At 44.8% G+C, this 144,179-nt stretch overlaps 2 protein-coding genes and 1 long non-coding RNA gene across 6 annotated transcripts; 2 read left to right on the plus strand and 1 right to left on the minus strand.

The window, feature by feature from the left end:
- The first annotated feature begins 15,254 nt into the window (after window positions 1–15,254).
- Window positions 15,255–24,527, plus strand: ODC1 (ornithine decarboxylase 1). 2 transcript variants are annotated; one of them, XM_032104286.1, is made up of 11 exons: window positions 15,255–15,527; window positions 17,424–17,572; window positions 17,739–17,912; window positions 18,066–18,238; window positions 18,527–18,661; window positions 18,802–18,883; window positions 19,054–19,137; window positions 20,388–20,550; window positions 20,638–20,750; window positions 21,033–21,247; window positions 24,046–24,527. In XM_032104286.1, the coding sequence occupies exons 2-11, from the start codon at window positions 17,471–17,473 to the stop codon at window positions 24,185–24,187; spliced, it is 1,383 nt and encodes a 460-aa protein (XP_031960177.1). In that variant the 5' UTR covers window positions 15,255–15,527; window positions 17,424–17,470; the 3' UTR covers window positions 24,188–24,527. The 2 variants fall into 2 exon arrangements, with proteins under 2 accessions (XP_031960177.1, XP_031960178.1); XM_032104287.1 differs by having other exon boundaries at window positions 17,427–17,572.
- Window positions 24,528–43,909: 19,382 nt separating this feature from the next.
- On the minus strand, window positions 43,910–107,956 carry HPCAL1 (hippocalcin like 1). 2 transcript variants are annotated; one of them, XM_032104288.1, is made up of 5 exons: window positions 107,707–107,956; window positions 92,215–92,261; window positions 49,421–49,823; window positions 48,297–48,402; window positions 43,910–45,128 (listed from the first exon to the last, which is right to left on the minus strand). In XM_032104288.1, exons 3-5 carry the CDS (start codon window positions 49,796–49,798, stop codon window positions 45,031–45,033), a joined length of 582 nt encoding a protein of 193 aa, XP_031960179.1. In that variant the 5' UTR covers window positions 49,799–49,823; window positions 92,215–92,261; window positions 107,707–107,956; the 3' UTR covers window positions 43,910–45,030. The 2 variants fall into 2 exon arrangements, with proteins under 2 accessions (XP_031960179.1, XP_031960180.1); XM_032104289.1 differs by lacking the exons at window positions 92,215–92,261; window positions 107,707–107,956 and adding an exon at window positions 70,099–70,159.
- Window positions 107,957–108,073: 117 nt separating this feature from the next.
- On the plus strand, window positions 108,074–118,558 carry LOC116441887. Of its 2 annotated transcripts, XR_004239265.1 has the most exons (4): window positions 108,074–109,634; window positions 111,297–111,439; window positions 112,982–113,026; window positions 113,763–118,558. It is a non-coding gene; the product is annotated as an uncharacterized LOC116441887 (long non-coding RNA). The 2 variants fall into 2 exon arrangements; XR_004239264.1 differs by lacking the exon at window positions 108,074–109,634 and having other exon boundaries at window positions 110,959–111,439.
- The last annotated feature ends 25,621 nt before the right edge of the window (window positions 118,559–144,179 follow it).

The raw sequence follows: 144,179 nt of genomic DNA on the forward strand, positions 1-144,179 counted from the left end.
TGAGATGTCCATAGATGGACCTAAAAATGGACTAAAACGGCTGGATGGGGTTGCAGGCTTGAATGTCGCAGTTGACCAAGAAGGTGACCATGCTCATATGCTCTCCTTAAATAGCATCTCCTGCTGCTGTCCTCAGACCCTGGCTACTGCCTGTGTGGTTCACTGGTCTGACACTTCAGGTCCTCTCTAAAGTCCTTTCACCCCTTCTGTCAGTGTCTGCTTCATGTGCATATGGGAAGGAGATACAAGGCAAAGCAGAGCCCAGGCTGTTCCTGAGAGGCCTCTGCTGTGCCCAACCTACTCAAAGGCAGATTGCAAAATATCACACCTGGAGTCAAGAACGAGCATCCCCTACAGCTGAGCACAGTTCTCATGCCCAGATCCTGCAGGAGGGTCAGCTTCAGGAAAGTCAGTGTTCTTACCAGTGTAATAACAGTGCCATCCACAGAGATCAACAATTCCATTTTCAAATACATGATTCTAAAATAGCTTCATTTGTGTATTTTCTCTAAAGCCTGAAAGAGTTCCGTATTCATTCAATTCAGCAGAGTTTTGATTTTAGCAGGATTTGCAAGAGGTGTCTTCTAATGTTCTTTCTTCTTTTTCTTTTCTACATAAAATGCATAGGAAAAGAAATAAGCCAAATGATTACTGCCAAATACCACAACTAAGCATACTTTGACCATCACACATATCATTATCTTTATTATGGCAGCATTTCATGTGGATTATAAAATGTCATAGAAACGTCATTGCTCCCTCTGTCCAAAGATATATAACAATAATAATAATAATCCCTTACAAGTTTAATTTTTTCATCTCTGGATGTCAGAAGCTCTTTAAAAAGGTCATCATCATTATCCTCCCTTTATGGCAGGGGAAAAGAGACAAAGGCCAAGCTGTTCCTTCTAGCTTTAGGCGTCTAGGATCCTTCTGCCGTCAATGAAGGAAGACAGCAAGATAGACATATGCAAGGAGATCTGAGTTGCTTTTTGAAAAGGACAAGTCCTCTCTGTGACTCCCTCCTACCCAGGAGTCACCTGATGTCTTGCTGTCAGAAAACTAAAGTCTGGGGGGTGAATTAGAGCCTGACCATTTGTGTCTGGTTTCTACTCATTCAACAACAGAGAATGAAACAGAGCCCAGCTCCTGATTCCCACCCTCATTCTCTGTCCCCCCTCTCCCTTTCTGAAATAATGACAACGGTGTGCTTCCAGCATTACCCCTGCTGCCAGGCTAGCATGCTGTGCTGCTTTTGGCTTGGGTAGAGTTAATTTTCTTTGCAGTGGCTGGTATGGGGCTGTGTTTTGGATTTGTGCTGAACACAAGGTTGATAATATAGAGATTATTTTTTTTTTTCTCCCTGAGCAGGGCTTGCACAAAGGCAAGCTCTTTTCTGCTTTTCATACTGCCACACTGGCAAGGAGACTGGGGGTGCATGAGAAGTTAGTCAGAAAGACAGCCAGGACAGGTGACCCAAACTGACCAAAGGGAGATTCCATACTATAGGACATCATGCTCAGTATATAAAGGGGGGGGAGAAGAAGGAGGAAGGGGGAGATCTGTGAAGTGATGGTGTTTGTCTTCCCAAGTCACTGTTATGTGTGATGGGGCCCTGCTCTCCTGGAGACGGCTGAACATCTGCCAGACCTTAGGAAGAGGTGATTTAATTCCTTGTTGCTTTGCTTGTGTGCATAGCTTTCCCAACTTAACTGCCTTTATCTCAATGCATGGGTTTTCCAGTTTCTACCTTTCTGATTCCCTCCCCAATCCTGCTGGTGGGGAAGTGAGCAAGGAGCTGCGTGGAGCTTGGCTGCTGTTGGGGGTTAAACCACAACACACAGGTCCTTGTGTAGACGAGATTTAATGCTGGATTTGTGGTAGAGCAATTTTTGTCTGCCCATGCCTGATGATATAGTAGATAAATTACTGAAAGAAATGTGCACTCAACGTACTCTGCAGCCCTGCTTTCCTGAACATCCGAACTGTGTGAAGTAGTTTATCTGAGAAACCTGATCTTCCCACAGCTGTCTTACGTCTGGCCATGGCTCTGTGGGGGAAGTAAGGTGGAAGAAGAACTAACCAGCATGCTCCTGTTGCAGATCCACAGCTGTTGGGGCCCTCCCCTGCCATGTAGTCCTGGGAGAGGGGCCCTGGGGGGGAGGCACGGGGTTTCCCTGCCCCTGCTCAGCCTCGTTCCCCATTGGTTGGTTTGTGTTCCCCTGCACGGGCAGAAGGACCCTCGGGTCCCGTGATTGAGCAGTTCCTTGGCAGAGCCCCGGCCATGTGGCTGGAGAAATAAACATCTCTCTGAAACATCTATCAAGAATCGGTCCATATATGTATTTCTTTTCCACAGGCCTTGTTGTCTGATACGTGTGTTACAGTATCCTCACTGTAACAAATGGTAGAGAATTGTGAGCAGAACGATCCCCGATCCCTAAGGACAGCGACTGATTTGTGAGTAAACTCTGGAAACTCTGGATTTCTCTTCTTGCTTTTGTTTTGCTATTCCGTATCTAAACTATGGAGGAACTGTAGAAAGACTCTCGGCTTGAACAACGATTTGTAAATTTTAGCTTAATTCAAGCTCAAAAGGAACTGAAACACTTCCTGGCATGGTTGTTTAAGAACTTTTTCTACGTTTCTTGGGATCTGATTCTTACCAAAGACTTTTGGAACACCATTTGGACACAGTTAATTTCTGAGTCAAAATATGTGCTGATGGAAGAATATTTTCATGAATATTATTTAATTACTGAGACTGTTGAGCAATGTCAGCTGTGTCCTGGCGAAGGGAAGCGTGCCTCAGAGTCTGTGCGACCCAGGCCACGTGGACCGAACCCTCTTCCAGCAGCAGCAAGGCGATTCCCATGCGTGGGCGGAGCAGCGCAAGCTGCAGTGTTGGCAGCAGAGCCAGGCGTGGTGGGAGCGGGGCAACACAGCGGTGCCCGCCTGGCCCCGCACAGTGTGTGGTGGAGCGAGCCCCGGGAACGCCCGACCAAGAGGGGCGGTGAGCGGGCGGTGGCTGGCAGCGGTGGTGGTAGAGCGGAACTGCGCCCAGCCGAGATGCGTGCTGGAGCAGGACATGGCGGGGGTCATAGCTTGGGGACCCGGCCAAGACATGGGTGTGTCCCCAGGCAGCGGCAGCACAGCTGAGAGCAGAGGCAGCAGAGCATAGAAAGCTGAGTGGTGCGGCCTGGCCCGGCCCGCATGGCCCCAAATGCGACCCTGGGAAGAGTGCGCAGGCACGAGCAGCCCTGACGGCTCCAATGTGGGAGCGAGCGAAAGCGAAAGAGAAAGCAAAAACGCAGCGAGACAGAAAACAGCAGCCACTCGGAAAAAGGAAAAAAATCACCGTAGCTAAGGTTTTAGGAATAGTAAAATGGTATAATGTTAAACAAAATTATGGTTTTATAACAAGATGTGACAACCAAGAAGACATATTCATTCATAGAACTGCTATTAAAAAGAATAACCCTGAAAAATGCATCCCAAGCTTGGGAGACGGAGAGGTGGTGGAATTCAAAATAGTGCAAGTTAAAAAAGGGTTACAAGCAGCAAATGTTACTGGGCCTGATGGTGTTCCTGTAAAAGGCAGTATATATGCTAAAAATCGTAGTCATGTTAGACAATATCTCCATTATAAGCCCCCCCTACAGTCTCCCTTTCCTAATCCCACTTTCCCCTTTTACCCTATACCCAATATGATCCCTTTCCTAAGTTTACCCCATCCCCAGTTTATTCCTAATCCATTTTTCACCCCATGGCTTCCCTATACAATTCCCTTTCCCTACAACTCCTCTCTGATGCCAAGGGGGGGGATGAAAAGGGGGAGGGAAGAAATTAAACCCTCTCCTGCCTCAGTTTCCCCACAAAGCATGCTCAGAGAGTTCTGTCGCCCTTCTGTCAGCCTTAAGATGTTCCAGAGAATCTGTTTGGACATTTAAAGACTCAGGAGGGTGGCTTTTGTTTTGAAACTGTTCTTGTTATGTTTATCCAGTTGTTTTCAATGTTAAGTTTTAAATCTCTTTTTGTTAAAAATAAACAGGTGAAATGTTGGGGTCCCTTCCCCCCTGCCATGTAGCCCTGGGAGAGGGGCCCTGAGGGGAGACACGGGGTTTCCCTGCCCCTGGTCAGCCTTGTTCCCCATTGGTTGTTTTGTGTTCCCTGCGCGGGCAAGGACCCTCGGATCCTGTGATTGAGCAGTTCCTTGGCAGAGCTCCGGCCATGCGGCTGGAGAAATAAACATCTCTCTGAAACATCTATCAAGAATCTGTCCATATATATTTCTTTTCCACAGGCCTCCTTGTTTCATACACGTGTTACAGTATCCCTGCTGTAACACACAGCAGCCAGTCATGACAAAAAAATCACCCAGCTGATAGCCTGCTCTGCTTCCACCAAGAACACCGCGAATCAGCTGCTGGTCATGAATCATGAAGTGTGACTGTCTTTGGCTGTGGAAATGTCCTTGAATTAATGTCTTCCGTTGTGAAAGTATTCCTAACATCACCACAGTTTCTCCGATTGCCTTTTTTTTTTCTTTCACAGTGGATGGTGTCAGCATTATTACCATTGATTTCACCCACAGCACAGGCTGATCTGGTGGTTTTCCCTGTGTGTTTCTGATATGCTTTTCCTTCCTGGGCCTTCATTACACTGTAATTCTCCTGATAAAATCTATCACAAGTACCTTTTAAATACTGCAACTTCCACACAGGAAATATTTAAGAAACATGATACTTATAATAGAGAAAACAGTGAAGTTATTAATGTAATTCCACACACACATACTAGCATTAGTGTCAATGTGTTAATACAAATGTTAATGTAGGCAACTAAAATACACAAACGATTCTCACAACCCACCTGCAGAGAGGTGCTGTGCGTTGAAGCTGCTGTGCATTTATGCACACTGAAGGGCATCCAACCTGATAAGATGCCCCCAAAGTTGGGACTTGTGTTGTGAAACCCACTTGCCTTGTAGACAGTAAGACTCTCTGTCTGGTTTCCGGACTGGGTAACCCTATAGACAGGTAAATTCACTGGGCACATCCATGCTTGGTCTGACAGCTGTCTGGATGTCTATATCTGGTTTGGAGAGCTCTCACTTTTTGATAGTGCTGAGTCCATCTGTGCATGTGACCTGAATCCAAGATGAGTTAATTTGGGAGACTCCTCAGAAGCCAGATGGGTAGTGACAGCACAGTGTTCTCCAGCACACCAGCCAAGTGGAGCAGAAGTTGTGAAGGAGGACTCTGATGCTGTGCCATGAGAGAGCGCTGCTGTTGCTATCTCACCTGGGAACACCCATGTGCTGGATGAGGCTGAGTCACTGTGCAACCAAACGTGATAGCAGGGAAAGCAGGAAGGAAAGCCTGACTCTGGCTTGTGATCAGGGCATTCATCTGATGGTTTGGGGACAGGGAAAACCAAACCTCTAACAAAATACTCTACCACCATCACTCAGCCTACTTTGAGCAGGAGGTTGGATTGGGAAGCAAACTCTCAAAACGCTCTCAAATTAAAGAAAAAGTTGAAGGTAAATCCAAGACTTTACCACAGTAGTCAATTTAATTTGCTGTCACCCATGGAAAGACTCAAGAAAATATCAGCAACTAGATAACTGCAGTATGGTTTACCGGTACAGAGCAAGCTGCTTATACTGATCAATTCTTTCATACTTCTTGCTTCAATAGGTTGGTACTCATGGATTAAAACTCAAGGCATTTCTCCTGTGCCACTCTCTATCTGAGGCTGTATTCAGAGCACTTGTTAACAACAGCATGCAGTGAAGGCCACTGCCCAGGGCCAGATGTGTGCAGCTTTGCAGAGGACCGCAACACTGACCAGAAGGGCTACTAGAGAATAAACCACGTTTCATTTTTATTCTGTTTTTTGTTCACTCCATGCCCTTTTGTATGAAATAGCACATGCATATGAAAAATTAAGCAACTGTTGAAGGATATTTAAATTTCATTAAGATTAAATATTTAGATTATCTTCTCATCCTTTTGAAACCCAGAAGGTTGTCTGAAGAGCAAGATACAATTTGATATGGGTAAGAGAAGGGGAATCAAGGTCTTCATTCCTCAGGATACAAAATACTTTGGTCTCATAGTGAAGTGCAGTTCTGCTCTCTCTTGATAACAGCATTGTAACAAGGCTGATAACAACAGGCCATGTGCTGTACCTGTTGCGCAGCTATGAATGCAGTGAAAACAAAGGCCAAATGTTACCTACCTACGCAAGGACAAGGTCATTTGATCACAGTTAGTAGAAGAAAACATGCCAAGAGTTTGGCTAAATGAGTGGCCTGATAACAGCCAAGTCCTGGCATTGGACTATGAACTGCTACAAAACAAATGCCATTGGTCTATTGTGTTTAGTCATAAATAATTATTATCTCTGCACCTCCAGAGCTCTTCTTGATATCAATTAGTTGATCTGTGCAATCTGCCAGTGGTGAAAGGGAGGCAGTGCTGCTCTGGGGTGCCCCAGGCTGACCCTGGCCTGGCACCCAGGCTCTGCTTTGGCAGCAGCCACTGCTGCTGGCATTGCTGAGGACTGCCTGCATGGCCCCTGCAGTGCTCCAGGTCTGCTTGGGCCACGGGACCCACCTGCCTGCAAAAGGCAGACTGTACTTTCTTTTCCACCTCTCTCTCCCTTCTTGGATGGCTTTTGCAAAGAGGATTCTTCCTCTTATCTATATCCAAAAGACTATACTAGGAGCAGAGTCTGTCTGGCTCCCCATTTTGAGTAAAATCTCATTTTTTTAATAAAAAATTACCACTGGATCTCCTTGATGGCTCTACATCAAATGCTTTAAACATTACAGGTACTATCTGCCATACATTCCAACCACACACTCTTGAAAAATGCTCCAACAACCAGTTCATCACAGATTTTACAAAACCTGAGTTATTTTCAGACTTTGCTTTATTTTTCTGAAGTGCAGCTTAAGAAGAGTCACCAAAACACAGCACCTGCTGAGCCAGGCAGTTGTGCACAGCGGGCCAAGGCACGGGATCCCAGCCGAGGGCGGCGGCATGGCATGGCGTGGGTACAAGTGAGTGACACGGGGCGTCTGAGTCATTCCTGCATGCCCGAAGGCGGGGGGAAAGGTGTAGCCGGGAAGGAGTACAAGGCACAGTGCTGCACCGATTGCTCCGTGGGGACGAGGTGCTGAGTGGAGCCCCAGAGCAAGCGTGGGGGCACCCTGGCTGAGGAAGCATCCCTGGAGGCTGTACCACCCTACAAACACCTGAGTCATAATCCCCTGTCCTCCTCCTTCCTCCTGGGAGTGGCAGCAATTTGCTATCCATGTAATCCTGCCAGAGCAAACCCCAATCAGAGGCCAAGGGACAAGGCTCCACCCTATTGTCCACCTACACCTCACGCTCCTGTTTTGGAAGGAAGGGAACAGGAAAGGCTTTGGCCCTCTCCTCCACGCCTGAGCCCCAGGTCTGAGCAGCTCTGAGTTGTCAGAGGTGTTTTTCCCAGGATGGTTTTCTTCCTCCTATTTAGGTTGTTTGGGATTTTTTTTTTTGCGTTCAGAAGGAAGAATTTGTTCTTGTTCTCCATCCATGTGTGGGCGTGCTGCCAGACACTGGCTCTCAAGCTGGTTTTGGCATCTTCTCCTTAAAGGTAATATTCCATCTGCAACACCAGACCATTGCTAGGTCTGCTCACCCAGCCTTTTCCCAGAGGTTTTACAGAATAACTCTCCAAAGGAGGCTCCAAAGTGGTTCCCAGTGATTTCCTCTTCATAGCTGGGGATGAGTGAAGCTCCTGGTGAAGGATTCTTCCATTTAAAAAAGCAGGTCACTTCCTGAACTTGTCTAGTTCACCAGTTTAATAAATAATAGAGTGAATAATCAATAATCATTTATCACCCTGGAATCTCGATTCCAGCAAGTTATGGAGAAGTGTGTGTCCCAAATTCTGCATGTCCCTCCACTCTGGACTGATGGAGTATGTGCATTAGTTCATTCACAGATGTCTTTCTGGTTTCCCCATTTAACCTACTTATCTTAAACTATCTTATCCTATTTGCCCCACAATTTCTAAAAAGATCCTACTCCAGGACAAGATCATTCTTGTGAAATTTTTGTGTGTATTGGTTTAGTTTTGGCAAAGTTAGGAGGTAGTTAAAATGAGTCTTATAATGGAAAGCTAGCTGCTAGCAACTCTCCATAATACATGTCTACCTTGCAGGAGAGTTGTGAGGATTAATTAATTTGTGTTTGTTAAGCACTTTGAGATCCTAAGATTAAAGGTTCTATAGAAATGCAAATTGTTATTATAATGATAAATTCTTTATATGAGCTCATATGTTTTGCCTTAGAGGCACAGTCTCACCCTGAGTTGCGTAGTTATACACGTAAATCTTCAAACATTATGATGAAAATGTACCTCTAAAGGCCTGATCCTTCCTACTGCTCTATCACTTCATGCATAGAGCTGCCCTTGACTTCAGGCAGATCCCATCCATGGGACAATTGCAGGATTCAATTTGTTTAGGAAAAGACCATTGTGTGCCTCCGGGCTTTGCATTGAGACATCTGTCTCACTCCATAAAACCACTACTGCTGTCAGTAGTTATTCCATCTTATTAATGAAAGGACTGAACAGATGACAAAATCTGGATCTGAATTTTGACTGTCTCAGAATTCGGATTTTCAGAGCTTTATTTGACCTGTTAGAGAATAAGGGAGGTAAAAGCCCACTAATGGATATAGGATCCCATCAGCGTGGCGGAATGTCATTCCTGACACATAAGACGTGCCTGTTTGGCCCGTCCCACTGTGTGCGTTGGCAGGCAAACATTTTCAGGCATAAGTTGCCAAAGGACAACCCCTTGCAGGGAGCAAGGCCACAGCTGCACAAGCTTGGCAGACCCATGTCCCCCTCCCAAAGGCCTCTCTCTGCATTTCCTTCCCCCTTGCACAGGCTTGGAGCACCACGCTGCCCATCCCCTGCCTGCAAGGGCCATTTGACCATCCTGGTCAATGTCCTTGTCTGAAGCACTGGTCCAACACAGGGGCTGTGCAACAGACTGGAAGCAGGTTCCTGGGAGAAGTGGTCACCCATCTTCCACCACAACATGCTTCTGTGCCTTCCTTGCCACATCTCTGGCACACAGACACCTCAACTCACACCATTAAAGGGCTGGGTCAGAAAAATGTCATGAGGGTTGTCTGCATCACCCATGGGTTTATCTGAATGCAGAACACAGTCCCAGAAATACCAGCTGAAAAAGAAGTCTCCTACCCAACCTCACACCCCAAGTAGGACTATCAGCAGGCACCAGATCAGATCAGCCATGGCTTTGTTTCGCTTAAGCTTGAAAACCTCCAAGGGTGGCCACTCCACCTCTGTCTCAGGGTTGTACCACTCTCCTGGAGAAGAAGTTTCTCCTGATATCCAACCAGAACTGCCAAGGCACAACTTATGGCCATTGCTCCTCCCTACAATATCTGACAACACTGAGAATTTTGCACCATCTTTGTAGCTATCCTTCAGACAATCAACTCTTAAACTGCTCTTCACCAGCTTAAACTAGTCCCAAATTAAACTCCAATCTTAATCCAAAATGTGAGGCTTTCAGTATGTTACCTCATGTTTGCACTGGCTAGTGTGTAGGTAATGTTATAACTCGTACATTCCCTGAATATGAAATAAAAGTAAGGAACTCTACCCCTTCAAAGTCTTGTATCATTCATTGTATAGTCTCAAAAGATTTCTGTTGAGAGCCTTTTCAGGAGTGGAAGGTATGATAAAGAAATGTATTATTCCCTTCCCCTGACATGAAAACCTTCAGCAGTTCTGAGTATGGGAAGCTGTCTGCTACATCATATACACCTAGAATTATCACAAAAGAGAATGAATACTTGTTATGTTTAACATATCCAGAATTTATAATCTCCTGAATTTTACACTTGTCTCTTTTTTCCCCCCAAATGTTCAGAGCCCTGTCACAGGTTTGATGCACTATTCAGTATATTCACTTCTACCATTCACATCATCAATTCTTCCTATCAAAGGTGATAACCAAAGACTAATATTGCCACAAACCCAGGAAACCATGCTGACTTCTGATGGACTTCTTAAATTTTCCACTGCCCGAAGAGAAAAAATGTGTCCTACACCTATCTGAAGACAGCTAAAATCAGAGGAAGGCTGTGGGGAAAACCAAGACACTAAGCTTTACAGCTGTCCTTACTTTTACTGCAAATCACTGGTGTGTACTCAGAGCTCTGCACTGGGACATACATTATGCAGAAGACAAACCTTCGTGAGCAAAGGTCAGTATGAGCAACATGCACACACGAAGCCCAACAGGGCTGGGCTCTGCTCACCAATACATACCATGGGCCACCGTTGTTCCCTGTCTCTTCACACCATGCAGTGAGTTCCCCACCAGCAACTGTAGTTTGCTGGAGCAGTCTGTAATCTCACTGTGTTTGCACAACACCTGAAGATTTAATCCATGGGAGAGATTTTAAGATTTAAATCTGCAAAGTGTTAATTTCCACAAATTGTGGCATATTCAGATCCTGCTGCTGCTCTCATCTGACAGCATTCTCCTTTCTGAGTGGCCATTGCAGTACGTGCCAAAGAAGACACATACAGGGGTCAGATCCCACACTGACACATCAATGGTCATCATTTGATTGTGATACTCAATGGGCGTACAAGCACCAAGTGCTTCTTCTCTCAAAACTGCTCAAACTTCCAGGCTGTTTCTGGAGTAAGTCAGCTGGAGCAGGGTGGGCTCAGAAGCTGGCTGTGAATTATGTGTGACAGCAATGCCCTGTGGTCCCAGCAATGTCTTCACTGTGGCAGCAGACAGTTCTTTACATGAGAGAGAGATGCAGTGTATGGGCTGAGCACTGCAGTGCTATGCCAACAAGACTGGCTGTTGCCTCCCCGCTTGCTGGCTGCACTCCCAGCATCTGCCTGTCACTTCCATGACTCCCTTTCCATTGATCCCACAGAACAGGCTGACCTCTGCTTTTCAAGCTAATGTTCAACAGCTTGCAAGTGCTCTTCTGTTTGTTCCTGACTCTCAGAGAATTTTGACATTGTCTTTGCTGAGAGCAAGATGAGAAGTCTATTAAAATACAAAGTGTTCAAAAACTCTGCTAAACCATCATATATTGCCTACAGAATCCATGTATTAACTATAACAATGCTAGAGTCAAATCTCATTATTTGGCTCACTTCTGGTGGGTGCTGAGCTCTTACAGAGGATGATGATACTCAAACACCTTGATGTATCAAGTATATCTAGCAACATGCATATGAGAGCACTGACTTGTAATTTTATATCTATATATATATCTCAAATATGTAACTATGAAGGATTAGACATGGCTCAGGCACAGAACTGGTGCTGTAATGTCAGAGTTATGTGCTTCACCTCATGGCATGTGAGGTTTTGAACTAATTTTTAACCATACTGTGCTACTAAGCCCAAAAAAGGCAAGTCAGAAAACAGATCCATAAGCATTTCTGGAGCTGAGCTGCAAAGCAAAGCTTTTCAGTCACTTCACAAGAATATTGGTTACTCTATCTCCTCTGGTTTAGCCACTGCAATGAGTTATTTTAGTTTGTGCTCTGACTCAAAATGATGCAACATCAGATTTGTAGCACTAAGTGGCAAGAAACTGTATTCAAATGCCTAGAACATGTGTAATAAAAGATGACAAAAATGGATCCTGGAAACACTGTTTTCTTTAGTGGTCTTTGCTGGATGACAAGGATAATTGGTAGGTTTTCTTTTCTCTGTGCAATGGTCAATGAACTGAAAGGGAACAAAGAGCTGCTGCCCCAGGTGAGCTGGAGGCAGCCCCATGAGATTCCCCCATGCACATATCCTGCATCCCACAGCCCACAGAGGACCTCTACCTTGCACAGGCCCACAGCTCAGCATACCCCTATCTGGAATTTACTCTCTGCAATCCTTGGTAAGTCACTGAATCTTCCTCTGAGTCACTTTTTCATCCATAAAGTGGAAGTACTATTTACCAGCCTCCATGAGCTGTCACAGGGCTTAATTTCTTAAGCGCCAAGTCCCTGGATAGAGGGAAGGAAAGCAGTTGAGAAATGCCAGGCATTACCTTGAGGTTTCCTCCAGCTGCTGTGGTGATGCTGGCCAGCTCATCCCTCTCCCATTGGGCAGCTCTCCCCACCTGGCCAAAGCTGAAGGAACCTGGGGTTTGGCTCCAGCTCCTCCCAAATTTGGGGGTCCGTAAGAGCTAGGACACCCATCATTCAGCAGGGTGAGGGACCACCAGGCTGCTGCTGCTGTGCTGCAAGATGTAGGAGACACTGACAGCTATGGGGAAGTCAGACAGCCCTCTCCATCCCCTGTCCCTCCACAGCAGCAAGGGAGAGAAAATGAGGAGGGGAAACATCAGGAAGATATGGCCACAGTCTCCTACCAACAAATGCTTTTCCAGTGCCCTCTTCTGGAAAACATTTTTGGCCCAAGCAACTGCTTCATAAAAGGTAGTCTGAGACTGGTGGTGGCTTGCCAAGAGCTGTAGGAGCATCCCGCAGCTCTTCACACTCAGGATCTGCTCTGCCCCTGGGACTGGCGGACCTGTGCAGCTGCTCATGCCCTTCAGAACAGCTTGGCCAGACCCTCAGGGCACTAGCCAAAATACAGAAAGCAAAGGAATGCTTCCTTTTTTGTACCTGATATGCCTGAAAGCTGCCCCCGATTGACCCTGGGGTCCTGAACTGGAGCACCTCCTGTAAACACTATGCTCCTCAAAGCCAGCCCTTGTCACCAGCAGCTCTCAAGGATTCTCCAGAGACAAGAACTGGGAGGAGAATGAAATATTTTGGTAATCCCATCCTTTTGAGGAGCTGATAAAACATTGCTATTAAGCATCTGCAAACAGCTAACAAATGCATCAGTTCCTCAGGTAATTGCATCCTCTGGTCATTTTTGTTACCTCGTTCCCTTGGAGCAGTCCAGCCTTTGCTCCCCACCCTCAAGTATTGTTCCATGTTGTCTCACACCAGAGCAGTGCCTACCCACTAGCCCCTGCCCTCCTGCCCCAGCCAAGGTCAGTCAGCCTGGACACTGCTGGGGACAGCTGCAGGCTCTTCTCCAGCCCCAGCCAGAGGGGAGGAGGTGAAGAGGGAACAGCTGGTACCAGGGATGTATTGGAGTGCTGGGGCCAGGTGATGGCCATTGTCCCTATCCAGACCACAGCCCTTGCTTTTGAGCCAGCTCAGTGAGCAGCTGGCTCCTGTGGTGGTGGCACAGCCCATCCCTTCCCTCTCTGTCTGCTTTTCCAGTGCCTAATTCCAACACAGACTATTCTGTGATTCTGTGATCCCTGTTTGTTCATAGTCAGCAGAAGAAAAATGAAATTAAATTATATCTGCTGCCCACAGAGCCAAATATAGAGGCATGTGAACCCCATTATTTGCCCTGTTAACTGGCAGGGGAGGTGGTGTGAAATTCCTCAGGGATTTTGATGAGTTGTCTTAGCAAAGACAATGCTTGTGCAGTGACAGGTATTGCTGTTGAGGGCAGGTAGTGTCCTGAGGACCAGCTGATGTGGGTGCTACACACTGGGACAGTTTTCCCCACTGACTGCTTGCTGTTATTTAGAAAACCTTCTGTAATTCATGCCTGGATATGTGATGACATACACACAGCCCAAATATATATATATATATTTAAAATATTTTAGGATATTTTTTTCCTTCTTTCATTAAATTATTTTAGCCAAAACCAGCAGCTCTATCCCCTGATATTTCTTTTGGCTGTGTCCCAATTCAGCTTTTGTTTATTATCTGCTTGATCCTGGTGTTTTCCTTTATTTCAAGGGATCCTTCAAGGGATTCTTTTGCAGCCCCAGCCTGGCGCCCTCCACCCCCAACCCATCTCCAGAAGCCAGGGGCTGTGGGGTGAACAAGGACATCCCATTGATCTGCTTTTGCCTGAAATACAGTGGATTTTCCACCTGAGCTTGGTGGAAGAGCTGGGAGGATGGGACCTCTGAGCCCAGTGAGCACAGCCTTTTGCTTTGAGTACCTCAATGAGAGCACCCCACATCCCACAGCAGCCAGCATTTCCCATCACTTTTCCCCATGCAGGACAGAGTGTTTTCTCCATGTTGCACTGCTCACTCGCCAGCTCTGCAGGAGGGCAGGGGCTGCCCAGATGTCTACCTTCAGATAGCCATTAAAATAGCCTTCGGTGGCTTGGACACGGGGAGCAGGAGCACCCTGAGCTCTGTCCTGGAGCTTGGGCTGCAGAAAGGTTCCTTGCCGCTCTTACAAATGCTCCAGGGGCGGCAGAGTGTAAAAATCCCCTTTTCAGCATGGCAAGGGCAAGCTCCATCCTCCCACAACATTGACAGGGCAGGGACTCAGACCGTAGGGGATTGCATCTACCATGGGTGAGGCTCGAAGTGTTGAAAGAGAGGGGGAGAGGGGCAGGAAGCCCAGTCGTTCCAGGGCTAAACTAAATGTGGATTGAAAGGATCAATTGATTGTGCTTCTTACACCTTCCATCAAAGCCCATTTTTAAAACAAGCCAGCAATACAAAATAACCTTACAGTGGAAACGGCGACCAGTGTCAGAGCAAGAGCGGATGGAAAAACGGTGGTCAGTGTTACGGGAAGTGTTTTGGGTAACAACCTCGGTGGTCAGGGATGGAGGCAGGAGCAGCACCGCTGCGGACAGCAGCCAGTGCCGGCGCGCCGAGCACAGCGGCTGCGAAGGCCGCGCAAACTGGACGGCTCTGGGCGGAACAAATGCTTCCAGAGTGTCACCCCACCGACACGCCGGGTGCGACACACTCCAGCTCCCCTGGCTCAGTAGTGCTTTCCTCCAGCATCTGCCAAAGGCATCGCTTGCAGCCGCAGCCCTCCGGCCTCCTGCGGCCGCTTTTTCACGCTAAGGCTGTGGTACCGACCCGGGGGTACCGACCCGGCGGCGGGGGCGGCGCGGGCCGTGCACCTGCTGGCAGCGGGCAGCGCTGGGGGCGCGCACATCACCCCGCAGGTGGATCCCGTCCCGGGCGGCCGCACGAGGAAACGGGCTCCAGGGGGACACAGCCCGCGCAGAGGCTCGGCATGCCCGGCGCACAGCAGGGGCCGGGCAGGGGCAGGGGCAGGGCCGGGTCGGGCCGGGCCGCGCCAGGCGGGGCGGGCGGGGGGCGCGCCGCGCCGTGCGCATGTTCAGCCGTACGTCACAATAGCGGCGGTGGGAGCGCGCCCGGTCCCAGCCGATCGCGGCTGGTTTGAGCTGGTGCGTTGCCACAGCGACGCCGCGGCGCTATAAATAGGAGCGCGGCGGCTGTGGCGAAGCTTTGTCAGCCGCGGCGCCCTGCCTGCCCCGCCGGCCCCGCTCCTCCTCAGCCGGCCCGGTGCTCCCGCCCGGCTCCGCGCACCGCGCCCGGCTCGCAGGAGGAGGGGGAGGCGGCTCGGAGCGAGGGGATCGGCTGCCACCGGGGCTTGACATCAGGTCCGCCACCGCTGCCCGAGGCGAGGTGAGGCGGGCGGTGGGATGTGCCGGGCTGTGCCGGGAGCGGACCGGGGCGGGCGGCGGGGCCGCGGCGGAAGCGGCCGGCGCAGAGCCACGTGTCTGCGGGGCCGCTGCCAAGCGGCGCGGCCTGGGCTGGGCGCCGGTGCTGCCGCCGGGCACGGGGAATCCCCGGCCCCGGCGGGAAGCCGGGAGGCTCCGGGCGGCTGCGAGCGGGCCAGATCAACTCGCCGGCTCGCTTGGGGAATGTTGGCTGCGCGTCTCGGCAGCGGGGGAAGGGACGGCCCCGACGTGGCCGCCGGGCTGTTTCCGGGGTGGGGAAAGGCAGGTGCGTGGCAGGAACAGGGCTCGGGGCGCCCGGGCTCGCCCTTGGGCCGAGCGGCGCCGGGGCGCGGGGCCCTGCCCTCCTGCACACCCGGCGGGCACTGGCCTGGGGCAGGAGCGAATCAGAGAATCACAGAGTAGTTTGGGTTGGAAGGGACACTAAAGACCATCTAGTTCCAGCTCTGCCTACGACAGGCACACCTTCACTAGACCGGACTGCAGGGTGATGTGAGCTGTAATAAAGGTGCGCCCGGGGCTGACAGGCGCCTCCTCGGGAAGCCGCAGTGTGAGGCTGGGCGTGCAGTGCCCCGCTGCCGAGTCGGGCAGCGCAGCCCCAGCCGGGCGAAGAAGGGCGTCGGTGAGCGCAGGGCAGCCGGCCCCGTCCGGGCGCACCGCAGCCCGCACCGCTCGGCAGACTCCGGAGTCAGGGGCGCCTCGGTCACCTTTTCTAGACGCAGCTTGGCTGTTTGAGTACGGAGCCTGCAGGCTGAGCCTGTGACTCAGCTTTGTCTAAATACAGCTGCTTTCTTTGGGGAGCTGCAGACACTTTGCACACAGTCCAAATAGAAACATAGATGTAAAGCTTGCAAGAACTGCTTAAGAAAATCTGTTGTGGCTAGTAAAAGTAATTTCCCTTTTACATGTTAATAGGAAAAGTGATTTTTCGCTCTGCAGAGGAGAGGTTAAACTAAATTCTTTCTGATTGTGTTCACTTCTCTTAACCACAGCTGAAGTCGCTGAACTGCTTTCTGCAAAGCTGCAAGTCAGTGATGAGATGCAACTTCTCCTTAGTAACAAACACCTTCCTGAGAAGTGTTTAATTTGCTGCTTCTTATGGTCCTTTCAAAGAGGCTTTTTAAGAGAAGACTTTAATCCAGATTGTGGGAGAATTATCCTGCACGTGAATGAGAGCAGGGGGAGAATGAGGTTCAATGGATTTTCGGGTTTATTAGAATCAAAGCTTAATCTGTAACAGCTATAAAACATCCTTTTAAAATTGGCTTATAGCCAGACACTCTGCTTAACAGCTTGATGGAGAATGCTGTCATTCTGTATTTGGTCAGTAAAAGAATGCTGTATTCTGTATTTACTCAGTAAAAGGATGGCCCTTGGACTTCATGGGTCATGGATGGTAGAGTAGTGTGCTCTTTAGTTCGGGTTCTCAAGGGACTTTCTACTTGGCAGGTAGATTTCTGTTAGCAGTGAAGATTTGTAATGGACTGCTGTAAAATCCTGTTCTAAAATGCTAATTGGGATCACTGTTAAGACTTTGTCTGCATGTTGTTACTACTCAGAAGTCAGTAACAGTCTTGGATTCTGTTGGTAATAACAAGTAGACCCTTTCTTCTGAAACTGATGAGCTAAAATAGTGCTTAAGAGTTTTCTTAAAAAAAAAAGTGGTAAGTAGACACTAGCCATAATATTAATAGCTTTGATATGGAGGTGAAGGAAAAGACAGCAGAAACTTCCAGGGAGCCAAACTGACTTCCAGGGAGTCTACTGACTATATGAATCCAAGTGAAGTATTGAATGTCAACTATATGAATTCAAATTAAATAATTAACTTTTTTTTTTTCAGCAGTTCATATTCGAGTCCTTTTACATAAACCTGACATCTTGGAAGTCATGAGCAACTTCAGCAAAGAAGAATTTGAGTTGACCTTCCTTGATGAAGGCTTTACTGCCAAGGATATCCTTGACCAAAAAATAAATGAAGTGTCATCTTCTGTAAGTATGAAGGGAAAACCAGTACGTTTCATGATGCTACAAACTTGTAAACTAATAGAACAAGTTGTCCTTGCAAATGATCTGCAAGACAGCCCCCTTGAATGCTGACCTCTAGGCTTATCCTGTTATCTGTTGTTTGTAATGTTAAGATGTATGTTTGCTCTAGGATGATAAAGATGCCTTCTATGTTGCTGACCTCGGGGACATTGTGAAGAAGCACATGCGGTGGCATAAGGCCCTTCCTCGGGTGACGCCCTTCTATGCTGTAAAATGTAACGACAGCAAAGCTGTTGTGAAGACTCTTGCTGTTCTTGGGGCAGGATTTGATTGCGCCAGTAAGGTGAGATCTTGACCATCTTCTGGTCTGTGACATTAGTATCTGTTCAGCTTTACAAGACATGTATATATAAAATTAAGCATTTTCTGTTGTTCTGATTACATTAATCATCCATCTAGAAATATCTTTTACAAGTGTAGTCTTTTCTTTCTTCAGACGGAAATACAGCTGGTACAGAGCATTGGTGTGCCTCCTGAGCGAATAATATATGCAAATCCCTGCAAACAAGTATCTCAAATCAAACATGCTGCCAGCAGTGGTGTACAGATGATGACATTTGATAGTGAAGTAGAGCTAATGAAAGTTGCAAGGGCCCATCCGAAAGCCAAGTAAGTAATGCTAATTGTTCTATAATTCTTCCTTGGGTTCCCAAGATACAGAAATACCTGCTTTATCTGAAACTTGTTCTTCATTAGATTAAGATACTCTGCAAATTTGTGAAGTAATAAACATACTTTTAACCAGTGAAATCTAATCTTGTAGAGCTTACTGGCACTTTAGGAAGAAATACACAGAGGAGCTTGTATCTTTAAGCTCAGTCTCATTCTGAGGTCATACCTGCCTGATGATGATGTCTGTTATACTGAACTTAACTCCTCATTTTTTCCTGTTTCTAGGTTAGTCTTGCGCATTACCACTGATGACTCCAAAGCAGTCTGTCGTCTGAGTGTTAAATTTGGAGCTACACTTAAGACTAGCAGGCTTCTTCTGGAGCGTGCAAAAGAACTTGACCTTGCCATTGTTGGAGTTAGGTGAGCTGACAGTATCAAAACACAGTCATATTAAATAAGTTTTAACAATAGAGCTGCCTTTGCTTGGGGTGGCATGAGTTTATACAAGACTTCTTGACTAATTTGCCAAATAGCAACTGATAATTTTTATCTTTTTGTAGTTTCCATGTTGGAAGTGGATGTACAGACCCAGAGACCTTTGTTCAAGCCATTTCTGATGCCCGCTGTGTGTTTGATATGGGAGTAAGTCTAGTTCTACTTTTGCACTAAAATTGGCAACTCAAATGACTGTTAATTGAACATGAGTTAGCTCTGTTTCAAGTGTTAACAAAATGACTTAACATTACTTTTTAAGCTAAAATGATAAATTATAAACTGATTTTTTGACAGTATTGTTGCTAATCTCATTTTAGGCTGAACTTGGCTTCAGTATGTATCTGCTTGATATTGGTGGTGGCTTCCCTGGCTCTGAAGATGTCAAGCTTAAATTTGAAGAGGTATGGGTTTGCTAAGAACTTGTCAGGTTGTAGCATCTGTTTGAGTGTTGATCTGTATTGAATAAAATCTTGCTTTTTCTGTTTATATGCAGACACATTTGCAAAAATGTGTCTGCTTGGTCAGAAATGTAATTAAGAGGAAAAGAGGAATTAATCAGAAAACTAAAAATTAGATGAGCTCATTAGATACGTAGCTAAATGACTGCACAAGCATGCAGCGGTCTCAAACAAGTAAAGCAGGTTTAAACTAGAGGCTTGATTCTTACTGGCATGGATGTCTTCCATTGATGCTGTTCTTCAGACTGAGTAGATTGGCGCTGCTCCCAAATAGGGTGAAAAGGTAGTCCTGAACCCATACTGTCCTTAGGGGTGGCAGCATACTAGGTCAGTGTTTGATTTGATTTAGAACTAGCTTTTGGGTAATTTTTTAAGTAGCTCTGCTTTCAGAAGAGACAAGGGGGCTGGATATTTATAGGACTTCTACTTAAAGCAGTGCTGTCAGAGCACCTTGTCTTCTAGTCCAAGGAGGTGTTGAATGTTGTTACATATTAACACGAGGAGACAGTAAGTTACATAAAGAGTTTTCTTGTAATAGTGTGAGCTAACATTGTAGCACTTCTGGTACCTCCTAATGAAGTGTGTCTTCTCATCGTGCAGTATGGGGGCATAGGTGAGGCATCAAGAGCAAATGATGTCATTGGGCTCCATGGCATGATACAGTCATATTGCAGTAGGAGGCAGCTTAATGATAACTTCAGAACTTGTAAATAGCTGTTCATTAAGGCAACTGAATTTTAAGTATGATAGTAAAGCCCTCTGTATTCTTATGATCCCATAAGATGACATCTTTAGGATTCAGTAAGCTGTGGAATAGTGCATGAGTAGCAGCACTACAAGTGGACCACAAATCAAATTTGAAGTGTGGTGACTTGCAGGGCATTAATATTGCTTTAATGAGCCTAGGAGTGGTGATTTCCTACAGCCTCAAACATGACCTGTTTTGTTACTTAAACTTTAAGGTGCAAGCGATGTCTGCTTTTGTTGCTTTGTATAAATTTAATTGCACACAAGACTTTGAATGAGGAAAAAAAGCAAGAGCAGTCAATAGAAATTACAATAGATGTTAATAGATGTTATGTGTTTCACTAGTATATCATTTTGAACTTGAGGGTCTTACTTCATCTCAGACTTCTAAAGTAGCACTTGAGTAGCTGCTGAAATTACAACACTGGCATCTAATTTTTCCTTAGATCACAAGTGTAATCAACCCAGCACTGGATAAATACTTCCCTTCAGATTCTGGAATAAATATTATTGCAGAGCCAGGAAGATACTATGTTGCATCAGCGTTCACACTGGCAGTCAACATCATTGCAAAGAAAATTGTGTTAAAGGAGCAAACAGGTTCTGATGGTATGTAAATCTAGACTTAGTCTTAGTTCTAGCCAACTGTGTGTTTCTTTCCAAGCATTTTCTCACTGGTGTCTCAACTTCTTCCAGATGAAGATGATGCAAATGACAAAACTCTTATGTACTATGTGAATGATGGAGTCTATGGATCATTCAACTGCATCTTGTATGATCATGCACATGTTAAGCCAGTCCTGCAAAAGGTAAGCCTGTTCAGGAGTACCACATACTGGTCATGTATCATGGATGTAGGAGAATTCTTGTCACAACAGTCACTTCTCAGTTCACTGCTCCCTTCATGTTGCTGGACTTATTTAATTTAATTTATGAAGCATGCAGTGGAATTAACTCAAAGCCAGAAGTGAAGAAGAACCTGCAAGCAGCTCTTCCTTCTCTTCAGAGGTGGAATGTTACACCAACTATGATACTACTTCTGGAAGTTCTGTTTTGATAGTCAGATAATTATACCTCACTCTTTTCTTTAGCGGCCTAAGCCAGATGACAGCTGCTACTTCTGCAGCATTTGGGGACCAACCTGTGATGGCTTAGATCGGATTGTTGAGCGTTTTAATATGCCAGAGTTGCAAGTTGGTGACTGGATCCTGTTTGAAAACATGGGTGCCTATACTGTTGCAGCGGCTTCTACTTTCAATGGATTCCAGAGGCCAACAATACACTATGTGATGTCAAGACCAGCATGGTTAGTAACTAAATATCTTGATCCATCAGTACATTTGAGATCACTGTAATGAATAGCTCATATCAGTTGGCTACCCCTTGACAAGCAGGGCTATAGCTTTCATGCCACAGCTCTTGTAAAAACTTCTTGTATGGAAGAAGGCAGTGCCTCTGAAGGTTTTTGCTGTGTGCTTAGAACAATGCTGATGCTACTAATTACTTTCCTGTTGTACACACTTACAGGAGAGGCCCTTTTTAAGGGGTAATGTTAGGAGTCTTCATTAATCTGGATTCTAGCTAGTGTTTTTACTTCTGTACAACATTACAGAATCATTATGAATTCTTTACGTTTAGCTTCTGTGCCTAGTAACCAGAGACCAGTCAATCACAGTTCTATTAATATGTTGTCTTCTAAACTAGTAGCTTACTAAATCCTGACTGTAGGATGCAGGGACTTTCAACAGTGTTGCTTCACAGTATGTTCTCTGTTTGTTTGAGAGCTATTCCTTGGTTTAGGTTGAGCTCTGGCTCAGTGCTCAGTGCAGAGTGCTAGATCTCCATGGGAAGTTATTAAACAGGTAAGCAAAGAAAGCAGGACAACCTTTTAAGTGCAAGGATACTGTGAAACTACAACTTGAACAGCAGTTTGAAGTTACCTGGGTGCTCTTCAGTGCAACACATGTTAATGGATTGTACCTTCTATAAAAGTGGGGTTTCCTGTAAGAGCAAGCCCTTACCTCTCTACTGACATCTGCCTACTGAACTGGCAGAGGGTTTTTGGGCAGAAGTGTTACCCTAAAGCATTATTAGCTCTGCTGTTAGGCTGTTTTCAAATTTTTTGAAAATCTTTAAGTTCAGGGGAATTCCTGCCATAAAAGTAAGAGGAAGCTTCCTCCATTCTTTTACTAACTCTGCTGGTGTAAGCAAGGCTTGTATTGTTTCTTCCCCTTAGTGAAACCTGTCAATTGACGCATTTCTCAAACCACATGAAGCTTATAGACTTCCCTTAAGACATCAAAACTGTGTCTAATTGAACTAAAAATGGCTCTGCAGGAGAATAATTAGCTTTTTCACTGTATCACTAGGTTGCTGTTAAAATTTAATACTTGGTCTGAGGCATGCTGAGCTTAATTATGCAGACACAACTGTTGTCCAAGGCCACAGCACAGCCCTCTTTCAGCCCTATGTCTGTTTTCTGTTTTTGGCAAGAGAATACTGTGATAATTGCTGGCCCTTAACTGAGAGGGATATATCAATGACATTATGGTGCAGATCTTCTTAGGACAGGCAAAAGTCTTTTGGAATGTCGTCTACATATTACAAAGGTGTACAACTAAATTTGTGGCTAGAAACTGAAAGGTAAAAGACAAGACAATTACATGTGTCTAAGTAAACACTAGTAATACATGAGGAGCCATGTAGTGGTACAACTGTTTGCCTTGCATACCTAAGATAACTAGGAACTATAAGAGGGACACCAAGCTGAGTCTTGCTGTTGGCACACCTGAGGGATGGGACGTCATCCAGAGGGACCTGGACAGGCTCAAGAAGTGGCCCTCATGGGAATCTCATGAGGTTTAACTTGTGCAAGGTGCTGCACCTGGGTCAGGGCAACCCCTCGTATCAATCCAGGCTGGGGGATGAACAGATCCTGAGCAGCCTTGCCCGGAAGGACTTGGGGGTGCTGTTGGGTGAGAGGCTGGACATGATCCAGCCATGTGCCCTTGCAGCCTAGAAAGCAAAATGTGTCCTGGGCTGCATCCAAAGCAGCATGGGCAGCAGGTGAGGGAGGGGATTCTGCCTCTCTGGTCTGGTGAGACCCCACGTGCAGTGCTGCATCCAGCTCTGGGGTCCCCAGCACAGGAAAGACATGGACCTATTGGAGCAAGTCCAGAGAAGGCCGCTGAGTTGATCAGAGGGATGAAGCACCTCTGCTGTGAGGAAAAGCTGAGAGAACTGGGATTGTTCAGCCTGGAGAAGAGAAGGCCTTGGGGTGACCTTATTGCAGCCTTCCAGTACCTGAGGAGGACTTACAGGAAAGATGGGACAAGACTGTTAACAAAAGCACGTAGTAACAGGATAAGGAGTAATGGCTTCAAATTAAAAGAGATGCCCCATCCCTGGAAGTGTTCAAGGCCAGGTTGGACGTGCCTCTGAGCAACCTGGTCTAGTTGAAGGTGTCCCTGCCCCTGTCAGGGGGGGTTAGAACTAAAACTTAAAGGTCTCCTGCCAACCCAAACCATTCTATGAATCCATGAACTAAGTCCAAAAACACAGTCAACTGAAGTTCTTCTGAGGTTGTTTTAGTACAACTCCTGTCTGAGTATGGAAGGAGTTGCATGTTTCTCACTGGTCTGGTCAGCTCCTTTATACTCCTAGTCTGTCATCCATACTTTTTCTTAATTCAAGTTACCCAGGAATGTGAGAGTGTGGGATAAGTGACAGTCAAGTTGTCAGGGATTTTCACATCTGAAATTCTGAACTATTGAGTACTAAGTCAGTAAATCTGTATAGGATGAGGTGTACAGATGTAGCTACACGCATATAGGTGCATCTTTGCAGATCTAAATCCTACACAGAATGGTAAAACCAGCTTTGTATTGGCACTTACCCTAAAGCCTAGCCAGCCACAGGTGACCTGCATGGATTCTGCTTTTACTATTTTTACTTTTCCCCCCTATGATAATAATGTCTGGATTGCAGTTATGCGTAAAGAGTTTATTTTATATTCACTGGCAATTAAAAAAATTGTACCTTACTTACATTTTTAGGTAGATTGCAGTGAAACAGTTTTTGACTTACTCTTTTTTTTTTTTCTAGGCAACTAATGCAGCAGATCAAGGAGCAAGGGTTCCTAGCTGAAGTGGAGGAGCAGGATGTTGCTAGTCTGCCAGTCTCTTGTGCCTGGGAAAGCGGAATTGAATATCCAGCAACTTGTGCTTCAGCTAGTATTAATGTATAGGTAATATTTAGTAACTAAGTGCAAGGTTAGTCATTGAATTTAGGGCATTTGGGGGACTGTTAACTTAATTCTTGGTAGAATTTTTAAGTGGTTTTTTTAACATTTAGGTTTGGCATAAATGCAAGAAAAATGACTAGGAGATGGGTCACAATTATCTGTGTTCCTATGGAAACTATTTGAATATTGTTTTATATGGATTTTTATTCACTTTTCATGTATGCTACTAAAGACTGACCCTCAACTGTCAAACAAGTATTTGTAGCTTGTGTATGGCAGAACGGGCTAAGCTTAGTGCTTTGTGACCTACCTGTTTTAAAATAAAGTATATTGAAATAACTGGTCCTGTGTTTGGTTAATGTGTAGAAATTTAATGTGTTGTGGATGGCTCTTACAGCATATACGAGGGCAGACCAGAGGCTGCAAGCCCAGAACTTACTAATAAATGCCATCTCCCCTACCCTTGCCCTCCCAACTGAAAGAAACCCTCAATGGGTAGGGAAACTGAATTGCCTTTTTTCATATGTGATTAGAAAAGGGTTGACTGTAAACAAATTGAATACTGTGTGAATTCTTGTGAATTCCCATTTGTTTTTCACTACTGAACATGAGCTTGACAAGTTGTATATTGCAAGTTCAATGCAGTGCTGGTTTTCTGCAAGTTAGTCTATTGGTGCTGTGGCCAGGACTGAAGGCTGTTTATAAACACATCTAGTGGTACATGAGAGAATACAGCACAGGCTCCATGGCTGCCACACTGCTTGTTATGTGTGTGAGAACTAAAATATGTTGTGGGAAAACCCAGGAAGCTGAAACTATGTGTCTGACAGGCTCTCTGACCTGTGCTGCCCAGGCCTTTGATATAAAAGAGATAAGAAATGGGACTTGACATCTTTTTCTTTGCGATATGACTAGAGGCCCTTAATATTATGAAAAGACGTGCTACCCTTCTGGCTTTGGATTAAATGTGATAGATGACACTAAGTAGTAAATACTAGGAGCTAATACAGGGGTGTTGGTGATAAAATAGTCTGCTTATTGAATCAAAGCATTCTGACTTACGTTTAACCTGATGCTAGTTTGCTGCCACTTACTGCACTAATATTGGAAAATGTTTCTGATAAACTAATTGGTCCTAGAGCTGGATTTGATCTGTTTGCCAGAAGGTCCTGGACTGTGGGCATGCCATAGCAAATGCCTGAGAGAGCGGAGAAAGATAAAGATCTTAATGTATCAAATAAAAATGTAAAGCTTAAGCTAACTTGGAGTAAGTGTTAAAATTTAAAGGGTTGTCCAAAGGTTGGCATTGCTGATAGAAACAGTGGCTCTAGCAAGATGAGAAATAAAGCAGTTTTCCTATAAGCAGCTCTGAAAGGTAATGTTTAACCTCCATTCTGTGCCTTCAGCAGAAATTGTCCATTAGATGAACTAGTAGGGTAAACAAAAGTGATGGTACCTCATTCCTGACTCTCTTGAAGCATCCCAAGTGATGTTTTTACTTGTTTTATTCCCAGCTTCAAGCTTGTGATTGAAATAGCACTTGCCTTTATTCTTATGCATGTGGCAAACTTCAGTACATACACATAGTGGAGCCATAGTCTTAATCTCATAGAAACTCTCTGCATCCAAACCAGGGTTTCATTTAGCTTCTCCAACTTATCTGGAAACTAAATGGTTCTTAAACGAAAGCAGAGATAGTGAATAGTAACCAAATATTAATACTGTAACAATTCCACATCTAAATCTTACTCTTAACATTTGAACAGGTATGCAGAAGAAAGTCTCTGAGAAGCTGCAGTTGACTAAAGGAGATGTAGCTACTTTCAAAGTGCCTGTTTGAAGGCTGGAGCTGTTTGAGTGAGAAGGCAGTTCAGCTTAGTGAGACCTTACGTGATACCTGCACTAACACCTCGTGCCCTGCTGGGCAAGTGGCACAGTATGCCTTCCTCTACTCACAGCCCGTGGAGACCATCTCCAGCAGGTACTTTGAAGGCAATCACTTATGGAAATGAATTAGTGAGCTTCACTGAGAGGAAGTTGGCAGGTTGCCAATTAATTTCTTCATCTAAATTTACCTTGATTGGTTATTTTGGCTATTTCACTGGGTTTTGTCTCCAAAATCCAAAATTTACATCTCTGCTGGAGGCCAGGACTGTGGAAACACGCTAACCATCGTTTGATCAACGTGGTGCTCCCCAAAGGAGATGTGGCTGACTGTAGTTCTTTACCTTTCTCTCCTATGGCAGGTATGTCATAGACTTGGCTGGTGCTCTCTAAGCCATGTCTAACAAGTGTGTCAGGTGCTTAAAAACTGCTAATCTGAAGCATCTTCTGTGTAAAAAAACCCCAGTGGATTTTGCTAAGGGTCTTTTAGTACTTTCTGGGAGTAATAAGTGTTTACAGTAGTGCTGGTGTGTCTTTAAGCAAGACTTGACTTTCTCAAGTTGGGTTATGCTGAACAGATGTTCTGGGTTTTGGGATACTTTATCTCACAGATGCCTGGCTCCTGGCTTCCACAGAATCTCAGTTGCCCATTTGTTAATTGATTTTAAAACACCCCAAGTGACAGCATTTGGTCATAGGGTGATATTACCGCCGGCCTGGTTCCTACGGTATATCACTGTGTCCCCCAGCCATAGGGAGGAGGAGGAGAAGGTCCAGCAGGCAAGAATTGTGCAGCAAGCTTGATTTATTTAATTATTTTACAAACTCTTTTATAGGCTTTTTTCTTCACAGTCTAATTGGACAAAGGACCAGCCACCCCTTGGGGGTGATTGGCTAAAATCCTAAACATCCATTGTCAAAATATTTTCTACTATACCATAAACAAGACCTTCCAAGGTTGCAGGTGGCTTGGTTGTTTACATTCCCTGCTGCCTCTTCTGTGACAGAGAAGAGTCTCTCACGGACTTAGAAAATAACAAGAAAATCCTTGCTCACAGCATTTTTGTACCTACAGGGTGACTGTGGGGATTCCCTAGAATCCACACTAGGGAAATATGTTTTCTACTGGAAGCTGGAGTGAAGACCATGTAGGACAGCAAAGGTGTAACAAAATAAGCAGTGAGCTCATATGGTTTAGTTTGACCTCTCCTTGATGGCCTTTTGGGACATTAAAGCCTTTGCTCTGTTGTGCCACGTTTATTGATCAAATACAGTTGTTCTAACTGCACATCTTAATTATTCCTCCCTGGGGCAAGTTTGTCTGATACAGGAAGAAGGGAGGAGCTGCAGAAAAATTGAGATCAGCTGCATCTGTCTGATGTAATTAGCTCAACAAATATTGAAGTTGGAGCCAAGAATAGCCTATGCCTTTCAGCTTGCTCCTTGCTAGCCTTGCTCTGTATGGTGCTCTGTCTGTCCCACTGTGGGCTTTGCTGGCACATTAGCAGGGGCTGTGGCATCCCTGCTATAAATGGTCCTGGTGCTCACTCCACTCGCTGGCACCGGTGATGGCGATGTTGATTCTCTTGGGATCACACTTGTAAAAAGAAAGTAATATCTGAGGCAAATACCAGGACATCTGCCTGTGATGCTTTCTCATCATGCCATTTCTCTTTTCTGAACAGTGAAGCCACTTTGAGATCCAGTTTGAGGTCTAGCTGAGACCTTATTTTTAGTCCCCATGTGGCCATACGTGGCCTGTCCTGGAATTCAGCTGACATTCTTTGGTGCAAAGGTAGTATACCAAAATCAGCTGAGAAACACATCCTCTGGAACTACATCAGATGGAAAATCAAAGGTGGAAATGTTTTAGGAGAGGTTGGAGAATACTGAGGCTGAGTGGGAGGAAGTAAGGGACGAGGGGAAGTTGCTGATGACAACATACCCTGGGGCAGATAGCCCTTGTCTTACCACATGACTGTTTAACTCATGTTTTCATTTTTAGGCTGCTAACTTCTAGGCTACCACATAGGTGTTGCAGACAAAGTGTCAGTGCTCAATTCCAGGTGGAAGAGTCAATTCTGCCACTTCACCTTCACCAGCAGAGAAACCCAGAGCTGGGAGCAGCACTTAGCAGGGACCCCATGACTCCACCTGCAGGAGCAGGAACAAACCTGGAGCTGGAAGGAGCTCTTCTGCCACAGACCTCATCCCCAGCAACTACTATCCTTTAAATAGGTATTTTATAGCTAAACACAGCATCAATTTGCAGAAAAAAGATTGGACAGCTTGCTTTCCAAATCAAAACCAACCATCTTCCACAAAAAAAGTAAAAAAAATCATTATCCACAAGTATTGCAAGAGGAGCTTAGATGCATATTATTTAATTGGCAAAAAGTAAAAGATCAGCATTCATTGCAACAATTATTATTTTTTATTTTCTCTTGAAAGAGGCACTGATCGGTACCAAAAAGAAGTAACTTGCTTTGGAGAAGTGTCCCTGGTTTTGATATGCATCACCTGATTTTCTATACAGTTTGAAGGCATGGCCTTGGTCTGGTTTCAGTACCCATGTCACAAATGCCTCCAATTCAAATTTGTCTTTAGCTCATTAAAACACTGTATTTGACCACCCCAAAAATACACTGAGAGTAGGGAGCATATATGGGGCTGGGACTGGTTTTGTCAAGCCTTGCTCTTGCTCTTCAGTTGGTTTTGTAGTTCTCAGTACAGGAGGTGTTTAGACCAACTCAGCCACAGTGGTGCCACTTTTGGAAAGCTGATGATGAGCACCCAGAGGGGCACAGCCACCAAGATGATGTTGTCCTTTGCATGGTGAGTCTGAGGGTGAATGTGACTGCTTTGGGCATGAACAACACTGGCGCCTTGAGTTCCCTCCACTTTGGCATGGGGAAGCCACAGCGTTACAGGGAAACCACTGGCAAATGAAGGGAGCGCCCTCAAGGGAGCACACTGCAGTCCTGTGTGTCCATGTAAACTTGCAAGTATTGTTACAGTCCCATAAATATTAGACCCTTATTTGCATGTGTTTCTTGATGCTTACACTGTAGCAACAATTTTCCTCCATCTGTTAGTCTTTGCCTGAAGACAAAAGCATTAGCATGCTGAATCCAACCCTTCTTTTTCTCACTCATTTTAGGGAGCTGGTCCCAGTCTTACCCACAGTATTCCCACAAAAAAGAAGTGCCTTCCAGTTATAGTCTCCTCAGTTCATGCTCTTGGAGTGCTTTGCAAAGGACTAATTGGTTCACCCTGCTTTCCTGGTACAAAGCCAACTGCCATGTTCCAGTCCAGAAAGCAGCCGGAAGACAGCAAGGCCGTGCGGCGATTCAGGGAGGGAGAGAAAGGCAGAGACTTTCAGAGCAGCGATGCAGAGACCAGTGCTCCCAGCTGGGTTGCTACCAACACCTTATCACTGCTAGGGATGTGGAGGCTCAGAGTACCTTGAGAACTCAGCAAGTAGTGCATAGGAGCTGAGAAAGGGCAACTGCAGCAGCTCAGTACAAAGAATTCCCAAAGTATTTTACAGGTATTATTTAATCCACCCTGAGATAGCAGTTGCCTACAGTGTGAGTACAGGATTTGGACATTCAGTTGTCTTAAGCATCACCCTTTTATATCTGGCTACTAAGCTCACTAGCTGGCAATCTTGCAAAGCACAGGGTTGCAGTGCTTGAACAGAATAACATGGATGCATTTTTCAGTAAGAACAGAGGTGCTGCTGCCCTTACTGTGAGGGTAAGAAGAAAATAATCTACCACATTTTTAGATTAAAAAAATCCTGCTTAAGAACTCCATTTACTTGCTGTTCACTACAGTTCATCAGTAGCAACAGCATTGCACTGTAACAGCTCAATAAACATTTCTCAGCGATGGTTGTCCCATTTTTCTGCAGTCAAAACACACATTAAACAATTACAGCATCTGACTGAAAAGCAAAAGAAAATCCAACTCGCCAGAGACTGCTGATTTAGGGAAGAGAGATTCCTCCTGCACCCCATGGGATGGTTCCCAAACTCCCCAGCAGTTAGGTGCTATGGGATTCACCTGCTTCTGCCATCTGGGTTTCATTCCTCAGTGGGTTATTTGGGCAGCTTGGTCTAGTGGAAGGTGTCTTTCCAGGGGCAGGATGTTGGAACTAGTTGTCTTTAAGGGTCCCTTCCAACCCAAGCCATTCTGTCTCTGTGATTGATTCTATGATTATACCTGACTGCAAGCAAAGTGGGGCGTGTTCCTCTGACCGGGTCCAAGGGAGATCCTCCCAGAGATAAGGATGTGGTGACTAATTAGCCGCGCAAAAGCCCACAAGATGGAGCTCAGCTCAAAAAAAATGCATCCAAGAAACCGTGTCGGTCAGAGCCAGGGCAGGAGGAGGAAAGGAGTGAAACGGAAAGCTTTCAAATGAATCCCACATTCCCGATGTTAGACCATAGCATAAGTGAGATGTTATTAGAGAGAACAAATGCAAATAAGAAACTACAAGGAAAAAGTATGTACAAAGTAATAATTAAGATATTGCACAGCTCAAAAAAACCCCAACCAAACAATGCTCTCATCCCATCCATTCACAGACATGGGAAACAGAGGATGTGAGGGTTTTAATACTAGGAAAACTTCAAAAAGAGCTGGGGTTTTCTTTAATTATTTATTAAGGCTGTTACCTCAAATGTCCTGTCAGCTTCCAGTTTCCTGCTTGGTGCCCAGTCTGAGGCTTGGCTCTTTCAGTAGCTGTTACTGTGATGTTTTTTATTCTTCTCTCTTGCTCCTGGGGTTAATTTAGGTTTGCCATTGCCAGAGTTTTTGGGGGTTTTTTTGAGTAACTGCATGGAACTGATTTATGCCGCCTTCTGTAGAGCAGATTTGCAGGATTGCTGATGTCAAATGTCAGTGGACACAAGCTGAAACCGGGGAGTCAGTCTGGATGCAAGGAGCAACTTGCTTCGTGGGGACAGCCAGGACTAGTGGGATTGGCCAGGCTCCATCTCCAGAGGCTTTTGAGACCTGACAGGTCAAGGTCTTGAGCAGCCGTGAACTGATCTTGCAATTGATCCTGCTTGGAGCAGAAGGCTCGGCTAGAGACCTCCTGAAGTCCCTTCCAATCCTAGTGTGTCTGTCATCACCCTGCTCCCTAGTGGGTCCGGCAGTGCCATGGGTCTGAGCCCTGCAGCACAGTTCCCTCAGTTCAGCAATGGGGTTTTCCAACACTACCACCTCCTTGGCTGCCTTCCCCTCTATGGGGCTCTGCATGGTGAGGGCTCGTGCTCCAGTGCTAAAACGGATCTAAAGGGGCAGCAGCCTCTGAGGAGCTGCTGAAGGGAGAGGACCCACTCCTGCCTCAAAAAAGTTAAAAAGTAGTGGGGAAGAACTGGTAATGGATGCTAAACCAAAGCCACAGTCCGGCTGTTGGAACAAAGGTAAGAGCCTCATCTTGCTCTGTGGCATGAAGAAGATTCCTCACCCAGGAGAGCCCTGAGTGGCTTCTCACGTTCATGAAGCAGTTTTCCTGTTCACCGGCTGAATATGCTGATTTCTGTTTGCTTCTCCTCCTGGGAGAGCGACAGACACTGGAGGGAGCAAATGGCTTCAAAAGCAGAGACCCATTGCCAGCCTCAGGTTTAGGACACTGGTGTTGTCCTTAGGACAGGGTGGTGGGAGGGCCGCTGGATCCAATAACCATGCCAACACCAGGGGACGCGGAGTGTCCTCCTCCAGGAGAGGTGGCTCTCATGAGAAAGAATGCGGTGCAGCCGGCGCGGCCCCACAGAGCCCGCGGGGAGCAGGGCAGAGTCAGCGGCACGGCTGTGACCCCCGAGCTGCCGCCCGGCCGGCCCTGCAGCCGCTATGGCAGCAGCCTTGGAAAGCGCGGGCTAAACGAAGAGACCTTAAAAGATACCTTCTTCTTTGTGGCTCAGAAGAGGAAAGCCACAGAAAAGCAGCGATGTAGACAGAACATAGCCGGAGAAGGTGGCGTGGGTGAGGGCTGAGCGGCGGCGGGCATGGCTAGATGGCAGCAGCAGCCCGCGCTAGGGCCCCGCTTCTCCCGCACCCTGCTGCATCCATCCCCGAACTGCGAGTCTGTCTGCTGCCACCTGCTCCTCAGCAGCTCCGGGACCTTCCCAAGGCTGTGGTTACTGCCCGCACACTACATTTTTGGGAGGAGAGAGGAAATTTCTCTATAACCAGCAAATAAATTGACTGGCCCTGAGGCAAGCTGAGAGGGAAACGGCTTGCTGATATAATTCCTTAAATGTTTGGCTTTTGAGCTTGAGGAAGGATGGTGGGGAGGGAAGATGGTGAGAAGAGGTCAGAGCAGAGAGGCACAGTATACACTGCTGTCTCGGTTTTGAAAGACAGGTGTCTGCTAAGGAAGGCAGAGGCCCCCCCTTGAAGTGGCAGATATAACCCCTTTTCCCTCCAAGTTATTATATTTTGAAATCAAGGGCCTTTAGGCAAAGATGTGGGAAATAGGAATAACAGTTCTTTACTCTATATATATATGTGTATATAACCAGTCAAACAAAACAACAACAACTATGGCAGTAACAGCAATCACAAACCCAGTCCCAGCCTTCTCGGCTGTCAGGCCCTTTCCCCTCGGGTGCAGTTCCGCTCGCAGCCGGCAGGGGCGCTGGCGGCTCCCGGTGAGCAGGGCAGGTGCGATGGTTCCCCCGCGGCTGCAGGGGGCGCTCTGGAGCGAGCTCGGGAAACACGCGGCACCGGTGCCCCGGGATCCCGGGAAGGGATGGAACAAAGGCTTCACAAACCGCTGGGCAGCCGATCCCGGACTCTCAGGAACAGCAGGCTGAAACGGCAGAGACGGACGCAAATCCCGGGTGGCAGGCGAGATGTATCCAGATGGGAGAACCCCACGGAGGCCCAGGCAGGCAGGGCGAGCAGGGCTACAGCGTAGCGGAAGCTCGAAGCAGCAGCGGGGCAGGGCAGCCACAGCTCGGTCTCCAGCAGGGCAGGGAAAGCGGCTTTGGGGTCCCGGCGTTGCTTCCAGCAGGAAGAAAGAACGGCCAAAAAGAAAGAAGCAGCAGCTCCTTTCTCTGCAGCTTCTCTCTCCGGACGCTCAGAGCGAACTGACCCCACACCCAGGTGTAGACAAAGGAGTAGCCAGGTCCGCCCCACTCCCCTTTTGTCTTTCTTAAGTACAGCTATTTGTCCCCTAGCAACATGCATATGGGAGAAAATTCCTTTAACAGGAAAAAAAAACAGACTAAACTAAAACCCCAACAACTGCCCAGGGTGCGTCCCTCCAGGTGGGTTGCCAGCAGCTCCTGGCATCCTTCTGCCGGATGCCACCAAGTCCAGGGGTTTGTGGGACACAACAGAGACTCCCTGAAGTGTCTGCAGCTGATGAGAGATAAGGGCAGGCTGGTAGAGTGAGGGTTCCCTAAAAAAACCTCTGCAGGAGATGAGCCCAGCTGTGCCCAGCTCCCTGCACTCCTGACCAGACAAGCGTCCCATGGCTCAAGGAGGGCTGGAGACAGGTGTCTTACAGTGCCTATTGCATGTGGGAGGTAGAGGTCACCCCTTACCCAGGGCTGGGCAGATTTTTCTGGGTGTGTCCTTAGATCCACTCCAAGACATGCCCTGGGAGAGGCCCTGAGTTTCTTGCACTGCTTGTTGTCTCCTGCAGAAACCACCCTGCTTGGGCAGAGGATACCAGTGGGACTGCAGGAAGGCAGAGCACATCTCTGCTGCCCTGGCTTCCTGATTCTGTCCCCAGAAATGCACAGGGACACTCTGCAACCATCCTCTGCCATCCTGCCAGCCCCTCTCTGCTTTCTGAGAGCCTGTGCATAGGCAGAAAGGGGAAAAGGAAAGATGAAGTGAAAAGGGGAAAAAAGCTACCCTGGTCAAGTTATTTATTACTATGAGCATTAAGTGCTGAATTGCTGGTGCCTAATGAGAGTTTTTTCTGTGCTGAGCAATACCATGCAATAAAGTACAATTTATCTTTGGGAGAGATGGATGCAGCTGAGCCAGTACGAGACTTGGGACGAAAGAGTATTGACGTCACTCTCAGGAGTCCAGCGGCAGATGTTTAGCATCGTCTCCAGCCTCAGGCCAAAGGTACAAGCCTGGTGCACAAATTGCCAAGGCAGATTCGCTGGCCTGCATTAGCTGTGGGGTCAAGAGGGGCTGATCAAAATGTTCCCTGCCCTCATTAGACAGCTGGGAAGCCACTTGCCACTGCTCAGCATGGGTATGGCTGACACTGTACATGATTTAACCAGGTACCAGCTGCCAAGTAGAGAGTTTAAATTGTCAGGCAAGGAGCTAAGGGCACAGAAACATGGGCACGGAGGCTGCACAGGGGGGACATGCTGTGCCAGAGCAGAGGTGGCAGGTTCTGGAGGCCAGTGTAACCCCATAGGACGAGTGTGATGCCCAAGGAACCATTTTACCCAGGTCACTAACATCCTAAACTGTAAGGCTCCCCAAAAGCTGCTTTGTCTTTTAAGGTGAGCACTGAGCTGATATTTTCAGACCTCTATCCAAAGTGATACAAATACCTTTTAAATTTGGACCTCAAAGTCTTTGAATGGTTAGAACTACTGTTTTTTAGACTCCTTGTTCTCTTTTAGTTAATATTAGGTAACTAAACTAAGTTTTAATTAATGGGTAATTTTGCTGCCTCAAAATCAATACAGAGAAAAAATTCTGCAATATTTTGCCTAATCTCTAATGATCCTAAACAATCCTGTACCACCAGCAAACTTCTTTATATCTATCTATCTATCCATCCATTCATCCATCCACACATCCACCCCTTTTCAGACCATTTAAGAATGTGTTACCTCTTCATTCCTGCAGAGATCACAGATTTATCAGGCACAACTTCCATTTGTAAGAGCTCATTTTATCTCTTCCCTTTATGCATCACATTTATCCTAGCATCTGCAATGTCTGTACTTTGCTGTATAAAAGCTGTTTCTACAGATTTTTTTCTGGTTCAGACATGAGGCTTACTGATTTGGAGTTCCTTAGACCATGCCCTGGAATCATTAAAAAAAAACCCAGCTAATAATTTGGTATTGTGTTTGCCTGAGGCTGATTTAAGGAACATTTATCTGTTCTTTGGGTGCACTCAGGTGGCTACCACCTGATCCAAGCAATTTCTTTGTGTTCATTTTAGCAGGCTGTTGGAAAGCCTTTTCTGTGGCATTTCAGGTGGCAGCAGCTCCTCAGCCTGGGTTGCGGTCACCAGTAGCAGCGGTTGCAGCTTTTGATTAAGGAAAAGAAATTAAATAGCTTGGTTCTCACTGCCATGCTTGTGGCATAAACAGTAAAATATCGCTATTCTGGGATGAAAAAAAAATGCTTGCTACTTTAATATACATGGATAAAGGTAAAAACAAGCCTGAGTCAAATACATTCATTTCAGCTCTTCTCATCTGTATGAAACCCCAGCTTACCCAGGTACTCACTGTGCAACTCCATCCTCTCTTCCAGGACACAACAGGGGGTGCCTGTGGGCTCCAACTCGTTGTAAATCACTAATCAGTCATCCAAGTGACCAGCCAGCCTTGTAAGGCTGTATCAATTCTCTGAAGTACCAACAATCCTCTCAATCCCATGGGCAGAACATGTGAACTTTGAGCTTTATTTCCAGAGGCAAGCCCACCATGCCAACCCCTGCAGCTGGGTCTTAACACCTCCCAACATCACTCTTTTTCACGTTAAAAATAACTTTCTTATTTTTAAGGAAAAGGCATGACCTGGAGGCAAGCTGGAGGGTACATCTCACTGCTGTTCAACAATACGGATGGCTACATACCATCAGCAGGACAGACTCCCTCACCCTTCGGGGCTACCTTTCAATTAAGCACTGAAATCTCTGAGTTTCAGAGGGTGCTGGGCCATCCAGAAAAATCTACCCATTGTGGCCATGAGCTTCTGGTGCAGGTGAAGAGAGGATGCAGGTGGAGATGACTACAGTGCTCTGGTAATGGCCCCCTACAGCACTCAGAAACTCTTTCCTTCTGTATCATTGTCATGCACAACATGACAACTTTTTCCTGTTTGTGCCCTTTTCCTTCCTACACCCACAGCAGAGAAACCAACTGATCCAAGCTTGGCAGCCGCTTCTCAAAAACCCACTAGAAATTAAACCCATTTCCTAGAAGCATGTTTCTCTTATTTAAGGTGCTAATTTGTCCTTATTGCCACAAGGTGAGGAAATGACTAGTGATTGAAGGGTGATTTAAATCACATTACTGAGGAGGGAATCAACTTCAGCAGTGTAGCTTCAGAAAAAGCCTTTAAGACAGAGCTGTGCTGCTGATTGAGGTGAAAATTTTGATTTGACTCAGACTTCAGGACAGAGATGGGAATTGCTCATCCTAGGGAAGAACAAGGCAAACCCAGAGGCAGGACATTTAGCTTTATCCTTAGGAAATGCTTGTGAGTATAAAGCAATGCAGTAAGGAACCACACTACCAGTGCCATCAGCTTTGTGCACCGCTGGCAGCATCAGCCAAGAGGTGGACATTTGCAAGAAAATCCCCTTGCTACCAGCGGCTGCTGCCTGCCCACATGTGCAGCTGCAAGGAGGCTTGCTGAGATTTGTGGGCATGCAAAGCAACCAAGCATGGGCTGCTTTGTCAATTGGTGCTGGCTCAAGCGTGAAAATGAAGTTTAGAAACACATGCCACATAAAAGCACTGAAACTTGTAGCTGGGTGGAAGAGCCTAACAAAGGCAGCTGGCACAGAAGAAACTACAACTAGAAAAATGATGGTGTAAATGCAAGAAACAGCACAAACCTTGCTGGTTGATCACAGAATCACAGAATATCCTGAGCTGCAAGGGACCCACAAGGATCCTCAAGTCCCACTCCCAGTCTTGTACAGGACCATTCCCAAGAGTCACACCATATGCTCAACTGCATTGTCCAAATGCTTCTTGAACTCTGTCAGGCTTGGTGGTGTGAGCTTTGCTTTGGGAATCAGCTACCAGAATATGGAAATTCATCATAATTGTCCTTCACAGTCCACTCTGTCCCTTTCCCCATATTCTAGGCGATGCCAGATTCCACCAAAAAATGCAGGGGAGAGCAAAGCATAAGTGCCTTGAGTGTAACTTTGCCAGACAACTGCTAGAACGGAGCAGAGAAAGAGAAGACTTGGGTCCCTTCCACTGCCTCCTCACCAGACCATCCCGTGGTTGCACTCATGCTGCTGGGCAGGGATGTTGTTCCTTTCAAGCATCCTGCCCAGTGTGGGTGCTGTGAATTGTGCAGAGAAGGTGAACATGGGGGGGCTGCAAAATCACCCAAAATGGAAGGTGAGGTTTCAAGCAAGTGGCTTTACTTTGGGGGAAAAAAAAAATTAAACTCCTGGCTCCTTTTTTTTGTGTTGCCATGGCAACTGAGGTGGCCCTGGCCTCTGCTGTGTGGAAAGCATCGGCTGGGTACAATGTGCTGGGCACAGGAGGGGCCACATGGAGGTGCAGCCAGGGTGGCCAGCATCTCCCTCACAGGCACCACAGGAAAGCATCACACTCAAAGGAAAAAAGGGAAAAGACCTTTTTCCCACAGCTTCTAGCAGCAGTGCTGGCAGTTACTAAAGGTCTGAGCAGACTTGGAGTTGGTGATTTTCATCAGTTGAGCAGTCCTGGAGGCTTCACCAATGTGGCTCATGATGCCTTAGTCCCAAAAGACATTGGGATCCTCATGGGAGAGCTGGAGCTGCACAGGGGCCTGCTGGAGGAGCCTTGCTATACATTGCAGCTGTCAGCAGGTCCCACAGGGGACTGGTGGTGACATGCCTGAAAGGTGGCAGATAGCACGAGCAGCTCAATGAGAAGTGGATATGGAATTCCCTGCCAAGTAGTTCAGAAGGATTCAGCAGCTGCTTTTAAAGCTGACTTATGCCACTCCCGCATAAAAGTGAAGTTCTTTTCTTACACACGATTATCTTTAGTCCCCAGGGCTCCCCAGGTGGGGCATGGCAGGGCTGCGAAAGCCAGTTTCCACAAAGACCACATTTCTCCAGTGTGGTCAGGGTGTCTGGCAGCAGCAGCTCCCTCAGGCATCACTGCACACGATGCTGGTGAGATGGAGGATGGCGCAGTGTGGGGTAAACCCTGGCACCTGAAACCCACTTTGAGCACTGGCACTGTCTGCAGCATGCAGGCAGCCCTGCTCCTCGGTGCCACCACACACATGCAATGGCACTACCTGTGTCCTTTAGCAGGCATCAAACCTGCCTGTCGTGAGCCTCACATGTATTAATAATTCATAAGGAAAGCAGCAAAGGAATAACCATGACTGTGCAACACCAACATCTGAATTAGCTGAGTTTATTTTATTTTCTCCAAGGAAAGTGTCCGTAATGTTTGTGTTTTGTTCCTGATCATTAATGGTGTATTAAGGCATAGTCGGTGCACTCACGTTTTCCTTGAGGAACCAGCTGCCAGCACTGCGCCTGCTGCCCATGGCATCCGCTCAGCAGTGGAATTTGTCCTGAAAAGGGTCCAGGAAATTATTAAAAAAAAGAATAAAGGGGAAAAATATATGTGTTCAGTTATTGCTGCAGCCGCAAGAGTGGGGTGTTTGCTCACACCAGCTGGGTCTGGTGGGAGGAGGAGAGGTCTCTTCTCCCACTCCCGTTTGGCCGCTGCACCTTTGCACTAGAGCAGGGGGCATGATGGTCCCACAGCACAACCCAGAGGGAGCTGGAGACAGGAAGCTTGCTGCTCCTGCCAGCTGCAGGAAATGAGGGCTCAGTGTCCCCAAGAGGATGATGCTCCCCAGCTCCATGTTGTGATGCTCAACACTCACCATTTCCCCTGGCTGCTCCCAAAACAATTTAAAAACCATTCACAACAACATCTTGCTCCTGAATGACTCCAGCGGAAGACAAATTCCAGCTTCAGGCAGAGAATTATCTGTACCTGTTTTGTTTCTCCCTAACCCAGTTCTGTTTCTCCACAAGAGGAGATGAGCCAATATCCTAGTGAGTTAGCTGGCACTCTCCTCTGAGCCTGGGCTTCTCCGTGTTTCTTCAAACAAGCCTGATTTCTCTTATCAGAGAAAGAGGCTGCCTGCCAGATACCTCCTTTGGAGTTCACGACCACTGGTGCAGGCTCAGCACAGTACTGGTTACAACCCAAACCTCACATGGGAGGAACAAGGTGTTTCTTCTTGCACGTACCCACAACGTAGACACCAGTGAGACATGGCAGTTTGCATCTTCTTCTTGTGCAAACAAGTCAAGGAAGAATTAGAGGTGCTTTAGTACATAGAAGAAATACACGGCTGCTCTTGTCAGTAAGGACAGGCCTGAGCAGAACCACGCACAGCCATAGCATAGTCACAGAATTATGCAATCATTTAGGTTGGAAAAGACCTGTAAGATCGTAGAGTCCACCACTAAACATAGCCACATCTACACTTTGTTTTAATACCTCCAGGGATGATGACTCAACCATTTCCCTGGGCAGCCTGTTCCAATGCTTGATAACCTTTTCAGTGAAGAAATTTTTCCTAATACTCTATCTAAGCCTCCCCTGGTGCAACTTGAGGCCATTTCCTCTCATCCCGTCACTTGTTACTCATCCCCACCTGGCTACAACCTCCTTTCAGGTAGTTGTAGAGAGCAATAAAATCTCCTCTCAGGCTACTTTTCTCCAGATGTTGCTGAAGAAAATCTGGATTCAATCCTGTGTCGATGTATATATAACCACATTAGGCTTTAAGGATAATATTTATTTCACTTGGAAACTAAAAAGCAAAATGGAAATAGTGACTGGAAAGAACGCTGTGTCCTGACCTGGGAAAAACAAAGTCACGCTGTGGGTGACTTTGACATGGCAGGGCCCTTAGGGCAGGACTTGTCCCTGCTCCTGTTCTCTGCTGCAGTGCAACCCAATCCCCAGGGCTGGGAAAGAGCAGGCACAGCCAAGTGCCAAGGAAAAACAGGCTCCCTTGCTCACACCTCATTTCCTGCAGAACGGCCTGGGTGACACTGCAGAGGCAAATTTCACCCAGGGTGTAATTTGTCATCTTTGCTGTAATATATCTGTGACCAACTTGGATTTTAGAGTGTGACCTGCCTTCTGCACTAAGTTCCCATATTGCTGCATGGAACAGTTTATGCAAAGGAAAAAAGAAGTTAAGGCAAAGGAAGCAAAACAGTTGCTCTGTTTTGGAAAGGTAAAAAAATGGTGGGGTGAGAGCCCTGGTAGCACAGCTGTGAGCAGAGGTTTAGTGATGCAGCTCCCAGTGCCAGGTACAAGGTAGAGAAGACACTAAAGATGTGTTCAAAGCTACAGTCCCACAGGCAGGGAGGGTTTGAGGGAGCTGACCGTTATCCATGGTGTCAGTCCCAACCCGCCCAAGCACCAGCAGCTCCAAACACAAAGGTGTGGGAATATGCGTGGAGAGGAACAAGGAGGGGATCCTGCTTCTCACCTTCACGTGAGAGACAATTCCCTCTAGTGACAGCCCAATCGATACAGATTTTGTTTGTGATAAATTGTTCCTCCATCAGGAAGAGCCAGCTTGCTCTTAAAATAACCCACCCAACTGGTGGTCGTGACCTTGCCCGTCTGTCCTCGAAGACATCAAGCAGCTGCCATGACAGCTCCTTGCCTCCTTCTGGCAGTGGCTTCTGACTCGTGTGACATGGTTGAAAGCCTGGGATTAACCCAACCCTCTGGTGATGCACTGGTTGCCCTTTAGCCACAGTGAACACGAGAGTGTTTGGAAGTGTGTCTGCCTCCAAACCATCACACTGGGTACAGGTGGGCAACAGCTAAGGTCTGCTTGCAGGCACACTGCTCCCAGCGATACAGGCACGTCTCCAAAGCTCCTACAAAGAGATGCTCTGCTCTCCTCTCCCACCCTTTTCCTTCTTTTCAATAAAGCATCTCTCCTCCCAAAAGAGATAACAGCAATTATCAGGTTCATCAGCACTGTATCTGCCATGGTGCAGCCTGGGGAGCTCAAAATGCCAGTCTGCCCACTGGACCATTAAAGTCAACGGCTGTTCCTAACCTTTAAATATGAATAGAGGGTGCCCTGCATAATGGATCGAGGACTATCCATGGAGACCATCTGCCCCGTGCTTGCAGAAATGCTCACGTTGTTCTTCACAAGAGTTTATTACTCAGAGGCCAATGCTAAAAATATATTGCAAAGGGCCTGTTTTAAAAACAAATGGCCAATTCAAACTTGGCAAGGGAGACACAAAAGACTGAACCCAAGCACCTCCATCACCCACACTGGAGTTAGGCTGCAACCAGACAGCTTTTAACTTAATCTGAAAGGCAGTGACATAATTTTGAATTAGTTTAACAAGACCTGCAATTCATACAGAAAAACCTGAATTTATGTAGCAATTAGCCAGAGCTTTCAGAGCATTAGATATCTCCATGGCAAGAAAATAATCACATAGGTTATTAAAGTGAGGTAAAAATGGACACAGTGGTGAGATTTTTTTGTGTTAAATTACTTTTGCTAAGTTAGACTCCATTTTTGACTAAAAATACAATTCACAAAAACACTTAAGTCACTTAATGAGTTGAAATTTTCTATTAATCACTTGGACTTCATTTCCCAAGTGATTAACCCCTCTACACAACAGTCCCTCTACGACAGACATTCCTGGGAGCCCAACAAGAAGTAAAGGTCTCTTAGCTTTTCATTGATTACTGCATCAGTTTTGAACTCTGCCTGTATCAATATTCAAATGACATTCTGGAGAAGGAGCCTGGAAATTGCTCTCCCCTCTGAGTCCTCGTTACCGGTAAGGAAAGCAGAGACATCCTTCAAGCCAAGATGATCAAAGTTACCCAGTGACTGTGGATGCACAACCTCAGCCTCTGAAGCAGGTCTGATTTTAAGAGAGCTGCTTGGCAGCAGCAGATAAAATCCTTTCCAGTACTTAGATGGCCTTTTAATTAAAAGATTCCCCATATCAGAAGCCGCCTTTAAAAAGCTCAGCCTGGTTGGGCTTCAGAGCATCTCTCATTTTCCCCAGAATGCCATGCATGACCACCTTTCCTGGGCATCTTCCTTCACTTCTTCCTGAAAGGCAAGCTGGGAGCATCTTACTCACATAATTTGTGCCAGTCCCAGTGTGAAATAATATCATCCTGCCCTGAAGAGAAGAAACTCCCTAAAAGCTATGAAAACAGTGAGGAATAACAAAAAAACAAACAAACAAACAAACAAAAAAAAAAAAAAAAAAAAAAAAAAAAAACAAACCAAAACCCACAAATCTGGGATTGGAAAATTTAAAGAGGCAAAGATGGAAGAAATTGGGTCCGATGAAGCAGGACACAATCCTGGTGTCTGCACAGGGCTGTGCAGGGGCTTGTCAGACCATGGTAGGCAGCAAACTGCATCATGGATACCCTGGCCCATTTCAGAGAAAAAATTATAACATCAAAGAAAGGGGAACTTTCTGTCCTCTAAAATTCAGATTCTTTCACTTTCTTTCTGCAAAAACAAGGTCAAAATAAGCTTCTGTAAGGAGATTTTTTTTCACCCCAAATGAGAAGACTTTGGGCTTTGTTAATCAGCTACTTAAACATGCTATTCACTACAGACAGCAGTGGAAACCAGAAGAAGTGAGATGCCAGGAAAAGGCAGTAATATTTCCACTTAGAGGAGCAAATGAATGACGACAGAGGAAGTGCTGCATTTATGAATGCTACAGAAAAAGAGTTTTTACATCTTTGGTACCCAGGATATCATGCAATGCTTGACTGGAAATATGCCTGACTCATTTAAGATTGCACAAACAAGATTCAAATGTTGTGGTCCACCTCAGAGGTACCATCCCGGGACAAGGTCAGACACATTTTTTCACACTCTCCTGAATACAGAAATGATAAAGCCCATGGTGGCAAATTCACATCTGAACAGCTGCTTTTGGACCCAGCCCATGCAAGAAGAGTCACTAGCGTAAGAACATCTGCAGCATCTCTAACACCACAGCATCTTCTGGCAGACAGACTGACAGCATGAACACAAACAGGCTGGATACAGGCTATCAGCAACCGTGGAATTACATTTTTTTCAATAGCTGGGGTTTATTGCTGGGCTTGCCCTGAGAAAGCAGGCAAGCTTCTGATTAACATCCCTCTTAGGGTGTTTTGGTTGAAAGGACTGTTGGTTTAATTGCTCAAATTTTAATTTCCAGGGGAAAAAAAAGAACACACTCTTTTGCTTGGCAGCACTGACACAAGTTTGTTTAGTAGAACCAAGTCCGACTAAATGTATTTCCACTTGGATATTGCAACCATTCCTGTCTCTTAATATTTTAATCATGTAACCACTACTAGAACATTCTACACAGCAAAAATCCCTTCATTACGTGCTCAGCATTAACCTCAGGCCAAATAATTTGTTGATACTTCATTTTGCAGAGAGGGCAGGCTTATGCAGCTACTTGCAGACCTGATCAAAGGGGAGAAAACTGCTTCCCGTGCTACCAGTGTCAAACGTTAGTCCAACAGCAAGTACCTGGTACCTCTCAGGAGTTTTATTTTGTAAAGCTGTGGTCACAGTAGCCCAGCCAACAGGGTCAGCAGTTTTTCCTTCATTGCCTTGAGCTGCTCCACATCCAGCAGAAATTGAGCTGTCTTTACCCTGGATTCAGCTGGGATGGAGCTGGATCCCACAGGCACTAACACCACAGCATTAACCCAGCCACAACAGTCGGTTCCCAAAATCCCTACATACTTACAAGGCAACATGTCTTGGACAAGACTGGGAGACGCTGGGCAGAGAGCCATCCATGCCCTTCCCCAAATACCTGACACTAGGAACTTGGTGCATGGTTTAGACCAAGACAGGCAGTGACAAGAAAAGTAGTCTTTTATTTCAATTAATATTTCTTGGCATTAGGCAGATATTAAATAACACTGGAATGCACAAGACTATTAACATATCGACAGCAAAAGGGAGGAGGTGTAGCCAAGTCAAGAACAGCAGTGCCAGTCACGTCACCTCGGGGCACTCAAAAGCCATTTAACGCAGCAACCACCATAAAGTAGGACTCCACTGAGAAATACAAAATGAGGATGAACTCCTTTCAGGTCTTTTGTTAAGACAGTAATGCTGGAATGACTGACAGTAAAAATGAACAAATATTTCCATTCAGGAATTAAACAGAGTGAAATATCCACAAACTGCTAGTCATGCATTTCTTTTGGAACAGCAATTTGCTAATGCATAAATATCACAAAAAAAACAATCTCCAAGATTTGAATAAATCACAGACAACTAGAAGAAACAAAGCTTGAATTCTATTTTATGCCTTAAATAGATGACCTAAATATTTAAAATTTTACTTCACCATATATATATAATTTATATATATATTAAAAGAAAGTAAAGACCATTAGATAAGTGCAAGCAATTTTCCTCAAAAAGAAAATTGGAACCACGCCCAGGAAAGCTGCTTTTTTTTTTCTTTTTTCTTTTTCTTGTTTTTTTTTTTTTTTTTAAACTTTCTGCTCCATTCAGTCCACTTTTTTTTCCTTTTTTTTTTTTTCATCATAGTAATTTCTGAAGCAAAATAAATTATCTACCGTCTGCTATTTTGGGTAAAAGTCCTACCTAGCATCTTCTTGGGAACTATGGGAACATCACCTTTCTTACGGACTAAGTGAAGTGGTATCTCACCAGCCATCGAACTCTCTCGTAGCTGCATGTAAACATACCTTTCGATTAATGTTTAAAATGTGCAGAGTGAATCGTAACATTACGGGGAAGCAGAAACGGAGCTGCCGCAGGAGAACTGCACTGGTGTCAGTGGGGGGAGCGAGGGCTGGTTCGCTCGGACACACACACACACACACAATCTGGCAACGGGATCTTATCCGCAAAGTGTGGAGGGATGGTTGAGAAGGCATCCGTTTGCGAGCAAAGCTTGAAGGACACAAGCCGAGATTCTCTGAGCACACTGTCCACTTTCATCAGAATTGACTCGCGCTACTGGGGTCGCACTGTAACAACCGCACGATGGAGGGATCGCTCTTGGCACCTTTGATGAACTCTTCCAGCGACAGCTTACCTGGCGGGGAGGAAAACCAAAATGGAAGCAATTTTTTAAAGTCAGTTGTTGCTGCCACTATTGCTGTAGCAAAGAACCCCTCCTCACAGAGGCAATATAACATCTATTTAATCTATCGCAAAGGCACTGAGGGGAATTTAGTGCAATGCACAGCAGCTAAATCCTACTCAAGCCTTTAAGCCCAAATGCATTTTTCTTCTGCAAAACAATCCAGCATAATAATTGCTATTTCTTTATTTAAAAAGACAGTCCCAAATCGAAAAATAACTGTTCTGGTATCATTTGGCAGCTTTTTGCTCAGAACCAGACTATACAAATGACATGACACACAAACACAATTATGGTACCTGAACACATGTATGCTTTGAAATGATGCTTGTATTACTACAACATTTTAAACCTAAATATTCCAAATATCCCTACTTTGTCCTCTTGTTTCTTGTGACACATAGGGCTGAGCAGTGATGGCTTCTCTGGCACCTACAAGGTTGGATGGGGTTCTGAGCAACCTGATCTAGTTCAACATCTCCCTGCTCATTGCAGGGGTGTTGGGCCAGATGACCTTTGACGGGCCCTTCCAACCCTAACTATTCCATGATTCCATGACTCTGCAAGTCAGTTGCTGTGCCCTGCTGGGTGTACAGGAACAGGACATGTTTTGTTTTTTCTTTTTTTTTTCAAGAAAAGCTAGCCCTGGGGGGGCTTGCCACCTACTGCTATGTGTTCCTCCTGGGCACTTCTGGTTTATACATCTTCAGTTTAGGCCAGAGGAGCCAACTTGCATGGACCCTGTAACAGTCTGAGGGTCTGAAAAATGACCTCTGGAGGAGCAACCACCCCAGCGTCCCCTGCCTCCAACAGTCCCATGGAATGGCATGACACAGCGTGGTACAGCAAGGAGGAAATATTCCATCTGGTCTTTCAGACCTCATCCTCGGGTCACCCTGGCAGATTTTTCCCAAGCTCAGGACCACTCCCCTGCGCAAATACCATCAGGAGCCCATGAGCAGCCTCTGTCTTGCCTGCTACCACCAATACCCTCCAGCTCCAGCACTCTGAACCATGGCAGAAATAGGACATGGCAATATTAGTGAAAAATGAAACAATTTTCCCTATGAAGAGGAGGACACAGGCATTCTGTATCCCTGACATCACGTCTAGTGATCTCCCATGTAGCTTGTGCATTCAGCACAACGTACCCTACCCTCACACAACACCCCAGGGCCATCCTTACCCACCCCAACCTGCCATGCTTGAGACAGGACCCACATCTTGCACTTGGGAGGTGCCTGCTGCCACTTTTGGCCACATGCATCCAAAGAGAGAGAGGCACCAGCTCACTGTGCCAGTTTTCACCAGCCACAGGATGCTACCAGCTTGTTGTGGGGACAGAAGAGGAATGACCCTGGTGGCCAGCACCCAAAATGGGTTGAACACGGAGGAACTCCTTTCCCAAGTAAGCAAGAGGGTGAGAGGAAATGGCCTCAAGTTGCACCAAGGAAGGTTTAGATTGGATATTAGGAAAAATTTCTTTACCAAAAGGGTTCTCAAGTATTGGAACAGACTGCTCAGGGCATTTAAAAGACATGTAGATGTGGCACTTAGGGACATGGTTTAGTGGTGGGTTTGGCCATTTTGGGTTAACAATTTGACTAGATGATCGTAGAGGTCTTTTCCAACCCAAAAGATTCTATGATTCCATGAATGAGCAAGCCTTCCTCTTGCAGAAATTACAGGAGCTCAAAAACCTGTGGCACACTAATTTCTGGCTTTTGAGCTAATGTTCCCAAACCAAGAGTCTTTAACAAAAAAGAGATCTCCTAACTATCAGGATATTTATTAGTTTGTCCCTTTCCTTGCATTATTTAAAAGCAAAGCCCAAATCAAAATCTATCTGCAATGCTCAACAGTCAGGGAAGAAAATTTTTCTAGCCACCAGACACACATGTGCAGATGTTATTCCTTGGCACTGCATGTCTTGCAGGGCTGGTATTTTACTGGGAATAGGATGATTTTATTTCAGCAACAAAGTGCAACAGATGGAGGATGTATAGATATATAGCAGATTTTGTGTCCACTACTCTGTTATGCATCTGCACACACTGTACTTTCCGCAGACCAAAAATATTTTAATCATGTTATTTTAGGGCCCTCCACACGTCAAGCCAGGGGATGAAGTGCTAGTTTGGATGAAGTCAAAGGTAAAATACTTGAGGATTTCAGCAAGGCCAGGAATTTGCCCTGGGGACTGCAGCAACAGACACCAAAATGCAGCCATAAAAGTCTCTTAAATAAAAATCCTTCTGAACATAAGATAGCATTTTTTAGGTCTCCATATCTCAGTGCTAGAACCAAATCTTTGCTCTCACAGAGCATATCATTAGGACACAGCTCCCGATTTTGATGTGAGCAGTTGCCACCTCAGCCGCTGACAGGGTAATTCCCAGGGAAAACTCCACCTCAGCTGGGAATAGAGGAAACATGTCATCAGGCTGATGAGCAGAGGAAATTGATCATTTTTTGCCAGTATTTTTCAAGCCCAAGGAAATGAGCCAGCTCAGGTGGAGGGGTTGTGACAGGTACACTGTCAGTAATTTATCAAGGAGCTCCACAACCTGTCTTGGGAGCTGCTACATCCCCCTGACGCTCATAGTACAACTGAGGTGTGTGAACATATACATATGTATATATGCCATAAACATGCAGAGAAAATAAGTATTATGGACCCATGGGAATTTTTGTTTTCAGGTGCCCACATTCAGGAGCCGTGTTACTGATGACAAGCCCAGGAGTGCAACTCTATCAAGGGCAATGGGAGCAAAACCTTGCGCCAAGTTTGTGCTATGCCCAGAGAAAATAACCCAAAGACAATGGACTAGGGAATTTCAGAGGAGCCTTTGCAGAAGGGGATTCACCCATAAAATGTTAGGGAAGGACTGGTCCCCTCCCAGCCCCCCAGCAGGGAAAGTCACCCTGTGCTCATTGCTCAGTTATTCACCCTATTTGCCATGGACCAAAGATGCTCAACGAGGTCAGGCAGAGACCAAAGGCACCAGTGGGGACATCCCTGCCCTCTCTCCCCTCTCCCCAAATTCTGCCATCTACCAAGGCTGGGCTAGAAAACCTCTGTTTCTAGAGCCTAGGGAGGGGTGCCAGTGGCAATCCTACCGTCATTGTTTGTGTCCATCTGTCTGAAGATCTTGTCTGTTCGCTTCTCAGGAGTGGATTCATCCTCTGGCATTTTCATTACTGATGAAACCATTTTGTAAATTGCCTGAGTATTAAAAAAAATGTTAAAAGAAAAGAGATACAAGAAAAACACAACCCAAATGATAAAGCATGGGACAGAGAAAAAGAATTTAAGCCTGTAGCAGTAAAAAAAGGCAGCTGACCCTGGCAGGCAGCTGCAGAACCTTATAAACCAAAATGAATGGGAATTTCTGACTGCAGCTTTTTATTCTCCTTTCTTGTATTCATTCATACTTCAAAAGAAGCGCTGGGTCAGTTTAACTGAAAGTCAGGGTCTAGATTAATGTATGAGCAAGACTGGGCTAAAATACAAGAGGCAATGGTGTGCAACCCTCTCTTCTGCAGCTGGGCTGAGCCATCACCATCCACCCAGTTACAGGTATGCATGTGGGGTGTTACATGGATTATGGTGAATATGAATATAGAGCAATAGATGTGTTTTTTCTTCATGGATGGGTAAGGAAATGCATCTTCAGATTTACAAGAACATGAATAATGATGAGACCTCTTTAGAGTGTCTGCAGTCCTACCCTTCCACCTAAATTATACCACCTCAGCCAGGAGGACCAAGTGTCAGGGCACTGGCTGATGCATGACTCCCTTGCACTGCACAGGACACACATCTCAGCTGCACAGTGTGTCCTCTGCCTTCAGGAGACAGACACACTACAGCGTTTCATCCAGAGTTCACATTGACTCAGATTTGAAGATTAAAAGCACTAATTTTGAGATTAATCAGGTCAGTAGAATTGGCATTTAGGGTTTTTTGATCCCATGAACATCACACTAAGAAACCCCCAGGGAGAGCTGCAGAATTTTGGCTGCAGGCCAGCTGCACAAGTGCTTTGTTCATGTCTCAGGCCCTTTCCTCATCTGCATCTTGTAGGTCCCACCATCTGTCTCTTTGGGTACAATGGGCTCAGGAACCTGCCTGGGGCAGGAGTGAGCCAGCTCAGCAGATCCCTCATCTCCAGCTCCAGCTGTCTGACGGCGAAGCGGTTACAGCAACACAAATAAGATGTCCAATAGAGATAATGCCTCACCTGCACTATTTCTAGCATTTCCCCACGGCTGATGTACCCATTGCCATCCAGGTCATACATACTGAACGCCCACTTCAGCTTCTGTTCCAGCTTGCCCCGGGAGGTGACGCTCAGGGCGATGATGAATTCCCTAAAGTCAATTGTCCCGTCGCCGTTAGTGTCAAAGGTGCGGAAGACGTGCTCCGCAAACTTCGACGCATCGCCATAGGGAAAAAAATTTGCATATATTTTTTTAAACTCTTCAACAGTCAAATGGCCCGTGGGGCAATCTTTTAGGAAGCCCTTGTACCACTCCTGCAGCTCGTGGTCTGTGAACTCAGTGTTCTCACGCAGGTCCTGGAGCACCTCGGGGCGCAGCTTGCTGTTCTGCTTCCCCATCCTCTTCTGGGTCCGGGTTCAGCAGCTGCAAAGCAAGAGAAAATCTGCCTGAGCTCCAGCCCCACTGGGCAGAGAGGGGCTGGGGAGAGGTAGAACCCTGTGAGAAACACAGACCCCCTGGGGAAAGGGGGAAAGAGGAGAAAAAGGATGCTATAAATCACCAGGAAAAACCTCATTTAATTTGGCTTCCTTTCCTCTCCTCTAGGCTCTCCCAGTGATTAATATGCTGTGGAAGGGAGGGTAGTTTGGGAGGAACTATTTGGGAAATATTAATTTTTATTATTAATCCTTTTTATATGGGAAATAATAAAGATCTGTATTTTATTTCTCTGCTACAACCCCACCCCTCCATCACATGGCTTGCGATGCCCAGCTCTGGATTCCTCCACAGGCTGATCTGCTGCGATGACTGAGCGGGAGCAGGCAGGGACAGCAGCAGACAGCAGCAGCAAAGAAAAATTCATCTATTCAAAAGTGAAAGTAAATGCAGCTGAACAAGAAGCAGGAAGGGCAGGTGGCTCCGTGCCAGTCACGTTTGCATTGTCCGGATGTTCTTTGAAACTCTTTGGCTTACACAGCTTCTCCTCCCTCCCTGTATCCCTTGCCCCACAGCAGTGGGGGCTTGCCCCTGTGTGGTGGGGCTTGGCTGGTGCTCCTTGTGGCACCTGAGGGTCACAGAAGGGTGCAGCAAGGATAAGCTCAGCACAGCCCATGCTCAACAGCGGCACCCCAAAAGACTTCTCCCTCTTTGTTCCAACTGTGGAGGCAGCATGAGCAGATGGATCACTGTGACAGCAGCACCAGCACAAGGTGCTTTCCAGCCTTCCCAGACAATCAGAGAGCAGGGCTTTCTAAAGAAAAATGTTTAGCAGAACAACTCTTGTCAGGTTTACTGGGGTTTATGCTTTTAGAGAAGCTTATTCAGTAGGTTCAATATTCTGCCACAAGGGCGAAAATGCATTTAAATTCAGGATTTCATCAGGATGTCAGGAGAAGGCTGGGTCTGTCCTCTCCCTTGACAATACCCACGTTGTGCCACACAAGGTGAGACTGCCCAGCAACAGGAGAGCTCCTTCGGCAAAATGAAAGATGGTCAGTCTGCACTTAAGCAACAACAGGAAAAAAACCAAAACCTTGGTAATTTCTGGCTTTTATCCCTTGCAGTCTTTCATGGCTACCTAGCAATATCAAACTGTGCTGCCAAGCTAGAGGCTGAGCTGCTTGTCCTTCCCCAAATTCAAGAAGTTTATTCACAAGTGTGCACAAAGTCACATCCAAACCTCTGTGACTGGTTTGCATAAATGATATTACTCTGCACAGACTGTTGTGCCTGTTGGGTTCGCTCAGAAGACAGGTTAGTAACAGGCCAGCACTGCAGACTACCTGGAAACTGCAAGAGCTGAGCAGCAAAGCATGCAGAGACCAGGAAAAATGGGCTAAGCACTTCCCAGAGAGTAAAAATTCCAGGCATGCATAAGAACCCAAAAAAAATTTAAAATGCTAAAGGTCAGCAAAAAATAAGTTGCTCTACAGCAGAATGTAAGCTTGTTTTATTTGTATTCCACTTAGTCTGTGCACTGCCTCAGCAATGTAAAAAATCCACATCCTGCTCTGTGGCTTAATGCTCGGAGACAAAACCCAGCCAGCTGCTCGTTAGTTCAGTGCATTGGGCTTAACGGAAAACTCTGCTATCATTAGCACTTCTGTTTGCAAGAAAAGCTGCCAATATTTCAACTCCAAAGCTTTCTTTTTGTCCATTATACTGCAGAGTTTTCTCGACATACCTGACATACCTCTGCTTGCCCCCAACACGCAGGGATGCTACAGCTCCTGGTCCCTGCCAGCATCACCCCTAGGAGAACATCAGGCTGCCCTCCAGTTAAACCACTAACTCTAAGCTACTGCCACAGCCTTTCCATCTTTGAATCTTCTCTGCTCCAGATAGTCATCCATGCAGTGCTGAGGGTGGAAAACACAATATTCTACTCTGCTGAAGTCAATTTGCAGAAAAGAGCAGCTTGGAGCAAATAATGGATCAGATGTGGTCCTTCTTTTTAAAGAGCAGAAATCGTAACAGTATGTTCCTGTCCTTGGGTGAGGAGGAGCCTTCAGTTTCCACTGAACTCCTTCAGTAAACCCCTTCACTCCATGATTCCCAGGTGCTTTGTAAGAACTAGTGTCTGGGTCGAAAAGCAGTCCCTGCCTCACCAACCACTGCCACAGAATTCCCTGAGAGAGGGACAGGAGGAACAGTAGAGCCCACTTAATGCAGGAGCTGGGCTTTAAGCAGAAATTACCTCAGCTTTACTGACGCGCAGGGTTAAGGACTGCAAAACTTTCAACTGGTAGTTAAAAGAGGTTTGAGAAGGTTTAATGTAATTTCTCCCTGTTCCTGTAATACCTTTATTATTTCTGTTCCCTTAAAAGTAGAGACCCCTAGACAACAAAGAGATAAGGTGATAATTCCACTTACTACATTTCACTGCTTCTCCTAGTGGTAGATTCATCCTGTTTGAAGAGATGCTCATTAAATATCAGCTTCAAAAGCTTTATACTCAAGCAACCTTTGCATTCAAAAGATTACTGGCTATTTCAACTCTTCCTCCTCTCACATCGTGTTGTAGCAGAAAATGTGCAATGCTCTGAACACAACCTTTTTTTGCATATGAGCTTTCTGAAAGGCTTCATAACTTGCTCAGCCCAAATGCAATCCTCCAGTTGTAACCAATTTGATGTGAATAATTAAATAACCAACATTAACATTAATTTATTAAAGCCCATCTAAAAAAACAGCTTTGATGTAAATTGTCTTGCAGGTAGCTCCTTCAAAATGAAATGCCTAAATATCTCATTAATCATGACAGCAACCCCTGCTGCTGGCATCCAACTGACATTTCATTCGATTGCTATAAAATGCTTTCATCAAATCACTTTCCAGAGGCTCAGCAGCTGATTTAGCCACAAGACCACTCAGAGGATGGCTGCTAATGGAAATCACAGGGAGCAAGGCTGGGATGGTCTGGTCAGTCCTGTGATTAGGGCTGTGTTTTGTTGTTTTTTTTTTTTAACCAGCTAAGTCACTTGTTGCAGTGGGTGTAGAAGGCAAGACAGGAGAGACATCCTTGCACCCAACGTTGCCCTGGGCAGTTAGCAGAGACCTAATTCCGGCACAGCCTGCCTTTCCCTCATTTTCCATCACACCAGGGTGAAATCCAAGGAAGCAATGCCACGTACACCGCAGCAAGGTCTGTCCCTGCTTACCTTGATGAGCAAAAGCCCTCAGAGCATCTGGCGCTATCACAGCAGTAAGAAAAACAATCACAGGAATGCCCTTGAGGTGATCAGATAAGGAAAAGCTTGGTAGTCTAAATGCAGAGCTGAGGACTTTGCAAGTCAATAACTGCTCATGAAAGAGATGCTCAGCCATGTAAGGCTTAAACAGCAGAAAATGCAGATGCACTTTTGTTCCAGTTTCACACCAAAATTTTTGTTAAAATTATGTGGTGCTGCTGCCTGCCTTTAATTCTAGCCAGGCTCAAAACTGAGCTGCCAGAGAACTCCCACCTGAAAGTAACCTCTGTCCTTCTAGGCTTACAAAAAATCAGCAATAATCTCATGGCAAAAGCCTAGCAATGAGCAAAAAGGTCTTTTACAGAGGCCAAGACACACACTGGTGTCCTGGTTTCAGCTGGGGCAGTGTTCATTTTCTTCCTAGTAGCTGGCACAGTGCTGTGCTTTGGATTTAATGGGAATAATGTTGATAACACACTGAAGTTTAAGCTATTGCTGAGCAGTGCTCACCCCAAGTCAAAGACTTTTCAGCTTCCCATGCTCTACCAGTGAGGAGGTGCACAAGACATTTGGAGGGAGCACAGCCAGGGCAGGTGACCTGAACTGAGCAAAGAGATACTCCATACTATCAGAATATAAACTGGGGGGGATTGTCTGGGGAGGGGGCTGATCACCACTCAGGGATGCACTGGGCTCTGGTCAGCAGCTGGTGAGCAATTGTACTGTGCTTCCCTTGTTTCTCTTGGGCGTTATATCTCTCTCTCTTTTTATTATCTCTCTTTTCATTACAATTATTAGCATCATTATTACAATAAAATTCTATTTTATTTCAGTTATTAAACTGTTCTTATCTCAACCCACAGATTTCACCTTTTTTTCCCCCCAGTTCTCCTCCTCATCCCACTGGGGGCTGGAGTTAAACCACAACTCAGGGTTATGCATCACTGGGGTGAGTAACTAGAAAAGTCTGAAACAGCCAAAGTAGCAATTCTGTGTTTTTACCAACAGATGGACTGGCCATCAGCATCCACGCACTGAAGTATTTGAAGTGCTCGTAACAAAGCTCAGTGCATCCCACTTTCACAAGAACTCTCTGTCAACCACCAGTTACAGCCAGTAGAAGCATGCTGTGATCATGTAACCCAGAGAGCCAGAGACCAAACCAGCTTTTTACTGCAAAGCCTGTGAAAGCAAAACCCACCCCTTGAAATGAGCTCATGATGGGATCCTCTTAGTGAATCAGTCATGGCCGCAAAAGGAGGAATAACTCCTTAGAGATGTATTTCCTTGTGCAAACCCCCTTAGATACTAATTTAGTGCTAATAAAAAGAGGAAAATTGATGAAATGCCTGTCTATAGGACAGAGGTGCTCTCCAGCTGAGAAAGACAGTGCACAGAGAAACAGAAGGAATACTCTTCATATTATCTGAGCTATCTGCTTTGAGCGGGGGGGGGGAGGGAGGAGTGTAGCACCGTTTCTCTTGCAATGCTCACTTATATAGCAGAATAACTGTGTCAAATCTGTTAAAGTCATGGAGCTGTAGCACAGTGCCTCCAAGACGGCAGGAGCCCAAAGAAAATGAACAGCCTAAGCCAGGCAGCAAACACTGGTCTGGGCTGGTCTGAAATGCAAGAACCATTTCAACAGGGGTGGAAGATTTTTGTAAAAAAAGAGCTCTGTCACTGAGATTCTATTTTTAAAATTCTGATCCTTGTATTAAAAAAACCAAACAAAAACCCAAACAAAAACCTGTAAAGAAACAACAAAACCAACCAACCAACCAAAACCCCACAAAAAACTCCCCACAGGTAGTCCAAATGCAAGGTTCAGCCACTAAAGTTCGGTGTTACCGCAGTTCATGAACACACCCTCGAGAATACATTTCATGCATCGGTAGCACCAGCTCACACCAACTCAGCCAACACAGATGTGTTTAAGAAGCCTCCGGCTCCCGTGGGCCAAGCTGCAAGAGGGAGATGAGTTCCCAGACACCCCATCTAGTGACAAATGTTTAGGTAAAAAATGATCACGTAGCAACAGGCTGCAAAACAGGATTATAACAACATCCTCTGGACGATGCACTGCCGAGGGCTGGTCAGTGCTTCTCATCTGAGCTGCGGGGGAAAATGCGCAGTTACATGGGCTGGGGCAGATAATGAACTCCAGAGTGAAGAGCAGATTTTGTTACATGTTTTAATGTCAGTATCCTAAGCAACGAACGTTGCAACAGAGAAGGCACAGGATATACAAATACGTTGCTATAGATATCTGGTCCTGCCTGGTAAACTCATGTGAACTTCTTTCCTGCCCTGCGGCAAAAGCTGACACCCACATACCAGCCACTGCAGCACCTGTCTCGTTTTCCCAGGCTGCAGACACAGGGCCAAAAGTAACACCTTTAGACAAAGTCTCAGTTGCAAAAAGGAGTATCTTCACGTCTTGAAAAGCTACTAATAGAAGCAGTGAGATAAAAGAAAAACATTAATCAATAATGCCTCGAAAAATTCAAACCCAGCAGGGTTTGAAATGCAAAAGGCTGGTGTCAAGAGGGGCTGAAGTTGCTTCTGCTCCTGCCTTCAGGGAAACAGGAGAAACAAAACCTGCCAAGTGAAGAAAAGACCACTTCAAATAAATAAATAAATGGTCTTTCTAAATTATTTACTTTCAGTGACCATCTATGCTTTTATTTATATAAGAAACATTGCTTATTTGCAACTTCCTTTCAAGTTCAATCCTTTCCAGAAGTTTATTAAAAATAGTGGGTGAAGGGGAAGGACCACCCTGCGTACCACCCACATTTCAGTTTCAGAAAACTCAGTAACAACTCACATATGTCCATTGAATGTCCTTCTGGAAGGTGGAGTGAATTGCTAAAGAGACCTTGAGCCACCTTACTGTGGAAGTTTATCCATAAACACATACCCAGGAGCTGTGTGGTCTTGAAAACCTGATTCCATGTCTGGGATGACAATCCATTCTAAATAATCACCTACCCCCTACCTTGCCAAAGAAAGATATGATTACAAAGACCCTAACCCTGCAAATGACTGTGTGAGATTAATATTTCCAGGCTGGCATGTTCATTTCATGGAGTCAGCTGCAAAGGCTGAAACATAAGAAATTCCCTTACAGGTGTCTGGATTGCTCCCATCTATTGAAGTCACTTTATTCAGGATTATATTCCCGATATACAGGAAAAAATTAGTCACTGACATAGAGCATCAGTACATTAACCTGAGAACCATTTTACATTCAGATCATAAGAGTGTGGTGAAGAGGCATTTGCAGATCACAGTGGCAGGATCTTTCCAGGTGCTGGAGTCACAGCAAGGAGCCATGGGGTGCTGACACCTGTTGCAGCCATTGCTACCTGCAGTGCCCACCAACACTGACCCCCATCAGCAGAGGAAAGTTTGCCATGGATGGCATGGCTACAAACTACTGAGAAGAAGCAAAAGAAGCACAAACTATCCCCAAATATTCATGAATTGCTGCTAATGAGTAAGAAATGAGACCCATGTTGGGACCAGAAGAGTGGCAGTTCCTTGGGGAGCTCTCCATGATGTTTTCCAGCTCAGGGAGGAGAGTTTATTACTGTAAAGGGCATATATTCCCAATGCAGTAAGAAAAGCACAGAAATATTTCAAGTAAATTAGGAAATTGGGTTAATTTGGGTGGGAGCAGTTTAGGCAGTAATGCAGCTTGTGATTGCAGACAGGAAAAGAAAATCATGAGTGGATTTTCCTCATCTCCTCCCTTTGTCCTTTTTTTTTAAACAAAAACAAGGGAGAAGCAGCCAGTCCGATTTTTTCAGATGGTGTGCAAAGTTGGTAAGGCTTAAAAAAATTACAGTTTGTTTACACAATATTGCAGATCAAGGAAATCCTGTCTTCACAAAGTCTTAGTGCACAAGGTCTTTTTCTGAGACAGTTCGGTTGCATGAGGAAAAACCCACGTCATGCTCACTGAATATACTACTGTGATACATAATTTTTAATAAAACTCAGTGAGTGCTGGCCTGGAGGATAGGGGAAGGTGCCTGATGGGAACTGGGAAATCAGAGAGAACATTTTTAGAAAAAGGGAAGAAAAGTGATGAAAATTAGCACAAGGCACTGTGTTTTTAATATAATTAAAACCACAGAAGTAGCACAGTTGGGCGGTTTTGTCATTAGATTTTAAAAGTTTCCTATGATGCCTTTATTTAATTGATGAAGGTAAATCACAGAAAAATTCTCTACAGAATAATCACAGCCCTGAGAGAAAGGAACCCAGATTAAATTTCAGAAGAATTAGTCAAACTCTGGCAGTAACAAGAGCCAGCCAATGGCACCTGAGCAAATTCCACAGCATCAGAGCCACTCCTGTGGAGAAGATGGAGAGTTTGGGGACAATGCCACCAGCTAACCAGACAACGACAGATGATAACCAGCCCTCAGGCATGGTCTGCAAGACCATCCTCACTGCTAATGATGCCTAAATAAAAAACAAAGAAAAGATCTGACATCCTTCCATTCCCCAGCTGCAGGTACTGCGCTGAGATAAGGGCTTAGAGGAATTATGGGGATTTCAGGGTAGCTAATTTGAAACAGAGCAGGGAAGAGAGCTGGTTTTGGTTTCAAAGAGTGAAAATAAACCTTTTTATTTAATTAAAAAAGCATTCTTTAGCAGGCGTATCCTTAGTAAAAAGATGCTCCAAAATGTGGCTTTGGAGATATGCCAACCAGCTACCTTTAACAAAAATTCAACATTAACTAAAAGTACTAAGATACACTGCAGGAAAAAAAAACAATCACCAAAAGAGAAAGATTCTTTGTCACCAACATGTTCAACCTCCAAATATATAGCTATTGCTAACAATTTCTACTACTAATACATGAGGGTTTTTTGTTCCGAAAATATTAAATCTAATATAAATGCATCCATTTATTTTATTAACCTAGATTTCTAAAGTATCTTTTTTAAAAAAAATTATTATCACTTCAAAATAGCACAAAAGCCACTAGTTAAATTCCTCGTAAAAATACACGCCACTAAACCAAAATTTTTCTTGAAACAGTGTTCTATTTTCCCTTCAGTGGTAAACACTAATAACAGTAATCAAATTGTTTCACACCTTTATTTTCCTGTTTGTTGAATGAAAAAAACCACTGAAGTTTCAAATCTAATAGCAAACCTAGAGTTTAACTTTTCTGGACTTTTTCCTTACAAAGATGTGAATTAAAAACTGAGACTGAAATAAGTACATGAGAACAGCCTCCCATCCATAAGGAAGGAACCCGGTTCTGCTGGATGTAGCAATTCAAGGAGCAGACGACCAAATTTTCTGCTGGTAGGAATCAGCCCAAGCTCTACAATAGCTAAGGATACTACTCAGGTTCATGCATGCAAGTGTACCAATCTCACAGGGTTTTTTAAAAATTAATTTTTAGAATCAAGGAGCCAAAATTGCAGTGACTACTAGCCTGTGCAGGAAAGCCATGGCCCCAGGACACACCCTGGACAAAAGCATCACACCAGGAACATGACACAAGGCTTGTGTTCAGGTTATTATCAGGGCAGCCTTCGTGCCTTGAGAACACAATGGAAAGCACCTTGTGTTGGATTACAGCAACATTTATGCTGGTATGTGGACAGTCAGCTATCCTGCAACGTCTTGCTGTCCTCCCCGGGTGGCAAGGACTGCCCATGCCAAGGCACACCTGGGCTGGCGGCTCCCCACAGGCAACCACCTGCGAGGGCAGCTGTGGGCTTTTGCCCAAGGCAGTGACTCGATGGTGTGAACTCCAGACAAACTGATCACAGGGATGAGCAGAGCAGTGGTGTTCCTGTTAGGTGAATCCTGAACACAGAGGGCCATTTTGGCCAGCAGGAATATGACAGACCATTTCTCTGGCTGTGCATGATGCTCAGGGATACAGTAATACCTTCTCTCACCTCAGCTTCCATCATTAAAAATGGGAGAATTATCTCAAGAAACCAGCAGACGAAACCATATGATTTTATGACTAGTTCCTCTAAAATCCATACAAAAATGGGCACCACCCCTTCATTGAGCTGCCAGAGACAGCACAGGCAGGACTCTCCCAGCAGTCAAGACCAAGAGGAGGCTGGTGCAGCAGCATGGGCAGGACACTCCCACTCCCAGCCCATACACTTAGTGGCTGCAACTTCCATTAATCCTGAACACTCAAGAGTTTGATTTGCTCTTAAGTGCATTCACTATAAATTACGCAGAAGAACAATATGACACACTGTCTCCAAGAAAGGGAGTGTTCCATATCAGAGGAGAAAGAAGAGACAATAGTATTTTTAAGGGCACCAAGAACAGCCCTATGAAAATCCTTTCTCTCCTGGCATTTCTGTGTAGGATTAAACACTTCAATGCAAATCATCTTGGAAGCAAACCATGCAATCTGCACTCAAGACATCATTTTTCTCATTAACCTCCACCACAGGGCTCCATCCCCAGCAATACCCACACCAAATGTGCTTTTCTGAGCGCTGCGGGTGAGGGCTGCCTGGAGCTGAGCCTCTGTTAGCAGGCTGGGTAAGAAGCAAATGGAAAATCAAATCACGCTGAATTTTATATCTAAGTGATGCCATTAGTTGCCAAATGGGTGCATTTTCCTCCCTAACTGGGTATAGTAACAGGAAGGAGATGTGATGGTTTTGAAGCAGGAAGCATCCCAACAGGCGTGGGATGAGGACAGCTGACCTCCACCTGAGACCACATATGGGGCACATCCTGTCCCACCGCCTTGGTGCCGCATTGGTGAAGGTCTCGATTGCAAAAACAGGAAATGTGCCTTCTCTCAACAGTGATGTTGAAGAGGGACATTCATGTTCACATGAGGAGAAGGGGATGGGGGAGAAAACCTACTCCTGATACCCCCTTTAAAATCACTCTCTCAGATGAACAGATGTTCATGAACTTCATTTCAGCAAATGCTAAAAAGAGCACCTAATCTATAAGGTTTTACTATATCAAGCCATAGACAGATAAGCTTTCCTGGCTATGGCCACACCAGGATACTGACCTCAGCCACTTTGTAACCCCCTAATTTATCACTCTGGTCTCTGCAAAGACCCTAAACTACACCTGGTATCAACTACTAGTCTGCTCCACTTCTAAAAGGGCTAAAAAAATCCTACTAAACCAAATTCTGCATCTTTTGCAAACCAAGATCCACGCAACATCCACACCAGGCGGGCATTTTGGTTTTTTTTCCTTTTAATTTCCCTTCCCCAAGGATAACATTATCTATTTTTCTGGAAACTTTCAGCAACTTTTCTGCAGGAGAAGAAGGTATCCTGTGCAAGAAACCGTGTCAACAAGATCTTTCCGTAAATGCAACATTTGCGTAAGATCAACACAATAATTTATCATTTATTTTTCCTCTTGAAAGGAACAGGAAAAAAGTGTTTAAAGGCTGCGGCAGTGGTTAAAAGGAGAGCTCCGATGGTGGAGGATGGTGCAGGAATTGAAAGTTTCTGAAGTGATGCTTTCTCCTGGAGTGTGCACATATCATCTTTCAGCACACAACAGCAAGGCCGCGTCCCTTTGCCTTCAAGCCTGCTAACAGCTCTTTGTTGGCACTACATATGTTGAAAAGCGAAGGCCAGCAAACGTACCACCCTTAGGGTCAGAGGAGTCAGTTCTACAGCTGATATAGATGCTTGGAGTCACACTGGCATTGGGGAAGAGGTTCCTGCCAGAGGAAGATGAAGTTTGATCTGTTCAGCTGAAGGCAGTCTGGACCATGGAAGAACCAGGTAAATCCTCCAACTGGCACCTGCCCTGACTGAGCCTGCCATTCAGACTCTTCTTCCCCCTGCAAACACAGGCATGATCCTGCTGCTGGACTTCTCTGTGATAAACGCAGCATAACAGAAATAATCCCACATTTTCCCACCCCTGCTCTGAAGTAGGCAGTAGTACCTTAAAAGCATTTTAGGCTCTCGCATTTTTGTGGTTAACACTATTTTTTTAGCCTCTTGACCCTCTATTGCAGAGATTATGACTTGTCAGACCTATTTTGAGACCTCCTTTAAGTTTCACAACTAAAACTCAGTGGCAAGAATCAGACAGACTACCAAAGAAAGGTCGACCCTCATATTTCCTCTACAACACTGACATTTCCAACTGCAGGAGGGATGGTGGGGCAGGGTAGACAGGTGGCCATTTATATATCCCATAGCCCAGGACAGAGCTCTTCAGCATTTTGGTGCCGAAACTCTGTGTTTTGGAAGAGGAGAGGAGCCGCAGCTAAGGATGACCCCGCTGAACAATAGCACACAGCCCTGGAGTGCTGGGTTTTGGAGCGACTCCAAGCAGGGTGGGACTGTAAGAAAGTGGACAAAAGCTTTGGATAGAGATCTACAGGGAGGAAGCACTTCCTACTTCCTCCACAGAAAGGACCAGGGCTTTAAATAAACCTACTCCTGAGCTCTGCTGAAAACCAAAAGGGCTGCTGCTGGAAGAAAGTCCTGTCTGGCTGGGACCCGGCTGAAGGCTGATGAGGCTCTCCCCCAGGGAATGCAGCCGCTCTGCTGCAGTTCCCAACATGCTGGTGGCAAGAGGGGGAGGCCTAGGCTGCCCACAGTCTCATTGTGACCGGTATCATCTAGACAAAAAAGCCTGTAAAACCTCAAGACAGGGCTCTCAGCTCTGCCACCAAAGCTGCAGAGCCAGACTTGTCCCTCAAGCGCATCTTTTGATGAAAAAGGTAAATAAAAGTGTACATTCACACTTTACAATGCCATTTCAACATCATGCTATTTCTCAGACCCATTTACCTTCTAGCCCTTTCTTGTATGGCCTATAGGGCTGCAGCAGCACCTTTATTCTGATGGACAGAGACATTCAACCTGCTCCATTCCCCCCAGCTCCTTCCTACCCTGCCCACCTCTGCAGCCACATGGGATCTTCCCCCCTTGCCTCCTTCCTGCCTCTCACATGGTCCCACACTTAGACCATGAACATGGGATCCAGGGTTGGGCTATAGGTTGGGCAACAGTACTGATGAGCAAATGACTGGCACTGACAAAAAATCACCCCCCTCCTAACAAATACCAATGGAATATTTACTCTGCCTGGATGTAACAGAATCAGATCCTAAATACAGTAATACATACTTGTAAAGCATTCAGATCTTTCCTCTGTACAATACCACATGAATTATCTTATCCATCCATTTTAGTGTACATATTCAGTTATAATAACCCTCATCTTCCCTGTTCTCCACCCTGAGCACTGGCCCACAGCAAGAAGCCTGCTTGTTGTTTTTCAACCTGTCCTTAGTCTACTAGAGCGCCCATTGCTTACAGCCCAAAAGAAGACGACTTGTGCTGTGCCAAAATTGCTAAAATTTACATCTCAGATATTTTTAATGGTCTGGAAGACTTAATAACAGAAAATAAGGGAGAGAAGGAAGGAAACCACAGGTTTGGAAAATATCAGGCTCGACAGATTAAGAAGCAATGTGGAAAAAATATACTCCAACTTACATTCTCAAAACAAAAACAAAAACAAAGCTATAGGCAGGTCAGAAAGAACTGAGTTGTGCACACATTTCTGCTACAGTAAGAAATGGCATTGCTCTGAAATGGGATCAAATAAGCAAACTTCACATTCCTGGAGGAAAAAATTATTTCATCAATGGCTTGTCACAAAGAAATTACCCACCAGTTTGGAACATCTGTGATATTGACCTGCTGAGACAACCATTGAAACTGCACTTGGTTCAAATTTGGGAGAAAAAGTTATCAACTCCTGTCCTGCTTTACAAAGGAGTGAAAGAGTCAAAACTATTTCTTGTAGCAATTATCTGCCAGGCTCTGGCTTCACTGGACAGCAAACTACTCTCAATAAATGTACTGTTCTTAAAAAGTTCCTGGATTTTCTCTACTAATTCATACCCCATGGCAATCTGTGAGCACCCAGCTGAGGTGACTCTGTTGGGCTGAAATAAGGCAAAGTGCAGTAAGAAGCAGCCCATGCCAACACCAAATTTGCAGTCAAGAGTGAGAGGGGCAAACCTGCTCAAGTGCCAGCCCTGGAGGAGTGGCATATCCACCACTGGCATGCACTGAAGCAAAGATGCTGAATGCCACTGTTCCTGCAAATTCAACATGGCAATTATAGTTTATTTCTCTACTTCTTGTTTCCAAGCTATCCTAATGTCCTATCAGCTTTTGTTACTCAGCTTTGTCCTAATGGCTTCTGTACAGAGCTATGTCAGAGTGGATGTATCTTAATATACTTGTACTTTAATGCAGTCAATACTCATTATTTTCAATATTCCTGAAGATGAGCTGCTCCTTTAGGTACAACTATGTTCAGGCCCTGATATGGCAGATGTAGCATCACTCACTGACTTTCTTCCTGAGATTTATCCCAAAAGCCAGACAGGCTTTGCTCCCACCACCCCAGTCAAGGCCTCATTCCTGTACTGGCTCAAAATCATCTTCTAACTTGAGCTCAAATGTATTCAGTGCTGGCGACCACATCTGCCCTGGTCCCAACACCGTCTTCTCTGGAACTTCCCCTCTGCTACACACATGGATAGAAGGCCATCAGTCCCTCATCATCTTTGGCTTCCCTGGCTTAACTGACCAGGTTCTTCTTGCCTCCTCTCAGACACACCGTGTCCTTTCCCCGTGTCACAGAAATCCTCCCCTGCACTTAGTGCAGTGACAGCCTCCTGACCTCGGCACCGCACGCACCATCTCAACACCAAGTTTCCTTATCTGCACTGGGAACTCATCCAAGAAGGGGATTTGCCTTTTGACCTTAGTGCCTTGGGTCAATCTGTGTTCAGCTCTGCCTGGGCTCTCCTCCACACTTCCAGTGAGCAGCTTCTCTCCTGTTCAGGGACAGACTTTCCCTATGTTTCACGCCTTTTCTGTGCCTGCCATCCTCAGGGATACCCTGCTCTCTCAGAATGACGTCCCCATCTTCCATGCTGATGGCAAATGGCAGTGTCACGGCACCAGATACATTACCTGTGCTTCCCCAAATGTGGAGCTTCAAAACCCATCCACTGAGAAGGTCTAATGGATGAGATGTAAAACTCAGAGGAAAAATAATGTCAAGAAGTAAGTGATCCAGCACATTACTGGAACATCTCCATGTATAAAATCTAGTACTACAAGTCATACAAGGATTTTTCCAGTTTCTTCTCCAGCTCTCAGTGTCAGGTGAATGAGGAGGACCATTTCTACCACTCATCCAGTGCGTGAACAGGGAATAATAACCTATTTGTTTTATAAACAAAACAGTAGGGTTGTACAAAGCCAACCAACCAAATGTTACCACACCCTCAACTAGGGGAGACCACAATCACTCTCTATTTGCTATTCAGTAGGATATGTCTACTACATACGTGTATTTCTATTTTACTCAAAATAAAGTTGGGGTTTTTTCCTCATAAAGGGTGAGATTCAGATCTGGCACGTCAGAGGGGCAGCTGAAACAAACAAAAAGGCCATCAGGCAGTTTGCCCTGAAAATACAGTAAAAAAATCCCCTTTACTAAGCAGTAAAAAAGGTGACTGAAAACACCCCTGAATGCTACAAGCGGGCTGCAGCCCACTTGGAGTGTGAGGAGCCTCGGGATCCACTGAAGGGGCAGTGGAAGGAGTTCAGCAAATGTTCATGCACACTGGGTGCCTGTAGTCAAAGACAGATTTGCTGCTGAGAAAAGCACTTTTTTTCCCTTTTTAAAGAAATTTTACATCAAAAGAAGTGTGTCTTTGCTGCTCTAACCCATGGGTGAGCCCACAGGGATCGAGCACAATCCTTCCCCTAGCTTCAAGCAGCACTCGCACCAGAGCAACACAACATGACCTTCTGCAAACCAGAAACCTCTGGACTGGATCACTGTGCAAGCCAATGGATGGGGAGAAACTGTGCAAAAATACCCCAAGTTTGCCAGAACTTTGGGCTATGCCATAATGGAGTTTGGATGCACACTGGGGCATGCAGGCAGCCGTGGCCAGGCACAGGTCTGCGCAGCGGGGCACTCACTCCGAGGGCCCATCACTGCTGACATGTGAGTCGTGAAACATGTCTCAGCATGCCACTGAATAAAACTTGTGTGTACACATAAAACACCCCATATATTGGCTTTTCCTATGGAAAGCGACTGCTTCTCCACCAACACTGCCCTTTCCAGCAGGGAGGAAGCTGCAGCAGCACATTCCTGGAGGCTGCACCACGAACCCCCAGGGGCTGCTGGGAGCACCTCAGGCAAAGCTTACAGAGCTCCTCAAAAACAGAGCGCCACTCTCTACCCACAAATAACCCCACTAAAACACATCCAATTTCTTGCTGCTGCTGTTGCTACCAGCACTTCCAAGCCTGCAGCTTTCCAGGAGAAATCCATGGCATGCACACACACCAGACCGTGCTACATTTGACAAGAGTAGCCTGGTTTCAAGCATCCATAGAAGCAGTGGGAGCTCCCATTTTTTCACTAGGAGCACATCTTAGGCTAGTACAAATTAAGGTTAACCAGTGGCAAAGCCTGCTGCTCCAGCTCTGCAAGGGGGATCACACCTGCCAGTGGCTGCCCCAACAAAAAAGCAGGATGCTGGAGGGCTCCTGCTGTGATGCAGAGCAGTGGCAGCTGAGATCTTGCTTCTGCTGTGCCAGGCACCATGGACGGGGCCAAAAAGAGCCTGTTGCTGTGCCAAAAAGTGGGTAATTTAAGCTGAAAGGTAGATGATGGGACTTCCCTGCTTTGCCAGGCAGCTGGCTGCAGAAACACATTTTGCAGCAGCAAACATCACCCGGCACCGATGAGGTGGAGAGTCCTTTCAAGTCAGTCCTTAGCAGGTCTAAAGATGGGCTAGAGACAGAGGAGCTGCCTGATAAATGGCAGTGCTTGGCAAGCCAAAACCAGAAAATATGTGCTTCCTCTCTCTCAAAAGGTTATGGTCCTTTTTCCTACTGCTGCCTCCCAGTCCATTAAATATCATTAAATTTACCCTGACTGAAAATATTAGAGGTCTCATGTCTTAAACTTGCAAGAACATTTTTTCCACTCAGAGGAATTTTGCTTACCTTCATCAAGCAGTAGTGCCAACAATTGTTAAAGTACAGTATAAATATCAGCCCTTGCCAGTAAACAAATGCAAATTTTGGCACCAGATCACAATGAAATAATCACATAATCACAGAACAGTGTGAGTCAGAAGGGACCTTTACAGATCACCCAGTTCAACCCCCTGCCATGGTCAGGGACACCTTACACCAGACAAGGTTGCTCAAAGCTCTATCCAACATGGCCTTGAACATTTCAAGCGATGGGGTATCCACAACTCTGGGCAACCTCTTCCAGGTTCTCACCACCCTGACAGTAAATTTCTTCCTTATATCCAATCTAAACTTATCCACTTTCAGTCTAAAGCCATCACCCCTTGTCTTGTCACTACAGGCCCCTGAAAATACCCCACCTTTCTCCATCTCTTTTATAAGCCCCTTTGTATCGAAAGACTGCAATGAGGTCTCCTTGGAGCCTTCTCCAGGCTGAACAACTCCAACTCTTTCAGCCTTTCCTCATAGGAGAGGAGCTCCATCCCTGTGACCATCTTCATGACCCCCCCCTGCACTCGCTCCAACAGGTCCATGTCCTTTCCTGTGCTGAACGCTCCTGAGCTGGACACAGTGGCCAGGTGAGGTCTCATCAGAGTAGAGGGGCAGGAACACCTCCCTCATACATGTCAACACCTTGCATGGAAAAGTTCAGCTGAGGAATACCAACATGGATTGAGCAATCCTGCCTGAGGGAATGAAGAATGTATGCACAGCTATGGACCACAATAGTTAGAAACTCCATTTCCATGCTTTATTATTTGTATTTAACAAACTAAAACCCTAAGTGCCAAACTGAAGGTTCAGTGACAACTCATACTAAACATATTAACTACTCAGATTATTAAAACACTCAAGAGCTGCTTTACTTCCTTCTGTGTATGCTCTACTAATCTCTACACTTCCCTCAGTCTGATAAAGCAATTTAAAAAAATCCATTTCACTTTCAGTTTCTGACCAGAGAAAGCACCATGGGTTCACAAGCTATCAGGATTTTTTTTAATGAGAAATGTTATTCTCCATATACTTTCATTAAATAATCCCAGTGAGTTTAGGTATGAAACAGATCTGCAAAATTAAATAGGCAAGAATGTAAACTTGGTGCCTCTGCCTCAAAACACTTCCAGCCTCACCTAAGGAGTGACTTGGCTGAAGAGCTATTTATTGGAACAAAGAGGCTGAGTGGTGCAGGAGTGGCAAGGAGGGCAGGGAGTGTAATACCTAAGCCAGTTATGTAAGCGGGGAAGCACGGGGTGAAAGGACGGGAGGACTCTGCGGGACGCGTGGCAGCCAGCCTGGCAAAGCTCATAAGGAGCTTTGGCAGGAGCCGGCTGCCCCGCTGCTGGGGCAGGTGACACAAGCCAGGCTCCAGCACCCGGGCGGCAGGACCCAGCCCCACACCCCGAGCCACAGACGCAGTGCTTTGCTGCTGGGCTTTCTGCTCATGGGGCACAAGAGTGGAGCCCGTGGGATGCTGGGGAAAACAACAACAGGGCTTTGGTGCTTTCTCTGCCATCTATTTCAGGTTTTAATGCTGGTTTTGCTTTTTTCCCCCCTGGATTTGCTGCTGAAGTGCCCACGGACAATGAGACTATTGAGCATTTACTACAGCGTGAGATTAGTTTGGGTTTCAGTTTCTGCTGAGCCAGCTCATTTCCTTCCACATTCTTACAGGAACAGATGCTAAAATATAAAAGGGCAGTCAGCATCATAATGGCAGAAAAAGGAAAACCCTTCATACAACAGCATGAAGTTAAAAATACTTTTTCACAGCTTTAGCCAGAGCCATGCAATAGCTTGCTCTGCCATCTAATTACATTACACTAAAGAGACAAAAGATTATTATTTTTTCCTAAGAACAACAAAGCCACAAACACATACACAGCTCAAAATATCAAAAACCCAACCAAACATCCAACAACAAAACTGGCCAAATGGGCCAGATTAAAAGAAGTGTTCAAGGGAGCTAAACAGAAAAATTAGTTTTGTCCCCTCCCATCATGCATGACTGCAGCGCTGCCTTCAGACACCAAATTCAGTTGCTACAGCAATTAGTCACAAAATTCAAGGGGAGTTAAAACTGCCAGATACACCGAAGAGCATCCCTGTGCTAGAATCAGTTCTTTCCCCTGAGGCAAACCAAGCAGATGGACAACCTGCAGATCACAAAAAGCCATAAGCCATCCCTGGGCTGCAACAGCAGCAAGGATGAGGTGATGGCAGCCCTTGCTAAACAAACACCCGGCCCTCGTGCCACCGTTCCAGTCAATGCAGGAGCACCTCTTCCCTTGGAGCATCTCTTCCCTGGGAGCTTTGGTGCTCAATGGCCACAGCCCAAGGCCTTACAGCAGAGACAGAGCCACCAGGGCTGGTACTCTCTTTTGGGAAAAAGTAGGTGGAAAGAAACCCAGATTGCCTAATTGCACCACACCAGCCACGTTTCTCTTTCCACAAAGTTACATCCATCAACTTTATTCTTGCTCAGAAATGTCCCAAGCATGGCAAGATGCTTCCCCATGCAGCTCTGACATTCAGATGGTTTGCCAGCTAGATGGGCAACTTGCAACTCCTCCAGGCACTGTTTAAAGTACCTTTTACACACAGATGTAATATCCATTATCCTATAATGTCTTTAAAATGCTTCTCATTAGCCACCCCAGATGTGCAAGCCACTACTTGGCAAGCCCACACCTTCCTGATACTACTCCACCAGCCCATAGCTGAACCTGCAAGCTCCTGCAAGCTGTGGAAAAATACATTGAAACAGGCCAGAAAACTGAGATCACAAAGGACAAAAGCCACTGATTCCCCCATCAGGTTGCTTCACTGCTTGGTGCAAATTTTTCCAGGAGGTTTCTAAGCCTCTGAGAACTACCAAGCTGTGAAGTATAAATACACAATGTAAATACAGAGACATTGATAGGACTAATGACATGAAATCACTGATAAAATTTAGGATTGTCAGACCAATCTTTCCAAATCATTAGCTTCTGGATTTAAGACAAGTGAGGCAGGTTCGTGGAGGCTCAAACAAGGTAGAGTAAAGCAAATTTAGCTCACATGGATAACATAAATGTCCCTACTGGCAGCTTGGACCAGAACCAGGCTCCACAACACCTTACTGACCACAACCTCAGGGAATTTCAATCCTGCCTCTAAAGAGCAGAGAAAATGATGCAATTTCCTATTGCTTTCGTCAACTTATTCATAAATGTTTTAGCATTATGAACATTTTAATCACCTGTGCATTGCCTACACCGTATCGTTAAGTTTTCTTTCAAAACAAACAAAACAAAAAAAATGTAGTATCCTTCATGCAAAAATAAACTCCCAGGGCAGCTCTTGACAAGCACAGCTCCACCATCCCTTCAGCCAGGAGATGTCTTTCTCCCTTCCCTGCAGCTCTCCCAGAAATGGCTCAGCAAACCACCCCAGCACCCACTGTTCCTCCCTGCTGGGAGAGCGAAGCCCTGTGCAGCTGGCACAGCTGGTGCCACACAGTGCCCAGTGGCTCTCAGGCCCAGTTTTGGTGCCAGTTACACCACCCTACTGCCACACTGCTGCATCAGCACAAGGGGCTGCCATCACATTATACATTTTTGATGGCTTCACTATTTCCCTGCTTGTTCACCCATTTCACCTAGACCTCTAAGCCATTCCAGACCTCCTAACTACTCTCTGGGGTTTAGGGTTTAAAGCCAACCCCTTCCCTCACTGACAAAACATACACTTGGGACTGATGGAGGACCTAAACATTTGCCCCACAACAAATATTTATGGGTGTAGAGGGACTTTGCGCAGCACCCCAAGCAAGACAGACACCAGCTGACTGCAGTGTCACCCCCCGGAACCCAGAGAAGGGACAGCCCCACATCACCAGCCCCACTCCTCAGTGGCTGCCCTGTACTCACTCCCTCACCTCACCCCTCCAGATGCCCTGGGCTCAGGCAGGGGGGTCTCCAGGCTGGACTGGCCACCCCATCCCTTCAGCTGCTCCTTCACAGCCCTGTGTGAACCAGGAAGTAGAGGCGAGCCAGCAGTTTATTTTTAACTTTTTTTTCCTCCCGTAAATAAAAAGCTAAACCACATGCATAAACCACATGTTCGCACTAACTCCACCCAGTGACGGGTTTTACATTTTGCATCCTTCCAACACTCAAAATTCCTGGGCAATGATGTAGAGCAGACATCACCCCACAGATTTCCATTACACCCCTCAGTATCCCTGTTCCTACACTGGCAAAATAACTCTGAATTAAGTCTCTCCACAAAGCAGGCAAAGCCTGCAGAGAGAGCTCAGTGAGGGTGACTCTGCTCTCAGCCTGTCTCCCCCTTTCCCTTCCTCCCCAAAACCATCCAGGACATCCAGGAGCACTGGCAGAAGTTGCAGCTCACACTTCCAAAGCTTTGGAGAAAGAAGAGATAGTGTGGGATTATGAGACCCCTCCCACAAGTTAAAGCACAGCTCTGAATCCCTACTAACCAGAAGTTGGCTCTTGCTTCCCTTCTGCAGCTCCTCAGACATCATTGCTTGTAACATCATATAAATAAGTTACAGGATCTCAAGTGACGCCCCAAATTTTAGTTTCAGAGGTGCAGGCAGGTGGAAAGAGTTAAAGGGTTTCCCAGCAGCTGGTAGTTTTGCAGTCTACAGGTTGAATTTTTGGAGCTAGTAGGAGACTACCCATTCACCATGGGAACTTTTGGTACAGCACTTAAGCTTCCCTCAAAGTTAAAATAAAAAGTTGAAAGATCCCCCGTTTTTTCCAAAATGTCTATTGAAATTTCACTTTCTTTAAAAGGAAGGGGGGCACTAGGTCAGTACACACATACCTACACCTTGAGCAGCAAGACCTCTGAATCAAAGAGACAAAAACCTTCAAGAAGCAAATACATTAACACAAGACCCAGTTTGTGCCCACAGTCTGATGAGGCTACACATTCAGGCTCTAATAGCAAAATTACCTGTTTTCAACTCCTGTGCAAAGAGCAACTCCATACCAGCAGAGTGCCACTTAGACATGAACATTATTAGTACAAAAATGCCTGTTTCAGAGCTCTGAAGACACTAATTAATCACAGCACCGGCTCTATGAGTGATCATTTGCAAATGCCACACCCGCTCTGCACCACCCTGACATTGCTGGCAGTGCCTCATCCTAGGCAGAAAAATGTCCTCACTGCTGCTGGATACCATACTGCTTGGACAGCAAGTGTAAGCCATTTGTTTTGATGAAAACTTGAGAGATAAAATAAGGCACTGGAAATCAATAAGAAGGCATCTGCCTCAATTTTAATATTTCCGCACTGACTTTTACCTCCAAGACAAGAAGAATTTGGTGAGTTTGCACAGCAGCTCAAGGATGGACTGGACATCTTCAAGCATTACAAGACTTGAAGATACAAGCTTTGCTCCACAACCTCAACAAGAAAAATATGTTTGTGAATATAAAAAGGTGGAAGCTAAGATGGTTGGGTCACTCCAACTACTACGTGTTCTTCTAAACTAGGATGAAAAGTAGATTCAATGCAGCCCTGCAGATACATTAATTAATTCAAAAACCTTCTGGAAAAGCTGGCAAACATTTTTTTGTATATTTTAGGAAGCAGAGCTGAAGTGGAACGTCTTCTCCCAGTCCAGCCTAACAAACACATGGTAAGATGTTGGCTTTAGGACAGCAGATTACGTTAGCTAACAACCATCCCTTGCTTCACTCTTGCTCAGCCCTCTTGGCCCATCTCAACCAGCCAAACTGGTTTTCAAAACAGCTCACTTTTGGTTGTTGCAGGTGTCATTAGCCACCTTGTTCATGCTTTATCCAATTATTTACAGTGCCCAATGAACACCCTCTGAAAATGCACCAAGGTGCCTGGTACCAAGTTTAATTTTTCCCTTGTTGAAGAACTGCAGGTTATTTTACGCAGAGCGATGGGGAGGTGTATTTGCTGGGCGAAGGGAAAGCCTTATCTTGTGCCCCATTTCCTGAAGGAGACTTGAATTTAAAGCTACTTAATTAACCAACCACACCGTGCAAGGAGCAGTGTGCTTATTGCTAGGAAGCATTGCAGAAGCACCACAGCCAGCTACAATTTCCTTGCTCTGCAGAAGCAGCATATTCCCCTTCCCACTGCCTGAGGCTCTGCCTCACCTCCCTGCCAACGGGGTGGATTTGAAACTGCAGTAACAGCAGCCCCCTGCTCCCTTCCCACACAAGACCACCCATAACAAGGCAGCTCCCTCTTGTCTCACCACAGGGGTGGGCACAGACACCCCACAGAGCAGCACCAGAGGGCTGAAACGGGCTGCCAGCCGCCTCAAGGAATGCTGGCACAGAACCCTCATGCCAAACACCGTCAAGTTCCCAAAGGAAAAGCATTTAAGTGTCAAGACCTCTCTTTCCCAGCCTCCAAAGAATCCTACAGATTTCTCCGGCAGCCCAGCTGACTGTGTTTATTGCTGCATCCTTCACTTTATGGCTCAACATATACCAGAGAGACAGCAATTCTCAGCTAATCAGATTTCTGTGCAGACTGACAAATGGCTCCCAATAAGAATATAAAAACCCAGTAAAATCAAGAGTCTCTCTAATCAACTCACTTGATGTGATGCAGTAAGCCTGTAGGAAGCTCATATACTTTGTTAACACATTGGACTGCACTTTGTGGCAGGATCTTGGGGGGCTGGAAGCAGTGGGGGGACCCCAGCCCAGGCCAGCTGCTGGAAGCAACATGTTCATCTTTGTTCTTTGTGCTCCACTCAATGCTATGTTATTTTAAAACTAATCAATGGAAATTCCTTGACATACCTTTACTGTGCTTGCCAAATGCCAAAGCTTCAAACTGCAGTGTGAACACACACTCACAAAGAAGGTTCTTGCTCCACTGCTGGATTATCCCAGCCCAGAAACTTCTTATAGGTGAATCCTTCCTATCGCCCCAGGCAGACCTGAAAAATCCATGAACTGACACTGCTGATGGGGTGCATAAATCATCTTTCCCATGAAGACTAAGTACCTTGCCTTGTTAACTGACCCTAAAGCTCTGCCACATTCTGTCCCTCCAACCTCCTGATCCTACACACTTTACCTCACAAAGCTCACTCATCATGGAGAAGAGCTTCAGAAATTTAACGACATCACTGACATATACATATGGCACCCCTCCTCTTCCCACAGTAAGGCTCATGGTGACAGCAGGGCACTGCATGCCCAGGAGTCAAACAGCTGAACCCAGTGAGTCAGGAGAAGAGGAGATGTTGTGCAGAGAGGCAGGTGGAAAATCACGACCTCCTCCTCCACAGTGGCCCTCAGCTGGTCTTAGAATATGACCAGGATTTCCAGCAAAAACACTGGTGCTCTCAGAGGTCTGGCACCCGAGCTGCTGAGCAGGTAAAGAGGACAGTGAATCTGTCAAGGTCCCTTTATTAGGTGTGAAAGAAAAACCCTGTGCACACAATACTCTTACTGAAGCTATAAATAGTCCCCTCTGCACCAAAGTTGTGCACACTGTATTGACACTGCTGAGTTAATAGGATTTCCTAGGTAGCCTGAACCAGCTTGGGCTGCTGCAGGGCAGCCTTGCTGAGCCATTTTCACAACACACGCATACCACTGTGACTGGGGGGAGCATAGGGGATAATCCCATGTTTCAGTGTCCTGATCACACTAAGGCAGGAAAAGACTCTGAGAAACTCCTAGAGGGTCAGAATGAGTTTGCATGCACACCACAATAGGGAGAAAACTTCCATGATGGCCTTTTAGACGCAACAAGCTTACCTCCCAGCTGCATTTCAGAACTTACTACAAACTCAATTTATTTCTTTTTTATATTCATCCTTTTTACAGTGGTAGAGAAAGGTAAAAAACAATGCTCTAATAAAATATAATATCATTTTTATATCAAATAATGTAAAATACTATTTTCCTACTCAAGAATATCATGTCATTTCAGTTCCTGTAAGTAAATTAAACCAGTTCTCCCACTAATGGCTCATTATTGTCTTCAAACAAATATGTAAGACAAGAATTTAAACATCTCTTATGCTACTTTATTCCTCCTAAAGAAAGCCCACCCTGTTTGGGTTACTGTCTGTTAACCTAACAGGCTAACCTGAAAACTGTTAACCAAATAATCTTTTACTGTAACATTTCCACTACATTATCTTTGCCTTTATGGTGCTTAACAGCTTGCCACTGGTGCTGGGAATCATGTCCAGGTTTTGCCCTGACCCTTTGAGCCTGTACAAGATGTATGCCCTGTCCTTGGATCCAAGGATGGGCTGCGCTGCCGAGCCTATGCCCGCCTTTCCGGGTACAACCAGAGTATCGCTTCACCCAGCCCTGCCTCATCACTTCCATCACCTGATAAAGCACTCCAAAACCTGTCCAGTGATCTGCTATGGAGAAAGCCAATATTGATCCTTTCACGCCCAAAAGGTACTCGTACCAAGGGCCCCAGTTAAGTACCTGACTGCATAGCCAGCTACCCCACTTTGCCCCGAAGTTGCAAGGGCTGGGCACCACCTGGCTGAAAACATTATCCCAGCACCTTGGGGCCTGAGTCCCAGACCAGGAGGCAGCAAAACTTTATGTCATACAGATGAAGAACATGTCATTCCCATCATCACTGCCTCACAGGCAACTTTCCTCAGCAAGGAATGACATAGGACAGTTGCCTATTGCATATTTCCTGCCAACCCCAGCTTCTTTCAACTGCACCATCACTACAAGCAACACAGGAACCACGCAGGGCAATTGTACCTGTCCATCCACGTGCTAAGTATTGCACAGTGCTGACCCGACCTGCTCAAGATGAGCTCTCATTTGTGCCTGTCACCCTGGGCATGCTGTGTCTCCAGGGCTTAGGGATGCAAACTCTCCGTGCAGCACTTCTGTGTTTTTCTGGAATGACATTTGGCTATTTGGAGCACTGGGAATTTGTAACACAAGAAGAAGAAATAATAAAGTTGACCTCAAACTGGTTCAATACACTCATTCTGAAACTAAAGTAGCTAGAACATAGTGCATCATTTTTTCCTACCAGTCTTAGCTGTTATGGAAAATGCAGCAGTGAAGAAAAGAGCTGGTTCATGAGCTAACATAACTTGTCCGCACCTCATCTGCTCCTTCAGTATGCTCTGTACACCACGGCAGTGATGCACATAGTGCTTGCATAGCTATCTAAGAACCCCAGGCAGAAGTGATTGCAAGAGAGACATGTAGTTCAAAATTTCATTAAAGAAATGGCTATAATACAATCACAAACCACTCAATGCACTGGAGGCTGAATGTTGCTAAGGAAAATTATGAACCTCCTCCTGCAAATATCCTTATCTACCCACAACAGAGAAAGAGCCAATAGTGTAGCAATATCTATATTCAGCACAAGGACTAGACCAGAATAAGGTGATCATTAAATAGTTTAAAACAAAGAAGATAGCAAAATGTAATGAACCTCAACAAACCAAGCGAAACAGGGCTAAGAGGCTCTACCAGCTATGTCTTGCACTTAGTCACCTCTTAGGAAACCTTTTGTAGGAGATGGAAGGACAATCATCTTCCCAAGAGCTTCCACACTGGATGGATGATGGACAGGTGGATCCTTTTGGAAAACTCAGTTTCTTTATTCTGCACAGTGGATAATTCAGCTCAAGGGTAAGGAAAAAAAAAACAGAAGGAGAGATAGGGAAAGTGCTTGAATGTTAAAATAGGCAAATTACTGAGCTAGAAAATCTAGATTAAATTAAGCATTCCTGCAAATGTGTAATAGAGAAACGAATGGCTCCCATCTGGAAGCTCAGCAAATTAACTTGGATCCTGGTTAAGACAACAGCACCAGAGTCTGCTTCCAGAAATGTAAATATCCAGTGTGCATTTGCAATCCAATCACAGGCTAAAAATACAAGACAACTCGGAGTGGAAATCTGATTTTGTGTCTACCCTCTTAATGGCAAATAAAAAAATAATTCTTTAGACACAGCAATCTGGACTTCATTTTTCCTGTTTGGAGAGATGATGCAAGATGTCTTTGCACCAGCAAAGTCTTTCAGCTGCTTCTGATTGCAAGGCCACAGCCTGTTGGAGATCTGATTCTTCTTCCTCATCTCCTTTTCCATCCTGTGTCCCCTGGTTGCTCCACTGTACTGTCCTCAGCTCTCTGTATATTTACATCACTTCATTTGATTCTTCTTATCACGAGTATTCTAGTTTCTTTTTCCCTCAGAGATTTATCTCTGGCCTTCCAGTAAGAAAAGGGCTCTTGGTCTCAGTGGGCAGATGAAAAACTCAGCCACAGGCATGAACCAGGCTCAGGACTAAATTTAGCCCAGAAGAGGATAGTCTTTCTGCCGGTAGACCAGGAAAGCAACTTGGAGCAGGAGCCTATTTTAGATGCTCTCTGGTGGTGTCTACCTCCCTCTAGGCTATAGAGAGAGTCTGAGGAGACCAGGCTTAGACTCTGAGCACCATCCCTGAGGACTTTTGATGCTACAACAGGAAGGAAAAGCTATTACAAGTTAATGTCATCCATATGGTTCAAGAGCTGATACTGGAAGGGAAGTTTTAGGGTGTTTCACCACCAGAAGGCATTCATGGGAAAAAAGCACATTTCTCTGTAGATGAGGCACGTCCTTCTGTGATCACAGCAGGCACAGCCAGGAGCTTTAACCTACAGAAAAAAAATACCTCTAGAGACAGGATAATCAGGAAAATAATTTAATTCCCACATCTGGTTTTAATAAACAAATAGGGGGATTGGTAAATGTGGACAAAAAAAGCACATATTATCCAAACTTAGGAGAGCAAAGAGCATATGAACACTAATAGCAGCAGTTAGATAGGATGTTAGACAATTAGCCAGAATCCACAGATGATGAATAAGAAACAAGAGCACGGATTAACATACTGATACCAGGAGAAAGGGCACTGCAAGAGAAAACTCACGGAGCAGAATAAGAAACTCCAAAGGACAGCAGTGGTATGGGGTCAACACTGCTTGGAAGAAGGAGGGACAACAGCACAGGTTATCCTACACCCTATAGAGTCTGCATGGCAGTGCAGTGCAGACTGCAAGGTCCACAGCAAGACAGAAGTGCCAGCAGGGCTTATCTTACTGTGGGACTGCAACTTCCCAAAATACTCAACTGAAGAACCCACTATTAACGTAAAGAGCTGACCACAGATATTCCTGGAAGCAGAAGACAACAATTATAATCCTCCAGCTGCTGAACTAGAAAAGGGCAATTCTAATTTAGACACTGTAAGTAGCTATAAGTGCTCAGTGAAAGCAACTCTGGAGGCGATTGTAATCATGGGGAGGTGATTTAGGGAAACACAAAAACTCATCTTGTCAATTTCCCATAAGCTTTGAGGACTCTAAGGAACTCGACATGGAAGCCAACTGGAAGAAGGTGCTCAAGAACACACTTGTGAGAACCTTAGAATATCTGTATGGCAAAGATGAAAAAAAAAAAAAAAATTGTACTGATCAACCCCAAACAAAGTAGGGGAGATATCTGCAGAATGAGTCCCAATCAACTACAGAAAAAAAAAAATCACTAAAAAGGGGGTTTTTAGGACTAAGCAGAGTGTATGCAAGGAATAGGAAGGAAGAGCTGCTCATCAAAGACAGAGCTGTGTCAGAGGTCAGGAAACAAAGGGGTAAAGAGAAATTGCCCAAGTCAAAGTGAATTAGATCATGCAAATAAAAGTAAAGAGCAAAGATCAAAATGCTCTTCAATGATGCAAATTTTAAAAAAAGAGTAAGGAAAGTGGAAACTAGTAGCACTTGGCTGATGTATCTTAAAAGCACAAGAAGGGAGAGGAGCTTATACTGTACTGCATCAGGATGGGGAACAGCAGATGATAAAAATAAACCCACAGCACTGACAAAAACCCCTTCAAACTATTAAACACCCGTGGTCAAGTTGAAACTGAGTGTGGCAGTTTCTAGTCAAGGTGGTGTGAACAGCCCAAGGGGCAAGCACCCAAGAGGGGAGCAGTTTATTTGGACTGAAGTCTACTTTCTGCTCGCTGCAGCAACAGGAGATAGTGCCTTGCAATCAACACAGCCTCATGAAATCTGCTATTTTGAAACATGGTGACCACAACCAGTTCACAGAACAACCTAAACAACAGGATGATGAGAGAGTGTCATGATGTGTGTAGAAAAATATCTTAAAAATAAGATTAAATGGTATCAATTGCCATGTATAGCCTCATCCCACAGCATCCAGAGACAAGGGTGCTCTTGGTTCTCCCCTTGCATCCCTTTTTTGACTTCAGCACTGGTCTCCCACACTTGAAGGTTGAGAGGAGGGGAGACTGCTTATTTATAAGCACTCGTCATTTGAGTCATTTTTGAAGAGGCACCAAAGTTATCCCACCAAAACAATAATAATCTGTTGCTGGGTTGGAGCAGTCTGTCTCACGTTTACATACTAAAATTCAGTAGCAAACGCATTAAGACCAAAAAGAAGCTTTGCTCTGAATAACCTTAACATAGCACAGATCTCTTTGGGAGCTCGCTCCCAAACTTCAGCATCCTGAGCAAATGCAAACAACATCATTTGTAAGCACTTCGGGACTGTTTCTTCCACTATACGGAATTAAGAAAGGTGATTCATGTACCTGAGAAAGCTGAGCAGTAGGAGCCAGTGTTAAAATTTTCTCATTCTCCGATGAAAGCGTTGCTGTCAGAGCACAGAGTTGCCTTTAAGGGACAAGAAAATATTTCCAAGTGCAGACAAAATCTGCTATAGCTTCAGCAAGTCATGGTCAACCATGCACACAACAACTGCCTTTGTGCCTGATGTTTATCGAGAGCAAACACAAAACCTCTGCAACAACAGAATTGGCACCACACAAGCCAGAGAAGCAAACCTATTATTGTCCAGAATTATTATTACATTGTATTATTAAACAAAACAACTTAAGGAAAAGATTAAGAAGCTGTGAGTAACTCCATGACTTATGCCCAGCGCCACTTCTGCTCATCGACTCCAAGTCGGCTCAACAGGGCATACAACCAAATGTATCATTGCTATTCAGAGTAATGAGGAACAGCTTAACCTCTAACCTCAGGTCACGTTTGAGGACATCTCTTTAAACAGCAAGACAATTAAAACCAGAACTAGCACATAAGCAGGTCCACACCATCAACAGGTGTTGGAAGACTCCTCTGAGTCAGTCTTGATGCAGCACAACACGCAAGTGTTATGACTTGTAGCTGTAAAAACGTTAAAAATGTACAAGTTTACAGAATGCATGAAGAACCAAACTGGAATCTTTTCTGTGGTCTTGTCTTTTCTCTCACAAACTATTGGATTTTACAGTGTTTTGTCACCTCCCTAAATTCAGCTGCAGATTCAGCTCAACTAAGCATGGGAAGCTCTCCCTCTACACTACATAGCCAAAAGCAGAGACCTTCTGAGAAGAAAACCAGGATATAAGCAGGTATTCTCATTACAAGGACTGCTCCAGACAATGAGATGATCAATGAATATTTTCACATGCTCTGCACCTATGCCACTAACACAAACCAAACCACTTGTGACTCCCATCAACAAAATCTTTCAAGTATCATTATTCACCCAGATTAAGCATGCACTTAAGTGTACAAATAAATCCAGCCAGCCCCAAGATAATTTAAGCATATGCCTCAAATGAAATACAAGACTGGATGTTCTGGCAGAGGGCAGACTTCAGATACTTTCATTACATACTTTTCAGTGCAAGACAGAAGCACAATGCTGAAGCAAAGGAGGAGATTGAAAAAGAGCCAGGCCACATATCACATTTTATGGTCATTGGCTTATCTTGAAATCAGATTTGCAGGGAAAGAACAGCAGGGAAGAGGCTCAAAAATTGTTTCAAAGACACTACTGCACTGGCTGTCTGGTAGTAGATTAATCACTGAGTGTCAATCTTGTAATAACTATAATTGTTTTGGAAGACATTCATATTGCAAAATTATAAGCGCATATAGTAACAGCAAGTCAAGTCAAATATAACCCTTCTTCATTTTACATTTGCTTTAGACATGTTTTCTCCAGCACAGAAAGAACCAACTTAAAGGAGAAAATCCCCATCATGTAGATTAAAATTTATTGATTACCCAGACACTTATTCCAGCCCAGATATTTGAGATCTCTCCAAGGGGAAAGGAAGAGATGGTATTTACAGAAACTGCTTCTAAAGAGAAAACCTTAAGGCAAGGAAGGTGAACCTGAGAGCAATGAGTACCAATTTTATAGAATATTAACAACTGTTTGCTCTTGTAATTGCATTTGCCTTTCTAACTGCAGTCCCTATGCTCTACCTTCCTCCAGAAACACCCACTGCTAGGCAAGGGTGACCAAAGCTGGATTACATCACTGTAACTACGGGGAAAACATGTTATGCCTTGCTTAAGCTCACTTTTTTCAGGGAAAGCCTTAAGTTTATCAGTTTAAAAAAAAAAGTTATAAAATCAGTGTCACAGAGGGACTATCCCTTTTTCCCCAGTGATTTGAACAGCACAGTATTGAATAGAGCTCTATGATGAAGGACTATTTTATTTCTAGAACAAAACCCAATGTCCCGAGCAGCTAAGTTCACTTCAGAGAGGGCACCAAGCCCAAGGAAATTACTTTTCTTAAAAAAAGAAAAAGAAAAAAAGCTACTTCTTCCAAGCGCTCTCCTGACAAGCCAATTTTGTTGAAGGTAAGGATGAAGTCTCCTTTGCTGGCTAAAGACCTAAGCCAGCAGGACTTTCACGTGGTTTTCTGCAGGCAGAAGATACTCACTCCTGCAAAGCTAATCCTGGTTACACTCCTGTGTGATAGCTACAGGGTGCCAAGGGTGCTGAAGCTCCAACACTTGCGGTGGCAAGGAACCCTGACCACACAACTGTCTCACCTTCTCTAACAGCCCTCGGCTCGGCAGGCGCTGGATTTGCCTCCATCAGACGTGAAGTACCTGCAGTTCCTCCATTGCCAGAGGAAGAGAGCTAAAAAAAAATCAAATGAGTAAAAAGCAACTACAGTTTAAAGAATGCTCTGAACTGAGCTACAGCTGAGTTTGCATGCAAAGAGATTCGGCTTTCACGGACAAGCAGGAATGACAGGACAGGAATTAAGTAAACAGACATTTGCCAAATATAACTTTCAAAAACAATTTGTCAGAAAATGGCATCTTTGGTGCAGTGTAGCAATAGGATGGAATGGACGTTCTCACAGCATCACATTTTTATTTAGAGAAGACAACCAAGGAAAAAAATAAATACATTTTGCAGATGGTCTGTCTCCAAGCGGCCCCAATAAAAGCTGCTGTGCCCTGACTCTAGGCCAGCCACATTCCATCTCCAACTGCACAGCCTTCAGAAGCATTAGCAGTAATTAAGAAAAGCCAACCATAGTGATAAGCCAGATGTCTATAAAAGAAATACTTGCTGCACTAATACAGATTTATTTTTTCTTTCATTTTTTGGTAGACTAACATGGTACACTCCTTATAAAGACATTTTTCAAGTGCTTCACACTTATTACTCCAGTGTTGACTCTCTGAATCCCAGATGGGACCCTTGGCATCACTCATCCCATCAGGTCTCCAGGACAGCACCAAAGACTTCATGTGTGGTCACCATGCAGATACTGCTCTTTCAAATTGCCACACAAGTGTCAGAAGCACAGTTCCTGGGAATTTGCTGAGATCTCCCAGAAAGCATTGAGAACCACTGATCTAGTCCAATACCTTTTCATTCAAATAATTTCTCCAAGAATTTTGGCAGCCAGCCACCACCCATTTGGCCTGTATCACTTGTTTTCAAAAGATAGATAACCCTGACCTAAAAGCCTCCAGAGGATGAGAACCCCCCTAGCCAGAAACAATTTTCTTCCAACGGTGATGTTCTTCTACCATTAAGCAAGCAAATGGTGCACAGCTTTTGCTGTGGTAGAGGTAGGATAGGGGAATTTGATCACTCTGTGTCATCTCTCTCTTTGTACCATATATAACTCAGTGCTCAGTTCTGCAGCTCACTGAAAGATTACTTGGCTCGTTCAGACAGGCAAGGGTAGACTCTTAAGATGTTTAAGTGATTTGGGCCAGGATGATCATCTGTCTCCTCCCTGCCCACAATTAACTGTTCCATGGTCCCTGTCTGTGCTAGGGCTGAGCATGCTGGGGAAGTGAGAAAAGCAGAGGAGCTGAGCTCCTTCCACCATGACCGGGAATATCTCTTCTCCCTCACCTTCCAGTGCTTTAAAGGAAGTTGTCACAAAGGGAGCCAATCACATTGATGATCCAGGATCCTGCTTATTCCACCTAAAGCTCAGTATTTCAAATTAAAAATTAAACAGGCAGGGAAATTAAACAACAAAGCTTTGCAGTAAGCTAATAAATCATTGTGCATCTATGCTCAGATGGTTGTAAGGAGCACAACAAACTTGAAACAGCCTGAAAATTTCTAAAATTAAACAGTTCTTGGTGTTACAGAGGTCAGCCATCTGTTCACATGTTCATGTTTTAGTTAATATAACCCTTCTTCCACTCTTCTCTCCTGACTCAAGCATACTCCCTAGGAAGAAGAGAATATGATCCCTAGGAAGAGGATAATATGGCTGAAGTCGCCACAACTAGACAGCCCTCTTCTTCCACAAAGAACTGCCCACAGAAGGCACATTTGTGGTTAGGACTATGGAGGCAAACAAGAAAAGTGGTGGAAAGAGTACTGTGTTATGGAGGTCTCACAGAAGAGCCAAAGCCTGCAGAGAGCCAGGATTGCTGGTGATGTTCGCAAGAGAATTTGTCAGGTTCTGAAAGCTGTGCTCTACATCCCTGACTTGTCAGGAGACCTCTGGACCTCCAGCCCACCCTCCATCACATCCTTCCTAACCTCTGCTTAGTCTCATAGGGCTCCTAGAAATATTAGAAAGCATTTCAACATTCAGCTTTTAAATGACATCTCATGACAGGGAGAAAGTGAAATATGACTGCTCTCAACAGCTTTCACATACATTACTAGTGGAACTGCTTGCTTTATAAAAAAATGGGAATTATCTGGAGTTACTCAGCAAGCAAGGCCAGACCCAGGCTGAAGCTGGGTTTTTAGAGCAAGAAGTGGGCTCCAAGTTGCGTATGGTATGAAGAGACATGATGCAAAACAACCAAATTCAGCTGTCTGACATCCTTTCACAGTCTGGGTTATTCTGTCCTCTGGTAGTAAAAGGAGGAACAAAAAAACCATGAGTCCTGATAAAGATGAAGAATGAGGGGGTCAGGAAGACAGAAGCCAAACAAGAACTTTCAGGAAGAAACCAAACTTGGGCAGGGGAAAAGCAAAAGTTAAAAAGATGTGAAAGTGGTTGACTGAGAATAGGTTGCTCTTCTGCAACCATCAACCTGCTTAAAATGTGTCTTCAAGGAAACTGGCCAATGTCTTTCAGATACAGGTAGCCCTTGTCTGTCAGGACCTCTGGCATGAAGGAAAAGGAAAAACATGCATATTTACAGCTTTGGCTTTAGGCTGGGAATGACGTCCTCAAAGGAGACAAGGCAACATTCTGCTTTACTGTGCGTAATTTTAAACCATCAGGAGTTGGAACAGGTTTTGATGAAGACATTTGGATAAAATTCTGTATAACAGAGATATTGTGCAAAACTACCTACTAGGTTAAACACTAAGCTGAATTTAGATGGAGAAAAGTTTCCCCATACTCACTTGTAAACCCATCTTGGAACAGGTGTGAATCCTTGGTATTACACGTGGCTTAATTCAGGGGAATAACAGTGAATGAATTACTGGAAAGATTGCCATTCATTATTTTCTAACACCTTCAGTTTAAAGACTCGCAAACGCTTCACAGCTTGACCTTTGGGATAAATGCAAAAGCAGTACTACAGCAGCAAACCAAAATATTTTCCTGCATTTTTTAAAGTCAATAGGACCTGTATTATTTGAAGAATGGTTGCCTCAGGGAATCTGTTTCACTGCTAAGCCATTTAGGCAGCTGTCATTAGTTTAAAAGCCCATTTTTGTTTAATGACTGCTGTTTCACAGACTCCCAATGCCATGCATCATAACTGTCATCCCTAAACCTTAAGATTTATGAAAGCGTATAGCAGCAGCATTATACTCAGGGGTCTGCATATTCCCATTATAAAACCACTTCTTACAAGTTTTGACTTGTGTTTAGGCGTAACAAATGCTGTGTTCTGCGTGGGTGCTGTCATGGAGGTGGATGCTGCTCCATTCCCCTAGGATCCCTGGCTGTCCAGGCAGAGACATTATCATCCCTGAGTGGGGCATCTTGCAGAGCTTGGGAGAAGGATGCTTGAGATGTAATGAGAAATAAAATAAAACTTTTAAATTTTTTTCAATATCCTTTATCATCCTGGGAAGGATTCAGAAGGGGTGGAAAGCATATAAGGCCCAGTCTCCTACTAAGTCACACTTTATCCAAGGTGCAGAGAAAACCTGTGGCTGGAGGGGAACACTACCACAAAGTTGTTAAACATCTGGAAACAACTGAAGAACCAGATAACCTGCAAAACAAAACCCCTTTTCCTAGAGTCCCAGGCTATGATCTTTAAAACACACTGATTCAGGAGGACACACACAAAATATGTAATTTAGTACCTGCTTGCTGTGAAATGCCTTTTGCACCTCCTATCTTCTATCAGCCCTCCACTCAGCTGCCACCTTGCAGGTAAATTCATATACCAGTATCTTTATAGTGGAGAACAGGGACCATTCAATCCTCTCACCACACTCTGTGACTGAGGAGCAGTCTATGCACTACACGTGGTCAAACTTAAAACAAATAACCAACCAAAACAAAAGGAAAAAAGCTCTTTTTTTCAGATGCAAAACAGTTAGAAAACACATGAAAACTCAGAGAAGGTATTCCTAGCATATTCTGAAACCAATAAGCACAAGGTTTTACATTCTCAAGTTTCTATTTTCAGGCACTTGTATTAACATACCTATCTACTGTGTTCCTTGTTACAAAGTTAAAATATTTCACCCATCATTCAGAGATAAGGTATTTTTACCTAGAAAAAAACCAACCTGCCTTAGTGATTCCAATATAAATTATCAGAACTAGATAATTAATTATTTTGACAAATAGGCAGTAATGGTAAATACCAAGCAATGAGACATGATATACACCCATAAGAATATATGTCTTAATACTGATGAGCCACAAAACTTTTTGATGGTAAATACCTAAAATCAAATTTCCTCCCCAAATTACAAAAAGTAGTATTTTTCCTAAATTTTTTTTCCCGTAGCATTTCATTTAACAAAATGATGATTTATATTCCCTTTGAAATTCAGTGAAGGCCAAATACGATTTTTTTGGTGAAATGAAAAATTCTGCAGTTTAATCCACTTCATTTTTACTGTAACAGATTTACTACACTCCATTTACTGATGAAATCAATATTGAGACAATTAATTCTTGGGCTTTAGGGTGTGAGATATAGCCAGCCAGCAAGCACCTAGCAAAGAAAATCCATCTCACCACTCCTGCACTAAAGCAGAAACACAGCTACAGCTGGGATCTACAGCCCAGTCTTCTTCCAGCTTTCCAATCCTGTCTGCACTGGAATAGGACAGAGTAGTTTAGTTGGAAAAAGACCCAGAGTGATCATCTAGTCCAATTGCAGATCCCGAAGCTTCTTTCCAGACAACAAAAAAATCTAGACAAGGGACTGATGGCCATGTCTGCTTTTCCTGGGAATTCATGTCAGCTCTCTGGAAAGCAACAATTAGGATTTTTACTGCTGAGAAACCAGATTTTATGGTAACCCAAGGGTGATATTAATAAATACCAAACACCTAGGGAGAAGGAAACAAAACTGCCCAGCTTAACTGAGACTCTCTTTGTTCACACAATAAAGTTTCCACCCCACCAACCCCACTGATGCTCTGCTGGAACTTCACCAGAACACCATGCAGGAGGAGGGCAATGTCCGGACATGAGAGCAGGTGTACATGCAACACTTGGTGGTGGTGTGGGAACTGCTCCCCTCCCAGAAAAGTCCCAAACCAAGCCTGCCAAACAAAACCATTAACAAAGTAATGTGTATCCTATGTCAAAGTTATCTACATATTTTATTATGGAAAAATTGGCAATTTATGTTCCTCTACCCTAGTGTAACAGAGATAAGACTTCACCAGCTGATTTTCACACCTAATGCAACAGCTCGTGGTCAGCTGGGAACAGGACTGTGCAAGAACCTGGCTGTGAAGCTGCACTGGCAAACCCACAGCATCTTCTCACCCATCCACTGGACATTCTGTGCTGCCCACACCGAAACGTGGAGCACCCAGCCACTACCACAGGGATCTTTTCTATTTACAGTAGTAGTCAAGCAGTTATTGAATGTTGTTCTGCATTGCTGGTAATTAAGGAGAAGGGTGTAAAAATCCATATATTAAATGCCTCCTTCATTTCAAATGAAGGCTTGATGGGGACGGAAATGCTCATTCTCTCTCTCTGTTTGTAGTCACACAACTGCAGATCACACTCAAGACAACCATGGCTGCTTGTGGTAGCATTCCCACCAGGATCCTGCTGCCTTTGGGTGCCATGAGCCAGTTACAGCAGTTAAGCTCCTCGTCAAACAGGCTGTCCCAGGATAAAGAACCCAGGAGGATGCCCACATTCATCCTCTCTCCCCCTCACCTCTCCTTCCAAATGCTGATGAAGGCCAGAAAGATTCCTAGAAACTCCCCCTCAGGAGACAGTGCTGCATTCCCTGCCCTGGACCAGCCCCCCATCCCAGTGCATCTGGGAGGTGGGAAGTTTAGGAGGGGCAATGTCCTTTCTGCTGAGTTCCCCAGAAAGGGAGCTGCATCCAAGCAGCTTACAGGAAGCATCCCCTGGGCTGCTGTAACTCTGCTACGCAATTCCTAGATCACCAAAGCAATGTTGTCAAGTAGTTTTTGCACCCACCATCTTTGCAAACCATGCTGACTTATAGTGGTAACTCCACTCAGACCCATTGCAAAGGAACTTATTTTAATCAACTTCATATTTGTCCCAACTGAGGAAAATCACACCTCATCTCACTGCATTCCCTTTTCAAGAAAGGCCATGATTTTTTTCCTTCCCCTCTGGAAACACAATGGTTGGCAGTCTATCCAACCTGCAGGGATCTACCTGGACAGACATGCTGTCTGTGGATATTTCTGACTGCATCCCTTAGCCTACCTCAGCCCTAGGATGCATGTTTATCTTTGCATTACCAGGATATCAAGCTGCTACAGGTTAATGAGAAGGAGCTGAGCAAGAATCCACTCCAAATTACCATTTTAAGACTGGTAGGGCCTGATATAAAAGCCAGCAAGGTGAAGGGACAGAACTGTTGGTCAGGGGAGGTCTCATTTGCTTGAATTAGATGGCTCCTCAAAGATTCAGGTGGGTGAAACCCACTGCACTCCCTTGGTGACTGCCCAGGTAATCCCACTGAGCATCCCCAAACCTTGCTCCCTCTTACACCAAAGCCCCCCTCTTGTACCAAAGCTTCTCCCAGCAAGTACCAAGTCCCTGAGACCTGAGGAGGCACCTTCTTATTTTATTCCAAGCCTGCCCCACATGATGGAAGTCACAGGAAAATTAAAAATGTAACAACTCACTGTAAAGGAGAGGGGGAAAAAAAAATGACTAATCTTTGCAGCTCTTGACATGGACAGGATTTGTACACCCATGTTGATTTTTTACAAAAATAGTTAATCGTATTACACCCATGCTGCAAGACCAAAGATTCACAACGATACCTTAATACAGCTTAAATAAAAATAGCACTACCTGAGTCAATCTGAGCATGATAATACTTTGTAATCCCACACCCTTAGGGGATGAACCGTTGTATAGCAGTGAATCAACACGAGATACTTGCATTAGGAGACACTACTTTTTCATGCCATATAGCAACATCTCTACAAAATGGAGAAGGCAGGTGGTGTTTGGGGGAGCACAATGGGGAACACAGGGCAATTATAGGGCCCCACTATCTTCCAGCTTGGAAATCTTGGCTAATAGTTTACTTTTTGAAAATGAAAGCCTGCTTTAATTTTTCCCCATCCCAGTAAAGAATTAAGAAAAAAGTTTGAATTTCAGAAGTTTTTGAAAAGTGAGCAATCCCAAATCCTGTGAACACTCATGCAGAAGATTCATTCATAAAAACAAACACAGACAAACAGCAGTGCTCCACATTCATTCTGGGGTTTTTTTCTTAACATCCTTGAATGAGCAAACAGTGTATATGGAAAGCAAATGTGCAGTACAACATAGAAAATTCTCAACAGAGAAAACATCAGTAAAACCTATTTATAATGAGAATGTAAAAGACAAACACTCAAATAGCAATTTTTAAAGGTCGTTAAGGAAAAAATTGGAAGCTTTGATTAAGGACACATTAAACCATAATGAATTATTTTTAATTACTTTGTTACATAAGTTACTCAGAAAAGATACTTCATTTGCTATTGTGCTCCCCATTTGTTCTTTTTTAAGACACATTTTCCATTAATTGCATTTCCATCTCCCCTCCCTGCACCCATGGTATAGTTTTATGTATGGCAGGTATCTGGCCCTCACGGCTCCCTCCAGACAGCAGGGAAAGGTAACAGGAAAAGTTAACAGAACTGAAAAGTCTCTCTTTCCCCAAGAGGACTTGACTTCGAGTTCTGAAACAAGGCAGATTTTCAAGGCTGTAGTGCAGATGATGCTCAGGGGAAGGAGAAAACAGCCCCAAATTCCCACTTGGCTTGCCTGCTCCCTTCTCCTTCTCTGCCGTGGTGCTCAGCCTGGCACTGCTACTGGCTTTTTTTCTGCTTGCAGAGCCTGAATATTCACAGGAATGGTGACCCCATGGGACTCTGGATATGGGGACACAGGTGGGCTACGGAGAAGACAAGGAAATGCTGACAAGGGCAGTAGACACAGAGCCGTGCTAGAAGGCACCAGGACTCAGGGGTGACGAGATCCTGGGGAGGGGGTATGTTCTAGTGATGGAGAAGATCCCAGAGCCACGTCATGGGGAGATGCCCATGGCCTGGCTCTGTGCACAGAACATAGAGCGTATTTCCAACAAATATACCAACACCAATGGCAAGAACATTTCCTGATTTCCACATCTTGCCACAGGTAATCCTGAGATATGTTCAGAAACTCAACCCTCCAGTACTGCTTGCAACCTCCCATTCAAGGGGATCCTCCTTCCCACAAATCTCTGCAGAGATTTAAACTCAGCTTTCTGTTTAAAAATAGAATGTTTCTCAAAGCCAGTTTGGCAGGACAGATCTATTGGTCTGGCCGCAAAAAGTTTCGCTTTCACGTTGCACCAAACATACCAGCTCTGGACCAGAGAAGCAAGGGGCCCTGTTCCAGACTCAGAGCCCTATGCCCATGCAAGCAACAGGCAGTTTCGGAAATGATGTTCACACCATTTCATGTCCCATGCTCTGCCTTGCCTGGCCATGGGTCACAGCCACTTATGTGCTCCTCCAGAACAGCACAGAGGTTACAGCAATGCCACCATCACAGCCCCCTGCATTGCACCTGGGACAGAGACAGCCCTCCTGCCCACATCCCAGCTCCAACCTCCCAGCACAGTCACTCCAGCAGCACCCTGAAACACACCGAGGCACAAGGCCCCCCGACACAGCTGTCCATTCAGGTGTCCTGCCCAGGGTGGCCCTGACAGACGCATCTCTCGTCATGTGTCTGGCTCCCTGGTCTTCCCTGCCCAGAGCTGCTTATGTGCTTACAGGCAGAAACACAGGTAAGCAGCTTGCTGCATCAGAGCCTGTGGTATCCCAGCAAGAGAGCACCCAAATGCCAATTTCCCCCTTCCCTGGCCAGCACCTTCACTTCCAGATGTGCTCAGCTGGGGTAAAAGTCAAGCTACTTTTAGGCACATTCATACACATTTTAGTTTCGTACTTTATTCTGAAGCCATCCATGTGCCATTGGCCACACATTACATTTTGGAAAATGCCCATCAGGCTCAGCACTAGTCTGCCTTCAAGTCTGTCTCTTCCTACATGTTAAACATGAACTGACACAGCCAGACCACCGTAAAGCTCCATACAGGAGCTGTTATGCTCTAGAGATGTACCTTCTTCTGGCATGGATCATATAAATTCACAAATTGAAATCATGGACACACCTGAACTTGAAAAGGCAAGGAATATAGACCATTAAAGCATCAAACAATGTGATGTACAAACGCCCAACAACTCTAATCTCTGTTAGCTAAAGTGCATCAGGAGCCCAAGCTCCCCTGAAAGACCACAGGAGCTCCATGCTTTAGAAAGCACTGCCCAAAGAGACTATCCAGGAGAAAGACATATTAACTGTGGCAAACAGTCTGGACTGTAAAAAACCACCAACAAGTGGTTTTTTACTCATACCCTGTTCAGGTGTTACCTGAAACAAGAAAATCCTATTTTAATTCAATTTAAAGAGACAGTTTTAAATTACCTGGATTTTACACACATGGTATTAACGTCATCCATCTCATACTCCCCTGTCCTCAGAAGAAGAATTTTGTTTCTTTTTTCAACCTCTCAAAAAAGATCCGCTGAATATTCAGGTCCCAGTACAGAAATCAGCAGTACAAACCATGCAACTTTTCAATACAGACCCCATCATAGCTGCAGGGCTGGGGCAGAGGAGGGGTTCACAAGCTACTGCTCACAAGAGCATTTTGGTGAAAGGCATATGGGATTCATGATTTGGCCTTGTAAAACTCAAGTTTTAGGAACATAAGCCTCAATACAGAAAATAAGGATAACAGAGCTTACTAAGTAAGGGATGTTTTCATTGATGAAAGATGTACTTGGTAACATACGCATTTAAGGGGTGTTAAGTAAGCCCCTTATAAATGGTTAAATAACCATTTTCTAGCCACAATGAACACATATTTAGGTGGACAGACACACCAAACTCCATCATCCTCCCCTGCCCTGAGAAAATACCAGTGCAGATGGCTACATTTCAGCTGCACGGACACTTCAAATTAACCTGGGACCATATGTATCAAAAGGCATCTGATCTATGGGAAATACACAGACTTAGAAGACAGAGAAGTCCATTAGAGGTTTGGGGCATCCCACCATAGTTCATTAGTCAGTCTGAATACACAAGAGCTCTAATAGCTTGTATCCTGTGCACTGGGGAAATGCAACGAAAGAATGAACTTCCTGAGGAATTAATGGGTAATTATATAATTTGGTTAATCTCATGGGAAAGAAATCTAGAACTGAAAGAGGAAACAGTGTATGTATTTCTCTAGAAACAACAAAAACAAACAGGAAAGGGTGTTACAGAGCAGAGTCCCAGCTGGCACCGTTGGAGAGATCACCTCCAGCAGAGGAAAAGAAATTGCACTGATTTACATCAGCGTAAGAGGTGCCTTTGCACCTGCAATGGCACCACATTGGCAGTTCTTAGCGATCTCATCCTCCTGATTTAATGTTTCACTTACAAATAAGAACCTAAGGAAGTGCATACAAATTAAATACATGGAAGTCTTGGGTGCAGGCAGAACAAAATCAGTCATATGTGGCAGAGATTAGAATAGGTTATGCAGCTCATTTAACTCTCTGGAAGTTGCATTCCTTTAAATTAACACCTTTGGACAGAACACAAGGGAAAAAACCCCTAAGGTTGCTTTCTGACACAGAAAACACCGCCGCAGTAGGATGTGTAGGATTTTAGTAAAAAATACAACGTAATTTGTTCAGCTTTTCCCTAAAGTCAAGTATTTTTCAAAATGTAACAGTTCACTTATGAAATCTCAGGAAATTTTTTTTAGTGCAAAGGTAAACCTTAACATTTTGACGACAAACCCCTGCTCAAAGATTAGCCCTGCCAGCTTTAAAATTAAAGCATGCCATTAACTCAGCAAATGCAAACTTCTGCACTCAATGAAGAACAAAAAACAATGCTTGCATTTTCTATTTCTCATTTAGTTTTTCTATTACTAAATCAAAGAGTGCTTTGAAAGGAGCAGGCTCTGCAAAATACTCACCACCTATTTTGGAATCTCTTCAGAGAAAGTCCACGGGGCTCGATTACCTGGAAGAGAAGACACAAACCAAACATGCTTTACATTACAGCTTTTCTCTAAGTAACAATCTTCACTCTCTTGGCCTCTTCTGTAAAAGCTACCATTCCCAGTAGAAAAAAAAACCTAAACAGAATCAGTCTAAGCATGCAAAAACACTGCTCCAGTTCTTACCCTACAATGGGGAACAGCTCTGTTGTGCATTTGCATTTTATTATTAGCCTGAAAAAAGAAACATTTCCATGTTGAAAAGTGCACAGATTTGTCTTGAATTCAGACAGAAAATTCTTCTCATATTCAATAATCTGTTGAAGTCACCCTTCTAACTTTAAATATTTTTTGTAAAAATTTATCTTTCAAAATAAGCAAGTATCAAGTTCAGATTCAGAAGGTTTGCTTGACTCATACCACAGAATATTATCACACCAATATGTAAAAACTGGAGCAAAATCAACAAAAAATACGAGCGAGCCAGTTCCAAGTTTACTGCAGCCACTAAGCATTGCTCTGAAACATGCTCACTTTTCTTCCACTGAGCATGTTTCTCAAGGAAAAAAAGAGTATAATAATTTGCATCCCATCAGCATCTGTCAGCTCTGAATGCTGAGGGTTCATCAGCCTTTAAAAAGTCACAGATAAGAGCACCAGGAGCAAGTTCACCTCCTCCTGTGATTCCTAATCTCTCAAAATCTGTGGATTAGAAAATCGAAAGCAAGTGACTTGCTCTGATTCCCTCTCTCACAGAGCTGACCACAATTTTCCTCCACCAACAAGGTGAAGCTCAGCTGGGAAGAATTCATCTTCTCCAACCCAATACACCAGCTTCTTTTCTGCCAGATCCTTGTCTGACCCAGTAACCCTGTAACTTCTGCAAACAAAATCCCACTGTGTTTAGCTCCCAGGTGCCTCCAGCCCTCACCTAACACACACATTTGGTCTGCCCAATGCCAAAACCAAGCCATGGACATCCCAGACAAAGCCTCCCAACAGTCTCCTTCGACACTTCACCATCCCTACAAGCAGGAGTTCCTACCTTTCATGATACCACTCACATTCATTTCCACTGGCCCTAACCGCTACAGACACGGGGTTTCACCTTACAGCAAGCTGCCGCTGTTTGCTGGCACTGCAAACTCCTCAGGCCAATCCTGCACCTTCTCTCCAGACCAAACATCCTTACTCCTCATGCAGGCTTTAGTACTCCAGTAATGCCAAAGCACCAGGAGATCCCAACACTGGACATGAAGTCCATCCTCCTGTTTATGGAAGCATGAGTCTGCTGCTGTTGGGACAGGATGATGCTGGAAAAGCAGTGTATGACTCACCACAACCCCACAACACTTTCCAGTGGAGGCCCTCCAACCATCCCTGAGTATTCTGTACAGCCAACCCACCCACCAGAGATAACAGCAAGCCCGCACTAAAGCCTTTTGGTGAGAACGATGGACCTTCCAAGGTCATCGTCTGGTTCTGTCCAAAGCTACTTGAAAATCTAATACCTTTCTCCCCCCAAGCACTTGTAACATCCCCTAGTTTGGTGCTACTTGTTGAGTCTGAACCAGCATTTTATCAAATGCCTCAATAACAATGACCCATGCCATAGGGTCCACTTTTGGAAATCCTCACACAACACTAATTCTGAGTTTGATCACACACAGAAGCTAAGTCTGGATCATGGTCAGCACACTTACCTTGCACCATCCATAAGTTTCAAAAAAATTTCCTTTCCTTAGTTTTTTTTCTACTAGTATCAAAACAGCATCAAAAACCTAAGTAGGATTGGAGTAAATCATAGAATCTGCTCTTTTTCTATCTACAGGACCTGTTACCCTGCTCCAGAGGGTAATTAGGGTGTCTGACATTATTTGTTCCAAACAAACCCATGCTTACAGTTACTCATAAGCATCCGGAAGATGACTAGGTGGGAAATAATTTATTAATTTCCAGAAAAACACTGTAATAAAAGTCTGACTGATTGTGCTGCAATTCCATCTCCTCCTTTCAAAAAATTTAGTACTATATTTTTTCCTTTTTGATTGTTATGGTAACCTCACAAATTCTCCACAGGTTTTCAGAAGTAAACACCAAGAAGAAATTGAAAAGAAGTCAAGCAGCCAGCTGAAATGCAGCTCCTTCTACAAATCACAAGAACAAAACAAGTGTCACAGAAGTGAGGTCAGGGTATCCTGCCCTGACATGGGGTCACCAGTCATCCCCTGAAGGTGCCCTCTCCCCTGATCACTGGTGAGTGATGCTGGTTGAATGGCTTTTACTGAAGACCAACCTTCCCACATGCATCTTCCCATCATCTGGGAAGCAGTTTCAAACAAACTTCCCTAAAGCCTGAAGAGCCTGGAAGGAAAAATAAAGAGAAAACCCCTTAAGTGTGTGCCCCCTAAATGACCGCATTCTTATTTTATCCCGGTAGCTTCCCTCATCAGTGCAGGTTTTAACTACATCAGTCTTCTGCTCTCAGGAAGTAAATTCCAAGAAATTTTCTGTTACCATGGAATTTTGTATTACTCTTGACATCCCTGGGCAGACACTCATAAATGTTGCAACCTGGCAGCAACAAAAACATTTAAGCAAATTGTATTGGATTCAACATCTTTTTATGACAAAACTTAGTATCCTCATCATACAGAGTGATGGATGTTATTTCTCCAAGCTGCAAAACAAATGAACCCCAATGGAAAGACAAGGCAAGGATTGAACTTGGTCAATGGCAAAATAGGAAACACAACCCACAAACTGTTTTAATTTCTCTTCTGTGTTGCTGCTAAAAAACTGTTGTGCCTTCCCCATCCAACAAACCAAATAGTGCAATATTATTAGGCCATATTTATATGCTCAAAGTAAATGGAATTTCACAGTCCAGATGCTAGATTTTGGCATCCCAAAAGACTTTTGGGGATGTCTGAAATCATACAAAACCTTTGCTCCAAACTGCAGGAGTAGAGGGTAACTGGATAGCACACATTAATTTCTATGTTTACAGTTCATGCAATATTCAAATTCACTGACAATTAAAAGTGTGCTATAAAAGAATTAGCAGAAGAAACTCATGGCAGAAATTCAATTACAAAGCAGAATTAAAGGAAGAGATGCCAGAAACTTTTGGAGGCTGGGCGGGAAGAGGTGAGTGCATCAGTCTACTATTTTCAGAGCTGCTAGCAAAAAGCTTAAGATGCATGCTCCAAATAATCATGTGTAAAGATCCTACTTACAAAAAGAGCTTCATTGAGACACCAGAGAAACTAAGGTCACAAATTATTTTTTCAGACCCCATTTTGATCTATCTGACAAGGGTAAAACTCCTCCTGAGTGGTTAGACATCACCCACCCCTGCCTGCCCCGCAAGCATTGCAGCTCTGCCACGTCCTGCAGAGTCCTTGGACAGGCCTTGGCTTGCAGCAAAGACATTGCAGACACCTTTACTTTTCTTTTGTCTTGTTTTTCAAACAATTTTAACCCCATTCCTTTTCTTTGAGTCATAGGCATTATATTTTAAGCAGATTTCTTTCTATTTGATGGAGAAGCCTCAAGTGCTGTAGGTACTTTTCTTCCTTTAATGGTCACCATTTTACCCTGCCCTGCTCTAGCCTCCATTTGCTCCCCTTTGGCTGATACTATCCTTCATCAATCTCGATGCAAATTACCAATAAGGCCCTCCTACACCTCTGAGGTTCAGCTTTCATAACTGCATTAAGACAAATCAATACTGTTATTAACATTGCCACGTTTGTAGATGGCGTGACCTGCCTGCAGACGCAGCATGCAGCAGGGGAGATACTCCCAGGACTACATTAAGTCTCTCCACTCCCTTATTTGCAATTCCTTTTTCAACTTGACTCTGCCATTTTATAAATATGGGGTGAGGTTTTTTTTCTCTTTTTCTTGCAAATGCGAACTGATGAAGGATTGTAGGACACACAATTTTGCCATCCCCTTCACGTGTGGGTAGCAATACTCCACAGACAGCCAAGAACTAATTGTCCTGTCACTTTCTTTGCAGTTGGGCTCAATGATCACTGTAGGACCTTTACAACTTAACTGCTCTATTCTAAATTTACTCCAGTCCCCCTCAGCCAGCTCACTCATCACCCACCAACGCACCTCAGCTTTGGCTGTTCACTTCTGCACATGCCTGTGGATGCATCCAGACAGCACAGGCAGCCATGCCAGCACTTGTACTGGCTGACCGGCCGCTCTGGAGTGTGTCCACTCACCCCTTCCTCTAATGCACAGTCTCTTCCCACTCACCTCTTGTGCCCTTCTCCTCCCCATCTTTCACACCAGGCCCATAAGCCACCATGCCTGGAGCCCATCTCGACACATGATTCAACCCACAATGCAAGGAAACTCCCAGAGGCCTCTAGGTCCCCACATTCCAGAAGAGCTGTTGGTCAGTTCACTCTGGCCATCAAAGGATGGGCACTACCTAAGAGCACTGCTAACCTGACTCAAGAGAGCCCAGATGCCATCACATCCCAGCACAGGCTCCTGGGCAGGTTTTCCAGCCCTTCCTGACCTCCAGAGTGCTACAATTAGAAAATTAGACACTGGCTAATGTAAAAGGTAATTCAAGTGTTCTCCTCAATAGCCCGCTGTGGCTGCAGTGCAGAAACACCTCAGACTGTGCGTCACCTGAGAGGCTGGTACTGCTAAGAGAGATTGATGATGTGTCCACAGCATAAACTGCTGCCCCTCCTTTTTCTTCCCCAGATTCCTCTAGTGGCACCTCTCCCGTTACCATTTCACCTAAGCAATGTGCTTGCAACACCCCTAATACCTACAATAATAGTAATAATGCCAGAGCATAAAGGAAACACCAAGCACTGACAGTATCAGGAAGCAGCAACAGGGAGGAGTTCAAAACATTCCTCAGAGGCCACGTATGCTTATTTGGAACACCTTCTACATCTATTGACTGAGCAGCTTCAACAGGCTCCCAGGCTGCTTTGATTTCACATGTTGTAATGCAGCCTGCATTTTTAGAAGGTGTCCAACTCCTGCCAGCTCTCCGCCTCCAGGGTTTCCCTTCTGCAGTTTACTTAGACAACCTTCCAACATAAATTTTTGCAACCTGAACCCTGTTGCTGTATCACTGGTACTTACATCTGCTCACAAAGCCACCCCAACAGTGCTTGGTGAATTTAACCTTTAACAATGAAGTGAAATGCAAAGCCATGTTCTCCCCTCAGCAGGGAAGAAAGAACAAAGAATTGTGGATATAGCATCATAGAATAGTTTAGGTTGGAAGGCACATTTAAAGGTGATATAGTCCAACACCCCTGCAATGAGCAGGGATATCTTCAACTAGATCGGGTTGCTCAGAGCCCCCAGAGCGTTCCCAGGGATGGGGCATGTATCACCTCTCTGCGCAACCGTGTTTCACCACTCTTACAGTAGAAAACTTCTTCCTTACATCTAGTTTAAATCAACCTTCCTTCGGTTTAAAACCATTACCCCATATTGTGCCATTAAAAAAACAATCAAACAAAACAATCTCATTCTACAAACTAACCCCCAGTTTAAAACAAAGGAGAGTGGGTTTGCTGGGTGTTGCAGGGATGGTGGGATAATCTCTACCCTGTTTTCCTTCAGTTTCCCTTGACGCTCAGTCTATCAGGGAAGTCAGCAAGTTCTTGAGAGCACAACAAGATACTCACCTGGGAGCTTAAATTAAACTCTCCAAGTGAATAAGAGACCAATGTCTTTTTCTGGAAGGCTATGACTTATGCTCCTGCCCAAGCAGGAACATCATGCCTTAGCTGTGAGACATTGGAGCTGGGCTCACAGGAGCCATAGAAAGCCTACCAAATGAACACATCTATTGCCTTAGATTTTTCCTGTGGAATTTTAGAAAATGCTCCATGCTGCCCTGTACATGTTCTTTGCATATCTGCCGTGCTGGAGCTCTCCTTACAGCGCAGAAACACTTGGAGTACACGCCAAAAAGGTAGGATCGACATTAGTAGCTTAGGTCTGCAGTGACTAACTGTTGTTCCACACCTCCAAAAACCGCATTCTGAGCATTCCCAAAGGTTTGTTTACTGAACACAGCTGCAACATGGTAGTTAAACTATTGACAGCCTGAAGCCTTCTGTACAAGAATCTTATCTCTGACTGATGCTATCATAACAAGCAATTATCCCTGCCAGATTCAGGGAAACAGCAGGGAAATCACCAGAAGCCAGAAGCTTGTGCAAAGGAGAAACCTGCATGCCAACCAGGCCTCTCATGAAATACGTCATGGGCTACTCCACCACAGATGCATCTTGGTGAAGGAAGAAGCAATTCCCCCAACCCAAAGTTCCAGATTGCATTTCTGCATTATGTATCAGTTTTGGCTCCTGTCCCTCCCAACTTCCCTTACTGAATTGCAGAGTTATTCGGATGTTGGGTTGGTTTTTTTTCCCCAAGAAGACTATTGACAAAGGCCACATACTGCCTAGTCTGACTTGCACACAAGCAATCAGCCTACAGCTAAACAGGGTACTGGCAGGTGGGGACAGAACAGTGCCAGTCATTTACTCTATTTCCTCTTAAACTTTTTTCCAATACAATTAACTAAATTGTGCAATTACACATTCATTGGCCAGGAAGTTTCTCTCTTCCCCTTTTTAGCCTCCTTTTCAGTTGTGTTTCCCTGCTTCACAGGATGCTCTAAACGAAACATTACATTCAAGTTACACAATAAAGATTTGGGAGGGATAGAATGAATGAGGAAGGTCATGGGAAGGGAGGTATCTGCTAAAACAAGATTTGCTAAGCAGCTACACAGGACCTAGTGTCAACTGCCTTTTATTAAAGGAGACTGTAATTTATATTAGCTAAGCTACCACATGGAGGGACATAAGAGAGCAGTAGTTAAAATAGCTCAAAAACTTTCCAAGGACTGAATGAAGCCTGAATTAATTCAAAATCCAAATTATAGTGATATAAGCTGTTATGGCAGAGCCTAGGTGCTTCACATAGCCTTAATCCTCTTTGCATATTGAGGCTATTTTATGCTGTGTAAAACCACACTCCAGCTGCAGAATATGCAGCTGCATTTAAATTAAGTTTATCACAAACTAGTGCTCCTGGGCAGATCATTTATTCATTTAGAAAAATCTACACACTCTCATCTTCATTAGGGGAAAACCACCTTGGAAGTGAAGCAAAAACCAGATGCACCAGTGTCTTTTTAACCTCGAGAGGTCTGGAAAAGCAATGTTAAGTGCAAAACTTCCAGCACACATCAATCATGGCTTCAGAGGCTGTAAAATATCAGCCTCAGGTGACAAAGATTTTTCTGAGCTGAGGAGTCTTCCCTGCTCTGCCAGGACAGGCTGCCACTTCCTCACAGGCAGCCCGCCTGCAGCTTACCTTGGCACAGGCTGTCCCGACACAACCACAGCATGTGCAGATGGGTTCAGCCAGCAGCAGGGCTGTCTGGAACACAGCTGGCTCTCCCTCAGGAGCCACAGGGACACGTGGGTGACAGTGCTGGAAGTGCCCTTGTCTTTGTACTTGGTGGGAGCCATGACCTGAGAGAAACCAAGCACCTGGAGAAGTCTGATGGTGACCACCCTGACGTCTTTGTGACCTGTCGCTGTTGCTACTCCAGTTAGGGATTTTTCCCTCTTCTTTCACCCACTTCTGACTAACAATTAAGAAATGGGTTTAAATGGAGGCTGATATCACGAGCAGCTGCCTGGCATCTCCATGGCTTGATGTGGGCAGCAGGGTAAGGACAGGAGACAAGTAATGACAAACGGGCACCCTGCAAGCCCCACGGCACACCAGCCACAGACACAGAACCTGGCACAGGGTTGTCACAGTCACAGACAGAGATGGCAGTGGTGGCCAGCCTTGAGTAGCTCAGCCTGTGGCACCGCTCTGACCCAGCACCTGCACATCTTCCTCAGGCCCGGCTGCATTTGAACACCAGGCACAACACAGGGAGTGCACTCGTGTGGAAAGCAGCGGGCACAGCATTAAACCCCTCGTGGAACTCACACGCCACTGACAGTTCATCTTTCTGTCAAGGCTACTCCACCTCAAGACACACTTCTCACAAGCCCCTGAAGAGCCATTAATATTCAATAGTCAGCCTGGACTTTTGCATGCATACAGCTCAAGAATATCAAAACTTCCACCAAAATGTTTTTGCAATGCTTTCCTGGAACTGAGCAAGCAATGCAGAGCATTTTTGTTAGAAACATGTCTCCCTATCAAGCATAAAAAGCCATCAAATCCATTAGTGATTCATACAAGACCTCAGCACCAGCAACGGGCATCAAGCATCTGAAAACAAAGCTCGGCACCAAGGTGCAGCTAATTCAAAATGTCCCAACACTAATTGGATTAACCAATGCCTGGCCATGAAGCCCCTGGTGCCCAGAAGGTGATGGCTCAGCCAAATGCTGAGGAAGATCATCCTTGAATGTGTCCTGCAACAAATCAGAGCTCTGGAAATAGCCAGCAAGTGCACCTTCATTTCCAAACTGTGGCTTCTGAATAAAAGCAAGCACTCAGTAAATTCAGCTGTTTCTGGTGCTATCAGTTCGGAACAGCTTGCCTCACTTAAGGGACAGGGCTTCTGGAAAGCTACAGCACACACCATGTGCACAGCCTGCCAACAGCCCCCAGCAGGGGCCAGGAAAGACAGAGTCAAACACCAGGAGATCTGAGAGAAGAGAGATCACAGTTGGCGTGGCTGAGCAGATCAGATCCGGCAAACCCTGTGTATACCAAGACGTTTTGTCAGAAGAGAGACAGAGAGATCCCCTCCTGTGACAGGCTCAGCAATTGCATCCGTCCTCCACTCTGGACAGTCCAGCAGTACTTCATCAGGTGTCAGCAATGGAATTTTCCCCTGCAAAGATTCCTCTCTTCTTTGTGACTCGTAGGGACACATTGCTGGAGCCACAGATTATTCCCCCTGAAACTGCAAGCTGCTTAGGAGGGCTGTTCCACCTGAACAGGATGAGATGGACTCTTTGCTCCCCTGCAAGTCCCATCGGGTTCAGGAAGCTTCCCATGAGGACAAACATGGGACACAGAGCTTTAGGGCCAGATTTAGGAATGAATGCCATTTTAAGAAGCATGACATGAGCAGAACAGAAAGTTGTGGCTGCAGTCTACAGAGCTGAATCTCATTTACTTTCAGACCATTACCACAGCTCAAATTACCCTCAGCTGGAATGAAATCTAATTTCCATTAAAAAAAATTATCTTTTGATGCATCTTCTGACAACCCTAGAAGAAACCCTGACTGGTCCTGGCAGAGCTGCTGCTCCTGGGACGAGCCTGGCATGGAGGAATGTAGCACCTCAGGTTCACACTGTGCTCCCCAGAAGGGACAGGCACGTGCAGTGACCAAACTCTTGACACCCAGAGCAGGGGCTTCAGCCATCACTGGGAGTGCAGCACCCTCAGTGAACCATCCCCAGCCCATGAGCAGGGGAACCACCTGACATGAAAAGGTCTCCCACAATGTATTTCAGTCGGTTTGCTTCTCATCAAACCTAAGCCAAGGGAAATAATTTGCCATGGGATTTGGGGGAATCAAGCTTCTTACACCGGGGGTGGTCTTGGTCTGCATCCTCCACCTGGGTGCAACCATACATGGTTCATTGCACAAAGCCACTAGACAGGATGGACACAAGCACATGCTCATTCCCATTTAAATGGTTCTGACTTTCAGAAACACATGTGATTCCACAACTGTCAAATATCTGTGCTTCCAGCCCACGTTTTATTTGGCAAAGTGCCTCCTTTAATAAACTCTTACACACAGGAACACCCATTTTGTGGAAAGCCTGCCAGAATCCCTCTGAAGCAAAGCTGACATCCATGAGCTTCAAGAGCAACAAAACTCAGCCCAGCAAAAATCATGGAGATCAACCATGATATGCTGACCCCGCTTTCTTACCTCCCCCTGTCCTCTGTACAGTGATTCCAGCTCTGTCAGTACAAGAGCTTTAGGAGGATGGACACCAGGGAGGGGAGATCAGAGAGGTGACACAAGACACAGGGGTATTGACTGTTGAAAAAGAATCTTGAATTGGAAACTAAAAGGAAGAGCAGAAACCCCAACTTGTTCCAGGACGGTGCTTTGATCACTCTGCAGAGGACGACAAAAGGCAGCTGCCTGTGATACCCACCGGCCAGGCAGCTCCTGCCAGGCCCCTGCTCCCAAGCCTAGGTTTCAAGCTGGTGCCTTCCCTTCAACTCTGGCGAGGGAAATACAGGATTTTTCAAGCTTCTTCTAACATATTGAACAGATGTTGCTTCTAGGCCCTTTCCTAAGCCCTGCAAAGTATGCTTGCTTTTATTTCTTGAACACACATTTCATAATTGAAGTTGGTGTTAATGGTTATGCATCCACAACATCTTCCCATGTAACTCCCACTCTCCCCTCACACACAAGCATCTTTCATCCAGCAGCCCTGAACTGCTCTACAAAGAAAAGTCTGCTTCTCCCCAGATAAGTTTTAAGAAAGAGAAAGTGATTGTGTTTGGAGAAACAAAATTTACCTGCTAAAAAAACCCCTCTTTATTTAAGAGAAATAGGAAAGGATGCCCTGCAAATGCTAACTGGCTTTGACAGCGGCTATCTGCATTGTGACCTAACCAGCGAGCTCTCTCCCCTCACACAGTGGGCGAGCTGCCAAGAACCGAGCATCCTGCGCACAATACCCTTTTGAAAGAAAAAAAGAAACCTGAAAAAAATTCCTGCTAACCTCCGAGCAAGGAAAAGCTGCTTTCTGCACAGACAGGCCAGGCTGTGTGGAGCAGAGGTGAATGAGAAGCGCGGCGCGGAAGGCTGGCGAGGCCGGCTTGCAGCACGCCCACACGCTGGCTCCCAGCCCCCTGAAGGCATTTCTTTTCCTCCCTCCTCCCACCGCCGCCCCCGACTATTCTAAAACGACTTTGCATGAGCCACGCGTCAACTTCTAAGCACAGGCACCATGCATTTCCTTGTTCCATGCCCAAGCTATACCATCCATCACGTTTGTATTTTCAAGAGATTACAAGAATCTGGTGTTTGCATACAAGGGACACACAAGGGAGACACAAGTGTACATGCTCCCACTCCCAGACAATTCGTGTGGAATGCTTCTTGCACTTCCATTGCTGGGAAGTACGTCCCCCGGTGCTGGTATGCTGCATGGTTGGGGAATCAGAAACAAACCCCTTTGCCACTCTGAGCAGTCCACCGGTTAATTCATTATGATAAACCCATTGTCCAAAACAAAAACATTATCTAATTGCTAAACCAGCTGCCCAAGTTTAGCTGTTGCTCTTGGCAAACATACCAGGATCTCAGTACGCCTGTTTTTCAGCAAGTATCTCTGTAGATGGAAGCCATGCCTTCCACCCTTAAAGTCTCTGAGTGCCCCTGTCACCAAATCCAGTGTTTTTCAACCCAAGTGGATATTTAAAGGGATACCATCAGCTCAAACACCTCTCTGAATACACTAAGATTACAGCAACTGAAATACTAGCAAGCATTCTTTCCCCCCCACCAGCTGTTAAATGTGCAATTAATGCAGCTGCACTCTTCCCCATCAGAGAGTCTGATTTCCTTTAAAAACAGAGGGCAGAATAAGAAAAAAAGGTTAAAACATATTTGAAGGAGTCACCAAAAAAACTATCAGAAGGTCTCAAAGGCTGATGCCTGAACTGTTTGTAACTACAGCTATGTCTAAGTTTTCTTGCTGCTTAAGTAGATTGTGCCGCTTGAGACAAGCGGCTCAATCACTGGGAAATACGTTGCATGCAAGGGAAGAAAAAGGCTGGCCAGGTTGTAACTGGCATCTTTTGAACAGAATGCTGCTTGGCATGGGTTTCCAAGTATCTCAACTGCCATGGATCACCAGGGAAAATTCTTTAAACTACTTGCTGCTTTCTTTGATTTGAAAAAGATACACACCTACAGGACAAGAAACACTGAAACAACCCAAATACCACTGCCATTTCTTTCACACTAGTTACTCACAGGTGTCTATAAACCTACTGTGCAAATGATAAGCAGCATTTCTTAATAATAATAAAGGCATCTTTCATGCAGTGCAATCCAGAAGAACTGCAATATTTCTTAGATTACAAGACTGATCTGCCTTGCCCACCCCTACCCCCGCCCCCCCCCCCCCCCCCCCCCCCCCCAGTTCCTGCCTTCTAATTCCAGCACAATCAGAGCAGGAGAATGCATAATTCATCCTGCGGTCGACCCTGTAGGTCTCACAGTCATTAAGCAACATAACACCAAACTTCCATTAAGGTCATATTTCCAGGAGATTCAGCTGAAGATTCTCTCCTATCCACTGAAAGACTCTGAGATGTAAAGTAAGGAGCTCCTCATGTAGTATTTGCCCCCACTGTTCAAGGATTCACAATTACTTTGCTAGCAGAGCATGACAACAGGCAGAGGATATTTATCTGGGTAAGCCGAGAAATGCAGAAATCAATGGGTTAATTAGCAGGTTAGCAAAACAAAACCGACTTGTGGAAGCTTTTATACAGCAAAAGACTGATGAAATGAAGATAACTGCATTTATTATACTCTCCAGCTGGTAGAGGATTATTGGAACAATGGAAATTTCAGGCACTGATTCAAAACAATTTCTGTTCATTAAAGCTAAACTTCAACAGTTTTGCAAGAGCAAATCTTTTCACTATCCATGGGTAGGTTCCCACACAATACAGTAACACAGTTAACACAAGATAAGATAAACCTCTTGCCAAAAGAAATTTAACTTCAGCCCAAGTTAAGCTCAATGAAGATGTAGATGTTGGACACAAACAATTTTCTAATACAGATAGTGAACAAAGAAACTGATCCCACATATAGACATTACAGAAAGCATCCTAGGAACATGAGGGAAAATACACCTAAAAAAAAAAAACCTCTGTAGTTCTTCCATAAACTGGAAAAGACATAGCATTTTTTCCTGAATCTGACCTAAAAGTCATGCTTGAAGGAAATTCCAGCAGTTCTTTGGAAATGTGTGAGATCGTCTTCCCATGAGTATCTGTGCATCTTACACATGAAAACTGTACAACATCACTGATGACAGCTTCACATCACTAAAAGGAAGTAAAAAACCCAATTATATAGAATTTTAATTCACACTGCCCCTTGGTCTACCAGCATTCTTTTCTCACCCATGTCAAAGTAATCAATACTCAAAAGAGTGCTGCCTTGCTTCTAAAAAAAAATAAAATCACATTGCATGAGTATTTTTAATTGCAACATTTCTAAACCCAGATCACATGCTTTTTTTTTTTTTGTTTTTGTGGAGTGATAATCCAAGTTTAATGTTGCTTAGGCTACAAATTAATCTCTATCCCCAGCTCCCAACAACTGGCCCATGTCACTGCCATGCCCATGAGCTAGGGTGGTAGAATGGGGGCACCACAGTGCCAGCTGCAACACACTGTGAGCGAAGCATCGCCTGCACCGACAGAGCGACAGCCTCATCTGAGAACTAGAAAGGTTTGTCTACACAAGTTCCTGTCGGTGCAAGCAGCCAGCTGCAAGAGCAAACCCCACTCCAGCACCATTGCAATTCCCTGAACAGATGAAGCTATGCCAACAAAAGCACTTTTTTTGCCAGCAGAGCTGACTCCTCAGCAGAGCTCCTGACAGTGTTGCAACAGCCACTCTAGAGTGGCACCCTTTTTTTCCCCTCACAGTTTCCTACACTTTCACCTCAACACAGAGAAAGGCAAGAAACAAAGAAATGCAGAGAATAGGTGTCAGGACAAGGTGATGCGTGTCCTGCTGGCTGGCCAGCACCTCCTCATCTAACCTAAGGAAAATGTGAGGAGATTATCTGCCTTCTTCTCTGAGCCCCTCCACACTACATGAAATCACGCACACTCAGCTCTAAGATCCTTTTGCCTGAATCAGAGGGTTCCCAATGCAAGCACCTGAGAAGAGTTGAGGGGTCAGGAGTGAGGCAGATACTTGGCCCTGGAACAAGCAATGCTCCTCCTGGCTCTGCTCCCTGGCCAAAAGTACCCAACAATGCTGGTGGACCCCGTGCAACATCGCATATCATACCAGTGATATCAGTGGCTGCTGAAATAGTCCCCCAGTCTTTGCTCAAATTTCATCGCAGGCAAGAAGAGCTTTTGAACTGAAACTACGACAAATAGCACCCATTAGGAAAAACGGGAAATATTTTGGGGAGGGAGTGATCGTTTCCTCCTTTCTTCCTCCCACAGAGAAAATTTGATCTTCCTACCAGATTTTCATTTGTGAATGGGATTACAGGACAATGCTCAGCTACAGTGCTTGCCTACAAGTATTCCTGTGAAAAAGCTCAGGATTTTGTCACATAGGTATAAATCACCCAGCCATGAGCAGGAGACACAGACCTACTGAGCACCCAGCTGTTTTTCTCAGCGAACCTTTCGTTCCCGATGATGCACTAGATGACCTTTTCCCAAACCGAGCAGGAACTTATTTACATAGAAACTTACTTGTAAACACACTTGCCTTGTTTTATTTCTTATTTCTTGTAATTCTCCCTACTTCGGCAGCTAGTGTGTGCTGGAGCCATGTGCTCCAGCAGGTCCCCCAACAGCCTGATGAAAATCACGGCTGGCAGACGCCTTTGCTGCCACAACCTCACAGGAATAGGGTGTCCCCCCTTGCTCGGCTTTCAGGGAGCTAGGGTGACCTTGGCCGCAGCCATCCGTCCTCCAGCACAGCCCCAGACATCTCCCAGGCGAGGAGACAGCCAAAAAAGCCAACTCACCAGAGGCAAACGCCATTAAAGGCCGTTTGGGAAGGTTGGCAATAGGAAGTCCGGGTCTGTAGGAGTTGACTCAAAGCGCCCTGCAACATTCATGCGGCGGGAACTTCTCCGGGTAAACCATTAACCACCATAAAGCAGAGCTGCGAAACGCCCCTCACCACCGGGGAGGCTCACGCACACCCGAACACACGCGGGCTGCACGGGAATGTGCACACACAGAGGTACAGATAGCCACACACGTACAGACATACAAGGACGCAGATACGCACACACGGCTTGGGGTTTTCTGAGGGCAGGGGAAACACTGGCAATTCCCTCTGCTCGGGGCGAGGCGAGCGCCGACACCGCAGCCCCGCGGCGGTAGAGGGGGGGATCCGCTCGCATCCCGCGGACGCGAAGAGGGCACCCTGATCCGCTCCGCATCCCCTGGCGGCAAAGGGAGCAGCCGCCTCGGCTCCGCGCCCCGCGGGGATGTAAGAGATGCGCGGAGCACTCCACGCCCGCAATCCAGACAGGATATTTTGAGCCCTCTCTCCCCAAAAATACCCCGCCAAAACCCAGAAATCTGCCCCCTCCCTCCAGCTTCGCTCTCCGACAGCCCCCGCGGCAGGAGAGAGAGCGCGGACCTCCCGCAGCCCCACCGAAGTTTCCGCGCCGCTCCGCGGGCGGCGGCGGAGGAGCTCCAGCTTCTTACCCGGCTGGTGGAGCGGGGTCCCGGGGCGGCCTGGAAGCGGCGGCGGCGGCTGCGCGGGGGCGCGGCGGCTTCCTGGGAGCTACAACTCCGCGGCGGCGCCCGGGCGAGCCGCGCGCCTGCGGAGCGGCGGCGAGCGGGGAGGAAAAGAGGAAATGAGCGGGAGGCGCATTGGAGGGAGGGAGGGGGAGGAAGGAGCCGTCGCCGAGGGACCAGGGAGAGCGAGGGACAGAGCGCAACTTCCCCGGCGGGGCAGCGGGCGCGCCGGGGGGCGGAGCGCACCGTACCGCCGCTCCGCGGCCGCCCCGCGGCGTGCGCAGCGCCGAGCCCCGCGCGGGGGCCGCCCGCCGCCGCCGCTCCCGCCGCGCCGGACACTTGGTATCGCCCTGCCCGGCCCCGCCAGGGCCGCCGCGGGCAGGAAGTGCGGGGCCGGGGGGGCAGCGCGGAGAAGCAGCTCCGCGGGGCTGCGCGCCCGCGAGGGGCTGCGCTTCCCCCGCTGGCACTCACTGCCGGTCCCACCGGCACCGCGGGCGCGTGCATGGGCAGCGGGGCGGGAAAAGTTCTGATTTTTGATGCTGGGGGATTTTTCCTTTTTTTTTTTTTTTTGTTTGTGTGTTTGTGTATGTGGTTTTTACCTCCAAAACAACTAAGGGAACGCCGGGCAGGGACCTCTCCTGCGGCCTCAGCTCGCCCCAGGCCCTGCACGCATCCGCTGGCGCGGCTGAAAGTGCCCCGCGCTGGGTGCGCGGGGACGGAGGGAGGACGGCGGCAGCAGTGGCCGCTGGAAGCGAGAGCAGACGCCTCCCAGCACATGGACCCCCACGCTTCCCTCTGAAGAGGGCAATGGGACAAGCCCCCTACCACCCGCAGTGCCCTCGTCCCGTGTCGGCAGTGGCCCCCAGCAGGGCGGAGAGCGGCACAGGTGAACTTGGTGCCGTCGGCTGAGTCTGTGGACGGGCGCCCACCCTTCGCTCACTGTTCTGTGCAAGATATGAACTTGCAGAGCCTCTCCGCGTACCCCATCACAAAATGGAGGGGATTTACGGATTGATGCTAGTCTGCTTCCTGAAGGAGATGATTGGAAGCGTTGCTCAGAAATATGGCATGTAGCACAAAGAAGTGAATCTTCCTGTTAGGATATTCTTCCCCACCCCTACCCCCAGCTCCTGCCCAGCACATTTTCAAGTCAAAAATATATGGAGAATTTAATGTAGTTGTCACTGTGCCTTATCGGTAGCTTTCATTCTGCGTCCCCTTATAGGAGACTCCATGAGCACATTCAGTGCTGTCGTGAGATAAGAACTGAATAGAGCTGAAATCAAGGCCACACCAGGAAAAATATACTAAAAGATTTAAGCGACAAACCTTGGGGGGGGGGGGGGGGGGGGGAAACAAACAGAAACATTTCACCACCAACAAAGCAGCAGTTTTTCAAAGCTTATCTGCATTAAGTCCAACAGATTTGCATAGGGACAGGGAAAAAAAGAAAACAACAGCAACCCACAAAAAAAACCAAAAAAACCAACCAAGCAAAAAAAACCAAAAACAAAACAACAAAAAAAACCCCCACAAACCAAAACCGGAGAAACCAAACCTTTCCCATGTACTCCAAAGCTGTAATACCTTGAAACTGGATACATTGATGCAAAGAGAAGAAAATGTTACTGAGTTTAAAATGTTACTTAACAATAACCACTTTCTCCAAGGCCCTTCAAAAATAGTTGAACCATTTTGTCAGCTTAAAAAGAAATTAATAAAAATATCAGCCCAAGGAAAAGAACAAACTTGGAAAATAAACAACCTGAACAGTTTAAACTAGAAGCAACTCAACCAGGAACATATAATGGACAACATATAATGGAAAACTCTATGCAACCACCATCGCTGCCAACTTCACCTGCCTGAAGCCGGGTTCTCCTGGCAGGAGATATGTGAGTAATCCCCTTGATTTCCCAGCTAATCCTTCCCTGTGTAAGCATTGCCGACGTAAGCGCGGCCGGACGCAAGGATGGGGCTGTGGCTCCCGCCGTGCCTCTCCGGCTGCTCTGCCAGGGAGGGCGGTGGCACAGGTGACGGCACCACTCCGCCCAGGAATAGGTGGCAACAGAGCAAGTACCTACTTTAGGCCTCCTCCAAGATTTACAGCCCTCGGGGCTCAGGTTTGGCGAGAGAAAACAGTTTATGGCACTCAACCCCACTTTCATTTTTAACGTGGCTGTCACCTGGTAGCCCCAAGAGCAGCAGGTTTTCCTCTGAGTGGCACTGCCCTGTGTCCTGTGGTGGACAGGCTTTGAGATGAGACCTGCAGCCGTTTCTGAGGCTGCAGTGGCTCGTCTCCAGGATGCCCAGGTTCCAGTGAGGATTGGCAGCTGTGAGTACTGTGTTCTGTTTGGGGTGATCCTCAGATGGGTCTCTTTGTGCTGCTCTGCGCCCTGCTCAGCACGGCTCTGAACGTGTCTGTCCGGAACTGCCTGTGTTGGGAGGCTCAGAGACATTCTGTGGTCGGTGGGTACTTACTTGAGCAGTGCCCGTGGCTGCTGCTCTCTTTGAGCCCTCTAGTACTCTGTGTATTATCGCACAAGAAACTACATAAACACAGAAAATAATTCTGTGTTCAACAGTTATTGGGGAACACACAACAAGATCCAAATGAGGTGTTGCTGTCATTTATGCCCGACTTCTTTCTTCAAGAAATGCACCTTTCCAGCATACAAGATGGTTCAATTCAGATAGATGGCCAACCAGAGAAATACCACCAAGATGTCAGATGATTTAGAGTCCTAATGCTTACTAATGAGCAATTCCTAAGTTACAGAAATCCCTGGGGAAATGAAGAAAAATGGATGTAGAAAGCTGACAACTGCTCACAAACAATCTGAGATGAAAAGAGGCTGCAGATTCACTCCTGCAATGCGTTTGTGAGGGCTGCTGCTCCCCTCCCAGATGGGTAATGGAGCCGGTGAAGGGTCTAGAAAATATATCTTATGAGAAGCAGCTGAGGGAGCTGGAGGTGTTCAGCCTGGAGAAAAGGAGGATCACAGGGCACAGGGGACCTTATCACTTCCTGCAACTACCTGAAAGGAGGTTGTAGCCAGGTGGAGGTCGATCTCCAGGATAACAAGTGGTAGGGTAAGAGGAAATGGCCTCAAGCTGTGCTAGGGAAGGTTTAGATTGGATATTAGGAAAAAATTCTTCACACAAAGCATTGTCAAGCACTGGAATGGGCTGCCCTGGGTGGAGTGTTGGAGTCACCATCCCTGGAGATATTTAAAAGATGTGTAGATGTAGCACTTAGGGACATGGTTTAGTGGTGGACTTGGCACTGGTTAGGTTAATTGTTGTACTTCATGATCTTAGAGGTATTTTCTAACATAAATGATCCTCTGATTCTATGAAGGTGTTTGCAAAATTGGTCCCACTGGGTATATCTGGCTTATTGGAAGTTCTCCTTTTGATGGTGTATGTTTGTTAAGCCTGTCTGTAATAATCCTATGATGACCTAGCACAGACCTTCACAAACCTAAATCCACAACCACTCTGGCATCTCACCTTTTGTTTGATTTTCCTTTCTGCTTTTCATTCTGGTTCTGTAGTCAGGAGTACAAAACAAAGAGGAATTAAATTAGATTCATCTGCATCATTCCAACTATGCTGAATTTGAAGATAATGTGTGAAGTTCCTTTTGCTGTCTGGGGTTTAATCATCAAGAGATTAGATGGAAACGAAGGTATTTGAGGTGTGTGGCTTTTTAAATTTCTTCCGTAATAATGTGAGCTTCATAAGGCTATTGCTAATCTTGAATTACTATCTGGCTTCCTGTGGTTTGCCGTGATTAACTGGAGGAAGAGAATAAAGTGGTATTTACCTTTTTTGAGCAGTTTATCGACTTGACCTGGCCAGCCCAGCACCAAAAAACAAAGGAAGAAAATTCTGGCAAGGATTAAGTATTCAGGCCACTCTTTCCCCACTGGTTTTCTGATATCTGTCTAGATTGTTGTGATGGAAAGTGCTGGTGGGGTCCTTGAAGGTGACCAATTGCTCCAGACGAGTCCAGGCCAGGTGTCTGGCAAGGAGATTGCTGTGGGTCAGGCTGGCTCTGATCTGACTCTCCCAGAAGAGCCAGGACTTGCCTCCTCTGCAAGCAGTGACAGCAAAAGCACACCTTCTGGCTTTGAGCTGGGCCATGGTCATCCTGGTCATCCCCACACTGTCATCCTGGAGGCACATGGCCCTTCCCCAGGGAAGCTGGTGGCCAGCAATTTTGCCTGAGAAGGAGCTCCTGCCTGGCCAGGCCATTTGCAGAACAGCCCTGCAGGAGAGGGTGGAGGAGCACCCCTGAGACCCCCTCCATCGCTGAGGTTCCTCACAATGTACATTTGATGAAGAGGAAAGCAATGTTTCAAAAAACAATGTAATTTTTTTTTTTAAATCCTCTTTTAATCTTGTTTTTGGAAATCCCTCAATGAGGGATCACTTTAGGGAAATTCAAATGAGAACAGTAATGGAGACATGAGCCAGTATTATTTGCCTGTGATAAAACCAAGCTGGTTGGCAGGTGCTTGGGGAAATAAGAGGGAAAATTATGTATCAGAACTATATTCTTTGTTAAATTTTGAATTCCAGTGATAAACCTCTGGATGCTCATCTATAAATCCTCCTATTTTTGCTACCAGATGCTGGGGCTTGAACCTTTGACTGCATTGGTTTAACCCCTCTTTGCGCTCCTTTACATTTCCAAGTCAGACTAACCAGGCAAACAGAACTCGGGAAATTCCAGCTGCATCCATGGTTCTTATGGGCAAGCAGCATCACCTGAACAGACAGACCTAGTATTTAATGTACTACCAAACCAAATATGCCAAGGGGTTTTGCCAGTCATCTGGATCACAGAAACTGGAAGTGAAAAAGAGCAGGTAGACTTTTACAATGCATTTTCCTGCCAAAGCAAGATTGCTCCCTGCAGTATTTTCTAGTGTACTTCCCTGGCCTGTTTTAGATGACCTTGTAAGATGGGGAGAGGCAGGAGGAGGGAATCTGCTAGCTACCTCCAAAGGCTCTTTGTCTACTTTGAATAATGTAACATAGAGCAAGGGAAAATGAGTGTTCAGAGAATGTAGCTACAACACAATATTTAATGTAATTTTTGCATGTTTTTCATCTCCAACCTACTTGCTATGCCTGCCACTGTGCCAGTAACATCAGATAGATGAAAAAAGAAAGTAACAAAAATAGTGTAAATAGTCCACCTTTTCATGATTGCTCTTCTTTCTCTTAGCAGGAGATTGTCTTGGGTGTTTTCTTCCCCTGTGAGGAAAAATAAAGGGTAAGAGCTGCAATGATTGGCAGCAAGCCTGAGAACAGCAGATGTGAGCCTATACAGCTGGACAAATACAAAAATGTACTTTCTACCTACATTTGTATTAAAGTTGCCCCAGGGATACCCCAGTGCCTACAGGGGGGCCTTAATATTTGAACAGCCAAAGCCATCAGGCACATTTACATATATGAGAACACTTGGTATCCTTTTCAAAGTCAAAAGGAGCAACAATTAAAGCAACATAAAGGAAAATTGGCTGCGTGGTTTTTCTCTCCCATAATAGAAAGACTGAGGGTGGAGATATTAAAAAAAAATTAAGACAGAGGTGAAGAATTTATGAATTAAACTGACACGTTTTCATTTCATTTACTGTTGTCTACCCATTTATTACATGGAAACCTAAAAAGGACCTGATTTTGCTTCCCAGGCTGCAGTTGCTATGTCAGATGCTAAAGTTAGGTGTTTTAGACAAGATTTTTATATTAAAGTTTCTTACGCAAAAAGAGAAAGACTTTGCTAAATAAGGAAAATTTAAAAGCCTCATTTCTCTCTATGGTGCTTTGCTATAGTTTTTCACTCTGGGGTTTGCTACGACATTTGCTGAGATTCATCATCAAACAATATTTGGGGCCAGGGGCATTTTTAGCTGTATCTATTAGCAAAAAAATGGAATTTCTTACACTCTATAGCCTGCTCATGATTATTTCCAGTTGCATCTACCAATAACCCTCTTGTTCCACAGGATCTCTGCACAAGGATATCCACCATCAGGGCAGAGCAGCAGGGCCTTGGGTGTCTGCCTGTGATCCCGTGGCATTCCCACCTGGGCTTGGCATTCCCATCCAGGTTATTTCCTCATGCTGGCAGCAGCAGCAATTTCAAAACACAAAATGATATGTCTAATTTGTCTGAGCAGAAAATAACAGAGAGCCCTTGAAACGGATGAGTTCCCACAGAGAGGAGTAGCCATTGAAGAACTCGTTTCTGTGAGATATAACAGAGTGAACTCTGGTTTTGTGGTTCAACATGGCAAATTTATGCTGAGAACAGGGGAAAAGAGTAAGAAGACTCAAGTGTTTCAGTGCAGCAGAAAATATCAATGCTGTTACTTGTTTCTATTCTGAAACATGACAGGAGAATGCAAAAGTCAGAAAATCAGTATGAAAAAAATACTGGTGTGCCTAAATGAAAATCAGTTTTTGCCTTGCAAAGCTTTTGTAATGCCAAGTGTTTTTGTTCAATAAGGGCAATGAAAAATAATATTCTAAGCCTGGTATACCCCCACAGCAACTTTCGGTTTTGCTGAGACCACTTTTTTTCATACGGCTGAACAAAAGAGAAAGATAAAGAAATCTGACAGTGCTTCCTGGGATGTTGGAGCCAACAAGATGATACTGTAGTGCTCTTGCAGCCTGCATGCTCTGGGATGCCTTCCAGAGCCCTGCAAAAGCCAGGGTACTCCACACACTGGCATCAGGATGCTGCTTCCCCAGCAGCCTGGGGTTCAGGGACTTTGCACCGTGTATGCGCTTCTCATCCAGGGCTCAAACCTTACTGCTGGGACACCCACATCCCCATACCGCTCTCATCTGCATGAAACCACCCTGAAATACTTTTTATTGAAATTAATTTCCATCCTTAAAGTGGACTTATAGAAATATGGGGACACTTTTCAGCAGGGACTGTTGCAGTAGGAGTTGGGGTAATGGTTTTAAACTAAGAGAGGGCATGTTCAGACTAGATACCAGGAAAACATGTTTTACAGCAAGGATGGTAAAACACTGGAATATCCACCAGAGAGCTGGTGGATGCCCCATCCCAATAAACTTTCAAGGGCAGGTTGAATGGGGCTCTGAGCAACCTGAGCTAGTTGAAGATGTCCCTGCTTATTGCAGGGGATTTGATTAGATGACTTTTAAAGGTCCCTTCCAAACCAAATCAATCTGTGGTTCTTTGAAAACAGAGTGCCTCATAAAGCAGCATTTCCCATAGGATTGAGGTCTTCTGCTCAGTACCTGAAGGCACAGCCATGTGTCTCATTCAGTGCAATTTGGAGGAAGTCAGTTTAATTTTGGCACTGGCAGTGGAGCACTCTTGTATTGCTCCTGTTGGTAATTAAGAGAAAGCAAATCACAGGGGAGGACACTAAAAGTATTAATTAACAACATTTTCAATGAGAAAAAAGTTAGTAATTTTGGAAAGGCTGCTTTATGCCTGAAGAAAATACTTAAATAGTGTAATCACTCTGTTGGACATTTGACAAATGCACACTAATAAGTAAATGGGGATATTGATTATGCATTTAGATAATCACCAGATCCTCCATGCTCTTGCAGGCATGTCCCAATTCTCTTGCCTCAAGCTTTGACTTCAAGTAGTGAAAAACACACCTAATTCCAAGCACGCAGACAACCACGTTCACTCACTGGCCTGAAAAATCCATGTGTGTTTCTCATAAACTGGAGCACCCAACATGCGATCCCACAAAGCCACAGGGGCCAGTTTGTGGCAGGCACACAGGGGAGCAGATCCCCTGACTGTGGCTGCTCACCCAGTGGGATAGCACGGCCAAGTGTAGAGGACTCCTGCTGGAATGGCAGGAGTCCTCCCCAGGGCAGGCTGCTTTCCAGCCTTGCCAAGCATCCTGCGCTACCTTTGCCACAGCACTACCAAAACACACACTTTTTTTATAAAACCAACAGAGAGAGGGGCAGCAACTTTGCAGCTAAAAAGGCTCACAGTTTCCATGGATGTTTGATCACCTTTTATCACAACACAAACCATGAGGCAATTTGCTTCAAGCAGAGGACATATTCTCTTCTCCAAGCAGACAATAATCCAATAAAAGAGCCCACTAGCAGGATCCTGGACAATGTGTGACACTGTGTTATTATCAGCATCCCATTGGTGTTCTGGCAAGGTATGGCCACACTCAGCTGATCCTCCTGACAGCGTTTAAAGGCACAGCTTATCTGAGCCACAGCAACTCATCTGCACTCAGATTGCCATGCAAATACCACCAGATTTTTTATATTATCATGATACCAGGTGTCCTGTTTTATATCAAGTTATATCCAGGCAACTTAGAGAAATTCAGTTACTCCATGCTGGTGGTATCTGAGCAAAATTTATTCTGACAGAGGTTTTAGGTACATGCCTTTATGCTGACAGAGACTGAGAAAGAGTAAAGAGCACTCAATGATTTTCTAAACCAGATGTATTCCTAAAAATGCTGGACTGGGTTACTTCCATGTAAGAGTTTCAGCACTGATTAATTAAAGTACAGTTTGGCTTCAACCCTGCAAACAGCATGTTTCTGCCCTTCCACACCTGGACTCCCAAGAATGAAAAAACGGCTGCTTTTCTTTGAGATCCTGTCAGGACCAACCAGCCTTTAATGGCACTTAAATTTAATTTTTGGTAACAAAAAGATAGGTAAACAAATTACACTGGCAGGGACAGAAAGCAAAAGTAGGGACTCTGGAGTTTTTGGGGTCTTTCCAGTGTCTTCCTTTCCTGGCTTCTGCTAATTGTTTTTCTTTCACACTGACAATGCATTTTTCCATTGGAAAAAAGGCTGCTTCTTTTGAGTCATCACTGCAGGAAATCCCCTGTTCTAGTAGGGTTCCCTCTGCCAGGCATTGGTGGCCACTGGCAGCCACCCCTTCCTCAGGGCAGGTCCTATCTCGCAGTGGTGGCATTGAAATAAAAACACAGACATCCTATTAATAGCGAAACTGTAGACAATTCCAGATGTGGAATTTGGTTTCTGAAATTACAGATCCAACCAAGCCAGTCCTGAACCAGTAAAATTCAGTTGTGTTTCTTCTGACTCATAACTGTTTTTTCAGAGAGGTCTTTAGCAAAATTTCTTCAGCAATTCCTCTGTTGTTGCCTGACTCATACTGAAACACCAAAATCATTATTAAAGTGAAATCGTAGCAAAGGGGGAGTGAATATGTGGCGTTTATCAGTTCAAAATGCTTTAAAAACCATATTTTGCTATGAAGCGTGCTTTGTCCAATAATTAAATACTGTCTTATTTACAAAAGCAAACAAAAATCTGTCATATACGGCACAGAGGAAGTTTAGCACTTAGGGAAAAAAAATTAAATTTAAGGTTAATTTATTCTTCAATAAACCTTCATTTATCCTTCTGGCACATGTGTAATATTTGTGTTCAGCATCCCACCTGCTTTCAGTCTGAAGCCCCATCCATGACAGCAGGAAAGAGGATGCTCAGTGTGAAGTATGAGCTGTTCAGATGTCCCAGGATGAGCAGCAGTACAAAGTACACAACTGTGAGCAGTGACTCCTGATCATGGGAGCAGAAATACATGCAGGGGTGGGGGCAGAGGTGTCCTCACAGTCCCCCTGACAGTGCAAAGGGATGAGAGAGGAGTCAGGCTAGTTGGCAAGTCACTGAAGCCTCCACTCCTGAGGAAAAACTCCAAACCTGCTGTGGTTTGCTTCCGTCAAAGGGTGATCTGCTGCAGGAGGATTTGTGGTATCGTGTGGGTGTCAGTCCACCACCCTCACTGTGGGTTTGCAGCGTGGAGGCAACAACCCTTTGCCTGATGGAACACTGTGCCTGGGAATGGCCTGGCCCCCAGCTACAGTGGGAGCCCCACTAACCCACCCTGGCCTTAGCAGTTCCATAAAGCTCAGAGGCCTGTGAAAGTGGACCTCAAAGGTGGCTTTTGGTGGGAAAAAGCGTTGCAACAGTGATTTGTTTGCTTTTTGAATTAAAACTCAAACTGTTGCTGCAAATGAATGGACTAAAAACATCCCCCCACGTCTGGGAGCTCATATTTACCTTCTTACCAGCTCTGCAGATACTTAATTTGAATGTTGCTTCATCTCCTGTCTCCCTCATGTATCATCACTAATTAAAGTACACACTCTGCACTTACCCAAAGGAGGATGTGGGAGGCAGAAGAGGCTCAATCTCATTTGCTGCTGCTGCTGTATTGCCTCTACCAGGGTCCTACTCAGAGCCTGGCAGCTGCAGCACAGACCTTTCCCTTCACTGCTCTGTGTGATGGAAATCCCCAGTGCATGAGTGGCCTTTCCAGGGGAAAGGCTTCAGTGAAAGAAGGGGCTGTAACTCCCTGGGAAGGTGGGGTGAGCCTGGTGAGGGCAGGAGCAACACCTCAATGTGGATATCTTCCCCCCCACCACCTATTTTGGAGATTGCTCAGGCCCAGCTGAGCAAGCCAGAAGAGCTGTGCCCATAGCAGCCCCATAGATCTGTGATTTGGCACCTCCACGCCCTCCAAATATTCCTACTAACTTCCAGCTCAAGTGAAATTCAAACAAAGCCTTATGCTTTATTTGGATACATCTTCCCCAGGCTGCATCACAGGGACACCCCCCTCGCATGTCCCCAAGAGCCCAGCCATCCCAAATGTACATCCGCTCGCTTCCAGCAGAAAATGAGATTGCTGACTTCTCCCCAGCTTCAGGTTCCAGACTGGGAGTCTGTGTCCTCCAGTCTCCACTGCACCCCAGCTGCACCTCACCCCCATCCCAGCCAAAATGTGGAGGTATTTTTGGCAGTGCTCAGCTCTGCAGCCACACTGGTCCTCATGCTCGCAGCAGCCCCACTGGCCCCACAGTGCTACAGGTGGCATCAACCTGTAACAGGAAAAGAGAGTCTTTAAAGCCTACAAAAGCCAGGGAGGGGATACAGACACTTTTAGGCTCAGAGATTATCTATGCCTCAAAAGATTCAAGAAGATGGTGTCAGAGGAGGATACGCTGAACTCAGCGTGTTTAACATTTGGACAAAGACTTTCCCTTGTCCCCATCTGAAGTTCTAGTGCCTGCTCTGCTCTACATGAGTGAAATGCATCTGTGTCCATAAAAGCTATGGAAAAGCACTGCTGAGAACCTCTACAGCTCTGAATAATTAATTCACAGAACTATAAAAAGCTACAAGGGAATGAAATTTAGAAAAATCTAGTTTTAGGATAATTATAGTTCGAACCAGAAGAGCACTTGGACCCAAGACAGACGCATTAGTAGGACAACTGAGCATAGTGGATCAAATTCAGACTCGGCAGAACTGCATTGTCTTGTAGACAGCTCCTCCCGGGGTGGATTCAGCCCAGGGAGAGAAAGCAGCCCCTACAAATAACTTGATAAAGTGATTGGAAATCTAAAATAACCCTCTTAGTAGAGAAGGCATAAAAGAAAGGAGTACAATTGTTTCAGGTTAGCATTCATGCCCCAGGTGTAAATAGGGAGTGATATTTTCTGAAATATTTTGGTTTATGCTAGTTTAACCTGTTTCCCTTCTATCTTGCTTTCACTGCCATGTCTACTGTGTTACCACTGGTTCATAAAATCCCAGTTTGTTTGCAGACCATATCACATTTAGGCTTTTTTTCAAAGCCCCAGATGCTGGAATTCATGTGTTGCTTGCAGACACAGACCTTCAATTTCCTAACCAGTCATATTTCTAGTCATATTTCATGGCAAGTTTGAAAACATTAACCCTGAGCCCTGAGTCACCAGCAAGCAAACACAGTTTTCTTTCATTTTCCTAAGTTTAAAGCCAGTCATTACTGTGCCCAGTTAGATGTTGAATCCTTGGGACTGTCCATTTAACTCACCCCTCTCAGGCAGGGACATGTGGGATTTTTATAGTTTATGTGCTAAGACATGCAGTCAGGCTGTGTACTGGGCATGTTTTAATTGAGTGCTGGAGGAGCCAGTGTTGAGCGACTGGTTTATGGAAGACATCATGCAATCCCAGTGCCCTCAGCATCTCAGAGGGCTCCACAAGACTCTGCACAAGATCCCCCAGACCAACTCTGCCTTTGTTGTTTTCTGGTAAAAGAGCATACCCACAGAGAGGCAGGAGTTTATTGCTTTTTCTTAGTAACAGCAGTGGATCACCTGAGAATTCAGTTTTATGCAAGACAGAAGTGGCAGGCTACTGACAACAAGGAGGTTATCACTACTTCAGAGGAGCTATTTTAATGTCCAGTGTCCTGTTTGGCACAGGACCAGGCACTTCCAGTCATACTTCCTGACTGAAGACATATGTGAATTGACAGAGGGGTCTGTCCTGTGTCAGCTCCTGTTTCCACTAGCTCCCTGTTATGGCATTATTCATTAGCAGTATGAAATTATTTGGCACAGCCATAGCTCACTATCAAACAAGGGCTTTTTTCATAGTGGTGAACTATGGTTTTCTAGAGGCTTCATTTATTAAGAGCATTGGCATCTTCCAAAGCAAAAGGCTCTCCTATGTGCCATTGCTATTGAGTGTGCATCAGAGGGGTATGTATTATTAAGCAGATACCCTCTCCTTCATTTGCAAGTGCAGGAGCTGTTTGACACAACATGAAGCAACTGGAGAGAGGAAGCAAGCATCATTGTATCAGTCAAAAATGCATCCAGCTCTGCTGTGGGGTTCCTGCTTCAAGGGGAACAAAATCCATTTCTCTGAAACTCAGCTCTTTAGAGCTCTAAAGTGGGTAGCAGGTAAAGCATCACGTATTTCCCTTGTGTCCAAAAACGTTAGGGTCAATTAAAGAGAAGAGCATCTGCTAAGGGTTCAGATGATGGAGAAATGGAGAGTATGTCTATCAGCTCATGGATAAAGCAAAGCAGGTGGGAGCTGTGGGCAGGATAAGGACAGAATGACAGTTTGAAGCAATGATGACAAGATGGGGAAAAGGCCTGGGAAAAGGATGCGGTTCAGTAGAGACACGTGTGAGGTAGGCAGGAACAATCAGCTGTGCAAACACAGCCTGGGTTCAGCTGCCAAAAAAAGAGATGAGAGGGTGGTTGTGGATTGCAGAGTGAACATGAATCAACAATGTCATGTTGTTGTGCAGAGCCTAGATGTTCTGGTGTGGATATAGTAGGAGAAGAATCCATACAATGGGAAATTACCCTTCCACACCAGACAGAGTGATGTGCTGTGGCTTGAGGAGTGGAGCTTGCAGAGAGCCCAGCTGCTCTTCAGCAGGGGCTGAAAACACCCTGGGAGCAGAGGCTGACTGAATAGTATGTAAAGCCTGTAGGGAAACATAATCCTCCATCTACGTGAAGTGTTGTCATAAATGGATTGTCTACCATAAACAGGAGCAATGAGCTTGAATTAAAGCAAGTAAAATTCGGAACATGCATGGGAAAAAAAATCCTGCAGGTAAGGACAGCAGTTAGGGAGATTGAAATTTCCATCATCCTACAAACAGGTCAGACGGGGGTGGTTAGAATTGATAAAGAGGTACAGCCTGCCTTGAGGCTGGAGAAAAAATTAAATGAGCCCTTGTGAATCTTTCTAGCCCTGTTTTTCTGTGATTTATCAGAGCATTCACAGCTGCAGTTTTCCACATTTTTACAGTTTAAAAATCTAGTTCCACTGGCCAACACAGCAGTGGAGATGCCAGGAGAAAGTGGAAGACCTCTTGTCTAAGCCCAGTGACACCTCACTCCTTTTGGAGCAAAGCCCCCATGAAGCCACCAGCAGGCTTTGCTCTGGTCTCCTTTGGAGCTGAGAAAGGAATGCTCATGGCTTTTCTCTCCATTTTCATGGCACTGAAATATCAACAACAAATTACAAATGGGTCAAAATAAGGGCAGTGTTTCAGTTCAGCTTCCAGGTTGTTTAACTCTTCTCTCTTCCATCATTCCTTATCAGTCTCTAAGTCTCTTCAAAGTCATGGTTAAAGAAAATCCCCTCAAATTCCTGTCCTGGAAGTGCCAATGCCAAGCTGTTCACTTTTTTTTGATTCGTTCTGCTTTTGCAGCAGAAATGATTCATAAATTGAGATTCACATGGCCTTTCAGTCTCCCAGAAGCTATTAGGAATATATAGGCTCAGTTCTAATTCCTTCATTTGCTATTTTTGAGGGAAGCTGCTTAATAGCATGGTGGGTTACAGGGAAGGACAAAGCACCTCAAAAGGTGCTTCACCTCTTCACAGATGTGGACCTCAAAAGGACAAGGAAGAGCAATCAGAGACACAGCAAGGGAATCAAGCAAGACATTTTCATCATGAGGGTGAATAGTCAAGCATGGGATATGTTACCCAGGGAAGCAATGTTTTCTCCATCCTGGAATTTCAAAACTCAGTGGAATGAGGGAGTGGACAATCTCACCTAACTTTGAAGTTGGTCATAGTGATCAGAGTGGGATTAAGACCTAGAGGACTGTTCTATGATGCCAACAGAGGTAAACCAGAAATTTCCTGAGTGCCAGCAGAATTTCCCATACTTTTTCATACCCAGAACATACTTTTCCCCTGTATATAAGTTGCCAGTGGTTAGGGTGTGTCTCCAGGCTGCCCCAGTCACACCTAGGGCCACCAAGCAGCCGACCCAGGGCATGCTGCTCAGTCTGTTCCACACCACATCCCATCCCTCATCTCTTCTCAGCTCACTTCTCCTGCTGGATTTTGTCTGGAGGCCTGTTAATAAGCACAAACATCTCATTTGCTTGCTTTGTTTCATGATAATGGAATAGGTACGTGTGTCTATGTGGTCTCTAAAATAAAATTTAAAGAAAAGAAAAATTAACTCTCTTTCTTTTATTGGTGTGCCACTGCAGCATGGGAGAGAACAATTTATGCCATCTCCTCTCACTTTCTTATAGCATTTGTTGAGGTTTTAGGGCCTCAGTAAATCCACCAAATGTCAGCCAGAGAAGACACACCTTAGCAGTAATGGCTGTAGTCAGAACAATCTCAAAATGCACTTTGCAAATACTGAAAAGCATTCTCCCTACCTGAAAGAATAGAAAAAAAAAAAAAGTGAAAATCACCAGCATGTTACTCAGATCAAAATGAGCACATATTTTTACGCAGGCTTTGCTCACAACTGCACCAAACAGTTTTTGCCTTCACTGTATCTGCTGGATGTCTATCTGTAATTACAGGTCACCAGGAAGGGCAAAAGCCATTTTGACTTTCAGAGCCTGGATGATGTGGCAAAATAGGGCTATTAGAAGATGACTGTCTTGTAACCAAGCCAATTTTAGTGCAGCTCTGGAAGCTCTACACTGATGCAACCATGACAGTATACATAAAGAAATTACCCTGTCTTCTTGCAACACTTTTCTGCCTATTAGCTGGACAATAAATTTTTAGGAGTATTCTATTTCTTTGCATAGACATCAGATATCTAAAGCCAAGATGATGTTTAAAACCAGCACAGAGAATTCTTGATTAAAGCACTGAAAATGTGACCAAAATGAACGTACCTTTACATCCATCATTGTAAAGGAATATGCAGGACTGACAGGGCTTCCATCCCCTCCATGGTGTGGCTCTCCTGAAAAGAGGGGTGCTCAGTCATAGGTGATGCTAAAAGAGCCTTTCTGGGTGCTTGCATAGGCACAGGATGGACGAGACAATCGATCTGCTTGAATTTAAAAAGACAGATTTGTGAAGAATAATTGCCTTCCAACTTGGCAGACAATGTGTACTGCCTTGAAGGGACTCACAGCTGTGTCCTGTTCTCATGGAGTTAACTGAGCTTAGAAAAAACCATTTGATCTATTATTCCTTCCTTAATTCAACATAGCTGAGCTTCTCCCAGGATATTCCATTTGAATTGCAGCAGGCTTTCCATTTTGATGTGTTGGCAGTGAATATCTGTTACACTGATGACATTTTCTACGCGGAAAGTATCACCAACACTTACAGTAGACAGCAGCATATTCATCACCCAAATGGCTGACTGTGTTGCAGGAAAAGCAAGATGGGCTACCTTAGACTATTAATGCAGGTTGCCTTGAGCAACAGGAGTTTTGCAACCAAATTCCCAGTTTTGTACCATTTCTGAGTTAGACTGACAGCTCTGGCATTTAGCTTCATTTAAACCTAAGGCACAATTAAGTACATAACAAATAGATCAGGTAGCAGCACCACTCATGTTCATAACAACCTTCCAAACTTCATCCATCATTTTCTACAACTCTGTGCAAAGATGTCTGGCTCTCACCTTTTAAAAAGACAGATTTTTCACTTTTAAATTTCATATTTGCTCAGTACTTGAACACAGCTGGAAAATTCCTACATAACCTTCTTCCCAGGGAAGAGGAGGAGGCACAATCCCCTGCAGGAGCTCTTGAAAAGTGACCACATAATTAAATGAGTAATACAAAAACCATGAGCCTAGAAGAAGAAAGAAAAGTAAATTTCATATTCAAACTGAAGCTTTTTTTCCTTCTCTCTTTTTTTTCCTTCTGGAGACACAATGCTGCTTCATTAGGCCTATGTTGATGGTATCAGCACTGAAACCAGCATTTATAGAAATAGGATGCGGCCACCAGCAGAACCAGTTTGCAAACCCTCTCAAGTGTTACCTGTCTGCCCTGACTCACTCTGAAGCTCATAATTTATGTTCTTTTAGTTATATGAAGAACATCAGTAAATCTGTAGAATCATATTTCCAAGGTAGATCATTAGTACTCACAGAAAAGTCTGTCCTGTGGAAACTGTCTTCAGGAAAGTGTTACTTAGGTATGAATCCCAAGCTCTCTGAGCATGTTAAGCACATTATTCCTTCACTGAAAATGTGTCTCAAGGTTGGTTTCTCTAATGCAGACCTTTGCAAGGCAAGAAGCAGCCTGTTGTGCTACACACAATATCTGTTAGGCTCTGCTGGATGTAGAGAGACCAAGATATTGTCCAGGTCCGTGTCAGGACTCTGGTCCATGCTAACTTCTCCCTTCACTCTGCAGGAGGGAAACCCTGAGCTTGGCCCCAGCCTGGGGACTGAGACTGAAGGGGACAGGGCAAAGGAACTGCTCCATTTTAGTCTCAGTCCAAGTGCAGGTGAGGCAGCACTCAATATGAAATTTACATTAATATATTTTTAACATGAAATCGTTAAATTACATGTTTATGCTAAATCCAGTATTTGAGAGTTTTGAAACCTGCCCAGTTTTAAAAGTAAGAGCCCCAGCACACTTCTTTGTATTGATACGATGATCAAAAAGGGCAGTTTAGGCCATGTCTACGAGAAAAGCATTGCCCTGGAGGGAAACTTTTCAGTCTTGTCTGAAATATCCCTGCATTTTCCTGAGGGGCCATCCAAAGGTCTGTTTCATGACCTGCATATTCAATTTCTTCTGGCATATTACAAGACATGCATATGCTAAATGCATGCAGATCTCAAACATGGCTTCAGGAAAAATTTCCAAATGAGTAAGTTCAATTAACTGAGTTTGCCCTTCCAAATTCATTATTTTTTTTCTAACAGTCTACAAACAACCGTTCAGTGACCATGGGATGCTCCATATTGCATCCCGTCAAGGTGGTCAAACTCAGGATGTAACTGGGAGCACAGGGGAGGTTCCTTCCTTGTATGAACATCATGACAGCACTCAGGAGAGGTCTGAGAGCCAACAGCCCCTCGACTGCTGCTCAGCGGGCCTGCTGACACTGCTCAGTGGTCTCCTGGCCCTTGTTCCCCAACAAAGGTGCACCTGATCTCCCTGCAAGACGAATCATCTTTCACAAAAGCCTCCTCAGCTGGATTCAAGAGCACTGATCTCGTACTGGAAATGTGTTGCTCTTGCAAATATTACCTCCAACAAATACTTCACAGAGATTCAAGGCTGCTTCTTCAAACCAAGCCTGCATCAGTCATTCACAACTGAAATACTGCCGCTCACATCTCCCTGGCACTGAATGGAAGCACAAGGCACCCCACACACATCCCCCCATCCTCCTTCCTTCATGACTCAGCTGCATCCCTCACTACTTAGTCAGTTTTTCACTTCTTCTCCCTGCCAAGGTATCACACTCAGTCTGTGCTCCAGCTGTAGGACTGTCACTTTCCTGCAATCAGTGCCCTGTGGCTACGCACTAATTTTAATACCTGCCTTGTCCTTTAATTGTGTCTCTACATCAACCCTGCTTCACAGTCCTTTCCTCGAGGAGAAAAGCAGACCCTTAACACAGATGGCAATAAGTGCTAGGGTTTACCATATATGGTGAATGGATCACTTCAGATTTAGCATAGAAACATACAGAGCTCTATTTTCTGCTGTCAGCATTAATACAAAAGGTATTAAATTCAGTGTCTCCTGTACTTCTCTCCCTCGAAGTGTCACGCATCCTGCAGTATGATGTGCTCTGCCAATCTGTCCCAGTTCTCTCGATGAAGCTTGGAAAAGAAATTCATCCCTTAGCTGACGTTATATAAGGTATTAGAGTGTTCTGAAACATGTCTGCCAGCATTTTGATGGTATTGTTCAAACGCTATCACCAGAAACTAGTCTGCTTAATGTGGCAGCAGTGTTCCTCAGTGGTGGCTTGTCCCACACAGTGACTGAGGAGACCTCGCACTGACATGTCTCAGCGTTTTTCTGCTGCCCTCTCATGCGCTAGCCTGTTGTCTCGTGTGTATGAGGCACCTCAATTGCCTCTATACTCCACCCCAAAGCAGTCCTTACCCCCCTGGGCTGCTTTGATCTGTGAATACCTTCAAACTCAGCTCATGGAGTTGAGAGCAAACCCTTGCCTTCTGTATAGGAGGACATTCACATTTTACTTGATGCTATTTCTGTCCATTTGTTGGGGAAGATGCTGAAGAAATTCACCCATCCTGAATTTGATCTTAGAAGGTCATATGTTCTATTGATTACAGACCCACATGCCTCCCCACCATCTTCTCTTGCTTCATATCCCAGCTCCTTACTGTGCTTTTTTGCCCTGCTCCTATTCCTACCATCCAGATTACCCTGTCTATCTCTACATCTGTTCTCCACTCACTAGTCTGTCTCCACCTGCTTTTCACAACTTTGCCTTATGCACCCATATGCTTGAACTGCAACCGTGGCATTTCTTCATCCTTGGCTCCAATGCCCAATTACAGAGGAAGACCTTCTCTGTTGGGCTGGAGCCTTCAGTCCGGAGATGAAATCATCCAAGATCTTACCCGCAGCACCATATATCTAAAATGTAAGTGAAATAGTGATTTTTTTTTTCAGAGGTTTATGTCTCAGCCAGATTAGAGGAGAGGGAAAAATGAAAACTGATCCAGTTGCAAATCAAACCCTCCTACTGAGCTTCATTTCCTGCTCCAAAATGAGGCACTGCAGTTCAGGCTAAAGAGCTCCAAGAACTCTGGCTTAAGGAAATTAAACTGATTTGTGTCAGACTTTTTCCAAATTTGATGGATCAAATTTGCTGAAGCTTACAAAGCCACCAACCCCTGGGATAGGTAGTATAATATGTAATTCATTTGGATTCAATCTTATTTGACAAGGCATAATCAACTGAAAACAGGACTTAAGAAGGGAAATTGTTCAGTAATTCTAAGTCTACACAGCTGTGAAACTTTAAATGTTCTTCTCTTCCAAGAGTGGAAGCGCAGAGAAAAAGTAATGAAATACAAGTTACTAGTAATGATCTTCATATTCAGTATCATAAAAGTTTAGACACTAAACAAGGTTTATTACGTTAAGTGGCGGAAAAAAAAGTCAATTTTTTTGTCAGTAGTCATCTTCAGCCCCTCCTAAATGCCCAGTTACAGTTTCTGAAGGACAAAAAATGCAAGATTAAGTTAGGAGCTGATGGAAGACTTTTCATGGTCATGTGTTACAGCTCCAGGATCCCATGCTCAGTTACCCACAGAAGGTGTTTCTCTATATTACCCTGCACCATGCTGCAGAACATGACATTTTCAAGTAATTTGGGCCTCTCATGGCTTTAGTTTACCCTCATTTGGTTCTCACTTCAAAGCAAAGCTGACATTCGTTCTGATTTCTTAATGGCAACTACATGTTTACCCAGCATTCAACAGAGCAGACACCCAAAATTTGCCCTCTGAATGTTACAATACGAATCAACAATATTACTGCTCTGTCATCAGCACAGCTTTTCCCCAGCTCGCTCTCTCGATCTCCACAGTTCACATAAGCAGGTGCCATTAGTCTCTCTCCAGCAGCAGCAATAGCTGCACTCTCTGCCTCCATTCCCATCCCAATCCCAATGCTGCAGGATGCTTTTCCCAACCCAGTCCTTTTTCACATGTGCAGAGACAATGGCCTCTGAACATGATTGGTAGCTCTGCCTTCCACTTAATGAGTACCTGCAGCTCCTTTCCACAGGAGCCTGGGGCACTACCTTTTCTGGATTTGCAGATCTACTCTACCCATCCATCTATGGTAAATGAGGAAAACCCAATACCTCTGGGTTAGGGATCTGCTAGACCTTGTTTCAGGTCTTTATGCAAACCTTTCTCCTTGCAGATCACGAACCATCCCCAGATGCATGTGCCTGAGTTTGCTCTGAACCTCTTCGCACAGCACAGCCCCTGGACAAGTGGCTTCATCCCACCACCCTCATCCTCAGCCACATGCGCTTTCTCCAGCTGCTGTCACAGCCTTAGAGAGGACTCCAGCACTGCAGAGGTCCCTTTGCCACTCCACCTTCATGACTTCATCTTTACTGACCTCACGGTGGTGAGTGGGGATGTTTCTGTCTCTGACAATAAACCCTTGCAAACTCCCACCTTCAAACAGCCAAGCAGGGTCAGCTACAGGTGGCCTCTTGCAGACCCTCACGGAGTTATAAAACTCAGCGTGACTGCAATACCTATACAGCACATTAGCCACATCTTCCACTGCACAAATTTTAACACTGAGAGCCAGAGAGCATCATCAGTCATTTACCACAAAGAATGACACAAACTTCAAAGAGAAAATACAGCTGCAAGTCTCAGTAACTCAGGAGAAAATATGCTCTTTCAAGACTCCATACATATATCTTCTCACATTATATAAAATTAATTTCCGTGTCAGACAAAAGCAAAGAATTATTAGGATGAAAGGTCACTTAAAATGATCTGTTACTGATTTTATCAGTCACTACTTGCAGCTTTAAAAAAGTCAATGCCATCTAATAGTGTCCATATTTCATCTGTTGAGAAATCTAATACTCTCAGAAAGGAAGCAATATCAGACTGCATGGTCAGCCTCACATGGAAGAGAAGTACAATTCTGAGAAACAATAAGAGAAAGAAAATCATGGAACTCAGCTAATATGTTGCATTTATACATGGAAGGAGAGGAAAGGAAGGAGAGAAAAAACAAAATTATTTTGATGAATAGTGAGAACATCTTACAAATAATGCAGATGCCAACATAAGATATTCTATTTCTGGAGCTGGTAATGAAAGAGATGAAGATGGCTGCAATGTCACTCCAGTACTATGAGAGCACGGTCAATCCTGTCAATAATCCCAGTTACAGAGTGGAGTGCATATGCAGAATGTTTCTGAATGTTTCTGAAATTCAGGAGTGCAATGGTAGGTGTCTCGTATTAACATCCCTTTTTCCCAAATTTTATGTTGCATCTCCACCCATATGCTGCTGTTGACCCTATGGTAGCATCCAGATGCCCTGATTTAGGGTCCCATTGTGTGAGAAGCTGCAGTCTCAGCTAGCAAAGGCTGTGGCTGCTCCCAGTGGGTACCAACACATGGGTGAAGGGCAGGGAGAGACACACAGTGCCTAGGCAGCAAGAGAATCCTGAAAAAGGAGCATGTCTTTTCTTCATTCAAACATACCCATAAATGCAAGCATAAGGAAACCTAACTAGATTTATCTAAAAGCAATGAAAATCTCTCTCCAAGGGATAATCTTGCCTCTCAATTGGCAGCGTTTGTGTCAGAGCTTGCTTACTCCCTCACCTAGTCCAAGACAAGCTCATGCACACTTCCATGAACTGTATTGAGTGGCAATAACAGCAGCGTAAAAGAGGTGCTCCTGCCTCCTGTCAAAAGGAATGCAACTGTGGCACATCAGGGCATCATATGTGGAAAGATAGAGCATGTTACTGCACTAAGACAAGTGAGCTCAGTACTGGGCACCAAGTTGCCTTAGTTACTGGCTCCCAGCTGGTGTCGCAGATTGTCTCCTTTGGTGTGGCCACAGACACCTGAGTCCTTTATCCACCCTTGAAAAGCACTTCACCTTGTCATCCCCAAGGGCCAAGCCATGTGCAGCGTGGCCAGCCTGGTCCCTGTGCTGGCAGCTGTTCCCTCCCTGCCACCGGCTGCCAGGGCTGGGAGAGCTGGGCACAGGAGGTGTTTCCAGCAGTGCTCCCACCACAGCTGTGATTCCACATGTCCCCACATTCATTTACACATCCTCATGACTTGCAATTATCCCTTCCTGCTGCCTGGTGGGGGCAGCTCCCCAGGGCAGGCATGGTCCTTTCTGAAATGCTCCAAGTGACCCAGACTGGCAGAACCTGGGCAGAAGTATAGTCCTTTCCTCTTATTTTACCCCATGCCACTACTTGTTCCTGTTTTGCATTAAGAGATATTTTTTTCTCCCCCTCATTTCATATTTTAAAGAATCAGCTTTGTCAGTGTTCTGGCTGCCTGAGCTATTGCAGGAGCACTGCATTAACTTGGGGGGCAACACTACTGACACAAGGCTTGCTTTTTAGCTGGTAACAGCATTACAGGTATTATGCTTTGGCAAATTTAGTACATGAGATTTCAGCATTTAACACCCTTCCTTCGCATTTTAGTTCTATTCATATTTTTTTTGCTAAAAAGGTGAGGGTTTTTTTATCTTTACATTTTTAATCCACTTCTTATGAGAAGCTCCATCTCCTTGATCTGGTCCATCCATGAAACTACCGCAGTCAAAGGAAATCTGACTGCTTGTACTACATCACTGATTTGGGGTCAGAACATCTGCTCTCAAGTTCTGCCTCAAATCAGCAACTGAGATACTATCTCCCTAATCAAGCAGTCTGTTATAATTTGCTTGAAAAAGCTATATGTGATAAAAACAAGTTAGCTGACTCCCTGAAACATTTAAATGTCCTTATCTATATATATGCATCTTATGATCAAATCTAATGCATCTCATCTGAATGCTTACCGCAGTGCCTTGTTATCCCAACTTAAATCTAGTTAGGAATGTTATTCACAACTGTTCTTTTAATAGAAAATCAATCCTAGAATTACCCATCTGATCAGGACTTCTGTTCAGTGGATGAATTTCATGGTCTTGCAGAATTAGGCCTTACATTATCACAATTATGTGCAGAAATTACATGACCTTGTTTTGTATTTCCCTGACATGAAATTTTGTCTTTCCTATTAGTTCCAGATTTTTATCTGATAGCACAGTGATAATATCTTCCTGGACACCAAATATAGTGTACTTGGCAATTACAGACTGAGAAAAGAAGCAATTATTTTGCTTACAATGCTTTATGAACTAAGTTCACAAAGGCTGAGACAGAGGTGTCAGCTATTCTCCATACAATCTGATATTTGCATGTTAATTGAATCCTCCTCCAAGAAGGCCACCCTGTTTAGCTCATCAGAGTAAAAGCAAAAAAGCTAATTCACACCTCAAAGGGGGTAGATGAAGAAGGGCAGCCATTATCAAAATTAACAATTACCAAAATAAACAATTACCACGTTTCTTTTATATTAGAGGTAAAACACACACATATGCATAAACAAGGCTCGGTCCATGGCTGTTGACAATGAGCCTCCTTTGCAGTCAATGGGGTTATGTGGACTTGTGCTGGCTGAGAATCAGATCAGTGCTGAAAAAGTCCAGGGGGAGCCTATGGAAATTAAGGAACCTCTTAGTGCGAGACCTCACCTGCAGGAAGTTTTCACTACCAAGATCCCTGAAAATCAAAACTTGCCCAAGTTCAGGGTGTCAGAGGCATTACCAAGAAGGGAATACCTGGTTTGTTCCAAATCAGGAGACCTCTGTTATCAATGCCAAGGTTTAGCTGCAATAGCTGCTAAATTGCATCAAGATTTAGCCAGAATACACTCAAGTACCCAGCCATTTGCCTTAATTTTAACCTATTGCCATAAACCAATATTGTGTTTGACTCACAGACTTGGAAGCGAGATCACAAGATTATTTTGGTTCCATTGTTCACTAAGCTGCTGGATGACCCAAGGATGCTGAAGGACACCTACAGTGGCAACTCTCTCCTAAAGGGTGGACTCTGACCACTTGTAATTTTCATCAGTTTTAACAAGTTCTGTCAACTGCAGATAGAAACAAATTAATTTTATTCATATCTTGCGTAAGTTACTTAAAAAAATAATCATTCTTATTTTTTAGCATTCACCAGGATACATTTTAAAACTTAATAAAAGATTGAGATACATGAGGTACTATCTGAGGACTGGTGGATAAACTGAATCTGGCAAAAACCTCTGGCTTGTAAATTTTTATTGTAGCTCAGAATTTCCTGTTTTAAAATACAAGTTGAAGATTTGTTCTTTGCATGTAACTTTTTTTCCCAGGTAATTGGGGTCAAGTTTGGGCGTCTAAAATACAGATACAAAGCTCAATAGCAATTTAAAATAAAAAAAACCCAAACAACAGTTATTTTGGTTGCATAGTCCTTAAATTCTTAACGAAACATGATTGCTATTGAAAAAGTTTCTTGTTTATTAACATAGGCATTTTCTGTGGTAAAGGAATTTAACCGGCCATCAGTAACTGCAGGGTCCTTCAAAACACTGGAACCATTAAGACTGCTCTCCTCACATCCCACTTCTGTGAGAATGCAGAAAAATATACTCGGTTTTTCCTATTTTAAAACAGTTTCTCAGTTTTCAATTAACTTGTCTTTGAGCTCAACTAGATGAACATGCTGAAACAAAAACCCCACTGAATTCCTGCTGAGGTGAAATAGCTGTAAAACTGTCTTATTTTGACAAAAAAAACCCCTTGTTTTAGATGTTTGCATGGTGACCTTTTTGAGCTTTATGACCTTTCTTCTTCTAGCTTTGAAAATAAGCAATGTCATTCTTAAATAGTCTATTTCATTTATATAAACAAAAACTCTCAGCTATTGTAGCAAGTTCTGCCCTAATATACTTGTCAGAATTTCGTATCTCAAAAGAGATCTTCTGTTTCATTATTTGCTTCTTACAAAAATCTGGTTTAAATAAATACCTTCTGTTTTTTAAAGCAACATAATTTTCCATAATGGCAAATTAAATTCACTGTGGATAAATAGACAAGAGAAGAACAGCTCTTGCTTTATTTCCATGATGGTTTTCTGAACTATCCATTACCACTCAGGAAAAGGATGCTGAAGTTATAATAGATGTAATGAGCTGTAAAGAGCTTGAATAATGATATCAAAAAATGTTGCTGATGATACAGAGTTATTTAGAACAAAAAAAAACCCTGAAGAATTTCAGAAGGACCTCACTGGGCGGCACTTGGGCAGCAAGCTGGTAGGTAATTTAATGAAAAATACAAAGTGACACACGTGGAAAAAAATCTAATCCTGCCTAAGATGAATTTTAAATTATTTTTTCCATATGGTTAATAGATGGGATAGCTTTTGAAAAATCCAACACAGTCGCAGTTAGAAGTAGTGATCATAAAAATAAGGAGAGAAGCAAAGAACAGTAAAGAAATTGTCCTAGTGGGGCTGGGGCTGTGCAGAGAACATGTCCAGGTCATGATGTGTGAGCCAGGTGCCCTCCACCTCCAGCAGCATTGATGAGCTGGGAGAGACACAGGCAATGAAGGTTCAAGACACCGATTGTCTTCAGGTCAGTGAGACAACAGATCAGAGGCACCACAGAGAGCTCCAAAGTCCAGGTGGGACAGAGAAGGCAAGCAGGATGATAATTTCTCAGCCTGTCTCCTATCAGTTTTATTTAATGCTCTCCAGCTGGACAAAATTTTGAGAGTGCAGAAAATACCTGATTACTCAACATCTCTAGAGCTCCTTGTCACAGGTTACAAAAACCTTATAGGTGAAAAAAATGGAGTTACACAAATCTGGAGGAGGACATGAGCCCACGGAAGAGCATCAACCTGGAGAAATACCACCTGTGCCTCTCAACAGATGGGAGGTGCAGATGGAAAGAAGGTGTGAACATGTTGCCACACGCTCACTCTCTTGCTTCACTCTTCTATAACTTTGAAAATAACCATGTTTCTGGTAAGGGCTGGATCATCACATAGGCAGGATTATGCACTTGAGCAATTCCTTGTGCCTAAAATTGTAACCTGTCTTGTGCTAATATTTGTCATGTTTTACCAGGCAAATCCATTCTCTAAGTATGATACAGGCATCATGGAGATACTGGTAACATCTCAGAAATTAAATAGGAAATACTTTTAATAGAGGAGCAAGCAATGTTTACTTTTCATTTCTATTTAATATGCTTAATTCTGGTATTGCAAATAACAAAATCTGGCAAGGTGCTTGTCTTGGGGTGACTTTGTGATGTGTATCCCCTATCGCTGCCCCATGCCCAGAAATTAATTTTATGCCTTTCTGTGCCTTTAAACTGAGCCTGAGAGGGGGGAGGAAAACCTGAGCAAACCTTCTTCAAAGCAGCTTGCAGCTTGTTCAAGGTCACACAGAGATAGAGACTTTTTTTTCAGCTGTGGCAGCAGAGCGAGAGTGGGGAAAGCACCCTGCTTGCTTTCGGCCAGTTTTTCAGCTCCTTTTTCTTTCTCTGGCAAGAGAAAGAGAGTTGAATTTTTGTTTTTCCTGGGACTTTGTTTTTTCTTTTTTTTCCTCTGCTGGACTGTTCCAACATCAGAATGCATCAGAAGGAATTTCCACCGAGGCCTTGGCCCTGGAGGGGGGCCCACCACCCCATCCCAGCTCCAAGGAGGGAGAGAGAGATCTACGGAAGGACTCTGAAATTTTCCCAGGTTTCTCTCAGCAGAGTGAGAGGTTTTATTATTCAGCATCATTATCCTCTTCCTGTGTGTTTGTTAAATAAATAGTTTTTATCTCTTTCACTTTCCTTCAAGGAAAATTTTTTTTTTCCTGAACCTGGTGGGGGAGGGGTGGTTGTGACCTGCCTTCTCTCAGAGGATATATTTCTAAATTTGGCCAAACCAGAACAGTTCTGAAGCATTTGCAACTGCTGAATGATTTCAGAAAGTAATCAGAAAACTCATATTAGTCTGATTGCTGCAATAGAAAGAAAAGATTCACTTATCAAATAAGTCATAAAAGATTCAAGTATCCTTGACCACTTGCTGCCTCCCTTGCATAGAACACATTTTAGTATCCCCATGAATTAGAAAATAACCCTGATATTCAGCATCCAAATGGGACCTCTACAGATTGGCTGGAACTCCACCTACATGTGTTATTTAAATTTCCAAATTGACAGCAACTTCGAAGGAACTTAAAACAACAGAAACCCAACTCTACCTTTCGTCTACCCAGGCATTGATATTAACCAAATGGACAACAGTGCACAAAAAGAGCTTTTAGCCATAGGAACATAACCCAGCAATATTATCACAGGTTTGCATCTTTAAATTAACAAGCTATTTCTACACATTACCACAGCAAGCACTGGGACACTTTGGTACTTAAGGATTTGTAGAGGTGTAAGTGCAGCTGGAGACATGAGAAGGTCCCATTATTGTTAAAGAATGTTATAACCTAGTCTTGATTGACAAAAGTGTCTTCATCCAGCTGCTTGGGATAGTGTGACCAGCAGCTGAGCTTGCTGTCTCCAGCTGCAGTGGCTGGACTGTGGAGCAGGGCTGGGAAACCTGCCAAAGCCTGGGCTATTTGCTGGATGTGAGAAGAGGGCAGGATGAGCAGAGGCCAGCTAAAGATGGCAAAGAGATAGGGTAATGGACAAGAAGGAGTGCCTTGGTCTCTCCATTTTTCTGGTTCAAAATCTCGTTCACAACATTAATGATATCACCAGGCTCATATTTAGCCCTTTGTTTCATCAGTTCTCAAGAACTTTGTGTAGAGAGGCAGAGCCACCTCTCCTCCAGCCCATTTTCTGCCAGTGCATTGCACCGCCCTGCACTACCCATGCCTTTGGTGGCAGCCCAACTTCACATCTACTTTCTTAAAGTCTCGTGTTAAGAACATCTGCCAGGAACAAAACCAGTGTTTATTCAGCAGGTTTCAAGAGCCAAAAGGTTCCCAATTTAAATCTTCCCAAGCATTTCCCTCCCCACAAAATTAGTGTTTTGCTGTCAGGGAAAAAGACAACTGAGCACTGATCTCTGCACTTTGGTTTGAAAAACAAGAAGCACTTGCCTGAAACCAATTCAGATGAACTCGACTGTCCACCACTGGACACAGTTCAGACATTAATAATGTGAGGGTTGACAGACAGGAAGAAAAAGAAAACATTTCCTCCCCTTTCTTTGCCATGATCTTGCTTTCCTGGCAGTTTGGGAAAGGGGGCCCTGGGACAGTTAAGATGTGAGTGAGCTGGAGTATGTGGCCCCCCAAGGAGAGCAGGGAAGGGATGTTCCTGTCATACCCAGTCCCAGAACAGAAGTCAAACGGCTGAAGGACACCTCTGAAAGCTGCAAAGCAGCCAAATTGAGGAAGGGTTTCCCAGGTAGCCCAGGAAAGAGTCATTCAGAGAAGCCTTTGCATGAAACCAGATGGCCCAAAGAGTCCCCACCTGTGGGACAGTGCCAGGAGAGCCGACCCAAACATGCAGACAGATAACCCCAGCCCAGGGAAAATGCTTCCTGGCTCAAGACAATGCCCCCTATAATTTCTTAGTTAAATGTGGATGGAAGAATCCATCAACCCTTTACCAGACAATGGTCACCTATCCCCCAAGAGTACTGTGCACATACTGTAATGAAAACAGATGCTGTTTACGTCATTATTAAAACTATCAACAAACCTGATGAGCAAAAAAACCCCAACCAACTAAAATATTACAGGTAGAGGCAATGCTTTTCTGGGGATATTTTTGAAAATGCTGGTGCTGTAGCAACAAGACCCTGGTCTGGCAGCCTTCAGCATCTTTCCTGTTGCCACTGAAACATTCCCACCTTTGAAAGAATCTCAAGCAGCCACGATCAACTCTGCCACCAGCTGTGTCTGAGAATGGATGTTTGGGAACCCATCTTCAAACCTGGCTGAAAACCAGTGTGGGGTGCAATGGAGCCAGTGGATTTGACTGTTCTTCATCTTGCAGAATCGGACTCCCACCGACAGCATATTTGATAGATTGCCAACAAAAGTGGAGTTATCCCAGTGAATGATGCTCTCTGCATATCATTTGAATTCCAAAAGGCCTGCTTCTTCTGAATAAAGCCAGTCAGCAATAACAGGGTAGCTCTGAAATATTGAATGACTACAAATAATATTTTGATTCAAAAAATACCTTTAATCCAAAAGGCCCATCATAATAAAAATTATCATGAAATGACAGTCTAGCCTATAGCCCCGTGGTCTTGTTTTGCTCCCCACTTTAAAGCCACAGTGAAGTGCTTGAAGGAAATAGTGATTCACAACCCTCATCTACTATTTCTAATGCCAGAATTACACTAATAATTAATAGTAGTAGTAGCCACTGTTACTGCTATTAATTACTATTAATAGCAATAATACTAATACTACAGCAGCTACTATTACTATTAGTAATTACTGTAGCAGTGTCCTATTATACAAATTATTTCATATGAACACACTTGCCAGCTTTGGCAAATAGGAAGCAAAGGATCCACATCTCATAAATAGAGAAAATTTAGACCCGAATGCTTAAGTCATGCTGAAGTTAACCAGAAATTAACATTCCAAGTGGAGTCAGGTGTATAAAGTTATCTTTAGTGACATAGACCTACCTGACTTAGAAAAAAAAGTCTATGGCAAAGATAGAAACTGAGGTGTCTGATTTCAGTCTGAGGTTTTAAGGACTTTGCAGCACAAGTCCACAGCACAAGAGGCACTTGGTGCTTAATTGACCAGAAAGGTTCACCCTTTCCCTCCTGGAGTAGAAGTTCCAGTGTAAGTCCCTGATGTTCCCATCTGCTGCTACAGCAGTCAAGCCCAGGGGATTTAACCATGCCATAGAAGCAGAGGGGATACCCAGGAGCTGGCCCAGGTTGACCATTCATTCCAAAGACAGTCCTAGGGATCAAGCCAGCACAGCCTGGCTTTCTACATAACACAAGGAAGCTGTTGCTTATTTGGAGAATGAGAATATGGAAAAAATTTTATTTACTTCCACTGAGATTATTTTTTTACCCCAAGTCCCAAAGAGAAGCTCTGTTGCCTTGCAAGGATGGGGAATAAATAGAAACAGAGAGATAAAGGAAATAATTCAACATGTACAGTTTGGGGGACGATGTAAAGCTACCTCCAGGGAGGCACAAAAGCTGGAGAACTTTGGGAAAGTCAGTGAGATTTTTAGTGTGGAACATCACAGGACCACCACTGAAGGACTCCCACTGGATGTGGGAAAAGCCATTGAAGTTGCTACCATGACTGGCAGAGCTTTAGTGGGAGCAGTGCACATATGAATACCACTGTATATACAAATAGATATGCCCAGGATTTAGCTCTATTGGGAAGAAGTGAGGTAGAACCTGGATAATTTTCATTAATTTAGGGATCTTCTATCTCTCATTATACCAATGCATGCAGTAGTAAACCATTCACTGTGAATAAAACTTGTTTCATCCAAACCTAAAATAAAAAATAAAATCCTGAAAACATTTCATAGTTTGCTATATAAGAACCTGCCTATTTTATGATCCAGGCTTTCTTTTGGCAAGTGCTGAATTAAAGAGTTATGCTGATGTAGAAACCTTAACTAGTTTAATCTTCCTGTGAGTCGGGGTATCTTTGATACAGCATGTCTACATTAAGAAGACTGTTATTATACTTTGCCTCTCACCTTAACGAAAGTCTCTTTTATGAAATGCTACATTTGTAACTACTTTCCCCTTCCTGAAATAAGCCATCTTGTCTGGTACAGTAATTACAACAACAACATTGTATTCATAGCCTGTTTTTACAGTAGTTCCCATTTCTGAGTAAAGACTAAAGATGTTGGTGGGCAGAAACGCTGGTAAGATGGGTCATGGATCACACAGCACACTCCTTAACAGGAAAACAATTGTAAACCACGAAAGTGCTGACACCCCAAACTTTGCATTAGAACAACACTGTCCTCAGCCCTGCCAAGCTGCCACCATTCCCAGAAGCACAACAGGATACAGACAACCGCTTTTTTCCAGCTGGAAGTCATAGTTAAAATCCATAAATTCAAGCTGGGAACTGAATGAGCTGCATTGGTGAGACCCTCCAGAGCCAAGCATCCATGCCAGCTCTCCAACTGACTGATAGCACAACCACAAGTGACTCACTTCATCTCCTTGAGCAAGACTTTCCTCGCCAATATTTGCCTCACATTTCATTACATGAGGAAACTGAAGACATTTTCTTGTGGAAGAGAGTGAACTAATTCTCCAAAAACTGTAAGATACACCCACAAACAACTGTTGACATTAAGAAAGCATTGTGTATTTAAAATGTCATTCTGGAAGTCTGAAGATTTCCATTTCAATGTTTTAGAGAATTTAATAAAGGGAAAACTAGTTTAAAAAAGGAGCAGCACATTTTAGGCCAAAACTTTTGACCCAGTTCTTCTCTAAGCAAATTTAATTTGGTTGTCTTCATCAGTTTCTCAAGTTTAGGCTGGTTACAAAAAACCTCAGGATTTCAAAGAGACCAACAGAACACATTACAAGAACTTTAATGCAAAGAAGCAAAAAGTTGTCTGACATAAATCTGCAGCTATCAGATTCAACTGACCCAGATGGAAAAAATGATCAATTCTTAAAGGAGTTGTTTTAAAAATAATTTCAAATTCCTCAAAAACTTCCAATAGTCGAGGAAGAGAATTTATTCCTTTTCTGCAAAAACTGTTGTTGGCCCACAGTTACTGAATCAAAACCTAGATATCCTGAATTATCTTTAATTGGCTCAGCATTATCAGGCCTTTAGCAGAATGCTAACTGCTCACCCTTCAGCCACAGCTACATATACGTACACAGAAGACTTTTCATCTTCTTTGATGCAGTATTGCAAGTAAGGAGGATAGAAATGGCTGGCAGTTCAACCCTGCCAGCTCAGATCAGCACCAGACTATAACATCATCCCAGTGGGGAAGGAAAAAGGAACATTTATAACAGAACCAAACTGTTAAAATTGAAGCAGGAGTCACCTCAAGCCATGAACTGGGTCACTATGATTTCCAATTATCATTTTAATTATTCTTCTACATCTCTTTTCCCTATTTCCAAGACTTCAGCTGCTCTGTTCTTTAAAAACAATGTTTTCAAAAGGAGCCCAGATAACCACAGTAACCACTCACATACAGGAATGTCAGCTCAGATTTGTACAGGAATGCCAACTTATATTAAGTGCAATACATTTAAGAGCTGAAATCCTGCTGAAGATGGCAAAACAAGGAGCTTTACTGAGCAGGATGTGGTCCCAGAAGGTTTTATTAATACATGGAAATGGATGCTCAGCAAAAGCAATGGAGAAAGCCCAAAATGTGGTGCTCCTCTGGGAGATTTTGTCTGGGCTTTGTTTCCCTTTCTTTCCTCATTATTAAATGGTTCAGGGAAGACACTACACACATTTTTCAGAAAATACTCTTCAAGCAGACCTAAGTAGAATCTTGTCCACTGAGCTGACAACCTGCATCTTCAACAGATAATCCTTTTTGCTCTGCTCTGCTCATGCAGTGATCAGGAGTCCAAAGGACACCCTCAGTGTGCAGAACAAGTTGAGATGCTTTAGGGCATACTGTGCTTAGCAGGGAGAAATAATGTGGACAGACCGAGAGGGAAAAAGTTTCTCCATAATGCCACTGCATGCTGCCTAGTACAACATGAAAACTTGGACACTGGAATATAATTTTCTAAAAGACACAATGAAGAAATATGTCCGTTTGGCCCAAATGGTTAGAAACCCTGTTCATTCTGGCCAACTTCCACTTGGTGTACCTCAATAGACTGTGAGAAAAGTCCTCAGATTCCCAGTGACAGAGCATAATGACCACAGGGCACCCATGCAGAATGTGCACGCTAAGAACAGAGTCCTTGTTACCGAGGCACAGTGAAACCATTCCCTCTCCCAGCTCAAAGCAGCTGTGCTCTGCTGCTGTGCATCTTTATGCTATAGCTAAGTGGCATGTGGAGTGAAACCCTGCAATGGCAAAGCACTGGTTCACCACAAAACAGTACAAACTAAAAGGTGGATCTCAAAACTAGTAAGAGTGCCAACTCTGAGACTTTGTTTTACATGCAAAATAAGGTTGTATGTAGCAAAAATCAACTTTCAGATAAGATGTCAGCCAGTATTTTCCTTGCCATCCATGACCTTTCGGGGCAGATGATTAGAGGAATGGAACACCTCTCCTATAAAGAAAGGCTGAAAGAGTTGTGATTGTTCAGCCTGAGGAAGAGAAGGTCCTGGAGTGACCTCATTGCTGCCTTCAAGAACCCAAAGGGGGCCTACAAGAGAGTTGGAGAGGGACTTTTTACAAGGGCATGCAGTGATAGGACAAGACGGAATGGCTTCAGACTGAAAGAGAGTAGGTTTAGGCTGGATGTTGGGAAGAAATTCTTTACTGTGAGGGTGGCGAGACTCTTAGTTTGCAGCTAGTCCTAGGCAGTCCCTCTGAGCCCTAAGGAAAAGTCTTTCTCTCTCTCTGAATCCAGTTGGAAGCATGCTTATCTCAGTAGCATCCTGGTCTCTTTGGCCACTGCCTGGCTCTCCGTGAGGCTGTGCTGAAAACACACCTTCCTTCCCTGGGTGCAGGCATGCAGTCCTTTTTCAAAATAGGGTCCCCACCTCACCCAGGATCAGCAGCCAGAAGAAGGCAACTAGGGGCAGTATTCCTGGTGTCTAGTTTTGCCCTGCTGACAGCACACAGAATTGAGCATATGAAGATGCAAATCAGACAGCACCTGCATATTCCCCTGCCCGTGGCCGAGCTCTGGGAACAGTGAGCCAGCTCTCCCTTCCTGCGGTCTGATGAAAATGCTTTTTAGACAGGTTTCTACGGGAACAAGGCTTAATGCTTCCACACTTTCTTCTTGTCTCCTCCAAATAACTTATGAACCTTTTGGCTCATCCCAGCCAGAAGTTGACAGAAGAGAAAAAATGCAGAGATACTCTAGTTCCTTAAGTATCATAAGCACAAGGGCTGAGCAAGTAGTGGAGAGAGAAAACATAATGCAAGTGCCTTGACAAATGGAAAAGTTGTAGTCCAAGCCCATGCCTCAATGCCAGCTACGTGAGCCTTTTTATGAGGTCCCTCTGTTGCCTAAGGATAAGACATCCACTGGGCCAGCAGTCAACCAGAAGACTAATACACTGGAAACTGGGCTTCATCAGTGCCTGTGCACACAAAATTGCTTGTTCCTTCTTATCATCCAGTAGGTAGAAATATAAATAGTACTTGTTTCTGGAAATCCTGAGGGATGAAAGATCAGCCTAATTGTCACATACTACTGGACAGAGTTTCTCCTCTGTTTTTAACCCCTGCTTTTCCTCAAGATTTTATTTGAATTTTTGAATTCTGTTTTCTGTATCAGTATCAACATTTGCAAGCAAACTTGCATGCACACAGTTTTTCTTTTGCTACAGTTATATGACCAAATGGTTAAAACTGGTAACATCTGGATGAAAATCTGTATGTTGTTTCTGTTCCTATATTGTAAATGTAACTCCAACTGATTTGGAAATTTTATAAGAGTCTGTAATGGACTCAGAATTGCAGTTCTGCTGTATAAGGTTCAGCAGTATTCACAGTTATTGCTTCGGAAATTGCAGAATTTAATCCCAAATGAAATAAGTGTAGTTACAAACTGCTGTAGAAGTAAGTTTGACTTCACACAAAGGTTTCTAATTTTACCAACAAGTAAAATCTTATTTTCAGGTGAGTGAGCCATGTCACAAAGAAGATAGAAGGTCATACTGAGGGCTTTTAAAAGCTGTGTTTTTCACCTGGGGATGTTACAAGGGAATAAGGACAGGGCGTAAGTGGTGTTTTCCCCTATGGCAGGTTCTCAGCTGGCAGAACAACTAGAGCGTAAAAGCTGCTCTAGGACCACTGGATATTCTTCCTGTCAGTAATTTAGTGTGTTTAAAATGAAGGATCCTTTCTGCATTAAGAGAAAAGATTACCAGCTTGCCAAGCTAAAAGATTTGAGGCTTGACTGTACTGTGAACTCCTCTTGTGCTGGCCAAATGAGATCGTCCAGAGTGCCAGACCCCCAGAGGTGCCCAGAGCCACAGAAACTGCAGCACAGACTGGCTACAGCCCCCTCCATTAGCAGCTTCAGGCATGAACACTTGCCTTTCACTAGCAAGAGCCTAAACTGATGGCTTCTATTTTGCAGTGCTTCACTTTTTGACTGCTATTTGCACCATGTGAGTTTCTATATCAAGATGCTGCTGTCGAAGCTGCAGGTACAGTGCTCAGAGCAGCCTCAGCAAGAGCCTTTCCCAGCCCACATGCCACAATTCATGTTCCTCATCACAGTTGTGCCATGATTCACTCCTGTCCTGCGCCCTCCCAAGAAATTGTGTTAAGTCCTGTTGTGTATCTTGCTAAACTGTGGCATCTCAGTCAGGGCAGGCTTTTATTCTTGCACCTTGCTAGTAACAATAACAGTTTAGCAGGGATACACACTGTGCACAGCAAAAACAAATACCTCAAAAGGTTCTCCTACATTTAATCAGGGGGAGCAAAACCCAGTCTTTTCTTGTAAATTTTGCTACAACATTGTTATACTGGGTCACAGATGTTAGTCTCCTCCTGGCATCCTCTCCTCCCACACTTCACATGTGAACGATTCACTGAGGTCTTAAGAAATCCACAAAACATGAAACAGTATATATGAAATGTGATTTTTTTTTTCCCTTGGATTTACTCATTTCTACAATATTATCTCACAATAGTCCCAGATCTTTTTTTCCTTACTAGCTCACTTAAATTGTCTCTGGGGTACCCTAACCTACTTTCTGAGACTATACAACTGCCTTTCCTTGTAGCACGCTTGCTTTGCAAGATTTCCCTTTATAATAAGATTGAGTATTTTACTCTCAACTATTTTGGCTTTGCTATCTCCTTAAATAGTACTACAGTCATTGAAATACACAATCTCTATCCTGCCTTATGTCACAACCTAAATAAAAAAGCAGTAGGCTGGTATAAAAACATAGGTGTATTACAGTGCAAAACTGTCATTAGAGGGAGAGGAACTGAATTCTCCTGCAGTAACATGGCAATGTTTTCTACTTCATAACCTTCCATAATGTCTCCATTGAAGGAAAAATAAAGCAGTACATTTTGACCTGAGAGACTGAAAGAGGTTTACATTTTACATTATTCTT

Source organism: Corvus moneduloides, chromosome 3, assembly GCF_009650955.1.
Source record: "Corvus moneduloides isolate bCorMon1 chromosome 3, bCorMon1.pri, whole genome shotgun sequence".
NCBI lineage: Eukaryota > Metazoa > Chordata > Aves > Passeriformes > Corvidae > Corvus > Corvus moneduloides.

Excerpts from the sequence above, each read along its gene's own strand:
- HPCAL1 (XM_032104288.1), bottom strand. The coding sequence starts at position 49,798 with ATGGGGAAGCAGAACAGCAAGCTGCGCCCCGAGGTGCTCCAGGACCTG. Across the intron at positions 48,403-49,420 it reads AAATGCTAGAAATAGTGCAG|GCAATTTACAAAATGGTTTC; the intron begins GTGAGGCATTAT and ends TTTAATACTCAG. Across the intron at positions 45,129-48,296 it reads GATGGACACAAACAATGACG|GTAAGCTGTCGCTGGAAGAG; the intron begins GTAGGATTGCCA and ends CCTCCCCGCCAG.
- ODC1 (XM_032104286.1), top strand. The coding sequence starts at position 17,471 with ATGAGCAACTTCAGCAAAGAAGAATTTGAGTTGACCTTCCTTGATGAA. Across the intron at positions 17,573-17,738 it reads TAAATGAAGTGTCATCTTCT|GATGATAAAGATGCCTTCTA; the intron begins GTAAGTATGAAG and ends TGTTTGCTCTAG. Across the intron at positions 21,248-24,045 it reads GTGATGTCAAGACCAGCATG|GCAACTAATGCAGCAGATCA; the intron begins GTTAGTAACTAA and ends TTTTTTTTCTAG.